Genomic DNA, 142444 nt, shown 5'->3' on the forward strand with positions numbered 1-142444 from the left:
TACTAGTTGATGATCTTCTCAGTGCCGCCACTTTTGTGTAGTAGCAGTTGATGATCAGCAGCATACTACTAGTTTAGACCGGTCAATTTTATTTTTAAAAGGCATTGTGTATGTTTTCAACGCTTTATATGCATTCTGTATACCTATGTACTTCAGGAGTATGATCAAAATATATGTACAACGATTGTGATGGCAATTAAAATTGCCCAGGTAGTTTTGTACTATTTATTATGATATAATTGTGTGAATCCAAAAAAATTATAGATCAATTTTTTATTAAATATTATAAATTATCTATTCATTGTTTTTTAAACCTGAAAATTGCATATTGAAATAGACTAAATATACTTTCAAATGATATTATTTTTATTATTGTTTTCAATTATAAGATACATGTAATTTCAGTCAAAAAATAGTCAATTTGACGGGTCACAAGACAAAATGGACATATATCTACGGACGGAGGGAATATTAATAATCATCATATAAAATTATAATTGGCCTTAAACAAGTGCTGCAAAGTCTTGTCAGAACTAAAAGAAAAAACTTGAGTGTGGTATGCTGAAGATATCAAATTAGACAAGAATCAGCTAGAGGAGATGTTGCTTGTTGATGGTTGTTTCATGCTAGAGCTCTTTATTAGGTGCAAAGAGAACACGTAAATGTTGGAAGAGGCATTTTTATCTGTCAGACTCCCATTTGAAACACTAGCAGGCAACTTTACCATGGTGCAGATTCTTAGAAATGATTTGATGCTACTCGAGAACCAAATTCCATATCACGTTCTGCAACAGCTTTTTGACCTATTACCAAACTGTCTGTTTAATAACCCAAGTTATGGATTTTTATTACTATTGATTTACAGAAATTACTATTGAAGGAAATTTTGCTTTATGCTGATGGTAATTCCGCTTAAAGCATCTGAGAGAATTTTTATCCCGCTTCTAATATCATAGCCTGAGACTGACCCTGTGATGCTCGGACTCTCCGGAAAACCCAGCCGTACCCGTGTCCACAGGACACGACACTGACACTGACACTGGGATCCGGATCCGAACATCATCCAGAAACCAGACTCTCCATCTTAGACAACCTATCTTTAATTTCAGTGACCTATCTCTAAGAGGAAGATAGGAATAAGAAAATATATGAAGAAACAGAGGTGAAATGGATGTAAAAGGAGAAAAGAAGCAACTCTTGCCTTAATTTGTGCAATTGTTTGTTATGCAGTATAATAGAATGATAGGTATTTATTTATAAGAACAATCATATTAATTAAAAATAATAATTGCAGTGTCCAAATCCAAGTGTCGGATCCTTATAAAACGTGTCCCCGAGTCTTTAATTTTGTAGTTTGAAAGGTCTGACACCCTGATATGTGTCTGTGTCGGATCCTTCTAAAAGAGTCTGAGCATCATAGGACTGACCCAATAAGCCATCTCTTAGGACCTAAGGTCCCCGCAATACCAACTCCATCATATTGAGTTTCTTAAAGCGTGGAGTGTGATCTCTAATTTTCAGGGTCCGATTTGATAGGAAATGTATGTTCCCAGGAATGAACATGAAGCAAAAGTCCCAAACGCTTCAAACAGAAAAGATTTTGATAATCTGAAATGAAGTTGAGTGTCTGAATAAGAAAGGATGATGGCATCTAATATTAGCTCTCCAAAGCCTTCCTTGCACAAGTTTATGCATAAAGAATCAACAGTGGTTGAATCATACACCGGAACCAGAGTCTCCATCTGAATAACGACACTCCTGCACAGCCACTCAGAACTGCATTATTTGTTAACTTACTGATTCTCTCAGAACCTCGAGGTATTAGGAGTAGGGCTTACCAAAATCATATTGTATTCTAACATTCCCCTCCCTCGAAAGTCCATTTTTGGGTCGAGAGTGTGTCCAACCCGAGTCTCCGGTGAGTCTATACTCTGATACCATGTTAGGTGACCAATTTTTCTAAAACCTCGAGATGTTAAGAGGAGAGGTTAGCAAGATCATATTGTATTCTACCAAGATCATTTTCTATTCTAACATTATTACTGTGATCCAGTTCTGTATTTTAAACAAGAAAATCTCTCGACAGTACGAAATTCTTGATTCATATTACAGCCCCACTGGTTACTGGTAAGTAATACAAAACCAAAATTCCATATATCTTCTTTTTATAATTTTTTTGTCAAGTGTAATAGTAACAACTTTCACTGTCCTTTTTTAATGTATATAATCCATCATCAACATACAGCAGCCACTAAAGTAGTATCAACATTGCACCTAATATTGTTGGAGTCTAGGCAAGTTCAAATACAAAGTAACGAAAGCATAGTTGGGTTAAGTATGATCCGTGACTGTGATCACCCTGTCCGGCCTAAAGTCTCACTAAAAAAGACATTCGAACCTATACTCTGTTTGACACAGACATATATCAAAAAGTTGCATACTTTTTGTACTATAAGATCTACGAAGCTTGAATGATTCATTTTTTTAAGAATGAAAAAACAGAAGTTGTTGAAGTCGTGTAGAGGTACCCCGGGAGGATTATAAAGATGCATCAGATTTCAGCTTCAACGTATCAATTTAGGCTCTGAAGCAGCTCAACTCAGGCCGTCTCCAAGTCACCTACAGCTTTACAGGTAAGGTCTGTAATACATTATTTTCCAATACTGAAAAAGCATGTAGTTTGTACTCTTTCCCTCGAAGAATATTTCATCAAATGAATTTTGTGCAGGATACAGTTTGAATGGAGCCAATAACCAGTTTTAAAGCGAGGATAAACAAAAATTACTCCCCAGACGACGGACATAAATATTGTGATTGGATTCGGGAGGTAGATGTGACACTAGGCTTACTAAGGACGAGACCACGGAACGCGAGTACTTACAGGGTTCCTAGTAAACTCAGAGCAATAAAACACGAAGCATACACGCCTCAGATGGTCTCAATTGGTCCTTTTCATCGACACAATCCAGAGTTGCGAGCTATGGATGAGCTCAAATGGAGATACATGTTAGATTATGTTGATCGAGTTGTGAAACATGATATAGAAAACAATCCTGTCAACGAGATAAATGATAAGTCCCCTGAAGACTCTCCGCAAAAATTGGCTTTGGATAAGTGTAGCAAAGTCATATCAGAACTTGAAGAAAAGGCTCGAGCGTGGTATGCTGAGGATATCAATTTAGACAAGTTTCGGCTAGTGGAGATGCTGCTTGTTGATGGTTGTTTTATACTCGAACATACCACGAAGTGAGTGTCTTATTTGCCCATCTATGGGGTAGATATTTTCTCTTATTTCTAACCTTAACAATATTTTTAGTTTAATTTAAAAATGTTAAATGATAACAATTTAATATAATAAACTCTACAAGACATATGATATGTGAAGGAAGGGGTAAAAGGGTCCAAGGGAATAAAAAGAGACTCCCTGCAAGGTCTTTCATACCCGCAATGTTTCATTGCGGGGTTGCAATGTTTCATTGCGGGGAGCCTTTTTCTTAGCCGTAGGATCACAAAATGGAGGGACGTGATCTGGTGGCTGGAAACCGGACCCTATCCACCGGTGGCTGTGGACCGGTTTCCTTGTATAAGTAATGCAAGTACATTTTCCTTAAAAAAAAACATTCAAGGCCAATCAATTAACGTTGCATACTTGCATACAATCAATCAAGAGTTCAATCAAACAAAAGTTCAGTAGATAAAAAAATTAAACTAGCAAATATAAAGAGAACCCATCCACATGATATTAAGATAATATTCTCTACCAACCATTTGAAAGGTGATATTTTTATAAATATATAAAAATGTTGACAGGCGTGTCACCTTTTCTTTTTGCTTTTCCTTTGTTAATTTTCAATATACCTTCACTTTCCCTCCTATAAACTTATTCAATTGATGGTTTTTGTATTGTGTGTCCATGAGTAAATATTAAACATTAAATTGCATGTGTTTAATTCATTTTGATTGAATTTATTTCTTAATAATGATAGACATCTGCATATACAAAAATTATATCAATTAAAATAAATTAAATATATAAAATTTAGTTATTAACATGCGATCATAGACAGACACAGATACGATATAAACAATAAGTAGATTAGGGACCTAACACATCTTTGCTTGTATTCATCATCTGTGCAGACGCCTTAATTTGACCCTTTTTGGGCAAGGAAGACTTTAAAACTAGCTTATTACCACTATAACAGAACTGTAACCTGTTCATATCATGCAAAACATCATTGTTCACTCACCCACCATTAGTTTATAAATATTGTATATATTTGTGCTTGCCAAGAAGATGGTGAGGAGAAGGGCATCAGAAATTTAGCTTCAACAAAAAGATATAGGCCACCTATTTGCTCGCTCACTTTGCTGACCAGCACAAGCGGATCATCCTCTCGGAATTGGACCAACTACTGATCATTGCGTTGGTAAGCTATTGCATCACCAACTAGCTAATCAGACGCCAGTTTTATCTAAAATTAAGGTACCGGATTCTTCTCAAACTTTGTTTCTCATCAGGTCTAACGGGTTGTTTGGTTCTTACTTTATGCTTGTTGATGCTTATAATACTTTGCTGCTTCTTGAGATGTCCATCTTTTTGTTTCCGTGCTGTGAAGTCTGTAATTAAGGTGGCATATGTTGAACAATCTGCGTCAAAACAAAACAACAAAACTATGGTGTTTGTGTGGATAATGCAAAACAGTGAGAGAGACAAATCAAAATATAAGAACACAAGAACAAGTATAACAAAACCCGAGTCCAGTACATGATGGTCTCCTAAAAGCGTATTCATCCCCTCACCGTACGTACGAGGACCTATAGGAGTATATATAGGTGCAGAGAGTCTTGTGTGCTACTCTTATCCATAATTAAATAATATTAATCAGAGAATCGGTGTAAAACTTGCAAGCCACACTATTCCATATAAATAATTTGAAACAGAATTAGATTAAAACTTGCAAGCTACTACTATATTTCATAAATAATCTAAAACAAAATCAGATTAATTAATGCCATAATATTTGAGCCTAGTGGAAAATAATAATTTCCATTATTAAGAGAATATCATTATATCTCGCACATCCCTTAGTCATAAGGCTCAAAATACGACTTGCCAATATGGGACTAAAACTCATATTTTCCAAAAGAGTACTATATTAGAGGAAGTCTTCAACAGGATCTCCAACAGATTGTATATATTCACTAAAATTCAGAATTGATATGGGCGGATTTAATCTTAGTTGCACACATCTAATTTTCTACTGAGATACTTTGATCTAAATTATATATATTTTTCTTTTACATACTTGGATCAACTTAGGGGTACTTATCATTGAGAAAGGATCCAGTGAAAATGGAGTCAACAACCAGTTTTAAAGTGAGTATAACCAAAAAGTATTCTCCTAGTGATGAAAAGCAATATCTAGACTGGCTTGGATCGGTTGATGTGACGCTAGGTCTACTAAGCAGCATGCCACGTAACTCGAGTGCTTACAGGGTTCCCAATAGACTCCGAGAAGTAAAGAATGATGCATACACACCTCAAATAGTCGCCATCGGTCCATTTCATCGGAACAAGCCCGACTTTCAAGCTATGGAGAAGCTCAAATGGAGCTTCATGTTAGCTTATGTTGATCGAGTAGCAAAATCAGATTTGGAGAACAATGAAATCAGCATGTCAGATGGTGAATCTAGTGACAGCAGCCCTCAGAGAATGGCCTTAAAAAAGTGCAGCAAAATCGTATCAGAGCTGGAAGAAGAAGCTTGAGCGTTTTATGCTGAAGATATCAATTTAGACAAGTATCAGCTAACTGAGATGTTGCTCATTGATGGTTGTTTTATACTTCAACTCTTATATTGGCACAATTTGGCGAACAGAGGAAGAATTGGTGGCGATAGTATTCCATTTGACGGTCTCCCATTTAAAACGCTCACAGGTAATTTCACCATGATCTGGACCCTGAAACATGATTTATTACTACTAGAGAACCAAATCCCATATGTCATTTTGCGAGAGCTTTTTGAGATAATACCAAAACCAAAGACAGCAGCCCATATTGATAAGTTCCTTCAATCGAGCATATATTCTTTTTTTCAAAGTTATGGGATGTTGTTATATAAAAATATACAATATAACGAAGGCTATGGGAAGCATCAAAATGACGAGGATGGAACCTGCATACATTTGCTGGATATTTTCTACCGTGCTTGCAACTTCCGCCACTGGATTCTACCCTCACCTAAACAGAAACCGCCAAGATGTGCAACCGAACTCAACAATTCTGGAATTAAATTTATGCTCGACTCTCGTAAGACCATAGTGGACATAAGGTTCAGGGAAGGAACGATTTATATCCCGCCAGTCTTCATAGATGTATCAAGTGCTATAATATATAGAAATCTCATTGCTTACGAACAAATCAGTGTTGACAGATATACTATGTCTTCATATGTGGCACTTATGAGCTTTTTAATTCGTTCCCCTGAAGACGCTTACATACTAAAGCGGGCAGGTATCTTACAAGATGGGTTGGACGATGTTTCTGGTTTCTTTGAAAGTTTGTGCAAAGAAGTTGTTTTTTCAGAATTCAGTTATAATGATTTGTGCGCCAAGATTAACAATCAAATTTCTCCGTGGCAGTGGCGCACAGTGAATGGATACTTCATTGTTTCGTGGTATAGATGGAAAAGATCTATAAAGGATTTGAAACAAGATTACTTTCGAAACAGATGGAGCATTATAGTATCCATAGCTGCAACTCTTACTCTGGTTCTAACTGCCTTGCAGACTTTCTATACCATCCGATCTTATTATCCAAAGTAAATGTTGTACCTTGTAACCCCCTGTTTGATGATGCTTTTGTTTTATCTACTTGTGCTTCTTGTTTAAGAAATAAATTTCGAAGATTAACGGTTTTTTATAAGGCTTATGGGTATCTCTACTTAATTTATGTTTAGTACCTGAGTTCATTTGTATTGGATCATCTAAGATTATAACATAACAGGCATATTTGATGTATTCTCGTGTGTATTTACCTCTTCCATCCACTAGACTTGTTTAGTTAGACCTCGAAAACTCTTTAGAAGCGAAATTGTAAATTCTGATGTTGAGTTCTAACTTCAATCCTATTAACCACATATACTCTCCTCTGGCCAAGCTCAAACTCCAGTCATCTCTAGACCAACAGGTGTCAATTTTGAATGAGGCGAAAGTTGGCCATAACGATCCGGGAGTCTGGTGTGGAAGGGTTCTCGCTACCGATGGTGTGCAGGTCGGCACGGATAGATTTACACTACAACAAAAACAACATTAGACAACGGTCGCCGAAAAAAGTCACCAATTAGACAACGATCGCTGACAACGATCGCTGAGAAAAGTTTTATCCAAAATTAAGACACGACAATTTATTTTCATCATCCAAATATCATTGTCTAATATAAGTATCAAACAATGATTAAAAAATTATTGTCTAGTAAATTTAATCAGACAACGGCATTTTGAGAGTGGCCTTGTGTAATGAAGCACGTGAGACAACTGATTTTAGTTTATGTGAAAAACTTGTGATAATAGGCTAAAAGATCGTTTTTGTAACGAGACAAGTGTTTTATGTGTGGTGGTGTTTAAGATGGGTTCAAACAACATTCTCATGTAGTGTTGTCTGATTGCAAGCTAACATGCAAGTGTTTTCGCGGCATTGTATATATCTTGGTTACTAGACAAGCATTCTCATTATAAATGTGTTTGAATTGTTATCAAACAAGTATTTTTGTGGTATTGTATATTGGTCAGCTAGACAAGTGTGATTGTTCTAAAATCGTTGTTTGAGTTGTTATCAAACACCGTTTTGTTTATAAAAAATGTTTGTCTAATTAACTTTTTTAGGAAAAAATAGCAGTGAAATAGAGCAAACCTGCTTGAAAACAAAGGCACCGGCAAAAAATCAACAAACTTGTTCGAAAAGAGAGACACACAACCACGAAATTAACTGAAAGAAAGCAATCAATCATCACAACACCAAAGTTATATCACGAAAATATTCAAATTAAATTACATCATGAAAGTTCAATTAGTTCATCTTTATATAGAACCAAGCATAGATGGTGCTATAATTGCCACATAAGCATGCAAGTGACAAAATGCATTAATAAACTAATAGTGACAAATATAGTTATGTACTTTAAGATTATGTAATTAGAATATAGCTTTATATGGATATGTTTGGTGCTATTTTGCATTTACCATTGGACCATAAGTTCTATTTTAGCACCAAAAATCACTTTTTGGTTTCAAATCTATATATTCTTAATGTGTGCAATGCCCGTTTTGCCTTTATACCCACGGGTTACCCATGTTTTACCCAATTCTTATATACTTCTAATACCTATGTTACATAATCCTGCGCGACCCGTTTACAACCTCTTACCCGGCTTAATAACCAACTGATACAGTACCTTGCCAGCTGCCTTCTTCGCGGCTGTTAATTCCCGATTGATTGCGTTGATTGATTGCTGAATACAGATTCCTTCTCTTCCATTATGGAAACTGCACGTAATCAGGGATGCATTCTAGACTATGCTTTTGATTTTTCAAAATTCAAACGTAATTTCTTTGCTTGCTGTCAAAGAGTTCTTGTGTGGGTTTGTAGAGTGGTTTTTGACGGTATTCTTGCTGGCTATGGATTCGCGTTCGCAGCAGCCGATGGTTAATTTGTCAGGCTCAAGTTCGTACAAGAGAGGCATGATTTTGCAATAGGATTGGTTTAATTGTGCTTTGCACCTCCGTGTGTGCGAGACTCATGTGTTGTCTTTCATGTGTAGGTCGGAAGAGGAACAAAGAAAATCAGTCAGATGCTTCGCTTGCTGGTATTCGCGAAACAATTGCCTCACATTCATCATTATTGCCGTGTTTCTTTAGCTTAGGAACACCGCGTGTTTGTGTTTTCAATTCATAACCGGCACATTTTGGCAGGTATTCGTCGACGAGGTTCTGGAAATGCTCTGGATTTGTTCCTACAAAGACGCGCTGAAAGCATTAAGAGATCCAGGACCATCGGCACTTCGTCAGAGTTCGACAAAAACAGCAGAGGTGAGAATAGTATCCGCGCATTGTCATTGTGTGCAATTGTTGAATTGTGATCGATGTCTTACGCCGTCATGGTCATTCTGCGCTTTTTATTATTGCAGCCACAAGTCAGGTCCCTCTATCAACTACTGATCAGAGTGCACCAGGAGAATGTGAGTTCAAACATGATTTTAGACTATGCTTTTAATTTTAGATTATGCTTTTAATTCAAACATAATATCTTTGCTTCCTGCCAAAGAGTTCTTTGCTTCAAACAGTATTCTTGCTTGCTGTGGATTCACAGATTACGTTTCTTTCTATAGTCACTTCACTGTGTCCAATGTTGATCTTTCATTTGTCTTGCAGCAATCAGGCGTGCCCGGTTGTCCAATTTTGATCAAAATTCAAGCCCTGGCTCTGTGTTGGATTCTACCGTCACAAACGTGATGCCTTCTACCAATGCAGCCACAGGTTGGATTCAAGTAATTTTAGATATCTTTTTAAAATGGAATTACATCACTTTTTCCAAAGCAATACTAAATATTTGGTGTTGGTTAACTAAAGAAGCATGACATGTAAAGAAATTGAAACCTTCTATTCACCAGGCTTGGAAATATTTTATTTATTCATTAAAACCGTGTTTGAGAAGGAATACATGTTTAAAATGCCTTTCTATTGGCGTCCTCCGAGTAAATACATCTTGCAAGGCGACGTTTTTAGAGATTAAATACATCTTTCTGTCTAGAGCTTGCTGCAGTATCATATGTTGCCCTTTAAACATCCCGGATTACCTTATCGAGCAGGATTGTCTCAAATTTATTGTTATGCTGGAATAATGTATTCTTGGACCTTTTAATCAGTATTGTTTGTCTTTGTCACGGATTATGGTGTTCTGTATTCTTCAATTTTTATTTAAAAGGTTTTAATCGTTTATATTTAGTAAAGAGAAATGGTTAAAAGTTCCATTGGTCTGTGAAAAGCTGATAGCAAATGTGTGATTCACGTGTTTTTTTTATAAGTAAGTCTTGATTTTTAAGAAACAAAATGGAAGAGCCAAGTTGATAGGCTGCGGAGGTCATGTCAAATTAACGTTAAACTTTGTAAAGTGCTGTGATATAAAATATGAAGCAGAGACCAACAATCAATATCTTACTCAAAACCAAGTCTAAGATTGGCTAAATTCAATGTTGACAAAACTTGGTATTGCGGCTTAAAAGTTTCGACTTCATTAACTGATCTGAGTGTTCCACGCTTTCAACCACAGACTGTTTTTCAGAGTCTGGATCTGTTTGGATATTTTATTACAATAGTGATCGTACTGATCAACACAGACAATAGTATTAGGTCTCAATCATAAACACCTAGAGATTTAGCGAAGACCGGTGCTGCTGGTAAAAAACAAGAGTGATACTGATATTACATTATTATAGGAATTTTTCCAGTTTTGAATGTTATAAATCATAGGAATTTCTTCTTTTTTACATGGAGCAATGATAGACCTCTTCTAATATCAGAAAGATTGAAATTTGACTATGGAATGGAAAAAAAATAAGATTTCTTTGAGATTTGATACTTAATCATTAAATTCCAATCTTATATAAATATTATTTACCATTTTATAACCGCAGCAGAAAGTAAACGGTATTATTATTATTATTATTATTATACTATCAATGTGAGTAGCTTAGTTTAGAATTTCTCAATTTAGAGTAAAATGTAACAAAGAAAATATCTGTAATGCAATATCTGTGTCAGTTGGTTTAGCCTATCGTGAGTATTTTGTTTTCATTTTTCCAAGATTCATAGTTCATAATATAAATTATAATAAGACTAATATTTTTAGTCTTATTATAATATAAATTATAATCTATATATTCTATATTCTATATATTCTTAACGAGCGAATAACCCGTTTAACCATTTTATCCGCATTTTACCCATGTTTCACCCGTTTTCAGTGTTAATCAGCTCACGGCGATGACCCGTTTAGATGAACATAACCGGATTTGATAGCTCATGTAATCTTTGCATTTATGGCGGTTAATTCGAAATTGCCTTCCTCTGCGCAATCAATGCAAATTCAGAGCATGAGATTATTTTCCGACCGTATTGTAATTATGGTTAGTCGCTATGTCTTTCGAATTTTGATTTCATAATACCTCACTGCTGTAATTTTTGACCACTCTTCGTTGATTGATGTAGGATGTGATTTTTGGCAAGAGTCTCCCTGGCTATGAATTCACATTCGCAGCAGATGATTAATTTGTTCAAGCTCAGGTTTGTACATAAGAGGTCTGATCGTACAATAGTATTTCTTCGCAGCAGCTGATGCTTCATCTCTTCACTCTCTCTCTCTACAAATCAGATGGTAAGCTTCTTCATCATTAACCTGTGTGTATGTGTGGGTGTATCTATGATGATGAATGTGTATTAATATAATGGCTGCTGCAGGCATCTAAGAAAGAAAAGGTATCTTCCCTATCTTCTAAGCCTCTTCCAGCACTAGGTTAACATTTCCACCTCTGGGCAACTTGAATCTCTGAAGCTTGCCTTTTATTTATGAGAATAAATGATCACTTAGAATGGTAATCAAAATTCTGGGGCAACAACTTAGGTATTGATTCTTATCTGTGTATTCAAAGTGTTTGTTTTGTAGGCATACTTATTTTGATTACTATTTGATACTCACTAAATGGTGATTCTTCTCGGAGAAGCAATACTGGATAATGATCTCTTTGTCGTCATTGGTTTGATTTTGAACTAATCCCATATTTTCATTTAAACTCTATTTTTCTTTACTATCTCTTTATTAGTCTATAATTATATACATTTTTGTGTTTGTTTATATTAACAATGTTTTGTACGTTTTTGTTATGATATAGGTTCTATAATGTTTTGTATGTTTTTGTTATGAAACAGCTATCAAGCGGTGCCTTGATTGCAGCTCAGAATGCTCCTGCCACCGCTCGGGTTGTGGTTTTTGAAGTAGAGAATGTGAACCTGGTGGATACCGCCTCAGTTGTTGCCAAGGGGATGTATATGAAATATGAGCCAGTGGATGAGCGCTATTGCCCATTTAGCATAGTTACGGGTAAGACTGTAGTACCTATGTTTGTTTTTTTAATTTATCTTCTATGTTTATGTTGATGCAATCTATTTGCTCTGCACAATGCCATTTTACTCGAGTCAATTTTATATTTTAATTAATTGCTTGAGTGTTCTTATATGAGCTTGCATACTAATTGCTTAGATCTTATGTCTTCTATCAAGGAACTGTATATCAGTATTAAATTTGTTGAATTAACCCTATGCGAAAGCAGATGAAGGTATTTGTCATAACATTTCTGTTTTTAACTGTTCATTTATAACAAGGTTGTGTGCTTTATTGTTGTTTAAAATATTTAGTTAAGGTGTACAATTACATTTTGACGGGGAACACATTCCAAGGTGGTTTTTTCAATGGACATGGTACTGATATACATGATATAGGTAATGATTTACATGAAAATGTAAGCTTCATTAACGATTTTTACAGAGAGATCTCTATCGCCAAAGAGAATCTATCTGACCTATTTTTTGTGTCTACGTTTGTATTGTTTCAGTGCTGGAATCATGAATCAGGTCGCCATTGTACTCAAGGTTGCAAGGCTTCGCATACATCTGGTCCTGGTTTTGTTTACTACGTCTTTGTTATTAGCTTAATGCCTTCTGAACCAGTCATACTTATTTATGTGATCAAAGTCTTCCTTTGTATTGTGCTAAATCTTTTACTGCTGGGGGTATTTCTTGCAGCCATTTAGTTTTGCACTTTTGCTACCAATAATTCTGACAGAAAATATATAAATATGGGACTCATTGTAGTATTAAACTCTGAGGGTAGTGGCAAGGATCATTATAAAAAAAGAGCTCTTTTATGACTACTTATGAGCTTATAGTTATTTGTTCTTAGTCTCTCACAACATGGCGATAACTTTTAAATGTGTTTTTTTTCCTTTTCTTACTCTTTCTTTTCTTTCAGCAGATTGAGAATCTCAGAATTCTCCAGCAGTTGTACATGGCTAGACCATATGGTTTAGTCATCTTTTTCACTGATGATCCCATCAGCAGCTCTCCTGTGTCTTCATGGAGTTTGCTTTGTTTCTTGGACTCAAATTTGAAGACTAATGCTCGGACTGGGTCTGGAGCATCTGGTATTCAGTTTGTTCTAACAATTTATACCAATGGAATAAAGCATTCAGCAGAAACATTGCTGGAAACTGCTCACTCACACGCCTTCAAGTATAGTGCTAGCTAGGTAAGGGTTAAAATTAAAGTACCAAGGTGGAATGTGTTTTACTGGGTCATTCTGGTATAGGGTATAAAAGAAATTTAAGAACATATCCCAGTATACTCATGCGTCTGCTGACATATATCTGAACATAAATTCTATACAATAATTTGATATACTCGAAAAGTAGTATCCTCTGCTCTGCAGCTCTTATGGCTTATTTTCGCAATGGTTTTTGATATTTTATGTTTCTAATGATTTTTATTGATGATATTTAGGTTTTGTTATGGATGATAATACGGGTTCAAACGAGTCAGGTTAGTTCTACTAGGTTCTATTTAATTTGAATGTATAAATTTCTTGGAATACAAGTCAGAAAGCTATTATTGCTTTAATTTACACAGCACTACAGCAGTGTAACACTTTAACTCTTGAAAAAAATCATTAATGGATGTGGCAGTGTTGTTTTATTATGGTTTGCACGAAATCAGTAACATTGTTTTCATATAAGGACGTCGGTATATTTTCATATTCTTTTTTTTGGTATCTGGGAAAATTCGGATATAAAATATTTATCAGTTCCTGTTCCTCAAGATTTTCTGATTTGGGGTTTTTCTTCTGAATTTGAATTCTTTTCTTTAACTTTGACCATGTCCTCTCACTTTCTAAGTTGTAAGAAGGATAAAGATTGTGAGAACTATATATATCTTCCAAGAGTTTGAAAGCATGTTCTATATCTCATTAGGCTAATATGATAGGTGATAACAAGTTCTGTTCGGAACGCATAGCAAAATATGCCTTCGAGTATGCTTACCTCTACAAAAGAAGGATGGTGACAGCAGTGCACAAAGCAAACATCATGAAGCTTGCAGATGGTCTTTTCTTAGAATCCTGCCGAGAGGTTGCAAGCAAGTATCCAGGTATCAAGTACAATGAAATCATTTATTAGCTCACATCCAATTTTATGTTTTTTAATCACATTTGTTGTCTTATCCATACATTGACCTCTTAAAGTTAATGTTATGTGTTTTGTAAATCTTTATTGTAGCCGTAGAGGAAGTATTTTTCTCCTGAAGCTAATTCACTGGTAATAAGAAATTGATACAGGTCAAATTTGTGTCTTTATTGGATGCAGTATCATCCTAATTATAATGTGTTCGTTAAAATCAAGGCTACAATAAAATCAGGGGCTTCGATAAAATCAAGGCTTCAATTTTCGTTTAAAGGTACAGAATTTTTCAGTTTTAGTTTTGTTGTAGATAATTTCTCAGTATCGATTTTGCATGTTGATGCATTTGTAAGTTTTGAATGACCTCTGCCTCAGTCTCTCGCAGCTTGGCCTCTGTCTAAACTCCCTCCCGTGGCCGTCTGTAAGTCTCTTTTGAGAATCTTTGGTAAAACTCTGGTATTCCGCCATCTATTTCATTTCGGTTAGGACTTTTCAATTGATTATAGGTTTCGATTTAAGGCTTCTTCAAATTATGGCTTTCTTAATCAATTTCTTGACTGCAATTTACAGGTTCTTCTGATTATGTTTAATTATTTTGTTTTCATCTCTCAAATTTCATCAATTAAATTAATTATTTTGTTGTATAATATTTATGGCACTGCCTTATATTGTATGTCTCCGTCTATTATATATCATTCGTTTTTATTGGATGTGCACTTTTCCAGAGCGGTCCCCTTGATGCAGGAACAGTTATGATAGTTTTGGCATTGCTGTGCATTATGGCAGAACCTGTTTAGTTAATACCTGCGACAATTCCATATTTGTTCTATACGACAGTCTGCAGGTATACTGTGATTATGACATGCTGTGTAATTGACAACTAAGATTTCATGCCTCCACTTATGGACCTCTCTTTTGTGGACAGAATGGATGCAGAATCTGACAACAAAGGATCTGCAAATCCCGCTGAAACTCCTGATATTGTGTTACCTTCTTCTACAAACCCTGAACAAAGTGTAAGCAAAAGGCCAGCTCAGGAAGAATCAGAAACTGAAAATGCAGCAAAAAAATCTGACCCTAATGAAAGTGCAGACTCTGCATCGGGCACTCCTAAACTAAGTGTTTTTGGTTCTTTCACAAAAGGTTTAGTTGATTCATCTTGGAGTGCAGTGAAGGCAGTTCAGCTTAGGGCGCGTCGTATTGGCTCTCAAAACAAGCGAAGATACCAGGTATATTATCTCTCACTGCTTTGGAGTTGTTAATTGCATGCCATTTTACAATCCCATTATAATCTTTTTGTCATGTTAGACTCAGTTAGAGCTCCTCTTTCATTTTTCCTCCCAAATGTCAAACGGTTTCTTTGTTGCTAATGTTAATTAGCCCTGGCCAAGGTCGATCATTTTAGCTGGAGTATTTATTAGGGTCGGTTTCCACCCAGCATAATCTGTAAGTTATGGCAGGGATGCCTTACAAATTTAGATGCTACTGCTGATTTAATTCTGATTTGGGGTTGAAGGATTCTCCAGTCATTACAGGTAAAAGGAAAATTCAGAGTACGTTTAGTGTTTAACACATTGATTGTAGACAGAGCATTGTCATCGATACATGTGATTTATAATGTTTGTCTATGCAGATTCTGTCAACTCCCTCGCAAAGAATGGTTAACGAGAATAATGGCAGCTATGCAGGCGAAACTCTTGGTGGTGCGTATCTGCTGATTGTAACAATTTTGTTGAACACTATTACAAGATTTTAACACGTATGCTATCTCAGTTTGTACACATATAGATACACACCGTTGCAAGTTCTAAGACGCCGGTGCCATGAATATTACTGTGAGGTCAATCATAAATCTCAAACTATTGGTATAGGACTGTGGATTAGCTTCCACTTAACAATATCTATATGTTCTTTTAACTTATGGCTGTCCTATAATACCAATAGCAGAGTCCGAGTGCAGGTGATGAATGTATTTGGTGGACTTTTAAAGCAGGAGTAGACTATCTACAAACATGATGATTGAGGAAACAATTAGTGATTTTTTCTATACACACATTTCCCAGCTCGGACAAAGGATGTGATCACCTCCATACAGTTGGACCATTTGCCTGTATAGTGCTTAACCGCTTTCGTGGTGTCCTTGAGCTTCTCAATTTATTGTTTCACCCGGTGGAAAACAATGTGAAGTTGAGGTCATAGACAATGCACATATATACTGCGTTGCTGAAACAAGTGGCTCATAAACATCTGTTAGCTACATTTGTAGAAGTATGTGCAGAAAGTCTTGCTGCAGCAACACATGGAATGCTCAAAATGAATGATTCAACAGAATTGTCAATTCTGCAGCAACACATGGTATGCTTAAAATATATTTTATGCTGACATTAAAATGTAGAGAGATGGTTACAACTACAACTTGAAATGATAATTGACAGAGGTCTTCATTTCTTATAGATCGATATTTAATTTTCTAAATCAATTATGATGTGCTTCAGGTGTTGATATCTTTGATTTTACTGCAGATATAGAGAAAGAGTCATGCATCATTCTTTTGCTTCGGGATGCTGGCTGGATCAACCTGGTATTTCAAGATAAATAGGTCAGTGACATGCAACTTCTCAATGAAGGTAAATGGAATGATGTTCCACATATGCGACTTACGTTATTATCAACTTGGGCGACAAACTCACCACTGTATCCACCTGTTGGATATTTTATAGAATGACAATAATTATGTTGAGTCTCAAAATGCTCGCAGATTAAAGATATATTTTATTATAATGCATTAGCCTTTTAAATATGTAAACTCTTATCAAGGTTTGAACTCCAATAGTATTAAGGTTCTGTGATATAATACCTACTCTTTGAAACGCAATCCGAGTGAATCGAAAAGAAGTCCGTTGAGTTTCCGGAAAATATTTATTTATGAGGTCTTGGGTGTATTGTAGTGGCTACCTTCCTATTCTGTATGTTTATTTTAGGTGCTGTGATTTGTTTTTCAGTATGCATATATCTTTAATTGTAATTGTAGGCATTCAAAACTTATAAGAGTAAATTGATTTTGTAACATTTAACATAAATTTTGCTGTAATTAATGTTTTGAATTTGAAATCGTTTTTGAATCACTTCTCTTTTTACAATATGTTAAAGAGATTGTCAACCTAGATGAGCAAGTCTTTGATGAGATCTTTGTTAGAGACATGCTGGAGATGTAGTTTGGGAAACATTAAATGATCTTCTTGCTCAAGTGCAAACAAATATGTCTTATTTGGTAGGCTTAGATTGAGGATTTAAGTTCACAGTTGGAGACTCAGGCATCTGAACAATTTAAAGCACCTAATCTCACAATATCTTCTGTTACCTGGAGCTTACAAATTAAGTTTTGCTCAAACCATGCTTTGCAGGTTTACGAGGAGGTGCTTTTTTTTTTTTTTTTTTGCTAAGCCGATAATATTATAAAAGAAAATGAGGGTCGTACCCTAGAATTACAAACATAGTATTGCTAGAACATGGAAAAATAGTACTCCCTCCGTCCCCTGAGTAGTATACATGGGGGACGGGGACGCGGCACGGATTTTAATGCTCGTGTAAAGTGTAGTTGTGTAATTTATTTTTAAAATTTTCTTTTTCTGAATTAAAGTTTGGATGTCATATTCTTATTCAGAAAAAAGAAAACCTCAAAAATAAGTTACGGAACTATATTTTATAAGAGCATTGAAATGCGTGTCGAACAGTTGAAAAGAAACGTATACAATTAAATGGACATAGAGAGTATAGGCTTTCTACTACCGAGCCATATTGCTGAAACATACTACTAACCCTAACTTAATACTAAAGGAGGCCTAGGACTTTGCTCTGGCAAAGGAATTCTGAGAGCATCCCATGGAAAAGGCACAGAAGCAACAAGGACGGCTGCATAATGAACTATTCTTAACAAAAATCCGAAGAACAAGCTTTGACATTGAATTGATTTATGTTAAAAATTGGTGAATTTAACAGAAGTTAATAAAATTAATAATGTTTTTACGAGGGTCTAAGGCAGCCAAAAATCCCCAAGGTTTAACTTTGTTTTATATACACATGTATAATCTTCCATTTTTTGAATTTAACGAAATTAATAAAAGTAAACAAATTTTTATCAAAATTCCCGCACGCGAAGCGCGGGCATAATTCCCTAGTTATAACATAATAACAATAGCTACATCTATTTTTAACATCACTATTGGACATGCTCTAACTCATCTAAATCAATCTGTTAAAAAAAATATAGAAGTTGTAAAATCATTCATGTGACCATTTTAAAGATGCACAAAACTATTAAATAGTGCACATAATACTTTTTTCTCTAAATCATTTGGAAATGTCTTAATTTAATTTGCATGTTCTTTTGTCATATTTCATCATTTTCATTTGTCAGATATTTAGTTTTTTAAAAATAATATGTGTTCACTGCATATAATTAGAAGAGACTATGCAAATAATAACATAATGCATGGCATATAATCTAACTAATAATTGGGTTGAAAATTTAAAAAAATTCAGTAGACATAACAGAAACTAAGAGATGATTAGGAAATGGTTGACATAATGAAAAATAAGAAATGACTTGGTTAAAATATGGCCCGACACTAGCCTTACTTTGTAATTTGTAAAACACATAAATAGGTCAAGTGCAAATCAATGTTGTTCGGAACTATAATTGATGCGCCATATAATAGCCTACACATGACATCCTTTCTATGTCTATCATTTTCCGGTACCCCAATAGTCGATTATTTATGATTTACCAAACACTCAACAGGTTCTTCTATATTATAGGTCTCATATCGCAACCTTTTGCACGGGCCCGATTTCTTATAAAGAAGGGGGAGTATTTTTCAAGTTGGCACAAAGTTTCTACCAACTATAGAATTGCATTTTATCCAATTTATCAACCTTCGTACTGCAAATTGTCTTGGCAGAAGAAAAAGAAAACCTAATTAATGACAGTGTGTTTGACCTATTTTTATAGTGATGGCCGCAATTTGGAGCAAGTGATGCAAGATTGGCAGCCATGAGATTTCATTTCAGAGTTTTCATTGAAGCTAAACACCGGATATTAGAACAAAAATCATGAAGCAACTTATGCCAAAAAGGACGAGCAAACAATTTTTTCCTGAATGAGTTAAATACCCGGCATATGATACCTCATGGCTTTTCACAATCAATTTTATCATTTTCTTCCACATATTATATGTTCCTTTAATGATATACAATTCGCCTTAAAAATTTAAGACGTTAGGTTACGAGTTCAATATAATCATATCATATTTTCTTTACATCTTGACTTGTTATCTTACAACTCTATCCAATGACTCGTTTAAATTGATTCCCCATTTTCACATTTCAAAACATTTACAATCCAAATGCTTCTGAAGCTGTTCTTAAAAATTTAAATTAAGATGTCATAATTTTCAAATAAGCTCATATAAGAGATATAACAAATGATTAACATGTTTGGACTTGATTCCACTTGAGCTTTAAGCGGGTGTCCTAACTCCCAGTGACTATTTCTCACCTACTCATCTACTTGACTTGAGTTGACTCTGGAAACAACTTGCAAAACAAATATGTTACTCTTGCTTTTAAATGTATGAGTTCTTTATTTCAAAACCATAAAAATGTACACTTGCTCTGTAGACGATAAAGAAGCATGAAATTTTAGCTTCAATGGTCTTCTTGCTTTGCTAAAGCTCATAATACGGTCATCCCTATACCAACAGGTTCCAATTTTATCTCATATTCTGAAATTATAGTTTCTTAAGTTTATGTATATCGCCAAATGCCAAGTATAGTATAGTTTGTAGAATTGCCAAAAATAATTGTAACGAGTCTAAAGACAAGTGAGGTGTGATATGATGAGTAACACCTTAAATAATACTTGTGTTTATTGAACTAGCAAATTGTATGTGATGTTTACATGAATTGCAACTAGGAATATAAAAATGCAGCATTAGTATAATGGTTTGATCCTAGGTGCATAATAGCTAGAGGCTTCGGCTTTGATTGTAGAACATTGTTAATTTGCAAGCACTGAATTTCAGAAAAATTAGAATTGGTAATTATTGAATTCTCAGTGACCGGGGAATTTGCAGTATTAATTTGAGCAGCGAACTTCTTTCTAACTCCATTGATTATGGTTTGGGTTGACCAAAAACTTATCTATGGATCTGTCAGAATACAATGTATTGATGAATTTTGTTAGTGTTCTCGGATTCTTGTTTCTGTTTACAACGAGAAACTAATATGACCTTGCATTTGTACTTCTCTTCTAGAAAAGCCCCAAGTAAGTATGACTCAACTCTGTGATAGATTTCAGAGAACAATCTGACCTCTGGTAAACGTTAATTATGCATTTATATCCAGAAGGAACTAATTTAATTCCTCATTCATTTATATCATGAGTGAGAAGTGAGGTGATGTTCTTGAAAGTTTCTCATGAGTTCCAACCATGAATCCCTAATATCAGCTTCGTGGACCAGGAAACTTACGAGGGTATGTGGCTTATGTCATTAGTTCTCAGTAGTTAATTTGTCACTCCTCAGCCCCTGCATTCACAAAATATGGCTCTAAATGGTCTGACAAACTTCTAAAAGATTTGACAATGCATAGCTCAACTTGGCTTAACTGCAAATTTGTGAATATATGGCTGAACTTGACGTAGCGCCAACTTACTGCGTGCTTTGTTTTTTAATTGCCTCATTATCTGTAACACACAAAAATAAAAAATGCAGGATACACTGGCGATGGAGCAAACATCTAGTTTTAAAGGGAGGATAAACAAAAATTACTCCCCAAATGATGGAGAGAAATATTGGGACTGGATACACTCTGTTGATGCGACACTTGGTCTACTAAGAAGCAGACCACGTGATGCGAGCACTTACAGGGTTCCTACTAAACTCCGAGCAATAAAACACGAAGCATACACACCTCAAACAGTATCCATTGGTCCATTTCATCGACACAAGCCTGAGTTGCGAGCTATGGAGGAGTTCAAATGGAGATACATGTTAGCTTTTGTTGATCGTGTGGTCAAAGCAGATGTTGAAAAAACGCAAAGAAAGGAATTAGATGGCGTTTCTAGTGAACACTCCCCTGAAATATTAGCATTAGATAAGTGTAGCACAATTGTAACAGAACTGGAAGAAGAGGCACGTGCATGGTATGCTGAAGACATCAATCTAGACAAGCATCAATTGGTCGAGATGTTACTTGTTGATGGTTGTTTTATAGTTGAACTCTTTCTCAGGTGCAAAGTGACAGATATGCAAACGACTAACGATGACATTCGTGTAGCTCCCCAGGGCCAAGTCCCATTTGTATCGCTTGCAGGTAATTTCACTATGGTCCAAACTCTGGCACATGATCTGATGCTACTCGAGAACCAAATTCCTTATGTCATTTTGCAACAGCTTTTTAACATTTTACAAGGTTCTAAGCAAACATCAAATGATATGTCACTTTCAGAGTATGCCATTTGGTTTTTTAACTCTGCACCAATGTTACATTATAAATTCTTGGAAATTATTATACCAATCGATGACACCTGCACTCATTTATTGGATTTGTTGCACGATGCTTGCTTCTTCAGCTTCAAGAAGTTACCCTCTAATTACTACCACAAAAACTGGGGTTTCAAAAGATGTGCAACAGAACTCCTACAGTCTGGCTTTAAAATTGTATGTGGCAATAGATTGCTCATAGTGGACATTGCATTTGATGAAGGAGAGATTGCTATCCCACAAGTGATCATAGATAAATCAAGTGATACGTTGTTTAGGAATCTCATTGCTTTGGAACAGACTAGCATTGGCAGACAGGCTATTACCTCGTATGTCAAACTTATGAGCAGTTTAATTCGTTCCCCTGAAGACGCTTATCTACTTGAACGGGCAGGTATCATCATAACATCAGATGAGGTCGAGGACGCCTCTTCTTTCTTTAAGAGTTTATGCAGGGAAGTTTTTTTCGTAGACTTCTATTTTGAAGCTTTGTGTGAAGAGGTTGAGTATTATTATATTCCTCTCTGGAGATGGCGCAGAGTGAAGGGATATTTTAGTATCATGTGGTTTAGATGGAAAGATTCTATTAAGGACTTGGAACGAGAATATTTCAGAAACAAATGGAGTTTTATAGCATTCTTTGCTGCATCTTTTGTCATCATTCTAGCTCTCTTGCAGACTTTCTATGCTGTTCGCTCCTACTATCCTCCATACCACTGAAACCGCAAATTTGACTAATTCCTTTCACTATCTACTTGTAATGAATGTTTAATATAAGTTTTGAATAAAATAAAGCATTGCATTAGGTTTCTGGTTATGCTGTCTGTCAAAGCTGAGCATGCTCTTCATTTTAAAACCTCATTTCATCCTGCAATTACATTTACTGATCCTGCATTCCTGCTAAATGCTTATGGTGTGAATTATGTGTATAACTAACTCCATCTATCCAAAATTGAATGGTACTTTAAAGGTCTAAGGACTTCTAAAGACAAGATTTCAGATTGCCAAGATCTTCTAAAGACAAGGTTTCAGAATTCAGATTCAGATTCAGGTTTATTCATACATGACCAATGTAGAATATTTAGCCCAAACATACTTTGTTAAATTCAATGACAGACAAAACGAAAATACTAATAGAGATGAGAAAATTTTAATAATTATAGTATTTGCCAACGTTTTTTTTGATTTGCAGGTGTAAAACAGACTATTTATTAGGCTGTAGAAAAGAATTAAAAAACTAAAGAACATAGTAATCATAAGCTATACAAGTAAAACTTTTTGTTGCCTATGATGCTGCAATCTTAAGAACTATATACATGATTGCAGAGGATACAATGTTCCGAAATTAACCTCCCCATGATGCTTCCTTCTTCAATCCTTAATCTACTACTTTGCCTGTTCCACAAGTGCACACCATAAGTCTCACCACTTAGCTGCAACAACTTAGCTTCGACCCATTTTGATGTATCCCGACTACGTGGCTTCTTGAAGAACCCTTCAATCCTAGTCCAGTAAATCGGATAAAAGGCCATAGGAGGCAAGATTGTAAAGTTAAAATCGTGACTTGTTGCAAATTTAGAAGCAACTCTAGAAACAAGGTACGGTCCATTATGTCCCCATCTGTTTCCATTAAAAGTCGAAGAAAATTCTTCAATAAACTTGTACAGAAGAGGATGGTTCTTGTCAAAAACTAGTACTGCATTATTCAACCTTGTCCAATTTCCATTAACATCACTACTTTGTGCTCCAATGGAATTCCTCAACCCCGAAAAGTCTTTCAGCACTATAAAATCCGTGTCCAGGTAAACTCCACCATACTTGTACAGAACTGCTAGTCTGATCAAATTCGAAAGATTTTGTGCCAAAGGAATTTCTCCAGGGTCCTTATTTCCCCTCTTGAGATCATCAAACCATGACTCAGCTGGTGTGTTCTTGAACAAAAAAGACAAGTCAGGAGTAACTGCAACAACCTTAAATCCATGTTCTGTAATAGGACTAAGTAACTTCGAACCTTGTAAAGAATCCATGCTTCTTGATAGTATCATCAAACATCCATTTGGATTAGACTTGAAAAGTGACTCCAGAGCCAGAACCTCCCTGTCTCCAAATAAACTTGCTGGAGATATCCATGTCATATAGAACTTAATTCTGCAGTGATCATCATCATCACTTCGAAAGAACTCATTAGCCCTTTTCTCGAATTGCAGTGCTTTCGGAGTTGCCTTCAATATCTCAAAATTAGGCAAATTTTTCTTGAACCAAGCAATTCTTTCTTCCATAGTCACATTCACTGGAGCCACCATGCTGATATGATCCTGGCTCCAATTTTCACTTGCTTCCACCTCTTCTTTCGGGGACTCCCTCTGTGGCACAATTATCGAAACCGATTCCAGTACTTTCCTAGTACTTTTTGCACCCTGCAGCTCCTGCTGATCATTCTTCAGAGCAAAACTATCTGCAAAAATGACAAGAAAACATATTGCTACACATGAAACAGTCGAAACGATTCGCAGTTTCATACGATCGAGTCTTCGGAGAAGCCTGAGATCAATCATCTGATGCTGCTGATGCAAAGTGGACCTTCTGGGACAAGAATTTGAGAAGTGATGAAATGATAAAGAACATGCAACATGAGTACTTAAAACTTAGCAGGCCTAGTGCCCAAAATAAAAAAAAATTCAAAGATTTGGTGGAGATTATTTACAAGTCAATAATTGCATGCTTTTCCAGATTTTTAATCATCTTAAATTATTGTTGTTGCCACAACGTGTTTGTTACAATATTGAAATAAGCTTCTTTTTCAAATTGTTGACCCTTCAACAACCAGTTATCATGGCAATTAAATTCTCATGATACTTGTTGTATTTAGGGAGAAAAATGCTTTTGGCTAAATATGTTTTTCTTTTTTGTGAAGCGGTTGTTATTTTATTCTTGAAAAATAAAATTGAAACAGAGGAAGTATATGGAAAAAATGTGATTTTATCTTGTAAAAGTATGTCGTTGAGAAGGCAACATATAATAATTGGATAAACGTATCTGTCAGATTTGTTTTCGAATTATTGTTATGGAGATTGATTGGGTAGATATATTCAGCAAGATTAGGAGAAAAGTAAACGGATGATTTCTTTTTTCTTGTTATAGCAAGGAAAAATGGTCGTGATCGAGAGATCATGATCACTCGTTTTCTTGGAAAGGAAGGTTCTATTATATGTTTCTTTTTTTTATTACATGTAAATAACTGACTGACTCTGCTAATTTGAAGTTTTTAGTTAATAAATGATTAACTATGCTGATTTGTTAGTTAAAACCAACTTTAACCGTGTTGTAAGAATCATCGACTAAATTAAATATAATAGATTTCATATAAGTTTTGTTCAATTTATAAAATATTTTACTGGAATGATATTAAATATAAATAGAATGTGTTTCGATATGATAATAGTTGATATGCAATTTTATTACATGTCTCTAAGAGTTGCCAGGTTGTCCAGATATAATCGAGATGAATGGATTTTTAAAAAGAGGATACTCAATTGGAATGAACAAAAAATTAATGTATTATTTATAATATTTATATATGATATAGTTTATTAAATTCTAATTAATAATGATTGAATCAATTGTTGGAGGTGGAACATGCATCTCACAAAATGATAAATAGATGGATGATACCTATTAAAAAATTCTCAAATTTTAAATAATAAATTTAATTAATTATATTTTTATTAAGAAGGGCTATATATACATCAATTAATTTGAAATGCGTCATTTATAGTCAACATCATTTACAAAAAAATTGGGATACACAATATTATAGGATCTCTCCAATAATATTGACCAAAATTGGTTGACTAAATCATGTAAAATACCCGATTATCGTTACAATCAAATCTCATAATTACTTATATAGAAAAATAAAATTTTATATGCTTTTTATATAAATATATTATTCTTTATCGAACCTTCTTTTTTTTCCTCGTTACAAATAAATCTCATAATTTCTTATATAGGGAATAAAATTTAATGGGCCTTTTATCTGAAAGCAAGTCCAATAGGTTACCTATATGATATCTTAAACTCACATTTAGATAATGTGTCAAAAAAATGCACTCCAACACTATTCTAGTGTTATCCTAAATCACTAGCACAACCTTAATTCTTCTGGCTATTACCTATTTATAAGTAACTTATAGCCATTACCTATTTAATATTTATGAATAAAATAATCATCTTTCGCTTCTTTCTTTGTCTATTCTCTCCTTTTTCCCTTCTCTCTCAAATTTATTATTAAAATAATCTTAAGAGAACAAATATAAGTATTACTATTAGAATTGACACTAAAAATAGATTACCTATATCACTAAGACACATACTAGCACTCATTATTTTATATTATTTATAAGTAATAGGGTAAGTAACCTATTGGACTTGCTCTTATACTTTATGTGACCGGTTCTTCTTTCTTGTTATAGCCAGGAAAAATAATAGTAAAACACAGTAAGTGCGACATATCATGATGGCTTATTTTCTTGTAAAGGAAGATCTTAAATTAATATTATTTTCATTTCAAATTAGATAAATTAGTTGATTATGGATGTTTATTTAAAATGTATTGTCTCTCAATTTTAGTAATTTATTTATTTTGTTTATATTTTGATGATAAAATTTTCATATTCAATTATATAATATTACAATCATCAATACATATGTTAAATTATATATCCAAAATTAACGAGTACATCAATTTCGTATTGGAGATTTATATTTTGTTCGTTGTTACAAGTTTATAACTGATTAGCTGTGCTAATTTATGGTTCGTTAAGAAGTGTATATTTATATCTTCTATTGTATCTAACTTTGATCATTATAATTAATATTAATAGAAAGCCAAGTGCTTCAATTATTAGAAGTGGAATGCAAACTAGGGCAAAGTATACATCAATTAGCATTTTCAAAGGAGTCTACCAAAAAAAAAAGGAGTCTAGAAAGACAAATTTGACTTCAATATCGTACCCAAGGTATGCGCGTTGAGTGTAGTTTGTTATAATACGAAGAGCACCTGCCATAGATTATTAATCTCTCAGCTGATGACTCATGTAGGGTTTGGCAGGGGAATTGAACACAACGTCCTAGCCTTGTAAATGGATCAGATATCCAATCTGATCTGATTCGATCCGTAGTTAAATAAATATGGACATTTATTGAAAAAATCTCATCTGTCAATAATCAGATGCAATAATAATCCGTTCTGATAAAGAATGGATATGGATATAATCAAATCCGATCTGTTAACGATCCAATCCACGCTTAGTTATATTATATTATATTAAAATATATTTTATTAATATATTGAATAAAAAATAAAAATTTCTAAAAATACAAGATAAAATCCAAAATCATATCTTCTTATAACCGTACAGCCTCTCCTGAGTCTTACATCCTTATAAATAGAGGAGCATACCATAGTCGGCATCATGGGAAAGTCGGGCGATCGATTTTCTTTCTCCAAAAGTATCAAGCAACTTATTATATTTCTATTCACTTCATACATTCTATGTTGAAGGTTTTCGGCTGCATTTTTGTTAATAACATGAAGCTGTAGACTTTACTTTAATGCTTTATTAGTTCTTTTTGTGTTTGTTAAGTTAAAATTCATGAATTAATATAGATAAAAAAAAATCACTTTTTTTCTTTATGGAAGGTTAATACATTGTGCATGGTGCAAAAATAATTTTAAGAAAAAAATTAGTGGATCAGATATCTGATCCGATTATCCACGAACCGAATGGACTGGATATGTATTGACTTGTAAAACATCCGACTCCTCATCCGATCCGATTCGAATCTAAAAAAATTAAATGGATTAGGATATGAATTTAGCTAGATCCGGTCTAAATCCCGTTTACAAGCCTACCCCGTCCTAACATGTTCCGAATGGGACAGACTTGTCCTGTTAATACGGGCAATGGAGTGTATATTTTTTTTTTATTGTTCTGTATTTTCTTGTCTCTATTGAATTCAATATATTCTCCATATATTTTGTAATTTATTTGTTTTACAATTTAATTTTTTGTTGTGTGTTCTTTTTTAACACATTGTCGTGTCTTTTTTTCTTTATAATATTTTTTATATATTTCTTGTCTATATTGAATTTTATTTTTTTTCTCCACATGTTCTATAGTTTATATGTTATATAATTTAATTTTATTTTATATGTTTTTCTTGTCACATTCTAGTACCTTTTTTTGTTTATAACATGTTTTATGTTCTGTATTTACTTGTCTATATTTAATTTTATTTTTTATCCACATGTTCTGTAGTTTATTTATTATATAGTTTAATTATTTTTATATGTCTTTTGTCACATTGTTGTACCTTTTTTTCTTTATAACATTTTTCATGTTCTATATATTCTTGTCTATATTGAATTTTATTTTTTCTTCACATGTTCTATAGTTTATTTGTTATATTATTTAATTTTTTATTATATATTTTTTTTCACATTGTTATGCCTTTTTTTTATAATATTTTTTATGTTCTATATTTTCTTGTCTATATTGAATTTTTTCTCCACATGTTAAGTAGTTTATTTGTTATATAATTTAATTTTTGTTATATATATTTTTTGTCGCATTTTTGTACCTTTTTTTTCTTTATATAAAATTATATATTATGTATTTTCTTGTCTATATTGAATTTTATATTTTCTTTCTATAGTTTATTTATTATATAATTTATTTTTTGTTGTATGTTCTTTTGCTTATAACCTTTTTTATCATCAATATTTTCTTAAATATAAAAAAATAAGAAAATGAGTACTATTTTTATAGAAATATATTTCTGTAAATTTTAAGTATGTTATGTCTCTTTTTCCATGTATTTTAGTAGAAGTAGCATAATTCAAGAATATAACATAAATGAAAAATTAGAGCATAAAGATAATGTGGTAAAATAATTAAAATTAAAGAATGTAAATAATATGAAAAATATGAAAAATAAAAGCAAAATTTACCTTGGGTCACCTGTTTAGGGGTTTCAGCATTAGGTCTGGCGTGCACATAATCATTACTCTACCATTTTTGGATTTAACACAGTAGGCTATAGAGAAGTGTTACTCATGGAGATTTAACACAGTAGGATATAGAGATTATGTAGGTATGATGAATTGAATTTCTGAGTCAAAAAATGGCTATATATGGATAATGAGGGTTCTTCATAACCCATCTCTTCCACCATCAATTTTACCCATTTTTTTGACACAGAAATTCAATTAATTGTACCTACATAATCCCTATAGCGTACTGTGTTAAAGCCCTATGAGTAACACTTCTTAGACTGTCGATTTGTCTTCGAATTTAACGTTTTATTTTTAAGACTGATACAATTTCTGAAAACGGTGTTTCAAATGAGACCTAAAATTCGAGAGTGCCCCGGATGTATCTTGGTGTGAAATGAGTGCCCAGTTAGATAATTAACCCTATAAGAAACACCGTACAATTTTTCGGTGTATTATTACTTGCTGATTTAAGTTATCCAAATGTGATTTTTTTAGATATTCATCATGAATGTCTCTAAATTGAAAGTTGTTATATTGAATATTTATCAAATGCTATTATATGTTAATAGGGTATAAAGTCATGTTTGAAATGTGGTTGTGTCGTATGGAAAATGTACAGTATGATGTGTACTTGTGTTTTTATGAACAAGTATTTATAAATTTTTTTGTGTGTCCTATAAGTTTATGCATTATGTAATAATATATTATGAATATTCTTTTTACTTTTTATATATTAGTTTTGTAATGTCTCATTTCTTAATAATTATTATACAACATATAGTGTATGCCATAACCGATAATGACATATGTACTGTCAATCGTGTCATGTGTTATGGAAACATGTTTGATTATGTGTTCCGTAAGCATGTTATTGTGTGTCCTTTGTTTTGTGTATGTATATGTATGTATTTATTCATGTTTTTTTTTTGTTATGCTCTATGTGTTATGTAAATATATTTGTACATGCTATGTCCTTCACTTTCACAATGAATTCGAAAATTATTTATAGTAATCATGTATTGTGCATCTCCATTTGTTATTATCTGTATCTTATGTCCGTTCGTCATCTATAAAATTTATTTCAGTAGTTGCACAAATATTTGACCAAACAAACCATGAGCATGTACATAAATATCTTGTCTGCAACTGTGTACATGAGCAAAAATGTGCACAAAACACATTCTGTTTATTCAAGGCTATACTGTCAAACTAAATTTCCATTACATAATTCATCAATTTTTACATAGAGAGAGAGAGAGAGAGAGAGAGAGAGAATTTGGTGTCTATATCTCCAAAACCAAACTAAGACCAAATTCCTGAACATAGAAAAATGACAATATCACTCATATTTATCAATTTTCACAAAATTATGTTAGAAGGAGAATAGCGTGAAAAAGTGACATTACCATTTTAAATGATGAATTTGCCAAAGTTGTACTTAATTAAACAAATCAATGATTTTTATAGTCATTATAATAAAAAAAATTCAAATACAACTTCATCTAAGTCATTTTTCATTTATATTTTTTTGAATCATGGATTGATTGTGCATCAGAAATGGGAGCAACACATTTTGTGAATTAGCTTTCGAAACTTACCGATGATCATTTTCTTAAATGTTATGTCCATTACACGGCAAACGGACATTCATTCGTATCAACTGAACACTACAAGAAATTATCTCCAGTTTCAATACATTTGTAGGCATCTGTTATAATGTAAATATTTTTTTCCAATTATTTAGCATGATTATTATCACTACTAGTTATTCATCTATTCATTGCATGTGATATAGGCAACTTGTAAGTTTATCAGTTGAATTGGATTCAATGGGCATTTTACATGTAAATTTTGATAAAACGACTTCAGTTGAAGTTAATCATAAGCCCAAACCTCGCAACTATCTTGAGAGCCAATCTGATAATCACAATTACATCTGGAATACACGACATGTGGATGACTTTGATGTATAGTTTTTGTCTTATATTATTTTATAAAAAATTACCAATGATAATTTTAAAAGCTCATTTGTCTGCATATTTTTTCGATTATAAAATTAACTTGTTTTGTTGCATTTAATTAAATACTATGCAATTTGTGTTTGTGGAGGAGTTACATAAATAACTAGTCCAATCATTTCCACAATATGTGCAAAAATTTTCGAATATAGTCATGAAATTGGTTTTTTTTTAAACCAAAAACATATAATGTATTCAAAGTTAGGAATTACTTGCAAAGTTGCGACATATAATTTAATACTGAACTTCACATACGAAGTCAAATGAGAATAGTAAACAAATCTCAATATGAGCTAAGGCACAACTTAACAATTGGATTCAAAAAAAAATGAGATGGGCTCCAAGTCAAACATGCTTCTCCTGTTGTCCCTCGTCAGCACCTGCTCCATTGTGTCTAAGACGCCCAATCCCAGTAAACATTACTCCGAGACACATGCCAAAAGCAATAGCACACGCCGATAAGAGGCATATAAATATCGGCTTCAGTATAACAATCACCATTACCTTTCTTGATGGACTTGCTGATCGACTCGATCTTAAGAAGGTGCTCAACAATATACGATAATTGCTGCGCCGCCAACACTTTGATGGCCATTGTTGCAACATTATTATTGGCATAAATCGCTAAAAACATAGCTTGAGCAACCACAAAACTTGCAGCCCCCAAATTTTTGGTTTCCTATGGGCCTTTTGTCATAAGGCCCATGAACACACCATTGAGGGGCACAAACACCATAATTAAACCTCCCCAGCGAGTCTCATGAAGCTTAAGATATTAGTTAACCACATGAAAAGTCCTTTCAAGAGATACTCAACTATACCGATGAGGATCACCATGATAACTCCCGTGAGATCGATTATCACAAACCATTTGTTCATCAGAGCAAAAATCCAACCAACACTTGCATGTTTCTTCAGTCCATCAAGAATCCACATGAGTGTCCAAGATAGCGACACTCCCAAAGCAAGGTAAAACACCGAATTGAGAATGCAACCCAATGTATTCATCTCCGCATGAGCACTTAATTTATTTGAGCAAAAATTATAAATGGCGACCATTTACTATTTGACTAATTTTTTTAATTTTTCTGTCCGGAAAGTAATGATTCATCTATCTTTAAACATAGGATGATAATTTCAACATTTCAAATTTCATAGTAATCTGCAACAAGATTATTGATATGTTAGGTACATATATATTAGTTTTTTTTGTTTATACATGATTTTGTTACATTTGGATTATTTGTTTTAGCAAAATTTCAATTTTTGTGTACATATAAGGATGCTTAATAAGGGTGGAAGCTGTAACACAAAAATTTATACATGTAAGATATAAGATTAAGAACTTTATCAGAAATATTTGACATAAATGAGTCGTTACAGGGGATACTTTCTAAAACACTTAATGGTGGTGGAGTTCTGAAATTATTTTCCAAGGGCAATCTCAAGGCTTCTTTTTTTTCATTTGCCTCCCGAAATTATTCTTATATCCACGCAAGAGTTCTGAAATTTCTACTCCAGATAATGGTGGTGGACAAAGGTCTGTCTCCACCAGACCATTAAATCTTCTCTTATCAAATCTAAGCTTGTGGTCAGGTGGAAGAAATTTTCTGTGATTCATATAACAGACTTTTCGACTATGTTTCAAGTAGGTTGACGAGGTGTAGTAATGACAATTTGGACAAGCTAACTTACCCTTTGTGCTATAACCTGATAAAACCGCATACCCCGGAAAATCACTTATGGTCCATAGTACGCTCGCATGTAATGTGAATGTTCTGTCAGAGAAGGAATCATACGTCTCTATGCCTACATCCCACAATTCTTTTAATTCGGCAATAAGTGGTTGCATATAAATATCTATTTCATTACCAGGCTGCACAGGTCCGGGGATTATAGTTGAAAGAATTATATTTTCTGATTTCATAATCAACCAAGGGGGAAGATTATAATTAACCAGAACCACTGGCCAAGTGCTGTGATTTAAACCCATTGTTCGGTAAGGATTGAAGCCATCTGCCGCTAATCCTAACCTAACATTTCGATTTTCAGCGGCAAAATCTGGATATCTAACATCCAGTGACTTCCAAGCCTCGGCATCGGCTGGATGCCTTAACTTCCCGTCTTTGATTCGTCCTACTTCATGCCATGTCATGAGTTCAGCATATTCCTTACACATGAATACGCGTTGCAGCCTTGGTTTCAATAGGAAGTATCGCATAACTTTTTCAGGGACATTATACTTCTTTTCCAGAAGGCCACTATCAATATCCCTGATCTCATTATCCACATTTTTCCATCTTGACACACCACATACTTTACATTTAGTTTCATTTATATTTTCACCCCAATACAACATACAATCGTTCGGACATGCGTGAAATTTTTGGTAATCAAGACCTAACTCTTTGATTATATTCTTCGCAGCGTTAAAGGATGGAGGGAGATTAACATCAGGAAAGGCTTCCTTAATTAACTCTAGTATAGCACTAAATTAATAAACTCTTCATTCTCATTCTTTACCAGGACTAATTACAAAAACAAAAACCCAAATAAACATACCAAGAAGCCCTAATTAACGCAAATATGTAAAATCATAACATACCTCGAAGCCCTAATTAATACATATATGTAAAATCAAAACCCGAATAAACCCTAACAAAAAAAACTCCATAAAACTGGGATGAGTGAAAACAAGCAAGAGAGAAGACAAATTAAGCAAGATTACAAGATAAACAAGAAAGAATCGAACACATTTGAGTAAGAAAAAATCCAACAGATTGGGGGAACAAGATTTGGGGGGAAACACATACATGTTCGCACAGCTTTGTTAACAATCTCTTAAGAGCTTTAATCTTCTCTCCACACAGCTGATTTAGCTCCACAGACCTCCGAGCCTTATTCTTGTCTCAGCTCTGTTCTTCACTCCAGTGTATACTCTTGTCTGAAGCCCGACTTAGAGTTTTGTCTGATTTAGCTTTTGTTTATTTTCTTTATTTTTTTTATTTGATAGGCGGCAAAGCAATAATAGAAAGCCCGCTTTGTTTTCTTTCTTTTTTCGGAAGCGCGCCTAAATTTGGGCCTAAAATCTGTAATATATTGCAACGTGTACATACTGCATTGCAATAGAATGTATTTTAAACTCCCACCAATATTTTTCACCGCTATTGCAACTGTTTCAAACTCTATTGCAATGTCATTAAAAACCCTTGCTATTTAGATGAACTCATCCCTCAATAGCAATGTTTTTTGATAAATTTTTGAAAATGTGGTTGTAGTAGCCAATCTATGGTGTAGTGTTATAAAATTGAATGGTATCATGAACATTATATATATAATTTTGATAACTAAGATTCACAGTTAATATATAAGACATATCTTCCGTCAAATTCATACATTTAGTTTTAATTGTTAAATACTCGAATGACGCAAAAGAAGAATAGACTATTATTGTTAATCTTCATGTTTTGCAAATATATATATATATATATATATATATATATATATATGATTTGTTATAAGTATCAAGGTTCATTCCCCCTTCTGCTGATACTGACCTCCCTATTTTTGTACCGCGACACGGTCCTGAGAAATTCGGGTGAAAATTCTTCCCCAGTTTGTACATAAATGTTGAGTAAACCCAGAGTCGGCTCAACAGTAAAGCCAACTAAGCGGTCGCTTAGGCCCCCCTACCCTAGAAAGGGCCTCAAAATTTGTTAGAATATTAAATATTAAAATAATAATAATAATTAAATTATTTTTTTTGAAAGCATAATAATTAAATTTTTGTTTGTTAATATGAAAAAAACAAAATATCTAAAAAAATATGAATTATTGTACTTTAAAAAAATAATATATATAACATGAAATATTAATAAATATAAATAAGATTAACTTGAAAAATGAGAAATAAATGAATCAAATGATTTTAAATTTTTTAGTGATATGTGTATTAAGTACTTACTAAATGTAATAAAATTTATTGTTTAAATATATAATATTTATTCATTTTCCATAAGTTTTACATTATTATAAATGATGTGATTTCTATTTTTTGTGTTATAGCACCTTTTTAATGTTTAATTAGTTTAAATGTTACGTTAATATACAAATAAATCTAATAATAAATAAAAAGAACAACATATAAAATGGTATATAAATTTTATGTAAAATGGAATATAATTATTTATCATCTTATCAAAAATAATTTTTGTGCATAATTTTATAATAATCTAAAATATACACTATTTTAAATAAAAATAATAATTTTTGAAAAAGCCTCCTGCTAAAATCTTGCTTAGGGCCTCAAATCTAGTTGAGCGGCCAGAGTAGACCTTTGTTGTCCCTATAAAACAAACAGCTTCTTGGAATTTTCACTTCAAGTCCTAGGGAATTTACTTGCCATTTTGATCTGCGGATATAGTCTGCAACCATTAGAAAATTAATTTATATTTTAATATTTAGAAATTTAAATATAAAAATAACACCTGAAATAGAAAAATGTGTAAAAGAATAGATTTTAAGGAGAGAATATATATAAACTATTAAACTTATGAAAAAATTACATAAGTTTAATAGTTTTTTTGGTAATTAAGTCAAAATAAAATAAGCAACAGACATGTAAATCGTTTAGTTTGTACTCCTATCCCGGCAAGTTCTTTACATTAATTTTTGACAATAATTTAAATTTTTAATAAAGTATAATTCCACAATATTTATTTTAAAGAAAATTATAAATAAAGTTTGATATTTAAAAAAGTCAACTAAAAAAATATTATAAAATTATAATTTATAGAATTCTCGAATTACATGTAAATAGTGAACGTAAACAATCATATGGACGGACTGAAGGAGGAGCTATTTTGTGATTTAAATAGACAAGAATTAAATGTCAAATTTTCAATGTCCTTGAAAGTAACATGTGACATTTTTCCCAAAATAAAATGAAAAAAAGTACTAACATGGTTACATGCAATATTGTTTAACGATTTTTTTGTGGCGTGCTTATGTGCACATACTAAATACTAAAATTTATAAATTAGAATGATTTTAATTGGATTACACTTTTTAATAATAATGAATCTCCTGCAATTGTAAGAATCACGTAAATTAAAATATTTTAATGCTTAGCAACAAGTAGTTTCAGAAAAAAAAGAAATGCTTAGCAACAAGTGTGCTCAGCAGTACAAACTATACGAATGTATTTGTAAGTTTTACTCGGAGGCGGCGGCGAGCCTATTACTTGTGCTCTAAGAGCAAGTCCAATGCAAGATGCAAAATAGCTATAGCTATTGCTATAATTTAACACTAAAAAGTGTTTTTTATTGTTAAAATAGAACTTCAACTCCAATGCTAGATGCATTTTGCATCCAAATAATTCCAAATTTAAGTAACTTTAGTCCCTCTCTCCTAAACTTTATTAAAAGTTCACCAAAAATCATACTCTCTACGCTTGCCGGAGTTGTTTTCTGATCGCCTGAAACCCTTTTCTTTAAAATGCAAACACCCCAACACTGAAATAAGCGACTCTGCTATTCTCTCCTCCGATTCGCACCTGCTCTATCGCCGCTGTTTCGGCACGGCGCAGCCGCCGGGGTGGCAGTGTTTATCGACAAGGGTATCATCGGAAAAACGGTACTGTACTTGCGCCTCTCTTTCATAAGTTTCATTTGCCTAGATCTGTCTTCTCTGTGTTTTTTCACCTTTCAATTCTTTTTATCTGTATATAATTGTTTTACTTTTTTCTTTATGTACCATATGTATTGGATCATACGTCAATTTTGCGCTGATGGGTCGAGTTTGTGTTTACGTTTTGTTTCCAAGTTGTAGTCCTTGTCTCGTTTTTAGTTTTGTTTTGGTTTTGCATTTTCTGAGTTACAGCACTGTTTGAAGTATGTGATGCTGAGTTTTGAGTTTTGATGCATAGTTTGGTCTGAGTCGCCATCCCGAGTATTTTGTTTAGCACCGAGTTGAGTGAAATCGTGTTTGCGTCGTTTGATTTGCTAGTTTTGTGCGCTTCTGCTGATTTCACTAGCTTAAATGATTGCCTGGAGTATTGTTTCCTGTTAGTTCTTTTTTCAGCCAAGTAACGCCCGAGTCGCATGATCCTAGTTTTAATGTTGCATTATTTTGTTTATTATTGGCTGAGCTGCTTTTTAATTTTTTGTCGCTACTGAGTCAATTAATCCAAGAGTTGATACGGGTGTCATGTTGAATTAGTAGTGGTCACTTAATTAGTGTTTTTAGATTTTTCTGATTGAATTATTTTATGGCATGATTTTAGTTTTAGAATTGTAAATTTGAATATTATTTGGAATTGTAAATTTGAATATTATTTGATTTTGATAGTAGTAATTGTAGATCTTGATTTGTTACGTTTTAAATTGTGATTGGATAAATATTCTTTATGAATATTTAGTACCATTTATGGGGTCATTATTGATGACATTATATGCCTTTAATGGCTTTTAGTGCCATTTTTATGGCTTCTGTTACCATTTTGATGATCATTACATTTAATATATGAGTTAGATTTTAAACTCAATTTTTATTTTTCAGTTAAAATTTTAATTTTTATGTGTCTAACCAAAGGATTTTCCTTTGGTTAGATATTTATTAATAATTCTACAATATATATATATATTCCTCTTTATTTTTTTGATATATATACTCTTTAGTTTTTGTTTTTATTAGATTTTTTTGTATATTGATTTATGTTTTATTTGATTGTTTTTTTCTCAGGATACTTTGGAAGCGAGCTGTTAGTGTATGGGTACTCTTTTCTAATTCATTTAAGCTTTATTGTCTAAACGTCCGGAGTTATGCTTGCATGACTTTCGGTTAGATGATAAACTTTCTTGAAAGAAAGATATCCCAGTTGCGGTTTATTGTATTTCGATACAATTCATCTACGATTATGTAGACCTTACACAAAAAAAAAAAAAAAAAAAAAAAAAGTTCACCACTATACATACCAATTATAGTTAGTTGATGATGTGGCATGGATGCATAAATGCATCCTTGGTTTCAAATTTAGAACCAAGGATGCATATATGCATATTTGCATCCAAATATAGAACCCCATTGGAGTTGAGATTTTTAGCATTTGATTTCAAATTATAGAAATAGCACCACTTATAACATTGCATTGGACTTGCTCTAAGAAGCTTGAAACATAGGTCGGCTAGCACAACTTCTCCGTGTAGCTGGCGTAAATTATTCGCAAATTAAATATTCTCTCCGTCCAATGAATTGTATACAGTTTTTTTTTTAGAAGTCCTATCAATTGTATACATTCTAAAAGTAATAAACCTTTATAATATAAAACATCGTTATTTTTGGGACGTCTTATCAATCGTATACATTCCAAAAATAATAAACTTTTATAATAGAAAATATCGTTACACCAACTACTTTCTTCCATTATCTCCATTGTATAATAATATAAACACTATTACCCGCGCTGCTTTCCTCCACTATCTCAAATCTATTATTAAATATAAATGGGTCTCACCACTATACCCACTTTTCATCTAACTTTACTCATTTATACCCACTTTTCATCTAACTTTACTCATTTCTTACACTTTTTCTTGATCTCCGTGTCCCAACCATTTGTATACAAATGACTGGGACGGAGGGAGTAGTTGAGAATGTTAAACAAGGACAGTGTCTTTGTCCTTCCAAGAATTCATACCCGTAAGTAAAATTAGAGCTGAAAATGAGTCCAATAACTAATTCGGGTTCAAATTCGGATTCGACTCGTTAAAAATTCGAGCCGAATCTAATTATATTGTTGTTCGTATTTATTTGACTCGTTTTTAGTCCTAATTTTACTGTAAAATTAGATAAAAAAGATTTTAATTATTGAACTGTGCAATATCAATCTACGTTATTTTATTAAATCGGTATGGGAAAAAGTCGGATTACAATCAATATTTGGAATGGATCTTTTATTTTAAAATATATTTTAAAAGACACTTCATTCTTTAGTTAAAACACATTTAAATATTATAATTTAAATATTTTAATAATTGTTATAGACCTCCATCCCAAAAAAATTGTTTCATCAGCATTATCGAAAATTTGTTTTTACTAGAAAATATGTTTGGTGGTTCACCTGGATACGTTGATATCCAGTACCAATACATAGAAGGGTTTTTCGAAAATTTAAGTGCACCAGATATAGAGCCCCGTTCGATTGAGTTTATGATTTTAACTTGAGTTTATGATTTTAATTTAATGTGACTTATAATATAACATGATTTATGTAATAAGTTGGGAGTTTAATATATTAGTTGTGATAATTTTGACCCATTAATAACTTATGCGTTATTAAAAATATAATAATAAATATAAAAGTGATATATAGGTAAATTTATGTCTTACGGTTGATTTTTATCAAATAAAAAATAAAAAAACTAATTCATTTACAAAAGTACCTCAAATTAACGCCCGGTTTTAAGTCAATTTATGACTTATTTCCGACTCCTAATTACATAAACAGATATTTTTCGCCAAAAAATTAGAAAAATTTGCAGTTTCATTACAAGTACAAGAGCAGCACTCATCTATCTGAATCACTCAATGTAGTGATATCTACTATTAAACTACAGTCTATGAATTTGGTGCGTATCCAAATGCATCACAGGACATTTTTCCAGTTAGTCGCTGCTGATCGACTGGAAGAACCTTCAAACTTCGTGCTCCTGAGAATGACAACCATAAAAAAAATCAGATTTGTTTTACTATAACAGCATGCAAATTTTTGAAGTAGTATTCTACAAGATAACTAAAGAGAAAATAGCTAGTGTTGTACTTTCTGTTTGATTAGAAGGAATGTTACGAGGTAGGAATGGAATGAAAAATTGCACGACCACTAATAAGTTGGAATGCAATTTTTGATGAATTAAGATTTCTGATATGGTAATGTAGTGAACTTACTGGCTGATAGAACTGAAATTCATTCCTGATGCGCGAAGGATTTCTTTGATTAGCTGCAATTCTTTGATGACATCTCCGATGTCCATTCTTTCTCTAGGTGATTCTCCTGAACAAGCGACTCCTATATTGAGTATGGAGGCCAAGCATTCCTGCATTTGATCAACATTCAGTTGTTCCATGCCCAAATTATTCATAGCTACTGTCTCCTCATCATCATTCTCATTGTCAACTTCTAGAGCAGACAAAAGTGTTGGATCTACAATATTGGTTATTTGATCAGGCAGGCTGGTTTTGACAAACTTGTGCAGATCCAATCCTTCAACAAACAAGCTGTCAGTTGGCCTTTTCCTGGTGAACATTTCAAGCAAGAGAATTCCATACGCATAGACATCACCGTCTGGGGAGAGTTTGCTTCCCATGCCATACTCTAAACAAAATTTTAAGTGATGTAGTTAGGATAATTTTTACAAAAAACTTAGAAGTAACTCAAAGACTAGAAACCAGACTTCATTGATACTTGAAAGGACAAAAATCAAATGAGGTACCTGGAGGAGCATAACCAATAGTACCCCTCAATCCAACAGAGCTGCTTTGATTTGAGTAAGATTTAGAATTGCTGTCTGGAATGAACTTCGCTAACCCAAAATCACCCACATGAGCCGTCATATCATTGTCAAGAAGAATGTTGCTAGGCTTAAGATCACAATGAACAATTGGTTTATGACATTGGTGATGGAGATAATCTAATGCAGAAGCTACATCAATAGCAATATTTAGCCTTTGGAAAAGGTTTAATGTTCTTGGTTCGTTAAAAGCTTCATCTGGTCTTGTTATATGATGCAGCCAACTTTCCAAACTTCCATTAGGCATATACTCGTACACGAGAGCTTTAAACTCATTAGTTTGAGAATCAATACTTGAGCAAGCTGTTAAGACTTTGACAAGATTCCGATGTCTTGTGTTCCTCAAAACCTCACACTCAGCAATGAAGCTTTTTATAGCCCCTCTTTGATAGAGGTGAAGTACTTTCACTGCAACATCAGTTCCATCAGGATCAAGTACTCCTTTATAAACAGAGCCGAAGCTTCCACTACCAATTAAATTAGTTGAGGAGAAACCCCCTGTAGCTTCATATAGATTCTGATAGGAAACATTCATAAAGAAACCTCTTGTTGATGAAGATGCTATAGAAGGCTCTTTTTTAGTTTTTCTTAGCCGCCTAATAATCAAAATCGACATCAACAAAACAAGTGCTAGAAGCCCAGTAAGTATTGGGATTAGTAGCTTCAGACCGAAAAATGTTTTGCCTTTCTCCTCTTCATTCTGTGGGCATGACACCAAGTGAAACTCAGGAACACCACCACATAGGTAGCGATTCCCATCAATGGAAACTGCAGTCCTATTTCTGAAAATCCCTTCTCTTGGAACTTCTCCCTCAAAGCGGTTAAATGACAAATTTAGTTTCTTCAGTGAGATGATCTGAAGGAAATTTGGGAGTTTGCCAGACAAGTTGTTACGTGAAACATCCATGACCTGAAGACCCTTTAGAAATTTGAATGACGGAGGAATGGAACCTTGAAAAAAATTTCCTTCCATATGGAGGTGTTCTAAGGCAAGACATCTACTGAGGCTAGATGAAATTTCACCAGACAACATATTATCAGAAACATCCAAGTACGCGAGGTTTATTAGAGCACCAATCTTAGAAGGTAGAGAGCCATTCAGATGATTTTGAGCGAGGTTTAATGAAATGGTAAGGGAAGAAAGTCCCATAATACTTTCTGGTATGGTACCATCAAGTGTATTCTGGGACAGGTCTAGATCTTGCAAGTACTGAAAGTTCCCAAAGGTAGGAGGAACTGTTCCATTCAGACGATTTTTTTCAAGATGGAGAGAATACAACTGAGGTATGCTAGAGAGGGAAGGTGGAATGCTTCCTGAAAGTTCATTTTCTGATAAATTCAATCGCCTCAACATTCTTAAATTACCAATAGACTTAGGAATGCTTCCACTGAATTTGTTCGTCTGCAATTGTAATTCAGTTAAGTTGACTAGATTCCCAATCGCAGAAGGTATACTTCCAGATAATTTATTACTACCCAATCTTAGAGTCAAAAGTTCAGTTGATAGATTAGCTATAGCATTAGGCAAGACCCCTTCAAACTGATTATCACTCAGAACAAGCATTTTCAACAATCTACATGTAGTAAGCGACTTCATAAAACTCAAATCTCCCTCGAGATGGTTAGAAGACAAAACCAGCCACCATAGATTAGGTAATCCTCCAAAATCAACAGAAACTTTTCCGGTAAATTGGCTTCCATCAACATCAATTTCCAAAAGATTAGAGGCATTTGACAAAGACTCCGGAAGGGATCCACTTATAAGATTGTGACCAAGATTAAGAACTTGCAGATTAGGAAGACTAAATCCCAAAGTTGATGGTAAACTACCATAAAGCTGATTATAAGGCAAAGTAATTTTCACAAGAGAACTAATATTAAACACCGAGGGAGGGATCACACCTGACAACTTATTCAATCCAATTCCAAGAAACTGCAAGTTCTTTAATTTCGCAAGTGAAGCAGGTATATTTCCCTCCAAATTATTAACTGACAAAGAAAATGTACTTATCGACGAAAGATTACCAAAAGAATCAGGAATCAACCCAGTAAGACCATTATAATGAAGTTTCATCTTTTCTAGCTTCTGCATTGAACCTAACTCATATGGAATTTTCCCTGTCAATCTGTTAAACCCTAAACTAATTTGCACAAGTGACAAACAACCAGAAATATTCCTAGGGATTTCACCAGAAAATGAATTATTACTCATATTAAGGTACTTAAGCCTAAACAAATTGCCAACTTCCTCAGGAATTTTCCCATAAAAATCATTCACCTCAAGATTAATTCCAGTAAGAAAAGTGAGATTACCTATATGAGGAGACAGAGTACCCACCAAACCTAATGAAGTCAAGTTCAAAACAGTGACTCTTTGGTGAAGATGGCCACAAGTAACACCAGCCCATCTGCAAAAATGCAGTGAATCATTCCATGCAGCTGTGATTCCACTTGGGTCATGAATAATTCTTGATTTTATAGCTAGCAAAGCAAGATGATCAGTCTCATTACTTGCACAAAAAATAAATTTTGGTAAAATTAACAAGAAAACAGTGCATATTGAGAGTGCATTATTGAACATAACAGATGGTGCCATAAGGCAAAAGCTTTGAGTTCTGAATGATGCAGAGGAGAAATAGCAGTGCACTAATGCTTGCTTGGCTTTTCTGGAGGGAATAATAAATGCATTGGTTTGTGAATTACTGGATTTTCTGTTGGGATGTAAGTGTTAACATAATGTGGGTCATGTATTGACTGATGGGTCAATTTATTTGTTTAGTTTTGTTTTGAGTTGAATCTTGTAATGATCCAGAACTGATCTAAACAGGGAATGAGTTACAACACTGACAGTGACTTGGGTGTCACTTGTCTCTTGTTGTGTCTGAACAATACAAATCTATTGATTGGATCTTTGGAATTGTTTGGAAATAAGTACTGTGATTGATACGGTAATATCTTTAGCTAAGGTGTAAAATGTTGAATTTTATCGATATACGAAATGATCTGTTATATTCTTTTACTAAATAATATGAAATGGTTTGTTTTTTTTTTTTTTTTTTTTTTGAAACAAAAGGCTTTCATTACTTCTTCAAATCATCCAAAATAATCTCCACCAAATGAGTAGGAGGAGATGTAAACACAATAAAGCAATTTAACATACAGGGAACTCTTGCCAAACAATGAGCTACCCTATTAGCTTGCTTACGAACATGACATAAACGAATACTTGGAGAATCTTGAAGCATGAGTCTGCACTGCTCCTGGATATAACCAACTTCTAGCAAATTCACCGTGCCTTCCATCAGTGCTCGACATACTAGCAGGGAATCAGATTCAAGAGTAACCCTCTGAATTGATTGTTCCATAATCCATGATAAAGCCTCCCTTACACCAATACATTCAGCCTCCATTACAGTTGCTGGCCGGGGTAACGAAATACACTTACCTCCTACAAATGCTCCTTCCTGATCACGAAGTACCATGCCTACAGAAAAAGATTCATGTCCCGGGAAAAATGATGCATCAACATTAAGTTTCAGCTCCCCTGGTTCTGGAGGTTGCCATCTTCTCAATTTGCTGGCTCCCTTAACGTTCACAGCTCTCCTGTCCACACTTGTTTTACGAGCAGACTTCCACTCATTATACACTTTAAACGTGTTCTCCATAGCAATTGTAGGGTTCATCCATTGGTTCTGCCAGACCTTTTTGTTTCTCCAAAACCAAATACCCCAAAGCACCAGGCAGATAGAGACAATCTCTTCATGTTTAGCAGTGGCCAATTTCTGAAGTAACCAATCTGGAGCTGAATACACCTCCCTCATGTTATACTTGAGATCAACAGATTGCCAACAACTCTCCGCAAATCTACAGTCGAAAAATAAGTGAAGAAGGTGTTCAACATCCGCATTACACATGGGACATGTAATTGGAAGTCTAACACCTTTATGTATCAACCTTATTCGAACTGGGACATTATTCCTGCACAATCTCCAAACAAAAATCTTAACCTTATGAGGGATCGATAATCGCCAAATTCGTCGCCAACCCTCTGATTGAGTACAACTAGAGTTACCAGTATAAAGGTCTTGCCAAACACGATATCCAGTCTTCACATTATATATTCCATCAGTCGACTTGGACCACACTATTCGATCTTCAACTTGACGTTGCGGCACAATCGTTGCCAGAATAGCTAAGGCATCACCATTGCTGAATAACTCACGAACTCTCACAGGATCCCAGATTTTTGAACCTGGATAGAATAGAGTCTCCACTTTCTCATTTCGCCCCTCATATATCTGTAAATCATCAACTCTATAGTCATGTTTCTGAGCTAACCAAGGATCTCTCGTTGCTATTACGGACTGGCCATCACCAATCACCCATCGAAAACCTGCAGCCAACTTTTCCTTTGCTTGCCAAATTCCCATCCAGATAAAACTAGGATTTCTACCTTTATTTGCTTCCAGAATGCTGCTACATGGGAAGTAACGAGCTTTTAAAACTCTAGTGACCAAGAGTTCCGGATTTTGAATGCATCTCCATATGTGTTTTCCCAGCAGAGCTATATTAAACCCATACATATTTTTAAAACCCATTCCACCTTTGCATTTTGGACCCGTCATTTCCTCCCATGACAACCACCTCACCCCCTTACCTGCAGCAGGTCCCGAACTCCACCAATAAGCGTTAAATTGCCGTTCAATCTCCTGTATTAGAGTTTTTGGGAGCAAAAAGCACATCATGCAATAAGATGGTAGAGCCTGAGCTACATTCTTTATCAGGATTGTTTTCCCTGCTCGAGATATTGGTCTAGACTTCCAGCTATCAATACGCTTACAGACTCTCTCTTTCACAAACCCAAAAACTCGCTTTTTGGATCGACCTATTAGAGACGGCAGTCCCAGGTAATTACTTGTTGTAATATCCCCATGAACACCAAGAATATTAGAAATTTCCTGCTGCTTATCCCTTCTAACATTCGAGCTATAAAACACCCCGGACTTCAAGTAATTCACTGCCTGGCCTGAGCTATTTGCATAATCACTCAATAATCTTTTGATAGTAAGAGCTTCATCACTCGTTGCTTTAAAGAAGAGAAAGCTGTCATCAGCAAAAAGGAGATGAGAAATCTCTGGAGCACCTGGACAAACCTGACACCCATGAATGTGACCTGCCTCTACTGCATCATTTAATAGGTTTGACAACCCATCCACACAGAACAAAAATAGATACGGCGAGAGTGGATCTCCCTGTCGAAGCCCTCTCTTAGGTATTATTGGACCTACATTCATTCCATTAAAGCACACATCATAAGACACAGTAGTAACACATCTCATCATCCAGCTAATCCACTTTGAGTTAAAACCAAGAGCCTGCATTCTCCATTTTAAGTAATCCCAATTCACTCTATCATATGCTTTGCTAATATCTAGCTTCAGAGCTACCTCTCCCTCACTACCCCGTTTATCGCCTCTCATATGATGAATCAACTCGAAGGCCACCACCACATTATCAGTTATACATCTACCTGGCACAAAAGCAGACTGTTGTTCAGAAATGAGCCCCGGTAATACATGCTTCAGCCTATTTGCTAGCACCTTAGCCATTATTTTGTATAAAACATTACATAAGGCTATAGGTCTATAATCCTTGAGAGAGCAGGCGTTGTCTTTTTTAGGAATTAAGACAACATTGGTATGATTCAAATCAGCCGGAAAAGAATTACCTTGTAACCAGTCACGACAGCACTCGAATACATCCTTACCTAACACCTTCCAAAAGTTTTGATAAAACGCTGGATTTAAACCATCCGGGCCTGACGCCTTGTCAGGATGCATTTGACTCATGGCTACAGAAAATTCTTCATAAGATACATCTGCAGTCAATGCTTGATTCTGCATCTGATTTACAATCCTTGGACTGCTAGTGCTTATGTTCGATCCTACTTCCGTTGGAGCTTCAAAGACTCGTTGATAATAATCTTTAATCAACTCACCCATATCTTCCGCCTTATCGATTCGAACTCCATCATCATTAACAAGAAAATTAATTCTGTTTGCCTTCTTTCTTGCTGTGGCAGATGCATGAAAAAACCGGGTATTTTCGTCTCCTTCTTTGAGCCAGAACAATTTAGCGCGCTGTTTCCAATACATCTCCTCATGTAATAGAGTTTCATTAAGTTTGTCTCTCACTGCTAGATACTCCTTAACGCTATGATCATCAGTTCTCTCTCTTAAGGAGTCGAGGATAGCTTTCTGTCTCCGTACTTTCTCTTTAAATTTGTTGAAAAAATCTCTTCCCCATTTTTCCATAAAACGCGAGACTGACATCAGCTTGAGCATCAGATGAGACACAGGAAGATTCTCCCAACAATTCTTGACATCTGAGATAAATGAAGGATCTTTTAGCCAGGTGTTTTCAAATTTAAACCTGAAAACTTTCTTTGACATTGTGGTTTCTACTAACTTCAGAAACAGAGCTTCATGGTCCGAAACAGGCGTTGAGACCACCGTTAGATTACACAAAGGGAATAAACTCCACCAATTTGAATTTGCAAAGGCTCTGTCTAATCGCTCCCTAACCCATGCACTTGTTCCTCGTCCTCTTTCCCAAGTAAAACGACCCCCACTCAACTCAACTTCAGACAAAGAACTCATATCTAAAGCATGACGAAAACCACGCATAAGGTGCTCAGGATGTGGATGAATACCTTCCTTATCCGTGGAATAGAGAAGATCATTGAAGTCGCCCATAACACACCAGGGGAGTGTTGATAGAGTGGCTAGCTTACAAATTAGCTCCCAAGATTGTTTCCTCCTACTGCTCTCCGGCATTCCATAAAAACATGACAACCTCCACTTCGGAATATTATTTTCATTGAAAATTACATCCACGTGATTTTGAGAATAACTTGAGACAAAACACTCCGCTCGACTATGCCAAAAAACAGCAAGACCTCCACTCCGGCCAATACGATCAACCGAAAAACATTGAGCAAAACCCATTTTTATTCTTAACTCTTCTACTTTACTAGCTACAGAAATCGTTTCCATCAAAAATACCACATCAGGATTGCGATCTCGGACAAGATCACAGAGAGCTCGAACTGTAGGGGCCTTCCCTAATCCCCTACAGTTCCAACTTAGGCAATTCATTGGCGCTGGCTAGCTTGCCTCGCAAGCTTAGCCAATACAGAAGATGAAGATTCAGTGCAATCCAAACTAGAAAGCCCAGAATCTGTTGTTTTGTTGTTATACTCTTTATCCATGTCCATTACTTCATTTGGTCCAGTTCGTTGTCTTTTCCTGTCCTCAAGAAGCAGCCCATCCTGCTCTTCAGCCCCAGGCCCAATATTTTGAACTACTTTTTGGTTTCCCTCCTTATCCCTTCCTATAATACCGCCTTGGAGATTTGATTCCATATTATCCTCTAGTTCCTCCCGTCCTCCTCGCTGAGATCCCCCTGAATGCGCTCCAATATAATTTTGAATATTTTGGATCTTATCCTTCCCTGAAATCTCGCCCCAACCTTCCGAGTTTTCCTCCCTCAGCCATTTGCTGCGGCCCTGCGCCACCCCCCTGCGCGGTGGAGCCCTGAGCCACCCACCCCATCCTTTCCCCTCCTCCTCCATTCCAACGTTCAACCTTTTTTTGCATGATCGTTCTGTATGAGATAGAACCCCACATTGAAAGCAAAAATCACCCAGCTTCTCATATTTGCATGTAACAACAAACTCAGTTCTGTCTCGCTTACAGATTTTCTTCCTCCTCTTCAATGGCATCCTTACATCCAGCCTTATCTTCAATCTCATATACTCCCTCCATATGCTCGAGTTGTTGCTACTGTCATACAACACAAATTTTCCAAAAAAGTTTCCCAATTGTCGTCCTACTGCTTCAGTCATGAAACTAGTTGGAAGATCATATATTTGCACCCAAAACTCTACCTCGTTCAGTGGAACTTTTGTTGGGTCTCCCCCGGCTGGAATTGTGTTTGTAACGAGAATGGCATTGTCAAACGTCCAAGGCCCGTTGTTCATCATCCACTGCATGTCATCCTTATGAAAGAACTGAAACAAATACAGGCCCGCCGTTAAAGTTTTAATACTAATCCCCATAGCCGGTCTCCAAATGTCCGCCAGTTTAGATTTCATTGCTCGAACATTCAGACTCTTCTCTGTTAGAAATCTTCCCACTACACACAACTCAAATCGATTCCCAGTCTCCTCAAACTCCTCGTCAAATACTAGTTCCTCCTCTTCTTCATTTGTGATATCAAGGTCTTCCATTAGCTTGTCTAGATCTGCATCTTTAGCCATTGCGAATACGCCTCTCACACTGCTTTTGCAAGGAATGGAGAGAAAAACAAACCCTCTCACACTTTCATGGAGAGAAAAAGTCTATGTTTTTATGAAATGGTTTGTTATATTTTCTACTCACTCCGTTCCGTCTAGTTGTTTACGTACGCATTTTGAGACTCTCATAAAATATAATTATATAACGTATCTTAATTTATTTATTTTTGAATAAAAATTTGAACGTCAAACTTTTTTAAGGAATTCTTTCAAAAAACATATATATAATATAAGTATATTTTATATGAGCAGCGTGTCGGACGGAGCAGTGAGTTTAATGATCCAGCGAAGCATCTATCTTTCTAGATATTATTTTCTGTTCATTGCTGCATATGTTTTTAGGAAATTGTATGAAAGAAGAAATATCCTGGCCAGACGTACAAATCATAGGAAAGTGAAATAATTTAAAGTCCGAAACATCAGAGCCGCAAACAAAGAAAAATGAAGTCCGCGACGAGGAAGTGGTGGACCGTGGAATGATGTTTATTTTAGCTATATTTTAATACGACACTCGTGGTGGATCATAATCTATCCTCGCTCAAGAGAATAATAGGTTCATAATTCGAGACCCAAATCCAAATAATTACTCCCTCCGTCCCAATGAATTATATATATTGAGATCGGACACACATATTTTTTAATAATAGATTTGAGATAGTGGAGTAAAGTAGTGGGTGTAATAGTGTTTTTATTATTATATAATGGAGATAGTGGGAGAATGTAGTAGGTGGAGTAGTGTTTTATATTATAAAAAATTGCTATTTTGGGAATGTATAGAAATGATGGGACATCCCAAAAAAGAAGCTGTATAGAATTGATTAGGACGGAAGGAGTATATGGCTAATGTACGAATTTTGTTTTTCGGTGTAAAAGCTTATATATGCATTATTTATGTTAACGGAAAATGATTGTCGGGACATTTGTTAATCAGCGGTAGGGCTGTAATTCGAGCCGAGCCGGGCGAGTTTCGAGCCGAGCCTAATTCGAGCCAACTTTAATCGAGCCGAGCCGAGCCGGCTCGATTAACTAATCGAGCCTAAATCTTTGGCCGAACTCGACTCGGTTAATTTCACGAGTCGAGTCGAGCCGGCTCGTTTAGCTAAACGAGCCGGTTTTAACGAGCCGAGCGAGCCAGCTCGTATAATTTTACACTTAATCGAGCCCAAACCTCTACCCGAACTCGGCTCGTTTAATTTCACGAGTCGAGTCGAGCCGGCTCGTTTAATTAAACGAGCCGAAACCTTTACCCGAACTCGGCTCGTTTAACGAGTCGAGCCGAGCCGAGCCCACTTAAACGAGTTCGAGCCGGGCGAGCTCGCGAGCCGCCCGACTCGAATTACAGCCCTAATCAGCGGTCTTTTGTATGATGTATCATCCAATTTTTCTTACTCTGACAAAATCCGGATTCGGTTGAGTCTCCAAAAAATATTCGTAAGCACAAAAATTATTCTTATAAAATTTATACTTCGAAAGACCATTTATCCAGTTTCTAAACAGTATGATCGACCACTTGAAGACGCGTTAATAGAAGAGACGGAAGATTCGCCACTAATATTCGTGTGGTTCTCAAGATAAACAAATTATAATTACGAACCAGTGAATATGATCAGTACTACTATCATAGTCTGATATAGAGGAGACCAGCAACATAATTACATAAAGGAGAGCTCACGTCAACTCGTCAAGAGGCAAAAACTGGACGCAATATAGAAAAGTAGGGATGAAAAGTCAGCTTCACGGGTTGCCTTGAGATTGCATCTAAAATATGTAAATATATGCAAGCATGCAGAGCCCGTAGGCCGTAGCACAATACACGAATAAACTAACAAGCCCGGAATTGCCAGGTCCAGTACACATAACACATGCATATACCAAGCAACAGCACACTGCTTGAGTAAAGTTCTATAGAAACCACTTTTATTGGAGACCGTAGAGATCATTTATGTTCTGCAATCAAAACATTATAAAATATATTATTTTGTGAAGTATGTTCAACAAATATCATATATTCATTAAAATTGTTAAAGATCATCTATGTTTCATAAGTATATAATATATGTTCTGCAAGTTGAACAATGTCTTGCAAACTACTCCCTCTGTCCCTCTCATTTCTTTACAGTTACTATTTTGGGATGTCCCTCTCATTTCTTTACGTTACCATAAATAGTAAATTTTTTCCATCATTACACTCACTATCTTCCCACACTATCTCATATTTAACAATAAAAACTACTATTACACCCACTACTTTCCTCCACTATCTCAAATCTATTATTAAATATTGATGGGTCCCACAACTTTACCCACTTTTCATCTAACTTTACTCATTTTTCATGCATTGTCTTGGTCTCCGTGTCCCCCTCCAATGTAAACAATTGAGGGGGACGGAGGGAGTAAATATATTTCGTAGAATATAACATTTTGTAATGTTCTACATGCGAAACTTATATGATATTCAAGATTTTAAAGTGAAATAATGATTTTGTATAACATAATATGCAAAATTATACGTTTTGCAATGTTTTTATGCAATATTTTACTTGCAGAACATAAGTGGTCTTCACGGTCTCCAATAAAATTGGTCTCCATAGAACTTTACTCTAGATGTATAATCTAGTTCTTTTTAAGGTTTTAGCTAACTTTATAACTTTTGATACATTTTTTAACTTTCACTCTAATATCATATATAAGTTGTTTTGCATATTTTGGACCCAAATTTACAATTTTTTGAAGTATTGGTTTTTGTATTTGTGTCAATTTCTGACAAATATTGATTGGACTTACTCTGATTAGCAGCTACATATTAATAGATTAAAAAAATTCTTATAATTAACTTTTTTGTTAAGATACACGGAGTATCATTATTTTAATTACAATGCACTAGCTATCACACTATTTAAAAATTTATATAATCAAATTTCTAAATCCAAACTTCTGACTTACAAAGACCTTTTAAGTTTTACCTATTCTTCAATCCTGTAATTTACTAATATCATCTCATGTCATTATTTGAAATGAAAATACTACACAACAAGAAACGGTCCTTGTATTTTACAGATCCACAGTCTAAAACAAATCCCCTGCCAATTACTCTCAAAACCACTATCTTCTACCAGCTCCACTTGACAGATGAACACTTCAATCAAATTAATTCCGATAGCGATGATTATTTAAGCCTCGACGTGCCCCGGGGTTCTTGACATTGTTCACTTTAGGCTCTTCAGGAGTCATATATACATTATTGATTTGTTCCAGAGTGCTCAAAACTTCATCAATCGACGGTCGATTCCTGGGTTCGGATTCCAGACACTTGAGTATAAGTGTTGCTGCTTCAAATGCGGCCTTGATCGGATATCTGTGTTCCAATTTCGGATCCATAATCCTCCTCAATGTACCTTTCTTGGAAAGAAGTGGTGTAGCCCATTGCACCAAATTAAGCTCGTCTTTAGGACGATTCACGTCTAAGACGCGCCTCCCGGTTAAAACTTCCAGCAACACAACTCCAAAACCATAAACGTCACTACTCACGTACAAATGACCTGACAGTTTAAAATTCTGTTGAGACCTTGCTCTAACATTTTAATGTTTTAGACGAGTTAGTTACTTAACAGGGTATCAGAACTCTCGTTTACCTGTAGCCATGTATTCAGGAGCAGCATAGCCATATGTTCCCACTACACCTGTGGAAACATGAGAATTGCCATCTATTGGCCCTAATTTCGCCAATCCAAAATCTGATAACTTGGCATTGAACTCCTGCATAACATGTAATACATGGTCACACCATGAAATTAATCTTTGGTTGTCACTTAGTTAAAAAGAAAATCTATATCGCGACAAATGTTTATAATCGGCTAAAATGGTACCCCGTCTAGTAAAATGTTGGCTGTTTTGAGATCTCGATAAATGACTTGTTTCTCCGTTGCATGAAGAAAAGAAAGACCTCTAGCAGCTCCTATCACTATTTTGATCCGTGTTTTCCATGGAAGTGGTTCTGCACCATCTGCAATTTATCGACATTAAAATTAGCAACTGCACCCGTTATTATACATAATGGATATTTGTATATGGGTGCTGGTCCCTGGCATATGATTGCCAGGGACGGGTTAAGTAACATATAGTTTTCTGGCCGCTGGATATTCCAGCGGCCATGATTATAACATTTTTTTAATATGTCTAGCGGTTTTTAACCGTTAGACGGGGAAAATTCGTCTAGCGTTTTTATTAGTGCTAGACAGAATTTTCCCCGTCTAGCGGTTAAAAACCGCTAGACGTGTTAAAAATTTGTTATAATCGTGACCGCTGGATATGCATCCAACGGCCAGGACCAGTATGTTATTTAACAGGCCTCTGGCAATCAGGGACCAAGACCCTTTGTATATATGAGAATTGGTAAAATTGGTTCTCAAAAATATTTCTGGATGACAGCGATAAAATTGAGAGATTTACGGGAGTGTTTTACGTGCATGCGAGAGTTGAATCTCATTTATTAACCAATTAGTTAAAACACGTGTCATTCGGAAAAGTTTTTAGTTGCGTTTAATAGAAGCCGTATCTGTTTTTAACTCTTGTTTTACTCGATCGGTTTGTATAAATGTGTAGAACACTTTAAAAAGGTTGAGACTAATTTCTGTCTCGCAGTTTTCACTTTTTTTCAAATATTTTGTTAACTTATTTATTTTTCACCTTAATGCAATTTTTTTACTAAAAAATCTCTTTTTTTTTTTAACTTAACCAACCACCTCATTTTTCTAATATACATATACGAACTTACTTCTGAAAAGATGACTTTCTAAGCTTCCTTTCTGCATGTACTCATAGACAAGAAGAAGCTCTCTATCTTCCCAGCAATATCCTAAAAGTTTCACGAGATTGGGATGGCTAAACTTTCCTAAGAATCTCACTTCGGCCTGCAGTCACACATACATATTATTGCAATGGGTTAATACTCTAATTGGTCATTGTACTAGACCAAAACTTTCAATTGACCTACCGAGTCAAAAAAATTTTCATTTAAATAATAAAGCATTTAAAAACTTACAATCACATAACTAAGTTTGAAAAACATTTCAGCGCCGTTAACCATGTGTTTGACTTTAACGGAAAACGTTAACTTTAACGGAATTACATATATTTTCAGATTTGCAGGTATAAATTAGGGTTCTTCATGTTAATTTGGGGTAGAACTCATATCTGTATCGAGGGTAAGATTGCCACTGTGTGATAGAAATTTCGTGCATATGATGTAAGTCATTATGACAAAGATATTACAGATAAATGACTGATATGATGGTCCATCTTCCCGAATATGTTCAATCTGTGTGAATTTTTGAGCCATTAACCTCATTCCTTCAGTAATTCATAAACTACTAATTCATTCCTCAAGCTTGTAAAACTAAAAGATAGTCACTGGTTTGTTTTATTATTCAACACTATTTGTATATTCATTCTCATTGAAATAACCATCCTGTAGTTGGTTATTTGAGATTACCATTAATTTTATATTGCAATTACATTCAATATGTTAAAATACACTATTGGGGAAGCACCAGGGCCATCTGGCTAACGTAAAAGAAGGGTTATTTGTTAATTTACGAGTGAAAATTTATTTTTGATTTATGGGTTATGATAAAAAAAAAAATTGATATTACAACTTTTCGGGTATAAAAGTTACAATATAATAATATTATTGCAATTAAATTCAACATGTTAGAATACACTATTCGGGCAACACCACGGCCATGTGGCTAATTTAAGAATGGGGTTGTTAGTTATAAAGTCAGAAATTATTAACAAGCGAAAATTTATTTTTGATTTATATGTTAACGTAACGTAGAATACCACCCTGTATTCTAATAATAATATTTTAGTTATGTATAACACCTATAGATAAACGTGGTAAAACTGTACAGTGACAATATTTTAATGATAAAAACAACATCTAAAATTGTCTCCGAGGGAAAGTAGACCGAATAATGTGCATACGCTGATATCAAGTGTGAACTAATGTGAATGACAGATTATTTGCAAAATTAACATCAATAAGTCAATTCCTAGTATTAATTTAACTCATAAAGTTGTTACAATAATAATATATTTCGGAGTAGTTACAATATTTACTTATTTAGCATATACTAGTGTATATATTAGGAAGAGCACGTGCATGAAGTTGAAATTTGATCCAACTTGTACCAAGTCAGAGATATATATTAATAAAAAAGTGTTGAAGTTGAACCATACCTGCCACTCTTTGAGGCCTTGATCCCCATCTGGGTTTGATTTCTTGACAGCAACCGGGATGCCGAAACCAACCCTGGACGGAGCTAGGGTTTTCTCGTCGACCCAGCCTTTATAAACACTTCCGAATCCACCTTCACCCAGCATAGTTGCCGCTTTAAAATTTTTAGTCGCGTTCTTCAGCTCGGAGAAAGTGTATATCTTCAAATTCGGAGTCACGATTCTCCCCTCTCCTTTACCGGGTGGATAGTTATCCCCGGAGCTACTAGCATTGCTATTCTCCTGATCTCCAGCACTATAAACTGAAAAAAAAAAATGATAAGTCTCAAGTTTTTATTATTTTATTAGAATGAAAAATTTTAACTATTTTTTTTAAGTTGGTTGGGTCGGGACTGATCACAACGAGATCAGCCCCGACCATGTATGAACTTTAAAATTGTTACCTGATGCATTGCGAAGCTTAGGGGTAGCAGGGAAGCTAGTGAAAGGTGTTGGAAAACAGTTGCCCATGTCTCTGTAATTTTTACAAAAGTGTGTGCATGCTAAATGTGGAAATGAGGATCAGAAGATGAGGTGCAGGGAAGAAGATTTCAAGCAATGAGAGAAGAGAAGGAAAAGAGTAAGGTGAAATAATGGGGCTATGGGGGATGTGTATATATATAAGCCAAAATGCAGACTATAAACAGTTTAATTTACTTTTAAGAGATGGTAAATGTTTCTTTGAACTTGTCTTGATTCATCTAACCTTGTTTTCTTTTCTTAATTGCTTTGTCTCCGTCTGGGATACATTTTAAATTGTTGCATATCGTGTCTTTTAAAGGGTGCATATAATGTTTTAATGAGCACTATTCTTTTAACCGGAGAAAATTGTCGTCCTTTATATCGAACACGATGTAGAGTTTGATTAAGTTGCATAAAGTATTGTGAAAATAAGAAGAATGACTAATATTGGGCCCTCTCGTGTCGGAGAGCTTCGTACATCGCACCCAACTAGAGGTACAATTATGGAGTGGTTTCGGTTAGCTTAAAAGAAATAACTTTTTACTTATAATAAAGAAGTGGAATAGAAGTTAATAAGTTAATAAAATATTTGAAAAACAATCAAAAGCTGTGAGAGAGAAGTTAGCATTCTCAGCTTCTTAAAAATACTTATACTTTTTGACAAACATGTCAAAGAAAGCAGAAGTCAGAAGCAATATTTATAGTTTAACTATATTATCTCGAGTTAAAACATAATAAATGAGAGATAAATATATATACAAAGAAGCAGTGGGAGCATTCAGTTGATTAGAGTGGTACAGTAGATTAGAACTATATAATCATTCTAGGTGTGAACTATGAACTGTGCGATGGCTGTATTTTTTTGAGAGGAGACTGGAACAGTGGACACATGGAAGTTTAATACTTAGGATTTTAGATGTGTACACACTTTTCATTTTTGATAAAAACTGTACATTACAAGAGGTCACAGAGAATAGAGACACAAAACTTATTTTTATCGGCTTTAAGTTACTCCTTTCCTCCCACTCATTTTCTTTTTTTTATGTCTCATCATTTCTAAACTAACAATCATCAATATACTTATATAAAAAAAAAACAAGGGGCGTATAAGTGGCGCCTCTCACATTGCTCAGTTCTATTTTTCTAATTTTCTGGAATTTTCAGATGAAAAATATCAAAAATTAGAACTACCTTTTTTAGTTTCGGGTATATTAGAAGCAAGTTTCAGAATCTGATTTTATTTCGAATTATCTATGGAATATAAATATCTTGAAAATTTTAATCTGATTTTGTTTCAAATTATTTAATTATGAGAAAGAGTAGCACACAAGTCTCTATGCATCTATAAATACACCTATAGATTGTAGGCTTTTGGATCATCTAAACACAGTTTCCTCTCTCTCAATATCAGAACCCCACCTCTCTCTCTCTTGATAGTTCTCTTGCTCGATTTCTAACTCAATGATGCCGCTCTTTTGCAACAATAAGTGAAGGTTGTTTATACAATATTAAAAAAATAAAGGTTGTTGCAAGCAAAGGTAGTTATAGACCGCTATGTTGGAGTCGACAAATCCAAACACGGGAAAAGAATATAGTCTTTACATGATATTGATGGATGATATTAATAAATTAACTATTACTGATGTATGTTTGTTGATTATTCTTTTATAATATTTGTTTTGTTCATCGGACATGTTTGTTGTTGTTGACTTTGGAAAAAATTATTCATGCATTGTATGTTTGATCTGTTCAAGCAACTTTTAAGTGAAGGCTGTTTATACAGTATTAAAAAATAAAGGTTGTTACAAGGAAGGGTAGTTATAGACCGCTATCGCACGGATTTAAGTTAGATGTTTTTGTGCACAATCAATTCAAAAATAATTGGAGGAAAGTGACAATGCAAGAACATGATTACTTTCAAAAAAACACAAATAAAATTAAGATTCGTCGTGCTTTAAATTGTAAATTACGTGTTTAAATTTATTTTCATTTTTTCACCATGAATTATAGTCCAATTTTGCAATTTTATATATTAGTATTGGTATTACATCAAGATTTTTATAATATAAAATTTATTTTATCCTACAAATATTAATTTTGAAACATTAATATACTTTTTATAGACAGCCAGAAAACTATTTTATTCTACAAATATTAATATTGAATCATTAATATAATTTTTATCTTAAAAAAAAATAATTTTTATAGTCCGCCGCAACGCGCGGCTTCTCAACTAGTCTTTTATAATATAAAATACTATTACACCCACTATTTTTTTCCACTATCTCCATTCTATAATAATAAAAACACTGTTACACCCCCTCCTTTCATCCACTATCTAAAATCTATTATTAAAATTTTCATCTAACTTTATTAATTTCTTACACTTTTTCTTGGTATCCGTGTCCAATCCCAATGTATATTATTCACTGGGACGAAGAGAGTAATGAATTAACCTATCTTTTATTTTAAGTTGATAAATAATTATATACATATTAAAATATATATAATATGATTAAAGTTAAAAAAATAAGTTAAAAGTTAGAAATAAGACAGAATTCAATTTGAGATACTTTTTACATTGACTTAAAAGATTTTTTGATAAAAACTATCCATAAATCATAAATTATATATAAATCAGTTTTATTTTTATTATTACATTTTTATTAACTCAAACTAAATTCTGATTTTAGTTTAATATTTGATTTATTTGTATATCTGATATATTATACAAAAAAATATTTTTCGATTTGAAATCGAAAATGACTTAAGTGTTTAAAATATTTATTTTGGTGATTTTGATTTACAAATGATTTATGAGTTAGTAAAAATATAATAATAAAAATAAAAGTGATTTATAAGTAAATTATGTCTATTTGTCTGATGAGTAATTTTTATTTTTTAAAAAAATATCAACTTTTCAGAAAGAATAGCTGAAACTAATTTCTAATTTTAGGTCAATATTTGATATATTTGTATATCTGATATATTATAGATAAAATATTTTTCAATTTGAAATGTAAAATGACTTAAAGTTTGAGTTTTGAACTCGACAAATAACCCGTCAAAAAAGATATACTCAAGCATCCCAACTTGAATACTCAAGCATCCACCCGCAAACGATACCTAAGTCTCCATCTTCACCACACCTATCAAACACAATATGACTATATATATAAAATCAGAATCCAATTTCAACTGGGTTAATATCCAACAATCTTCTTCTAACTTTATGACAAAGACATACCTTTTATAATAATTGTCTAAACAAACAATTATTATCCTTGTATATTTTAGATCATGAAAGTCTATACCACCATTGTAATGGGCTGATATCTAATATACGAAGCATTTACTGAATTAAATTTTAATCCACTACAAAAAGTTCATTTGTTAAGAATACAATAATGGTAGACGACTTAACCGACAAATTTATAATAGAATATTGAAGATTGACATATTATGCAGAAAATTGCCATTTATTCTTTTAAAATTTTAAAAGAAAAATAATACGTGACAAAAACAAATAAAATATATGTAGGGGTCGTTTGACTAAGTTAAAAAAGTGCTTCTGATTTAAACTAAAGAAGTGGACTAAAAACGAAAAGTAATTAATTAATAATTATAAGTGATTAAACTATTTTAGAAAAAGAAACATAAATTCTAAAACAAAAATTAACATTCTAGTTTGCTTTTTAAAAATGCTTCCATTTTTAACATAAACGAGTCAACAGAAATAGAAGCCACTTTTTTATCAGAAAAAACAGAAATGCCTATCCCCAAACAGCCACGTATAATGTTCTTGGAGTACCTCCTCTTGCCCGGAAATTTTAGTGCTAGGTTTCATTTGATTTATCAAATAATATGTGACATTAAGCTCTGACTTTATCAACAACTATATTACATTGTGCAAGATCACTCTAACCCAATATCAAATCTCTATATCAATATAATATTGGATATAAAATTAATTTTAATATAATTTTATAACGTCCTAAGAATTATATTAAATTAATAATATGACATCAAGTTTGATGTTAAATGTTCACTGATTATAATTTTTACATATTTATAGAACCTTTTTAAATTCTAACTATATTCTCTTCTTATTATATCTCACGAAAACAAGTACTTTTAAGAAAAGATGTATCTTATTATAGATAAAAGTTTTATTCGTCCAATATATAAGCCTGTTTGGGAATTAGCGGTTAACTGTTAACGGATTGAATTGAATGTTTTGACTAACGGATTGAAATAGATGTTTTGACTAGCGGATTGAATTAGCGGTTTCTTGTAAAACTGTTTAGTAAATAGCTGTTTGATGAGTTTTTTCTAACACATACCCAAACCGCTAACCCAAAAAATTTCTCAAAGTAGTTTATTGAAAATTAGTTTTTTGAGCCCAAACCTCTATTTCAACCCACTAACTAACTATCAAGTACTAACATTAGCGGATTGAAACCATCAAATTTCTAAAACACCTCAAATCTCTAATTTTATCCTAAATCTTAAACTTCCAAACAACACCATAGTATAAATGTATAGTTGCGTCGGAATACATTTTGTGCATCATATAATTTTTGTATCAAAATATCATAAAAATTATATCAAATTGGTATATGGATCGGAGATGACCTAAAATGCATACAACAATGTGTGTGAATTTTAAAGGCCCATCAGAATATGTACTCTTAAGAGACCAACAACTTTCAGGCCCAAAGTTAGCTGTGTTCTCTTAAAAGACCAACAACTTGCGGTCCCAAAGTTTCCAGTACACAGGGTGCTCCGACACTGGGCTGACAAAGTAGCCCAGCAACTGCGAAATGATGCAGACATGCAGTATATACTCCTCTGCACAAGTCAATTGTATACATTTTTTTTTCATTGCTCGACACGTATTTTAAGGCTCTTATAAAATATAATTTTATAATTTATTTTTAAAATTTTTTTTTTCTGTATAAAAATATAAATGTTGTATTTTTATATAAAAAGAGAATTTTAAAAATAAATTTTGGAACTATGTTTTATTAAAACATTAAGCTTCGTGTCGCGCTCTCGTCCCCCAACGTATACTGTTGAATGGGACGGAGGGAGTAACTATTTAACTAGGGTTTAGCCACATGATATGGAATTGTAAAATGATTAGGATGCCGTGACGGTGGGGACATGTCATGTGAGAGAACTCATGTTTTCATGTGAAAACCTTAAAGTTACTACAGATTTTACATCTTTGCTGCATAATACTTTGACGAGAACTTCAAAAGAAATTTTAAAAACTGAACTAAAAATCGTTTGGTTGGCTTACTGAATTGGATCAGACCAAGGTGATATGTGTTTGAGGGTATTATGTTTGGTTAATTGAGTTTTAGAATTAATAAATTTAACAAGTGTTATTGACAGATTCAACAAATATCATCAGAATTCGACAAATAGTGCGATAATTTTTACACAATAATAATGCATAGTTGGAGTGACTCGGTATTCACCAATTATCTAATAATTTATGTTTAAGAATTGTCAGCATAAACTTTTAACTAAGAAAATTTCATGATAAAAAATGCCATAAAACATTAATTGGAATAATAAGAATTCTACTTAAACTAATAAAATACTCTTAATTACTTCTAAATGCTCGTAATAAAAAAAATTCTATTTAAACTAATTAATTTAAGTATTTATATTTGAAAAATTTTTCATTCCAAAAACGTGTAAATCCAAGTGAAACAACCGAGGTCAAATCCTGAGTCTTTTCCGAAAATTGGGTTAAGTCCCGAACTCCGAATTCGAAAATAAGCCGAAATACACTGGCCCAACTGCAACAACTTGGATAATCCACAAGCCCACCACATGTCCCGAAAGATCATGATTTGGTAGCCGAAACGCATAGCTCATAGGCCCAGATCGGACCTCTCTAGCCATTGTGGGATAATAAGAATCCGAAATACATTGGTCCAACTACAACAATTTGGGTAATCCACAAATCCACTACAGACCCCCAAAAGATCATGATTTGTTGGTACCATTGGTATTGGTAGTAATACTTATACTTATAAACTAAAGTATGGCAAAAAAAAAAAAAAAAAGCTTAAATTAAAGTTTCCACACTTCTCGATGTGGGACTGGGGTGTTACACCCTAGTTTCCCGTAAAAAAGTGATTTTTATTTTTTTTATGTATCAATATTCGGGTAAAGAATAAATATTAGAGTACATCCTTATTCACTACTAATGCACTACCTGCTTTTTAGGGTAACATGTGACCCCTTCTCTCACTTGTTTTTCTGTTTGTTATCGATTTACGTGTGTTTTAACACATTCTTATTACTTAGTCAAATTTTCACCTTTAACTTCAATCTCAAGAAAAACTTTCTTATGTAATTTTGATTTTACAAAATATTTACCGACTATAATATAATTATATTTTAGTATATAATATGTAATTTATATAAAATTATATTATGAGTTTATATAATTATAATTTTAGTATATACGCATTTGATCCATCATATATATATTTAAAAAATTATAGAGGAGGTATCATCATATGAGGTTATATATTTAATATATATATAGGGTAGCACTCCATAGCATACCCTCTTATATGGAGTTACGTAGCACACCATTATAAATATATACATAATATATATTTTATTATATTTTTTATGAAATATAATTACAAAATTTGATTATTAAACCGAAAATGAAGTTATACAATTTTTTTATTCCAAAGATCATCTAAAATTACGCAATATCTCAATATGATTCTATAACAGAATAATAATCATCCAGAATTATTCTGTTGTAGAATCAGTTTCGAAAATATACTTTTATAATCAAATTTTAAGTGTTAAATTACTTAAAATAGATTTATTTTATAATATTCTATATTAGAATCACGTTTTATATGTATTCTATAACAGAATTTATAATAAAATTGATGATTTACAGTGGCGCACTATGTAACTCCATATAAGGAGTCCCTCCCTGGAATGTTGGCCTATATATATATATATATATATATATAGGGTTGCACTCCAGAAAGAACACTTTAAAAAAAGAACAACAAAGAACACTATCATAACACTTCATTTTTTATAAAAAAATGATTTGTTAAGATTATAATTACATGGTTAAACACCAACTAAACTTAATATATGAAATCTAACACTCCAAACGCATCCAAATTATTACTATGATATATTATAGAATCCAGAACAGAATTCAGAATAGAATCCAGAATAGAATCATATAAATATATTTTTTGCACGATTATTTTACATAGAATCATGTTATTTTTAATTTATATTTATTGTTAAACATGGTGGATACTGTTTTTATTCATGATAAAACGTTAATCACCTTAAAAATTGAATTTAATTCAAGTTTTTGATGAGATTCTACATTTGATTCTAAAGTGTTCTGTGTTGTTCCTTTTTTAAGAGTGTTCTGTTTTGAGCAATGGCCTATATATATATATAATTATATATTTAATATGGCTTAATATTTACTGACCATAGTTTTTAAATAAAAATTATATAATATTAATAATTATACATATAATATTATAACTTTTATTAATATATATATATATAATTTTATTAATATATGTATATTAAGATTTTATTTAAAAATTATGTGAAAGTTGTCGATGAAAAAAGTCCAGGAGCTATATAAATTTATTGTGTGCTAGTTATTTTTCTTTCTTTTACTATTTAAGTAATGTATTTATCATAATTTTGCTAACAATAAAAACATACATACAAATAATATTAAATTTTAAAAATAATTTTTGACACATGATACAAGATAAATTTGATATTTAATCATGAAAGGCATAATATAATATTATACAAATTACATATTATATACTAAAATATAATTATATTATGGTCGGTATATATTTTGTAAAATTTAAATATATAGGAGGTTTTTTTGGGGATGAAGTTGAAAGTGAAAATTTGGCTAAGTTAAAAATAAGAATCTGCTATGTCAAAAAAAAAATTTGTTGAAATACACGGAAATTGATAACAGTTAATGAAAACAAATGAGAAAGTGGGTCCACGTTTTACCCTAAAAACCAGGTAGTGAATTATTAGTGGATATGTATGTACGCTAAGATTTATTGTAAGGGTAAAACCTTTGAGACGGAAGTAGTTGCAAATAGCAATGATAATCAATCATGCGGGAAGCTCTCCGAAAAAGGTGATTTTTATTTTTCTACTCTCTCCGTCCTATGAGATTGTTAACTTTTACTGTTTGCACGTATTTTAATGTTTTTATAAAATATAGTTGCATGATATTTTTTTAATTTATTTTCTTTCTGAATAAAAATTTAAACATCAAACTTTTATTCAGAATTTTTTTTTCAAAAAATATCATGAAAATATATTTTAATGAGTATCTAAAAAATGTGCCGAAAAATGATGTTAACCATGCAACGAACAGAGAGAGAAGGGGAGTAAATTTATAAAAGCTCATGCATCTCCAATGGGAGGTGCCAAGAGGGGTGCTAATGCCACGTGGCATGACATGGACCGACACTCTCGTTGGCACCCTCATTGGAGATGTTGGAGTGTTATTGGGGTGCCAAAAGTTGGCAACTCATAAAATAGGGTGTCAACTTCATTTGTGGTCCCAATAACACATAAAATATAGATTTGGGGTCCCAATAATACATAAAATATTATTTCTCTATTAATAAAGTTTGCATCTTGGAGTGCCAACTATTGGAGTGTATTTTGAAAGAAGGGTGCTAAAAATAATTTGAAAGAATGTGAATATAAAATACAATATTTTGAATGATGTGTCAAAATTGGCACCCCTTGAAGGGTGCCAACCATCGGAGATGCTCTAAATGATTTTGATCCTCTGTTTCTATTTGCTCCTGGGAAATGCCACAGCACTAAAATAAATGTGTCATATGGCACTTGCTTCTTGATTCGCTACTCTACGGTCCACACACTCATAATAGTCCATTACTCCACCATTCTATATAAATAAAGTGTTACTCACACACCCCAAGCCACTACTTTAAGATATACTAGGAGTAAAATTATTGCCCTCAACAAAATAATACACAAAATCTGTCCTGTTACTCCGGGAATCTCACACTCACTGTGTGACAAGTGTGTGATAATTCAGGAAAAGTGTAAAGTAAAGATGCAAGCTTTGAGATGTTGTGGAGATAAAGGGCTTTTCTGCTTTGGAGATTCTCTTCTCAATACTTCTGCTGCTTCTGATATTTGTTTCTTGAGGCCACTCAGTTTTTCTCATAAATATGCTACTAATTCTGGCCTCTCAGTGGGTATACCTCTCCCTAAGAGAACACCCATCCGTCTCTTTTCTTCCGGGTCATCCACAGACACACAGGTCTCTCTCTCTCTCTCTCTCTCTCTCTCTCTCTCTCTCTCTCTCTCTCTCTCTCCCCCCCTCTCTCCCCCTCTCTCCCCCCCTCTCTTCCTCCCTCTCTCTCTCTCTCTCTCTCTGTGTACATTTGTATTAGAAAACCAACAATCCCATGTTATGTTTGATTAACTCAGTGGACAGTGATACTGATATTATATGGCTTAATGACCTTTTAGCCCTCGAAGTATGGGTGGAAGTTCCGATGCGGCCTCAAAGTTTAAAAACGTACCTTTCGACCCTCAAAGTATATTTGTCGTACTTTTTAACCCTTTTTAAAAATACCGGTATATAACGGGGTGGACAAATTTGACATTTCACACGTGAGGGTTAAAAGAGACATTTAACATTAAGGGTTGAAAGGAACATCTAATGTATTTTAATGTATTCTTTAGGGGTTAAAAAGAACGAAATGTGTACTTTGAGGGTTAAAAAGTACGCCCAAACTTTACCCCGTATATGAATTGTCAAGTTTATCCCTCGATTTATACCGGTATTTTTAAAAAGGGCTAAAAGGTACGACAAAGATACTTTGAGGGTCGAAAGGTACATTTTTAAACTTCGAGGCCGCATCGGAACATCCACCCACACTTCGAGGGCTAAAAGGTCATTGAGCCATATTATATCGGTTTTACCTGCGTTTTGTAGTTCAATGGCTACTACATATGTATGCTATCAGTATGTCAACAATTGTTCACAAATAAATTCCTAAATCAAGCTAATAATAATGTAGCTCAAATTGTGCAGCTATCATATTCACATTCAATATCAATACTTTCTCATCAAGTAATGCTATGCTAGTTGAATGATATAAAGTGAGTCAAGAATATGTTAGGTATAAGCCCATTACAAGGTAACATGGACTTTGGTGATCCAAAATATATAAGGATAATAATTGTATGTTTAGACAATTATTATAAAGAATATGTTTTGGTCACAAAGATAGAAGACCTAGTTGGAATTGGATTCTGATTTTAGTTGGAAATCAAAATTGGATTAGGACTATGTGTAGCTGTTTTAGAATTAGATTCTGATTTGTCTAGTTTGAGATGGTTATATATACATAGTCATATTGCGTTTGATAAGTGTGCTCAAGATGTAGACTTAGGTATCGCTTGCGGGCGGATGCATGAGTGGTAGGCTTGAGTATCCAAGTTTGGTTGATTGTATTATTGATAATGGGTTTGATTAATAATACAAGTTGAGACGTGGGTTTTCCGCGTCAAATATATTGTTGTGTGTGTGCTTTGCATTAGAAGTTGAATCTCGTGTTTTATTCCTAACAAGTGGTATCAGAGCGAGGTAAGGATCATGATAGACGAGGTTGGAGAAAAATTCGGGATTCAATGAATAATGTAAAGTACGATGTAGGTTTTGCTAGCAAGAAGCTGCGAAAGTGGGAAGAGACAAAATTACGTGCGGTATGACGGTTGACTTGCACCGTGGATCAATCATGATGGACTCAATATGGAAGAAGATTGGATGGTTCTTCTAGAGGCCGGAGGATTGTGAAAGCAAGGATCGGGTGACTCATGGATGGAAGAGCACTCGAGGTTGATGCACGTGATTTTGTAGATGGATATACCGTTTTGATAAAGAGCGGTGGTTCGGAGTTCATTAAAGTGAAATTTGGTGATCCTCAAAGTTTGGAAGAACGAGAAGCGGAGATTCTTGTTCGAGGGGAGGCATTGGCGGATGGACGCCGGTGTCTTCATCGTGATTGTTGATTGTATTGGGCTGAAGGGGAGGATTGTTAGGTATAAGCCCATTACAAGGTAACATGGACTTTGGTGATCCAAAATATATAAGGATAATAATTGTATGTTTAGACAATTATTATAAAGAATATGTTTTGGTCACAAAGATAGAAGACCTAGTTGGAATTGGATTCTGATTTTAGTTGGAAATCAAAATTGGATTAGGACTATGTGTAGCTGTTTTAGAATTAGATTCTGATTTGTCTAGTTTGAGATGGTTATATATACATAGTCATATTGCGTTTGATAAGTGTGCTCAAGATGTAGACTTAGGTATCGCTTGCGGGCGGATGCATGAGTGGTAGGCTTGAGTATCCAAGTTTGGTTGATTGTATTATTGATAATGGGTTTGATTAATAATACAAGTTGGGACGTGGGTTTTCCGCGTCAAATATATTGTTGTGTGTGTGCTTTGCATTAGAAGTTGAATCTCGTGTTTTATTCCTAACAGAATAGGATGTTCACTTCACAAGAATTAAACAGAGAAAGTAAGTGGTCTGGCTCAATTAATGTTGAATTTAAGAGTGACTGTTTGAGGAACTAATACGATGACCAATCAAATGCATCGAGGACGGGAACTTCGCATTCTATAAAGTTAAATTAAAAAATTGATTTTTATCTTGGTTAAACGATCATCTATTCTTCCAAATTTATGCTATTTTATGTTCAACACAAGGAGATTGATTTCTAATTTGTTGCTTTTATTGTGTAAGCAGATGCATGAAGAAACCCAAGATGACAAAATAGAGACTGATGACACTGCAAGTAAGCTTCACATAGTGATGTAGTGATGTGTAATCAAGAACTAGATTGGTGCATTAAGATGTATAAGCTGATTGTAGGACACTAATTCATCTTACTAATGTATCATATCCTTACTGTACAGACATGTCAAAAACTGTTCATGTGAGATTTCAGATGCGAAGAGAATGTTCCTTTGGCCAGCATTTTTACATTGTTGGAGACCATCCACTGCTCGGACAATGGGATCCATCAGAGGCTGTTGCTTTCAACTGGTCAGATGGACATGTGTGGACAACCGAGCTGGTAAGAACGACAGAACTTGTAACAATGATTCTCATGGAAGAGTTAATTTACTGTACCTGAATTCAAAATTTATACAATGTTGATACTGGTTTATATAGGATATTCCTATGGGAAAATGTATCAAGTTCAAGATCATACTGAAAGGTGGTTCAGAAAATATACAATGGCAACCTGGTCCAGACCGAATACTTCAAACCTTGGAGACACAGAACACAATAACTGTTTGTGAAGATTGGGATAGTCCAGAACTTCAGAGTATTGTAGAGGAGAACCTGACCTTTAATCAGATTGAAGAATCTATCATTACTGAAGAAGGAATAACCAGCTCTAACAAAGAAATTAATATTAATATAGATGAAAATATACCTGGGCGAGGATTGGTTAGAAATGCCGAGGAAAGCCCTGCTGATAATTCTGACGATGATATGAATGTGCTAATGGTAGAAGGTAATGACAGCATGATGGATCTTAAGGAATCAAAACTCAGTACAGAAGAGACGCTATCAACAAACAAACTGCCTCTTCTGCTACCTGGCTTGAATCCTTTGCCAAAAACTCAGCCTGAAGAGGAACCCCTAAAGAAAGTTGAAAAAAATATCCTTAATGAAGCCTCCTCTGTTGAAGCTGATATATTTGAGCTAAATATGCCAGAGGTAAAATGCCTGATTCTGCATCTGTTCTCATAATTCTGTTCCTCAAAGTTTTTTTAAATGATTTTTGTCTACTTCAATCACAAGATGCAGTTAGAGATTCCTTTCTGCTAAAGCAGATCAAATATTCACTGTAACTTCTTGTATAAATAATAAATAAAATGACCTCGTGGTAAGACTTTCTATAAAAAGACGCTATTTAATTGTTTACTTCAGAATACCATTCGGTGTGTGTGAGCAAAATGTGAAGTTGATAGACATGATTTGTGTGCAAGTTAAACAAATTATCACCTGAAAGCGTGTAGCATAGTTAGCATTTTTTTTAAATGACTTGTAGATTATGTTCAATGTACAAACCTGAAAAGTCACAGTAACATAGCATAAGAAAATATCAGTTTCCCCAACCACAAATTCGACTCTGACTTTAATAGAGGAGCATGTAATCTGTTTCCATCAAAAAAACATAGGATCAACTGTACAGTTAAAAGGTTTTCCATATGATTCACCCAAAACATAAGATATTAGTCTAAAAGTATCGTTTCCTTTTGACCTTTTCTATTTAACTGTACTAAGAGAACATAACTACTTGCAGTTGAAATTTGAAGAAGTCTTAGTTAAGGACTACCAAGAGTGGAATCAACCTGTTCAGGTGGAAAAGCCAGAATTTTTTGAAGATGAAGACGAGGACCATCCCAAGTCATTCGATCTTGTTTTAGTGAATGATGTTCACTGGGGTGTAAGAACTCTGCAGAAACTCATGGCTAAATTTCGCTTCTGGTAAAATCAATAGATGATCACAACTGAGGTAATCACCTCAGTTACTGTTTGTTGTCTTGGATATACTTATTTCAATGTTGCGCAATAAAACAGAGAACAGGATGTAATTTTGGCCAATGTCACATGTAAATACACCCACATGGCTAAAGTGTGTTGCACCTGTTCTCTTCTTTCTAGTTGGAGATTTAGGGGATAGAGTGCAATGCTTGGGTATTTCAAACACGATAGACACTTCAGTCTTTATGCTGAAATTCTAAGCTATTCATCCGATTGAACTCTAGTTAAATTCTGCTGAAAATGGAGGCCTCACAAATTTGAAGTTGCAAAATCTACTAAGCTACAACAGAGATCGAGAGATCAGTTTTTTATGTTTTGCCAAAGATAGAGAGAACAGTTTTTCAGCTATACAAGAGAGTAGAGACCACATGCCACATCTGAATATGCACAGAGCTTGCATCAAACGTAGAGTTTTTGTACTACAGTAAAAGCCTACTGCAGAATCAAGACGAAAACACTTAATTAAAAGCCTCTGATCGAGAAGAATGAGCCAGTAGCATCATTTCAAAATTCCCAACTGTAACTGAGTGCTGATCTCTTTTTACTGAACCACATTCAGCAAGTCAATGATGCACCTCATATACCTATAGGAATAGGAATACCAGTAATACAAAAACACTGAGTGCACTGATAAAACAGGATTGTATTACTCAATCAAATATTAACATATACAGTTCCGTTGTTTCTTACCTCTTACCTAAAAGCTCATTGAGGATATTCTGTTAGAATCGATTCAAATTGATTTCACATAAGTTCTACATCGCCTGTCCTACTGTCGGATTATAGGATAAATATGCACAATGACAAGCATACTAAACAGACCCGATTTGATTTTTAATCTGGGACAGATCGCAATAGCATTTTTCATAGAATCTATCAGACTGTACTTTACATAATTTGTAGATGCTAAAGTTCTAAGAACAATTGTGTGGTATTTACTGATTAGGATTATATCAGCTAAAGTTGGTCATTATTGATGCTCAATTTGGATTGAACCCATTATTCATTAATGCCAACCCATTATTCATTAATGCCGGTTGCATGAGGATTACAACATATTTACACACTTGAAACGAAGAAGGAATGCAATATTCCAAGGAATCACCCTTGAAAGTAGGAAGTCAGATATTGTAAGAGGTTCTATATATTAAAAGGGGGACGAATATGTCGTCGGTTAGTTACCTGTGGTTGAAAAAGAACGAAATCAGTATGTCGCTTCAGTCGGTGTAGACTGTTTGTACTCTGTATGAGTTGCCAATATAGAGATCAAGTCGTGAAAACTCTGCTGTTCGGCACGATTGCAGAGCTGATGCTTCTAGCAACACTGATTCGGGCCTCCCTGCCTGTGCAAGTATGCTCCTTGAACACAAGCCTGATAACATGATTAAGGTAGGAGGTGATGTCCTAATTTGATTGGTCAGGATCCCACGCAAGCCTGATAACATGATTAAGGTACGAGGCGATGTCCTAACTCGCTTGGTCAGGATTTGGATTGCTAACATAGTCACTTAGAGCAAATCTATAAGTGATGCTATACTATAGAAATAACACCACCTATAGCATTGCATTGGACTTGCTCTTACAACATCGTGCCTAAGGCATCAAGGCTCTCTTGGTTCCTAAAAACCTGCTGCTACTGAGTTTTTTCTTCAGCTTGAAACCTTTTCCTTGTAAACATGGTTCTAATCATGTCTCACTCACTCTCCCTCCCTCCCGCAGCATGTTCGCACGCTGCTTAGTAAACACACAGCTCATCAAGTCAAAAGCCATAGAATTAACAAGCTAAAACATCCCTAGATTTCTCTGTGGATCTCATCTAGCCAATATATAATATGCATGCTTAGTAATGCCCATTGAAGCAACTGGTATTTATCAATAATCTTTCATAAAATTCCTGAATCCAGAAAAAGTAGCTCAAACTTATTCAGTGCTATCACATGAAATGATACAATGCTCACGAAGAAATATAATTTAACATGGCATTACAAAAAGATTAGTTCAATGGAGCACAAATCTATTTTTAACTTTTATACATGAGCAAAAAGATTTTAGAGTCAGGCATACCATGTACACCAAGTAATGTCATATTTAACATGGCATTACAAAAATATTGGTTCATTCAAGCACAGATCTATTTCCAACTCTTAAACAGGAGCGAAAAGGTTTCAACAGCAAATGTCAGACAGCAAAAACAATCTGTTTCCAAAAGAATGCAACTGAAAACCAGAAGTGAAACATAGGATCAAGCGAACACTAAAAAAAACAGGACCACCATATGATTCTCGAAAAAATAACAGATCAGTCTAAAACCACAGGTTTATACTTTGAACTATGTTACTATACTGAAAGAACATTACTAAATGGAGTTGAACCTGCGGAAGTCTCCAATAATCACTGCCAGGAACATCATCGACCTATACAGGTTGTAAGGCCACAATATGTTGAAGATGACTAACTGCAAGATCCCAAGTCAGTTGATCTTGTTCTGGAAAACAATATTAAATAGGGTCTAAGAACCAAGCAGAAACTGTTAACCACATGAAGCTTTCAGTACAATCAATAGATGATAATGTGAAAATCTCCCTAGTTACTTTATCATTGCCTAGGATAAAGTTATTTCATTGGCGTGCCTTAAACAAAGAACAAAATAGAATTTTGGCCACTGCTGAACATAAATATAAACACGATTCACCTTGTAGTCTCGCACTTTTGTATGATTTATGAGAAAGCCTGTGCAGAAGTCTTTCGCACCTTTTTTTTCTTTCTAATAGGAATTCCAATAGGTATGTGTAATAATAAGTCCAGAACCGAATAATTGGAACTTGGACTCTGAGAAACTCCAGGTTGGGGTGAATATGTATGAGAAAGAATATTGAAACTCAAACAAATCATAAAATCTTTTTAAAATCTAAATATAATCCAACAACAATCACTACTACTGAAGTCAGAGAGAGGGCAGTTTCTAAACTATACTTGGGGGAGTCAATTTCGGGTAATGAGTCGGGTTCGGGTTGTCTTGCCCGATCTAATTTTTGGGTCAACCCGAACCCGAAACCGGATGACAATTTCAACCCGAACCTGACTTGTTCAATACGCAAATAACCCGAAAATGACCCAATTTGACCCAAAATCTAACTAAATGTAATTATTTAATTATTTTTATTATAATATATTAAAAATATAAATAACAATTTAATTAGATTATATGTGGATAATTTTTTTGAATAATATATAAATATTAGCTTATAACCCATGCGAGATGCGATGCACGGATGATTTTTATAATTAATAATTTTCTTATGTGTGTTTAAAATTAATAATTTATTTGAATATGTTGTTGACGGTATTCAAACCTAAGACCTTTAGTAGCATAGATATAGAAAATTCAATCTAACGATTCTAATTAATTTGATTTAAGTGATCTAACGGTGATAATTTATTGTACAGACTACAAACCAACATGACATTTGCATATTTACCTTTAATAATATAGTATATATATATGACAAATGTATGTGATTGGGTGATGTAAATTTATATATTATACATGAAAATATTTCGGGTCGGGTTCGGATACACTGGGTCAACCCGAACCCGACCCAAGTTTTTCGGGTAAAAAAATTACCCAAACCAAAATCGACCCAAGAACCCCGACCCCAATTCATACTTTTTTGAGCCGGGTTCGTGTCGGGTTTTGGGCCGTGTTGGATTTTGCCACCTGTGCCGGAGACAGCATGCTACATATGAAAATGCAGGGACTAGTCATCAACTGTAAACTTTTGTACAAAAGCAGAAGCTTGCATGCTGAATGAAGATACACAAAGCTAAAGCCTCGTATCAAGAAGAATGAGCTGTAGCATCAGGCTCTAAATTCCTCTGTAGTTTTGTCTGTTTCTTACTTTTACTTCTAATACTTATATGATAAAGCACTCTAAATATGTCGAGGACTCAAATTCTCAAATGACAGATAAATGACACAAATGTTTAAACAAGATATGTATTTCTCACCCATATTTTCATATATCTCTATTTCCTTAGTTTCTCCCTCTTGTTTGAAGCTCGTTAAGATATGCAGCAGTTAGATCCTTCATGAAGCAAAGTGACATCACACAGATCTCCCATCTCTCTTTAACTGTACAGCAGCCCTACTGTAAATTTATGATAAATAGGCAAAATGACAAGGATCCTAAAGCCAAATATTAATACCTGAATTTGAGGTTTGTACTCCTGCCTTGCAAACAGCCATGATTTGCTCTTCCAACAGCATTATTACAAGAGCTGCACTTCCAAAGTATACAGTAATTGTGCTGCTTTTTTAATCAGGTTTCAGATGTCATTATGTCAAATTTCACAAAGCATTGATGTGACTTGAATTTTCATGTATTACAAGTATTTGGATGAATGTTTCCAATTTAGTGCAATTTAAGAACATATTACCAAAAGTTTCCAGTTTTTTTCTTTCTTTCTTTTTTTTGGGGGGAGGGGGGGGCCATATGAGCATATATACCCAAAACTCCATTAGAAATATGAATGTTTTAACTCTTAATATGTTGATCATAATCCATGAAGGCAACTTAACCGTTGCTATTCTAATGATGCTGAGAAACCTTTTCAGTGGTAGATGATACGCCAAGGTATTTTTTGTTTAGAATTTATTTCTAATTTTAGCATCTATAATCTTTTTCATAAATATTACACATTATTATTCAGGAATAAGCTAATTGTAATGGCTTAGATATATTAACTAATACTAAATAAGTATATTTTTATAAATATTCTAAATTTATAGTTATATGTAATCCTCAAGAAAGAGAATGTTTCTTTTATTTATGTCCATATTATACAATATTATTCAGGAACCGGCAAGAATCTTAATGAAACTTAACTGAATATGTATTTAATTTATATTAGGTAGGTAGATTCTTATGCATTATTGATTCTTAGTGAATTTGTTTCATTTAATTATCACGGCCGTAATATTGAGAATAAGAAATATATAAGTATTTTATTATTTACTTTTGTTCCAAAAGTAATTGGCTTTCCGTATACACTCTTGTGATACTCATTATTAATTAAAGGCATATTCTCTACAGTGACATTATACAATTTGATTTTCAACTGGTGCCATTACATTTTTGACTTCTACTCTTGGTACTCTTAAGCTTTGAATTTTCTATTCAAAGCAGCCTTTCATAGATAAAACGCTAAATATACATTAAATGTACAAGTGTGCCACATATACAAGTCAAAAAGGTAGTGACGCTAGCTGCAAAGGCCAATAAGTTAATGGTAATATAACAAGAGTCAAAAAGATAGTGATGGGAGCTGCAAAAGCCAGTGATTAATGATAATACAGGATTAATGATAATACAGAGCATATAAAAAATTATGCCCAAAACAAGATATATATTTCATTTTCAACAAGCTTTTAAAGTACAATAAACACTATTTCAGTTTCCCACCCAACACATAAAATACAGAGAATATTAAAGATATGCATTTAGTTTATTGGATATAACTTTCCTTCTTTTAATTATCTTTCCTTTTTCTATTTAAAATTAATTTTTCAAACTATTATATGTACAATAAAATACAAAACCCTTGGCAAAAAAAACAAAATTCAAAACTTATAATTTATCTCTCTTATCCTCAATGACAAGATTTGTTACTAATTCAGTGCTTAATAAATTAATCAACTACATATGTCGTGAAAGCCCAATTAATCAAACGAAATATCCTAAACCTGCAAAGTCGTTTGTACATTTTAGAATAGTAATTCAAAATTATTTTTTGATATATTAAGAATTGTGGGTCATGTTCCATTCAGAACCCTTAGCCTAAGAACCCTTAGAACTTTTAGCCTTATTTCTACTATTCATTAGGCTTCTGTAGTAGAACTGCACATGCGAAAAATGTCGTGTTAATGTATTATATGTTGAAATTATTTTTGAACACAGGCACCGATGCAAAAAACATGTATTTAAATTTAGATCCTCACAATCTATTTAAAATTTAGGGTTCTGCAAGAGAACCTTAATGGTTCTAAAGTTCCATTTTAAGGATTGGTTCTCTCTTGAGCGCGACCCTATTGTTTCCTTAACTATTAAATTTTTAGCAGCTGTATGATCACAAATTAGGTTTCCATCTATTTTATTTTACTTATCATTGTTAGCTAATATTTAGGCTTATTACTTACATAAATATGCATCAGATGAATACACACAAATTTGAATATAACTAGCTCTATTGTTAAATAATTTTTCCTTATCTTTTTCATTCAAAAAATCAGATGGTATCCAAGAGCTCATATTACCAAAAGGTATGTAAGAATTTGAGAAAAAACATAGCAACGACTTCCAAGAAGATATCAAATAGATTTTATTAAGAATTGACTATTAAAATGAAATCTCATATGCGAGGTTTAGGTTTACAAAAGTGGGTCGAAACTTAAAAGGGAGAAGTGGGTTGAAACTCCGAGGGATATGCAACCTTTCCAAACCTTAAATCAAATCAAGATCCAACATTAGATTAAATCAAGGCTCACAAAGAGGAATTACCAAAGGCTCGAATAGTCAAAATTCATGTTGTTGTGTTGGAATCAATTTTGACAAGAATCATGACTTGTGATAAGGCACAAGAATTGTGTGTAGACGTCTTAAATCTAAAGGATTTGGGACTTTCACGGTGAAGACATCGAATGAGATTGTTATGAAAAATTGATGGTTGTGGTGATACGGTCTTTTGAACTTGATTTGTCGCAACATACAAGAGGTGCCGTCTCCAACATACAAGTGGGTTGAAACTCCGAGGGAGATGCAACCTTTCCAAACATTAATCAAATCAAGATCCAACATTAAATTAAATCAAGGCTCACAAAGAGGAAATAACAAAGGCTCAAAGCGTCAATAACATATGTTGTGTCAGAATCAGTTTTGACAAGTATCATGACTTGTGATAAGGCACAAGAACTGTGTGTAGACAACGTCTTAAATCTAAAAAAGGATTTGGGACTTTCACGGTGAAAGACATCGAATAAGATTGTTATGAAAAACTTATGGCTGTGGTGATATGGTCTTTTGAACTTGATTTGTCACAACATACAAGATGTAGCGTCTCTGCCTTTTCATTTTTCGACTCCATTGTTGCCCACTAGTGGCCTGAGTAATGAGTAAACAAATCAGTGCTAATATAAGGAATATATTGATGAATATAAGTAATTAATATAATCGTGATAATACATATATAATCTGAAAGACATATACAAGGAATGTAATCAATATATATAAGTATTACAATTAATATAAACAAAAATACCAAAAAATGAATTGTGTGTACAAAAATCGTGTATTTATACATAGTAAAAATATACGTGTGTGTGTTATTCAATGTTTATGTGTATATAAACAAGGGATATTCTCTATGGTACACTCGTAGAATTGGCTTTTCTCAATGGTATTATCATATTTTTGACTTCTAACTCTGGACTCTGGTAACCTTGTACTTATGGTTTTGCACACATATATTACCCTCATGTTATGTGACATTTAATAGAATTGATTTTAGATTGTAAAATAAATTGAATATTTGAAATCTTTGTACAAAAATACATGAAATAGACTTTTAAATCATATAAATCGGAATCAAACTAAGTGAGATATTAAATGATCAAAGTCCAGTTAAGAAGTTTGTAGATTTCTCACACAATTTAACTACAATTTATATGATTCAAAGGTCTATTTAATGTTTTTTTAATAAGGATTTCAAATATACAATTTATTTTACAATCTAAAATCAATTTTGTTACGTTTTACATAACATGAGGGTATTATATTTGGAAAATCATAAATACAAGGTTACCAGAAATAGAAGTAAAAAATCTGATGGTACCATCGGGAAAAGCCAAATTTCACGAGTGTACCATAGAGAATGTACCAGGGAATCCCCCGAAACAAGTATCCATCATGAATACAAAACTCTCTCGGAGATGGGGAACTAGAATACCAAAGGCTAGCATAGATCTTCCCAAAATCTCGACAGAAAGGATAATCCTTGATCATATGTGCAAATTCCACTACCTCTACACAGAAGTGTTAAGGATAACATACACCCTACTACGTGCATCAACGACTTCGATCTCGCTACCTTTGCCCCAATGTCTAAGCACAAAGGTATACTCTTGAACAAACTCAAACCACTTGGCATATCGATGGTTAAGGTTCTTTTGGGCGTTAATATATGATAACTCCTGGTAATCAGAGTAAAGCACAAACTCTTTAGGCACAAATAATGTCACCAGTACCTAAATGCTTGAAGTACATCATAAAACTCCTTCTCATATTTGGTATATCTTCTCTTGGCCTTATTAAGCTTTTCACTAAATAAAGCTATAAGATGGCCCTCCTCACTCAATATACCACCTATACCTATACCTATGTCAGAGGCGTCACATTCCACCTCAAAGACCTTAACCAAATTTAGTAGAGGACTGGAGCATGTGTCGGCCTATCTTTCACCTCTGTAAAAGACTCTCACGATTGACTTAGACCACACAAACTCCCCCTTCCTCATGCGTAGCAAATGGGAGCCATAATGGAGCTAATGTCTTTAATAAACCTCCTATAAAAGATAGTTAATCCATGAAAACTTAAGCACTCCATGAATGTTGAAAGGTTCGGGCCACTCTCGAATGGCCTTTACCTACTTGGGATGAGCAAAGACCCCAGCCTTAGAAGCAACAAATCCAACAAAAATCATACAGTCACATGGAAAGAACACTTCTTCAGCTTCACATACAATTCTCATGTTAGAGAGCTACTAGAATAGACATAAATGAAATAAATGCTCCTCAAGGGTAGAGTTATAGATGAGTTCGTCGTCAAAACATACAACAACATATCTATCAACAAATGGACAGAGCACCTCATTCATGACTCTCATGAACATACTCGAGGCATTGAATTGCCCAAATGGTAGGACTAATAACTCGTATAGTCCATCTACTATCTTCAAAGGCAGTCCTCCATTCATCTCCAGATAAAAATCTGATGGTATCCTCTCCATAAATCTACCTTTATGAAGTACTGGGCTCCAACAATTATATTTCACAAATCATCAAACCTAGGTCTAGGAAACATGTACCATCCTCAAAATACCATCAACCTTTGGTGTGAACCTAGGAAGCATGGGTGCGGGGATACGTAAATTCGTGAAAGTTGAATATATAGGGATACGGGTGCGGTGGGATACGGTAAATAAAATAATATTTTAATATATATATATATATATTATATTTAATATTTTGTTAATAAAAACTTCCATTTAAACTACTGTATTTTTAATTTAAACACATATTATTTAAATTCTACTAACATTATTGTAAAAGGTCACCTCTTTTCAAGGCAACCATTCAGTTTGTTAATAATAATACTCCATTCTAACTGGGAAAGCGTGTTGTCCATGTGACTGACTACTCCCCTGCATGTACAGTACTCCTATTACTTTTGCTTCTTCCCACACACGTACATAAAGTCAACAATCAATAATTCACATTCACATCTATACTTACACAACATATAAACACACAAACGTAAACATACATATACACATGGATATTCAAATCGGACCATGTATCCACCACAACATAGATTATGATCTGCAAAGAAAGAATGGAGATGGCAGAAGAAGAAAGCTGGCTGATGGTGGTGAGTTGGTTCTGGAGACCAAAAAAATTACCAAAAATGCCCCTCCCTCACCCCCTATTCCGCACCCCCACGAATCTCGTTAAAGAAATACGGCGACACGCCAGGTGGCGCACTCCGTGCGTATGCTGCCGCACCGCCGCACCCCTCCGCACCGGGGGCGCAGTGCACCACCACCTGAGGGCCGCACCCCTGCTTTCTAGGTGTGAACATGGTTGGTACAGCACACGAGCTAAGACTCTCTCACACAAGTCCCTTACTCAGCTACTCCTCAAGCTTTCACCTCATCTCTATCAGCTCAGTGTGTTTCATTCTATTATATGGCAAGTTGGATGATCCGGGGACTAAGTCAATAGCGTGAAGGATATCTTCGGAAGGTAGCAACCCTTTGGTGGCTCATCAAGCATAACATCTGCAAATTTATCAAGAATCTGTTGAACATTCCTAGAAAGCTCATTATCCCTCTCTACTCTACAACCGCATCCTTCACCTTTCTAGCAACTAGCATTACACGGCCTTAGAGTCTAAGACACATCCCTCGAACTCACTCCTCAAAACATGGAAGGTTTGGTTAGTTGTGTAAGTATGTTATTGGCCTTTACTTCACTTACAGAGTCTCCCCGGGCCTAGTTGGACACAAAATGACCTTTTGGCCATTGTGCATGAACACATAAGTGTTCAGCCGTGAATCACATTATGGTCATATATCCAGTGCATGAACACATAAGTGTTCAGCCGTGAATCACATTATGGTCATATATCCAAGGTCGCCTGGGAAAATATGAGCGACATCCATAGAAAGGACATCACGCCAGACACTCTCAACATTGCCCTTCAGGATGGAAACGGTATAAGACATCTATGACTAACAGCAATCGATGTCGACGTGTTGCTGACCCAAGCAGCACCATATGGATGTGGATGTGGCTCGGTCTTTAGCTTCAACCGTGCAACGGCGATCTCAGCCACCACGTTCCGAAAACTCCCCCATCAATTATGACTTCAGATGACACTCCCTCAACCCTAATAAACATATGGAAGATAGAGGTCCTCCTCGTTCTTAGTTTCAATTTAAGTAATTTTAAACGGTGATTGTGGAACTGGTTTTAGTTTGTATTTAAAAATTGGTTTGTATTTGATCATTAGCCATATATATATATGAAATAAACATGCAGCATTTATATATGTATTTGCTTCATCGTTTTACAATATTCATATATGATTTTATCCAAAAAGTAACGGTACAAAGGAATACATACAACATGCACTAGAACATATTAATTGCTCTTTACTCTGCAATAAACATACAAGTTAGCAATTACATAAGAAACAATACAAGTAACTTTGGAAAAAATGTAAAAGCAATAGTAATATATTGTTAATGAAGAGATATATGAACTGACCACCAAATTCTTACCTCTAAAAATTAATCCACGCCAGAGGACAATTGTAACAACATGAAACCAGCTTCGTCTACTTGTTTTTGCAGATATGGTGCGACATAACACATAACATAGGAAGTGGATTTCCCTTTATGCATCCTTCATTTCATCAAAACAACACATAATTTACAGATAAAACAATATTAAATGTGTCCAACAGCACAATTGTACACCTCAAAATTTGTATCCATTGAATACATACATTTGACCTGGATGGATTTAGTTAGGACTGACTGTATCCCATAAATTTCTCTGGTATTCAGAAGAATGCTAATCAAACTCTTGTTTGATAACTTCAGGATGAGACGAAACATATAAAACATAGTTATTTGCAACAGTAAAATGCCAAAATTATTAGTTACTATCTTTTAGCTAGATAGTAGAAAAAATTTACAAGAAACAGTATAGTAACAGTACTAGTAGTTAAAAAAATTATGTAAACCATAATCTTTGAAAAAGAAATGGTTCACCTTCGTAAAACAGGATCCCCGTTTTCTTAATTGACATACAAGTAATGAAAAGTTGTAAACGTCTACCACAGAGACAAATATGGCTCAATATAAGTCTGCCACAAAAATATGAACTACTGTATGCACATAGAAAGAGTGCAAGATGTTAGAGTGTGGCCATAGGATGCTTTTACAACGTCAAGTCTATGACAGGTACAATGCCATAATGTCTAATTTAGTTGGCCTCAGTAATCTAGTCCGCATAGTACCACCAAATACAAGAGCAATAGTCCTAGGAAGGACACATTATCACAATCAATCATCATTATTTCTAGTAGAACTTGAGGGGCATGACAGCTATTAAGATTGTCAGAAATTCAAAGCTTGTGATATTCACCCCCTCGGTTCACATGACTAGTAAATGAAACTTCCATTTGATACCTATTGATGATCATGCATTATTCAGACCTGACAATGTTGAGCACAACATTAAGTTTGGTGTTTATGTTTTCAAAATCTAAAATGAAGCATGAAAGTATGGAGAGATTAAGTGCCATATTTGGGTTTCACTTCATGTACACGAAACAAGTAAATAAAATAACAATAATGTATTATTACTAAAGATATATTATTTTCAATAATAAATTAGATTCAAATATTACGCTAGAATTATATAATATTATAGGACAAAATATTAATATATTTAATAATATTTTAACAACTTTTCGAACAAAATTAATTTCTTTTGGAGAAGTTCCACGTCGGTACAAGCAAAAGTAAATTTGTATAATGGGTCATGTTCTCGTAGTGCAGTGAGGTATATGGAATGATTTTTGTGTCATCTATGGATTTTTGGGTAGAAGTACAGCCAGAACTCATCACTTAGCCTAAGAGCAAGGAAGCGGATGCATAACACAGGGATATAAGGATTTTACAAATCTATACTTTGGTGAGTAGAGTTCAGGAGATATATCATATATAAAGATTCCAGATATATTTTCGTTTTATGGGTGATAAAAAGTCATCAACATCAACAATTGTAAATTATATAAGAACTGTATATTTGTATCACATGCATATTAATCATATAAAACATAAAATATAAAAACACATAAGAAGTTAAGTCACCACTGACCATTATTAAAATTTTGATTGTCAAGTTACTTGATACTAATTTGAAGTATGATGTGTAATATCAAAATAATAGTTGGGACTGTGCGAGTATGCAAGTATTACATTGTCACATAAAATGTATATAGGACACCTAGTGAGTAGTGAGTAGTCACTCAAAAGCTTGGGAAAAAGAAAAACGAAACCAGGGAAAAACGTTTAAGTGTTGAAACTGCAAATTGCATAATAGCCATACCAGCTAATTTTTGAAGTGCATCCTCAGCAGCCTTTTGCTGAGCATCCTTTTTAGTGTTACCTCTCCCAGTGCCAACTTTCTGACCACCAAAAAAGACCTGCACAAACAAACAAGAGTATATAGGAGTACAGGATGGTAATTGGTAAATTACCATCAGACAGCTGTATAGAAGTACTTTTTAGTTGGTACAGACTTTTCCAATATTTACAACTTGCAGCATAAGCATGCAACTGCAGCATATACCATGCAGATATTCCTTCCACTGAAGTATATCATATGTTATTAGCAGAGTACTGTGCATCTCAGAGATTTCTTAATGTCTGGTGAAGAGTATGTGATTTGAATAATTTTAGCAGTTAAACTCATAAATCCAAAGTAGCAAGGAGAGCACATCAGATATGGAATTTCAATATCTGAAGCTGCCTCTTGTGCTACATGACTGGCAATGTTCATCTTAACAATGAAAATGGCAATAACACTAGAATCAGAAGTTATGGTTGGTGCTAAATTTTACGTTCAGATTCTTTTCAGGGCATTTACTTGTAAAAAAATTATGCTAACCAAATCTCCAGTCTTCAACTAAACAAGAACGAGTAGCTACATGCAACATGTGTTATTTTTATAATAAAGTAACTATTTCACTAACCTCAACAGAAAACTGTAAATATTCATTGATGCCTACAACAGACTTATATTCAACCTGCAATTTAGAGGATTCGACTGAAACTTAAGAAGCAATGATTAATTTTATGCTCAAATCTGAATATATTGGTAATCATACCTCTAAGCAACATCTCTTTCCGATTTCTTGCAGCCTTTCAACATACATAGAAGGCGGAAGCAATTTTCCTTTTCCGCCATAATACATACTGCTCCCTAAGTATGACTGATTTTCATTACCACCTAAAAAGAGAGAGCAAAATATGGTAACTATCCCTTCGAAAATATTTAGATTATTTAAAACAGCAAATCACACCATATATAGTTTCTCGTTCTGGAGCTTCATATATAAGGACTAGGATAGTACAAATAACAGAATCTTTTCTTTAGGACCCTTAATGTCATGTATCTGCAGTAAGAATTTTACAGATCACATGATAAGAAAAGTTTGAACATGATCAAAAAGGATGACAACATCAGAAAACAAAAGAGAATTATTGATTTTTCACTCAAAGTGTACATATGCAAAGTTAATTCAGTGGGCACTGAAATTTGTAAGAAAGAATTACTTCAGGGCAGAAAACAAAAGAATAGAATCAAAAAATAAAATATTTAAGAGTAATTTATAAATGGCATGAAGCCCTTCTAGCTTTCACCACTAAACTTTCACCTGATAAAGAATGTCGACCTGAAAATTGATCACTAATCTTTAGTTTAAGTTTCTATATGATATAAACCATTAAGGCCCAAAGGCTAACTGTTAGACCTCTGGCCCAAGTTCTAAAACCTCTGAGATTGATGGCTCAAACTTCAGTAGAGGCATCATGTGTAGTAAATATATCATGAGATATCTAAGGAAAGAAAAGAACACATTGCAGCGCTGAGTACTCTTAGAAACCTGATGAATGGGATCCTTCTAAAAGATTCCGCAGCTCTGTTTCATACCTTTCACGTGCCTGCAAAAATGGTAAGCGTAAAATTATGGATTAAGACTACGAAGCTAAAACATACATGTGTAAACCAATAATTGGAAAAACAATTTTAAAAATGAAATTAAAATATTGCAAACAGACCTCTGTACTCTTTGATTCCACCAACTGTGAAGACAATCCTACATATAAAGCACCATCTGTAATATGACTGAGTGAATTCTGATGAATGTGCTGTCTATCAGGTTCAGATGAACCACATCCTCGTACTTTTGCCAACCAACCTCCCTGTTATATAGGTCGGATTTTTTGACTTGTTGTATGTAATAGAAACTAGAAATCAATACCTAAATATAGTTAATAACCGATTTGGGGCAATACTTACATATTAGGTTGGACCTGGATTACTAATATACAAGCACCAGCCGCAATAAAAATGTATATATACTAAATCAAACCTATATACCTCTGGAATCATGTAGGTACTGACATCAGGCGGTAATGGCAGGTTTTTGACTTCATCTTCGTAGAATAGTCTACAGACTCTTCTTGATAGATTGTCGTCAAATTCTCTGTTTGACAATGTCAACAGTAAGTCAATATGTATAATTTGAATTGTAATAATATCTCACTGTATACACTCTAAATTCAGACAAGCACAACTTATCCAAACTATTTAATGTGGAAAATAAAAGCACTACTATCAAATCAAGTTATACTTACTTGAAGAAACAACCTCTAACATTGCATGCGACGTTCCTTGCCACACAGAGAACTGGAATGCCATTTGCAGTCTTCCCAGTATAATTATTTTATAAAGAGCAGAGGAAAATGATACAAAAGGTAAACTGATTATATATCAATACAGTACACAGTGTTTGGGAGTATATTGATGCAAAAGCAGAGCCTCATACCTCTGCCAGAGGAGCACGATACGGAAGAAATGCTGGAACAACTTGAACTCGAGGTTGATCTATGTCTTCCCAAACTTTCAAACGATCATCGATGACCATTGCCATCCCTCGATGGAACTTTTGATCTTGGAAGACCCTGTTCAAAGACTTCTTATGACCTATTAAATTGAATGAAGAAAAAGGTAAACAGGACCTTGATTGAATAAGATATATAAAATGAATAGTTCTTGGGAGTAAAGTACAGCTACAAAAAGGAAAATGTGGAAAGTATGTCAACATCAACAATATATACTTGCCCGAGTTAACAGATACAATACGGGCTGATAGTTGCTTAGGATCAATTAGTTGTGCTTCTGGGTCAAGCAATCGCCACATCTCTAATGCATAATTTCTTTCAGCCATTGTACACACATAAACTTCAAATCTTTTCCGCTCTTTTGAATTCAGGTGTCTTCTTAAGTCCTCCCAAGCAGGCCGCAACCTGGCAAGCACGCTAGTGTCGCGTATCTGCAGTAGTAAGAAAACAGTGTTTACTTCAGACAATAAAGGAGAACCGGCGCATTTAGGATTACCAAAATACATACACTTCTTCACCAAAGCATTGATCTTGATCAATTTACACTGTAGAAGATTTGAGTACAACAGTATAAATGCATCTTGAACAACATATAACAGTAAAGAACCAGAGCTATGCCCAAGCTCTTGATGATTTTGGAATTTTTCTACTATCTTATGATTTTATTGTTGGGACTTAGAAAGAGATATGGAAGAAAATAAATAGATTTTGGAAATTTGGATACGAGAAAATGAATTTTGAAGGTTGATGCATGCATTTTTCCTCATTTGAATTTGATAAGAGCACTTGATGGAGTACCAATGAAGTTCAGGTTATCACTTAAGTTTTAAGTGTGCGGTAAGTATTATAAAAGCCTCCTACCAAGGAACTGATTTTGCTTTCAATACAAACTAAATCTACGATTGCGGACCTATAACAGGGTCATCAAACTCACATGGCCTCGCCTCCCCCATAACAATCAAGGTGGGTTGGACACTTACCCATAAATTATCGCCTTTTCGTAGGTTGACTGCTAAGGAAGTAGGTAGCCAGCTAGCTCATAAATGCAATTCATATAAATCAAATATGATTAAAAAAACAGTCAGCTTAAAGCAGACTTCAACTAATGCGAAAGTTAAGATTTTATCCTAGGCATATATGTTGCATGGATACAATTTGCTGAAATAGGTGTCTTTTGTTTCAGCTTGGCAAAGGGTTCCTTTATAACGCAATCGACTCTCATGTAATAGCTTGCTTGCGCCAAAGATGTTAAAGAATTGACATACACTAATTTACTCTGAGTCAAATTTTATTTTCAGCAGATATATTGGCCTGCATATTTACACTATGTTAATCAGATTTTCCAAGCAGCTCCACTAGCATAAACATAATTGCAGACCCTTAAGAAATTTAATAACAATACAAAGTATCAGATCCAGATAAAATCCACTCAGGCATCCAAGAAACACTGCATGGGCGTATAGACAAAAGTAACAGAGAAGTTAATGCTCTATCACCTTACATGTTCTAACAATTACGGAATAACTACACTAATCTTTCAACATGTAGAAAAAAACACTCAGTAGACATTTCATCATTTTATATACAATTGTGTCGATTTAACCAAACTGCACTCTACATTAACCCCAGCAAAACCAATTGCAGAACTTAGATGCAGGATAAAATACAGAAGAATTATGTGGCTAATATCTGACCTCTGGATTAATGCGAGTTAAGACTATGCCCCTATCCAGCAATCTTATAACAGGACGAACAATACGATCCTGACTTTCGCAAATCTTAACCACCTCTGCTTGAACGTTGTAAACATTTCCACTGTCAACAACCGAATCTCGATCGATGTATTGCTTTAGTAACCTTTGATCTTCTTCATACAATGCCATTTCAGCAAACATTCCCGATTTTCGAACTGGATCAGTTTCTTTAGCAATTTTAATCCGTAAACTAGCAATTTTATCTCTAAACGACCTCATCGTATTGCCCACAATAAGCGTTTCATCGAGATCAAACACAATCCAGAGACATCTCAGATCCAACATACGAAGACAAACACTGTACAAACCGGACGGAACTGTATAGCACCAAAAACATGGACAATTTTTGTACTTATTTACCATTGCCACTAAATGCAGCTCTTCTTCTCCCAATAACACCACTCCTGTCTGCAAATTCAGATATAAGTAATTATTCACCAAACTAACTGATCAATATACAACTACAACATCAAACATAATACAAAGGAAATTATCTTTCATCTGTATAACTGCATTCAGAAAAATTAATTTGCTCAGAATTGAATAATAAGGTGCTACCGTGCTAGTATAGACAACTTTGCATCGGCCAAACCAAACAGTAATCTCTCTCTCTCACACACACACACTAATTTCACACACAATCTGCCACAGACACAGACTCTCTCCCTTTCACACACTAACCAACAAACATCTATGACTTACACACAGAATTGGGCATTAGCTGTGTATATCACCGACGCAAATGCTCTCTCCCCCAATTACACACAGGATGAGGTTTTAATTGCGTATCCGACACAAATGCATACCCTCCCTCCCTCTCTCTCTCTCACACACCTTGCACGCTAACAGATACATTAAATTACTAATATCAATATGTAACACAATTAGAATATATCTCCACACCAAAACACACACATATTATACACACCAACGCAACTACTCTATCTCACACACTTACTCACCACAAACACACACTAATTCAAACAAAAAACATTATCAAAATCACTTGCATGTATCAGCATTAACCGTTACCTACGCACACAATCACACTCTCATTCAAACAAAATAAAAACAGTTCAAACACACTAAATCTCAACACAAAAACTACCTGACGATCACGAATACAATCGATATAGAGCGAAAACAAGTCCGAATACTTATCCTCCGCCTCGAGCTTGCACAAAACCGGAGACGAAGCGATCATATGCGCAACAGAGTGAGGCGAGCAGCGATTACTCTTCGGCGAGAGACAATGAATTCGAATCTCATTGTTCGGGAACTCGAAATTCGAGCCTTCCACAGCAACAATATTCAATTCTCCAATACAATTGTTCTCATAATAGACCTTACATTTGAGCCCTAACTGACTCATTTTAGAAGATTGAGCAGAGAGATTGTAGATACAGGGGTTGTATGTATAGGGAATGAATTTGAATTGAGATTGTGAGTATGTGACTAGTACAGTGAGTGCTTGTTTGGTATGAACTGTGAAGTGAGAGAGAGAGAGAGAGAGGAGTGGGGTTTACACGAGGGCGAGATATATGTGTGTACAGGTGGGACAGGTTCGCTACAGTGGGGCTGCTATATGTTAGTAAGTTTCAAATTTTTAATAATTTGAAATATTATTTATTATTAATGAATTATATATTTAAATATTAAATATATAAATATTGTTTTTTAGATTTCTAGTGAATCACATTGCTCGTGTTGATATTTACGGGGGCTTATCATCAAACTTCCCTCTTTTTATTATAGACATAGCATGTTTATATGTTCTTAGCAAAGAATATTTTTAAAATTTATTTATCTATAATATTTGTGATGGGCTCATTATTATTATGTCGGATAAATATACATATTTAACGTATTTAAATGTAATAAAACTCGATAAAGGTATATTAATTCAAATACGTCTATTAATTAATAAATATTATAAGTCACATGTAAGCTGATATATGTCAATAAAAAATTAGTGAAAATTAGATTAAATTTTTGTATTAATTTTTTTTGTGTAATATTTTCCTCTTTTTTACTCTTCTCTTATGGATGTCTCTCTCTTTCTCTTACTTCAAACAAGCGCATGTGTCACAAATTTGTCGAGACTATTCACAATAATTTTCTTTTCATATGTTCTGATTTCGACATAACCCAATTTCTTATAAAAACTTCATTTTAAACTATGATATATATATATGATAAATATTTTCATATGATTAATTTTTCAAAAGCATTTATGAACCTTGAATTTTTTTTCTTTTTTAATTCGTTATTCATCATATATAGTGGGGCCGTTTGGCTAAGCTTAAAAAAAGTGATTCCGTGCTTAAAGTGAAGAAGTGGATTAGAAGTGAGAAGTAAAAAAGTTAATAAAATGTTTGGAAAAGAAGCAGAAGCTGTGAGGGAGAAGCTAGCATTCTCAGCTTCTTAAAAGTGCTTTTGATTATTTACACAAACAGGAAGCAGAAGCCAGAAGCAGCTTCTGCTTCTGAAAACCAAACACCCCCAGTATATGTTGTGTTTTTTTCTAAACATTTTCACCTTATTCATGTGAACGATAATAACCATGATAATCATTGCTATAGCATATTGCAGCATAATATTTCAAACTCTAAAGCTGGCAACTACCGCCATTTGCTGGATATGTTGTTGGACCATGTTTGTGGTGACACCGCCATAAATTTACCCCCAATGATTTCTTCAAATGAAGGCAACTGCGGGTTCAAAAGATGTGCAACAGAACTATACAAGTCTGGGGTCAAAATCATATGTAACCACAATAGAGCAATGGTGGACATAAATTTAATGAAGGAGAACTATCTATCCCGCAAGTCATTTATAGACAAATCGAGTGATACATTGTTAAGAAATTTCATTGCTTCGCACACTGTGTTACCTCGTATGTAAAACTGATAAGCAGTTTGATTCGTTTTCCAGAAGACGCTGATTTATTTGAGCGTTTAGGGAAGTTGTTTTTGGAAACTTCTGCTTTACAGATTTGTGCAAAGAGGTTAATGATTATTATATCACTGTGTAGAGGTGGCGCCGATTAAAAGGTTATTTCAGAATCAAGTATGTTGAATGGAAAAAATCTATAAAGGACATGAAATTCCTAGCAACCCCTTCCGTTATCCTTCTCGCTACGTTGCAAACTTTTTATACTATTCACGGTTATTATTCTCCAAACCATTGAAACCGCCATTGAAGCCCTTTTAACAGACACTTGTAAGGCTGCTGCATTATCTTCATTTGTAGCACTCCTTCCGTTCTCAGTTTCTTCTTACATGGGTTCCCCAGTCCTTCATTGCCCAACAATTCAATTTGAATGGGAGGCAATTAACTAATCTTTTATCACTTCAGTTTGTAGTCTTTTGTGGTCTGTATTTGTATTAAGCTATTTTTACACATTTACCACTGAGGTTTACATGGATAGACTCATGAGCCATCAAAGTACCAGAACATCCCGTTCAACCACTACAGTATTTAAATTGTATACACAAACCATAACTATGGTAACCATAACCCTGATATTTAAGTAAACATTCATATACTAATCTGTAGACTTTCTTCATTAATATTTATATCCATTTATCTAAAAGAAATAACAATTTCAAGAACATCCCAAGGCTGCATTTACAGGATGAAATTTGTACTTGGATTTTTTATTTGGAAAAATGTCTATAATTTTTCATTCCTTCAATTATTATATTCCGAATTATTTGATTTAAAAATCTAATCCAGATGTTTTGGAAGGAATGCTCCATTGCTCTTATTCATCATTTTCCCTGCAAACTTCATCATTAACAAGTAAGATCACTCATATTTAGTCGGCTTTGTCTCATACATTCTTCTTCTACAATTCTACAAAAAATCTCATTCCATTATCTCCTCATTTGATTCCATCCAAGTGAACGCAACCTAATTTTATCTTTAGGAAATTAAAATTAAAAAAAAATCCTCTAAAGGGAACATGAAGCACTTTTTTTACCTTATAAAACTTTCATCACTCAGGTCTCTTATCAAAGGGGCCATAAGATCTTCTGCTAGTGCTTCTGCTGCTATCTACAAATCAGATAAGTGATTGACCATTACATTTTGTGTGAAAGTTTACATTAGATAACATTTAATTTACCTCTCGGAATTATAAGAACTGCAATAACTCAGAAGCTATTATTTTCCCTCGACATTCTTCAGAAACAGGTAACAACTCTATCTTTTCTCTGACTCTTTCTAGTCACATTCAGAATCATTAATGCAAATCTTATACTGGTTTACTCGATGGTAATCAGCAATAACATCAACAACAGAACTAAACTTTCGACAAAAAAAAAAAAAAAAAAAAAAAAACAGAACTAAACTGGATAGATACTTGACAAGAAAGTTTTTACTCATGATAATTAAATTTCTAAAGAAGCAGCAAACCCATCCATAGCTAGGATGTACATTTAGACATTGAAAGCATAACAGACACATTAAAATTATAGTAGAAGGAAAATATCCCATCGAGATCTTTTCACGTAATCTCTTAAAAAAATTATAGTATTCTTTAACTGTTTTTAGCCAAGAGTTTTGTATGATTGAATGCTCTAACGATATTAAACAAAGATTATAAGAAACAGAACTTCAAAATTCTAATAGCACTTTTGAAGATTTATGAAATGCATAGGTAGAGTACTGATAGGCAGTACATTTTGAAATGCAAACTGTATGAGGTAGTGGCCTATGTTCCTAATACGGTGTTCTGGACAACTACAATAAAATATGGCACTAATGGCCTTTTTTTCTTTCTAAAAATGAGAGTATGAGACACATCGATGTCAATGTAACGATCAGGATACTCTCTCAACAAAATACTACGCCAGAACGAGCAGATCGGACTATTAAAATTGTACTTCAGGGTTTATTTAGAAGGCCGAAAGGGAAGTAAAGCTGCAAAGACAAGGTAACATCACAGAACTATCTTGCCATTATTTCACGAACTATAAACAAGCCTTACTCTCACTTGGATGGCAAACAATCATCAATCTGAAAGATACTAAAAATAATGAAAGGTAACCCATGTCTTAAACATCAACAGTTCAACACAAAATATACTTTGCTGCCCAAACTAAAAATCTGTTTACCAAAATGTAAATTGTAAGTTATAAAAGCTACCATTATTCATTCTCATGGATAGGGGGTGATTCATTTCCTGTGTCTACGACGAGATGTCGGAAAATGTAAGATGACCGGACCACTCTAAGTTTTTCTGCAAAACAAACTGGTCTTTAACCACTATAAAGCATGACTATAACTACTATGTTCCGGAAAAGACAAGTTCTAGAGATTGTACAGTTATATTCATTTAACAGCAATTTATACGATGACATAAAGCTATTCCAGCATCATTCTTCATCAACGTCACTTCCCACAATCTGAGCTTCCTGAATTCTTGGGTATGTGCTTCCATTAGGACCCAATATCTGAAACCTGCTCAACCAAAGGATTTACAGATTATAGGGCTAAAAAACATTTCACAGTATTACAGATTCTGGAATACCTCTCGAGAATGAATTTGCCTTCCTTGTATTTTTGGCTCTTTTCATAAGCAGACTCCTGGTAAAACATGATGCACCGTTTTACCAATAGATCAAAACTAAGTTTAATTTGGAATCAAGCAATTAAGTTGTTTGAAATTTGGCTTACATATTTCCACCCAACATTAGATCCACAGCACACACAAAATATGTCAGCCACGATGTGCATTCCAGTTATCATCATTCTCTCCTCCTTCTCTCCAAGGGTTACATTCGCACTATGCAACATAACATTCAGACAGAGTAAAAAAAACTTAGAAGCATAGCTGCCAAAGTGAACGATATGTGTACGCATGCAATTGTGTAATATTTACCCAAAAAGTGCACTAGTGCATTTTAAGTTTATTTTGAATTACACAGTCTCCGTACATCCAATCTAAAACACAATGCTAACAATTGACACACACTATATAGGAAGGCTTACACATTACGGAAGAGATAAGCTTTCCCATGCCTAGAACTAAAAGCCTGAAAGCACATGCAATTAACAAGTCAGGAATATGGCTGTCAATTCAAATTAAGTACTCACGTAGAACAAGCACAAGGTATATGGAGTCTTCTAAAGGGTCCATACAACTGGATATTGTTGGAAACAAGTACTGCTAGACCTCTAGCTGTCTTATAGAAAACGATTAATTATCCAAGAGAGAGTTTTGAGGGATGATGAATAGATATCTAGCAAGCTCTTATATTAGGATTTTGTGCAGTTTACAGGAATGATCCAGTAGTATAAATAACAAATGAATTTCGAAAAATTATCATGGCATGATCACCAAACTACAAGTGCATACCATGAACTGCCTATGTTTTCTACTGAGATTTCCTAAAGCTAATAATTCGAGGGTAACTATTTACTTCAGTAATGATCAATTACATAGATTTAAAAATTCACACACCCTACCTCCATTTAGATTTGAACTCTCAGAGAGGAGAATCGACTAGGTTGCAATGGTAGGGATATAAGGGTAACTTGGAAACATGAAAACATACAATACTTTTTAGAAATTATTGAACAGGGATACCAAATTGTCAATTACATCGGATTTCAAATTTATCTAAAAAAAATATAACACAAAAGCTGTTCATATAAAGAAGAGGCCTCCACTCTCCACATTGATCTAGACTTACAAAACTACCATTTTAGACCACAGAATCATGTTTTGATGACTTCTTACATCACTTCTATAAAAGTAGACAGAAGAAAATTTACTATCTCGGTCATGTAGAAGGGAAAATGAAAACTGTAAATCACATGAACTCTAAGCTTCAGTACTTTTCACTGTCCTTCTTTGTCGCACAATTATAAGATTATTTTACTCTGTTTTGGAAATCAGAATGGCCCTTGAAGTGTCAAATACTCAAATATTTAAACTACAAAACAAAAGGATGATGGAATTTGCTACAATACCTCAGAAATTTAGATCTACACAGTCCGACTTAGAAAAGAAACTAGAATTATAGAGAATATTTGAAGTCACACATGGATGTACATGATCAATGCCTCATAGGTATTACAAATAAACACATTAACTGGTTGAAATTAAAGCCATTTATACAGCTATGCCAAAGATCTAATTCTTAGGCACATTTCAAGTATGTCTCTTAACCCTTCTTAAGAATATCAAAAGCCTTCATAATCATACTTCGAAACTTGCATCAACCTACTAAATAAAGAATCTAATGGCCTGACTGACATAAGAGACCATATAATGGCCTGACAGACATAAGAGACCATAATAACATATCATTCCAATTTCACTGAACAATCTTACTATGTCAAATAATTCACTTGCAACTTAAGTACATACTCTCTCCTCTCCGGCATAGAACTATCAGTAAAATTTGATTGCAACGTGCTTGCATATTTAAATTCAATTCGGATATAAAGTTAGCTTGCATTATAAATCTCTTCTGCAATCTCCCCTCTTCAACTCATTAATTATCAATATATAGAAGCATGAAAACAACTAAAGGAAAAGTTCTAATCACAGCTAATATAAAATTAGGACAAGGGAGATTATGACTTGCTCCTTATGGAAGCAGGGGCATGTGGGGCAAAAAAACTTTAAAAAGCTTGTTGACAGAATGCAGTGAGCAAGCAACCAAAACACAAATCTCAAAAAAATCTTCACAATCCTCAGCAATCCAATCAAGCCAAACTTCTGCTTCTAAATTTCTAATTATATAAATGATATGCAAGGAGCAGGTATAAATTATAACACACTTCTACTAACTTACACCTAATGAGTACCCATGTTAATGCAGCTTCAAGTGGTGCAGATGATTTTTAGTTAAACAGAAAATAACATGGAATTTTCAGGGCCTCATCAGTTACTTAGGTTCAGGGGTCTTGGATCTTTTGATGGGAGTTTAAAAGGCATTGTGCTAAACTTGGGTCACATGGGAGATGCAACTCGAGTTCATAGGCCTTTTGCATTCAGCAAGATTAAAAATCTTTAAACAATTAAACCCAACTAGGCCTCTTCCGGTCAATCTATCTGTAGTAAAAACTAAACAGCACACACTCAATCACCGAAAAAGATCAAGAACCACATATCACTTCCACAGTTGCACACACACTGATCAATCACACCTAAACACACAACATAACCAACCAATCACCCACATTAACCGAGACTGATCATCAACAAAAATTCATAAAAATCAGAACACCAACATACACAAACAGACAGATAAAACCTTGGACATGATATCTTCCAAAACAGCAAGATGGGTCTTGCAATGCTTGCAAGAATAGATGCTCCCTTCAAGAGTCTGCACAAAAAGCCTGCCCATTTCTCCAATCACCCCAAAGAACAATTCTTTTCTTCAAGAACAACAAACAAAATAAAAACCCCAATTTCTTGTTAGTAAAGCTGAGCAGACTCAATCAACAGTAATGATAAAAAAGTACATAAGTTAAGTACATGAAGGAAAGTCACAGATTGGGATTATAGGTGTGTGCATATAAAAGAAGATTGATATGAGAAATTGAGAAGAGCCCAGATGAGAAAAATGACCTGATGAGCTGCTCGAAAGTTACACGAGAAAGAGAAAGAAGAATGAGGCTTGGCCTGATATATAAGAATTGAAACATGGTGTTTAGAAACTGCCATCAGGCGTGTCATGACTCATGAAAGTGTGCATCAGGACCCACACATCTATACTATCTATACTATACTATACTATAATAAGCTAACATAGGTTTAATTTGTAGTCGTACAAAATTTTGATTTGGTCATCTCCGTTGTAACTACAAGTCTATCACATGTAAACTTCTCTTGCTCTTACAACATTAAAGAATTTTATACCATTTAAATTACAAACACTTGAGATGTAGTAGAGGATAAAAACACCACTATTATTCTTTTATATATAATTTATATACTATATTATAATAAACCGACATTGGTATAATTTGTAGTCATCCAAAAAATATAATCAGTTGGTAAATATAATCGGGTTAAAATCTAATTCATCAGTTCTAAAATACTATTAAAATGATGTTAAAATTTAAATTATAATTAATAAATTACGAATTTTATATCCGCCCGTGCTTCGCACGGGTTAAAGGCTAGTATTTAATAAAAAATATACTATTACTATTATATTATTTTCTTTTTTTTTTCAGAAATACCCCCGCTCGTATCGATATAAGCCAATACTCGGATAAGTTTCTTTCATTCATAAAACTTATCATCCAACCGAAAGACATGAAAATGTCTCCGGAAGTTTAGACAATAAGACCTTGTATTATTTTAGACAATAAGACCTTAATGTCCGAAAAAAAAACGTCCCAACTTGTAAGCCCACGCTATCTGAAACAAATACGATCCATTAATAACAAGAAAATAAAAATAAATTTAATAATTTAAAAATTTCATTAATATTTTAAATTGTTTAAAAATGTCATTAATATTTTAAATTGTTTAAAAATGTCATTAATATTTTAAATACTTATAAATTATATCAAAATTGTTTTTAACATATAAAAACTAAATTAAAACTTATTTTTGATTTTCAAAAATGTTTTTAATATTCTAAAATAAATTATAAGTGAAAATTCAAAAATAATCCCTAAAAGGAAAAGAAATACCTAGTCGGTTGGGGAATGAATTATGAGGAATGTTGGGTAAACTTAAAATTAAAAAGAGGGAAAGAGAACAAACACCAACAAAAGGAATGAGACTTAATGCGTCCCTTCCCCTTTGTTAATTACCCCCAACTAAACTGCCCTTAATATTATAAACACGGTTATGAAATACACTTCTGATTTATTAATCTTAGGGGCTGTTTGCGCAAATTTAAAAAAAATGATTTCTTGTTTAAAGTAAAGAAGTGGATTAGAATTGAAAAGTAAATAAGTTAATAAAGTGTTAAAAAAGAAGTAGAAACTCTGAGAGAAAAACTAGCATTCCTAACTTTTTAAGAATACTTCTACTTATTTACACAAACGGGTCATGAAAAGAGCAAAAGCCAGAAGCAGCTTCTGCTTCTAGCTTAACAAACAGGCGCTTAGTCTGAGCCTCCACGGAACACACGTTTTTTGATTTCCTTTCTAGTTTGATTTAAATGTCTTTTTTCCGTAAATTGATTTCTAAATAAAAAATAATCAAGTCACTTAAAATGTTAGCTTTCATATGATAATTTAACGAACCATTTTTAAGCAACACCGCCGTACTGGAACAATTTATCAACATTAGTCTCTCATAGTTTGACTTTACCCCCTTGTCATTAAGCATGCAGTTTTTGGCTCATCAGTATGAGGGATCACACTGCTCTTCTCATCGGGGTCTACTTGAGAGGTCCTTTTTGATCTCTTAGATTTGTTCTTCCTACTACTTATCCTTCTCCCTTAGATGTATTGATATCCCACTATGGTCGTCAAATTGTTAATGGGAGAAAGTGGTTAACAACAAATGTGAGAACTTGCTTGAATGTAGGAAGAACATTGCGAAGAACACGGGACGAAGAATGATGGATATGATAGTTGATCTTGTGTTTGATTATTGAGCAAACGGGAGAAAGAGTTCTCAAGCGTTCTCATCAAGAATCAAGTTATGAGCCACAAGAGGCATACGTACCGTATTTATAGGGGTTCAAGAAATCACGTAGTTCTTTCGGGCCAAACTACCTAAATGGGTTAGGTTTCGGTCCAGTCCATCAGGGCCCAGGTCCCTTAGACCATAAAAGCCTCCATCAAGGAGGATCCGTACTTACATGGCCAATCCCAAATGACAAGGGGCTGTCATGAAGAGGGTCGGGAAATTAATAACGGTCCGTAAAGTGGAGGCTGAGACCTAGAGATGTATACTCCTGGGTCCCAATCGGGACTGGTCGCGAGCCTTCATGTCTTGATCATCTTCCTTTGAGGTGACCCCTGAGATGAGACCAACTTGTAGTAGAGGTGATGAGGCTTGAGAACCTTCCTAAAAAATGAATCCTAGGGTGATGATCCCTAAGCTAGCGATCCTAATCATAACGAGACCAACATAGCGAAGCCAAGGCCAAGGGCTAGCGACCTCGAGGCTCACTATTGATACTTGCAGTGAACCCTAGGATGATGACTCCTAGGGTCATTATGTCTTAAGTCTTCATAAATCTTCTAAGTGGTGGACGTTCACTAGTGAGATGACCTGGCAGAATAATGAGTCTAAAGGTTTTTGTCCATTTCTGATATTGGGATGGAGAGCAAATATCCTTCATTAAAAGAGGTGGATGAGCCCATCTTGGTAATCCATATATGAATGTGGGTCTGCTGAGGCCCATACCAATTTTGGACATAACAAATATTAATAATTTGGACGAAATTTGAAATTAAATTTTTATATGTTAGGCTTTGTTGGTGTTAAAATTTGTGTTTCTCATCTTAACGAATTATATTTAATGAAATATGAAGTCATGATAGATTTTTTTTTTTGTGTGTTTTTAAATGCAGTCTTATATATTTATTATGTTGAAAAAGTTATGGAATATAATATTTAAGATATTATATACTCCATCTGTTTTGAAATATAAGTCGTTTGACTTTTTTGCACACACTTTTTAGTTTTTTGACCGTATAGTTAAAATCATTACTAAAAAAATTTTATTTTTTGAAATAAAAATATATGATCAATATTATAATTTTAAAAAGAAAGATTTGAAAAGTAATAATTTTAGTTATGCGGTCAAAAGACTTAGTAGTGTGTGCCAAAGTCAAATGATCTATATTTCAACATGGAAAGATACAGAAACTCTAAAATTATAGTACTCCCTCCGTCTCCCTCAATTCTTTACATTGGAGGGGGACACAGAGACCAAGACAATGTATAAAAAATGAGTATATAAATAAATAAATAAATAATGTTTATTATATATAAATTGTTAAATTAATAAATACACATATATTTTTAACAAAGGTTGAAACAGCAAATTAAAGTCTTGGACTGAGCATCATTCTTCGGACCTTTTAACAGTTAGCACAGAATGCATGTCCTGCTGTTCAGAACATCTTAGTTCAATTTTATTTCTCATGGATTTTATGTTAATTACAATATTGCTGGAGAGTAAGTATTATAGATTTTGGTCATCAATTGCTCACTGCGGTGTTATTTGTATGCTTAAAATTATAACCAGTCATATTTATTTTTTCACATTTATTGGAGGCGGTTATAAAATTGAAACCGATTCACTGAAAAAGCGAACTAAGAATTTTAAAACTAAAATCGAAACCGAACCGATGTCTTCGGTTGCGATTGCCGTTTTAAATTTCAAAAACCAAGAATATGTGGTTGCGACTATATCTAAAAAACCGTCCTGATCCGACCGCTCTCCCCCAGTGTCATAGTCGGAATAAGCGTTTGCAAACTATCTAAACTGGGATAGTATACTCATGTCGCCATCCATTCAGCTCGACAAGACTACATGAATGCTTAACTCTATTGTTCCGGCATGAATTGTCGATATTTAATTGCACAAATGAATTTATCTCGATTTGTTAGAAGAGCCAAATTGTGCATTTTTTTTCTTAAAATCAACTTCTTTTTGGGTTAACCGTTAACTGTTAACCCAAATGATTGAAAGATCGCAATCTTTAGCTTTAATTTATAGAATCCATTATAAGACTATGAAAATAGATTTAAATATTCATTTTTTAAACAAAAATCCTAAAAATAAAACTGTTTTAATACAAGAAAGTACGAGCGAAGCTAATATTCAAGTTCCAAAAACAATCCTTTGAAAAGATATTAATCTCCCCAATCAATGGATCTTAGAAAATGAAACACCCCAACGACCGATAAATAATAATATAATGAATTTAGAAAATGTTAGACAATATTTCGATGGTACGGTTAAAATAAGTTTTGATAATCTTAATAGAATCCTAATCTTAAAAGAGTTAGTTGATCCATCAACAGCTTCTAGGAAAGATTCAGAATTATTAAGTAAACACAAACTTAAAGAAATAAGAACAAAAGGTATAATAAATGAAGGTTAGACCAGTTGTCCCTTTTATTCTGCCAACAGTCAAATAATAGAAGAAGATGAACAAAATTTATCTCCTGCACATTCAGAATTTGAACCAAAATCAACAAATCACCAACTCCTTGTTATTAATAAAGAATTTACAGTTAATTGGAAAATTTTAAATGAAGATTATAATTTAAATTATAATAAAGAAAAAAGACGTCAATTTAGGAATAATCACAGTCATAGAGTCAGAAAAAAAATAGTTAATAAATGGAAAAAATATCTAATGAAAAGAAAAATAAATATTACATTTTATTCATGGTATGAAAAATATTATGGTAAGTGTAATGTCATCACAAAAACTCAATGGAATAAAGAAGATAAATCAAAAGTAACTTCAAGTCATCCGCCTGTAGAAAACATTATTATTCCAGTAAAAAACAATTTTGTTACTGCTTCCTCTTTTAAAATATCCAATGGTAGTAATAGTGAAGAAAAGAAAATTATTGAACAAAATAATTACACTAATCAATGCTGGGTAACCATAGGAAAACAATTAGATAAAATTGAAGAAAAATTTGAAGATAAAACTCTTATTCAAAATCAGGAAATAAAAATAAAAAAAATCACTATTAAATTTACCTAAAAATAGATATGGTAAGGGATTACCCAACAAAAAGACCAAGAATTAGTAAAAACTATTGATAGGTTAATTAAAAAATTAGATCAACCAGGAACTAGTAAAACCGTAGCAGTTTTAGAAAGAAAAGAAGATAGTAATGATAGTGATAAGTCTATTATCATTAATATTGAAAATCAATTTAAAAATTTAAGTTTTAGAAACTTTAATCCAACCAGTTTAACAAAAAATTGGTACCCTAGACCAACTCCCCCGGATCTGCAGTTTGAAGAAAGAAATTTAGATAATCAATTTTCTGTTTCTTCTAGTCAAACTTATGAATGGAATATAGATGGTCTTAGTGAACACGAATTATTAATAAAACTAAATCATATGTCCATGGTGGCTAATAGCTATTTAACATCCTTTAATAACCTAGGACAACCAGAGATAGTAGCAATCTTAGCCGGAGGATTTACTAGAACTATTAGAGCATGGTGGGATAAACATCTTACTAGAGAAACGAGAGATAGTATTATATATGCTATTCAGAAAGATGATGAAGGAAATCAATTTAAAAATTTAAGTTTTAGAAACTTTAATCCAACCAGTTTAACAAAAAATTGGTACCCTAGACCAACTCCCCCGGATCTGCAGTTTGAAGAAAGAAATTTAGATAATCAATTTTCTGTTTCTTCTAGTCAAACTTATGAATGGAATATAGATGGTCTTAGTGAACACGAATTATTAATAAAACTAAATCATATGTCCATGGTGGCTAATAGCTATTTAACATCCTTTAATAACCTAGGACAACCAGAGATAGTAGCAATCTTAGCCGGAGGATTTACTAGAACTATTAGAGCATGGTGGGATAAACATCTTACTAGAGAAACGAGAGATAGTATTATATATGCTATTCAGAAAGATGATGAAGGAAATCCTATATTTAATACAGATATAGGAATGGGCCTCATGATGGAATAAATACATTAATATATACTATAATAAAACATTTTATAGGAACACCTGCAGGTAATATCACTGAAAGAATTTATGATCAGTTAAGCAATTTAACTTGTCCCACTTTAAGTGATTTTAGATGGTATAAAGATGCTTTTACCTATAGAGTAATGATGGGAGACGACAATAACAATTCTTTTTGGAAAGAAAAGTTTGTTAATGGATTACCAAATCTTTTTGCTCATAAAATTAGAGAAGAATTAAGTAAAAATTTAGGATTCATTTATTATGATAATTTAACATACGGAGATATAATAAGTCAAATTCAGAAAACAGGATTAAAAAAATGCATTGATTCTAAAATTAATAAACAAATTAACAAGGATAACGATAAGGCTAAATATGAGGTAGGAACTTTTTGCGAACAATATGGTTACCTCCTATAGCACCTTCTAGAAAAACGAAGCACCATGTTAAGACAAGAAATCATAAAAATCATAAAAATAATAATATAGAATATTATAAAAGACCAAAAACTTTTAAGAAAAGAAATTTTAAGAGTCATCCTAAATTTAATAAAAAATTTGATAAAAGTAAAGTTGTATGTCATGGTTGTGGCAAGCTTGATCATTATAAAAATGAATGTAGGGTTAAAGAAAACTTACCCAATTAAATATATATATCAGACGAGAATACTGAAATAATTTTAAATTTAATGCGAATTGAAAATAATTACAGTTCTGATCACTATTCTGAAATACCTCCACACAACACTAGTGACACTGATGATAATAGTAGTAGTGAACCTAATATAATCATAGGATGTAAGGATAATTGCAATAAAGATTGTTGTAATAAAACTTTAAATGTTTTAACAAAGAATAAAACAATAAATGTTTTAACAAATTAAGAAGAAGAAGAACAAAGTTTATTAGTTGAGTTAATTAGCAAAATAACATATCCTTAACTAAAAACTCAATACATAAGTAAACTCAAGATATTATTAACAGATAATAAAGAAGCTAAAAATAAAAAATTAGAAAAACCAATGATTAGTCTTAATAAGACTCTTGAAAACCCAATTCTTTTTTTAATAATAGAAAAAAAGAAATACTTAATTTAAAACAAGAAATTCCTAAACTAAGGCAAGAAATTGAAGATTTTAAACCAAATTTAAAGATTCATGACTCTTCTTCTGAAGAAGATCAAGAAGATACTTCTAAAAATAATACAGAAAATAATCTAGTAAGTCTAGGACATTCCCTAAAAAGATTAAAAGATATTACTATCCAAAAATGGTATATCAATGTTAAATTAGTAATCAATAAATCATTCATCATAGAACTTCCAGCTTTAATTGATTCTAATGCAGACTTAAATTGTATCCAAGAAGGATTAATCCCAACTATTTATTATGAAAAGACTAATGAAAGGTTAAGCTCTACTAACGGTAGTCAAATGGATATATAACATATAAATTATCTAAAGTACACATTTGTTAAGACAATGTATGTTTCAAAACATCATTTGTTTTGATAAAAAATATGACAGATAAGTTAATTTTAGGATTACCATTTATATATTTATTATACCCATTTACAACCACTACTAAAGGACTAATAAGTAGTCATTTATGACAGAAAGTAACATTTAAATTTACTACTGAACCTAAAGAAAGAGATTTAAAAATTATTCAAGAACAATCAATTTCTAAAACTCTTAATATATTAAATAATAAAAAGAACCATTTAAAACATTTAAAAACTGAAATTAAATATAAAAGAATTGAAGAACAATTAAAATATAATCATTTACGAAAGAAAATAACAGTCTTCAATGATATATTCCTCACGCTTTTTAGCAAAGAAAAAAGCATGTTATTAAAATTCCTTATGCTAATTTAAATAAAATGGATTGGTCCATTATGAAGGCTAGATTCCATTATTCCTAATATACTAGGAACATAGTTTAAAAACCTTGCATCTCTCAGGCATAAAAGTATACTAGAATTAATACCTTTAATTGTTAATGGCTTTACTGCAACTTGAATTAATCCTATGTGAATATAATTGTAACCTTTTTTCCTATATTTTTTAATTATTTCTTTATCTAAAAGAGAACAGTTTTCATGTTCTTTGTTAATAGCATAAATTCTTTCAACAGTTTTAACATTATAATTTGTTTTAAAGTTATCTGTAAATGTTGACTCATAAATTTGTTTTGGATTTACACTAGGAATATTCCAATTTCCTAATTCTTGACTAATGTTTTCATAACTGTGTGCTTCTTGATTAATAAAATCTGGGATAGGAGGGATCGAAGACATAGATGACCTTGAGCTTACTGAAGAGCTAGATCTAAAAAGTTTATTCATTAAAATCTAGACAAAACTTAATATCTGTTAGGTCCAAAGTATCGTAGAAGGGGGGGTTGAATACGATACTCACTACAATTTAAAATTCTTTCGAATCTTGCGGATAAACAAATTGCAGTTCTGTAATGGGTTTCGTGTTCCGGATATTTATTGGGTCGGTTTCTGAGGATATGAAAATATTAAACCAACACACAATATTTTCCAAGGTATATCTGTATATTGATAAATACCTCGAAGGGTGCTACAAATCCAAACCCGAAGGTTGGCTACAATGACCACTCCTCTAAATATTACAAGCCCTATCCACTACAAATATTTATGGTACAAAACTAGGCTAGGGTATGTGTATATTTGAGAGAGTTTGTGCATAGCACTTGGCCATCCATCCCGAAGGATGATGTAAATTGTGAGAACCACAATCACATATTTATAGGCTTTCATAAACTAACCATGGTTAACGAGTTCGTCCTGGACGACTTGAGTTCGTCCTGGACGGATTCGTTTTATAAAAATAAAACTAACTCCAGAATACCAAAGTTGCGCTAGGGTCACTGCAGTTGAAGTCAAAGCTTGCGCCAGGGTGTGGTCAAAGTTGGCGCCAGGGTTGAGAGCTTTACAGTGTTGCCTTAGACAAAATTCTGAGTGAAATCCCTAGTCAAACCTTGCGCCAATTTCAGTCAAGACTTGCGCTTAAGAGCTTTCCATGTATGTGGCGCCACCTTTGACTTTGGGTCAAAGGTTGCGCTAACAAGCTTATCTCTAGTGACTGTGAATACTTAGAGTATTTCTAAGTAGCAGACTTGTATTGTGAAGATGTGAAGCGCAGGTTTTGACTTTAGTCAAAACTTGCGCCTCATCTCTTTCACAGTGAAGAAGTAATGACTTAGAGTTTTTCTAAGTTAAAACCAAAGTTGCGCTCCTACAGTGGAGAGCTCCACTGTTATCACTCCTTGGACCTCTTCTAGGTCAAACCTTGCGCTTCCAAAGCTTCTTACTGGAGTTGTTGTACATCTGACTTAGCCGATTTTGATCACAGTCGATACACATATATATACAAAGCCATGCAAACCCTAGAGTGCCCTAGACACCTGACATCATCACATGCATGCATAAAATATATAATATAATATATTATGTTGTTATTATATTAATAAATAAAAGTATATATAAATATATACACACATATATATTTTATTTATATAAACATATAATAATATATGTATATATATTTAAATATATTCTCATATATTTAAATATATACAATATATAATTATATGTAAATACAAATGTAAATATATATATAAATATATATAGAGATATATAGTTATTTATAAATATAAATATAAACATAAATATATATAAAGAAAAGTATATATAAATATATACATATATATAATATTTATATAAACAAATAGTAACATATATATACACATATATTTAAATATATTCTCATATATTTAAATATATATAATATACATATAACTATGTGTAAATATAAATATAAATATATATATAAAGATATATATAACTCTCTCTAAATATACATATATTTATGCACATAATATAATATATATATACACTTAATTATATAATTGCTTATGTAAAATATAAATACATATACTATATACATATATATTTATTTAAATATACATACATATAAATATACATATACATATGTTTAAAAACATATATACATATATATTATATATATTATATTTAATTAAATATACATATATACATATATATAAATATATTTGTACATATACAAATATATAAGTGCACACATATAAAAGATAGGTCACTTCCTGATATGGCTTTCTGTGGAAGCTTGACATATGACATTTGAGCAGTAGACTTGATACAGCTTGCAGAGGCTAGGCATTTGGCTTGGCTTGAGTTTGGAACAAATGACTTGTTATGACTTGATCAATTCTTCGATTGATAAATACTTTGCAAACTCCGTACGTGCTGACGCTTAGTGCACTGGTCTGGTTCACAAGCGACTAACACTGAAGTTAAACATTGTACCGTCTTTGTCAGCAAACATTGATCAGTCGGTTCCGGGTTAGTTTATGCTTCAGTTTGTTGATTATAAATAACCAACCAAGATATATAGAAATATCTTGCTTCAGGGGTTGCACTGAAATCTTTCGAGTACTTGGACAACATCTTCATTGCTTCCACAATCTTGATCACTTCAATCTTTATTCTTCACTGAGGCATGAACATATTAATGAACTTCTTCCAGTGAACTTATCCCTTCAAGACTGTAGATGGCTTCTTCAACCTTTGTCTTCGTATCTTCCGATTCCGGTGCAGGCGTAGTGTTATTTACTTGTCTTGTTCTATTGTTGAGTTATCATCCCTATGTAACAGATAGGGTTGTCTTTACATTTAGACTTACAATCTCCCCCTATTTGTTTGTTAATCATAACAAGCAAATCCTCTGGAGGATAACTCAACTAACACTAGAAAAAGTAAAGTCCTGGACTAGTAAATAATGCTACAAAGTTTCTGGATCATATAATACATTTCCAGATTTCATGAATAGAAATAACAAATGTGCATATCACCTTTATTTCTCTGGTTCTTGCTTTCCTGCCAGATAATCCTCATAGTCTGTCTTGAAGAGAATTCAAAACATTCCATTATGCAAAGAACAATCAGCAGCTTCATTGAATTCTTCAGTGGTAATGAATGAGTTCATGTCTACCACTTACTGAAGAATAAATGTATCACCTTATACTTCTCCTCCCGTTACCTTGATCAGGTTCCCCTTAGTGATAAGTAGTTGTCTCCCCTTGGATGAAAGATCAATCCTTCTCCTTAGTTGAAAGAAGAATCTCCCCCTCAGTAGTACACAGCTAAAGAGTAGTTTAATCCCCCTTAGTTGTAGACAACAGAAGAAAGCTAACTTACTTTTTCTTCCCCCTTTCATAAATTCTCCCCCTAAATATATTCTCCCCCTTAGTTGTGGAATCCTCCAAGGATATGTGGTATCAAATAGGTCAAGGAACGTGTCCAATACATCCTGTACCAAAAGATAATATCCCCGTAGAGAACTAAACAACGCTAAAGCTGGGGTCGAAGAAAGAGTTCAGAAGAAGGGTTTACTTTGATTGGGTTGGTCCCTATGCTGAAAGAATAGGTTCCAAACGGAAAAGTAAGGAATAAAATTGACATTCCAGTAACAACATCCACTTTGTCTTTAGGTATAAATTTGGTAATTAGTAGGTGTCTCACTAAAATGTTCTGCAGGTGTATCACTCAACACTCAATTTTCTCTCGGTTTTTGGGTAAGGGTGTCACTCACGAGTTCTGTAAGTGTATCCCTCCACACAAATACTGAGCTTCCAAAATGCTAAGTACCTGCAAGAAAATCACCTTAGCCACCCTTAAAGGGGGTCACCGGTGGTGCAATGGGAGTTCGTAATTCCCAGTCCCTGCAGACTCATCAGATAAATCCGAATCATGGTCCACAAGTTGCCAACCACTAAGTGGCTTATCCAATTAAGGATCCAGAGTTGTTTGCTCTGGGAGGTTAGACAAAGGCTTAATTATGGCAAAGGCCTAAGTCCTCCTCAATGTCTGTGAAGACACTTGATTCAAGAGAATCATCAACCACAAGTTCACACCGTGAAATGGAATGAACCGTAGTTGCTTCCGTCAATTCTTTCAACAACATGTGAGTTTTTGATACTAAATATTATAATATGTACCTCACAAGTGTTTCACTCTTCTCAATTTCCTATGTGTTTGCACTCACTCATGCTCACATATTTCTCATTCAGATATCTCACTGGTTCTTCTCAGAATCTCACCAAGTGTTTAACTCTCAGTGTTTAGCTCACAGTGTTTCTCTCAGCACTCAAAGTATGATCTTCTGTACCTGCATGAGAAAATCACCATAGCCCCTTCAAGAGAGGTCACTGGCGGTGCAATGGGGTTTCGTAAATCCCCGATCCTCAACTGACTCATCAATAAATTGACTCATAGTCAGAGAGTTGCCGATCTCCTATAAATAGGAAATCCATTCCGATTGGATCCAGATCTGTTCTTATCTGGGGAGGGAGACGAGAATCCTGAAGATTTGGCAATTGAGATCCTCGTTTCCTCCTTACACCTGTAAAGGCATCAACCATCTTATCTACCGTAAAATGGTAAATGAAGAAGTTGCTTCTGGAACAAAACCTTTAACCTTACTGTGCACTCTCTTGTATTGTGTCCATAAGATTTTTGTTTAGGCTCTTCATCAGAGTGATTACTGATGATGTGCTTGACTCAATACAAGATGCTCTGGCTGACGAGCGAATTTCAATGGACTCATCCTGTTGAGAGAATGATTCCAGAGACTGTTTTATTGCCTTTTCAGCTCTATATTCTTTTGAGAGAATACAGATGAGCAACAGTTACCTCAAGTTTGAAAACACCTTTTCTTCTTGAGAGGTAGAGCTGTGGGTACACTATCCCTCACATCCTTATTTGCTGCAACAAGTACAGTTTCTCCCTCATTGACCTCTAGTCTAATAAGTTCCTTATTACTCCAGGGGGAAAGTTGGGATGTGTTCTGAATTTGGTTTTATAGTCTGGGATAAAGATTGTTGGTTTTCAACCTTATGACTATCTAGGAAAGCCAAGAGGCTGATTAAGTTCCGAAGAACAGAAAGAGATATAAATGCACTTTTAGAAAATCTATGATTTTGAATGAGAGCAATTGCATTTAATTTTTTTGAGGAAAAATGAATCAGTTGTGATTGTAAAAATGATTTTCATAAAGAATGACAATCACAACCGATGAAAGAATCAAAGTTTTCCATTAAAAACTGGTTTGAGTACAAGAGTCTGAAATTATGCATAAAAGGTTTAAATGAACTTGTCTTTGAAAAAGACACAGACTCTTGTTTCTCACTACAATTTTAAAAAGGAAACAAGAAAATTTATGTGCTACAGTGTATAAAGCACTCGCCACACTAATTAGTGAAAAGGCCTCATACTAGCACATCGTCAAAACAGACGCTACAAGTGACAAAGATCACCAAGTACACAAATACAAGATAATTAATGTCTCGTCCTATGACGCTACATGTATAGATGCAAAATATTCTAAGAAATATATATGAAATAGAGTAGTGGATACCAATTGTTGAAATCAATTGATAAGAAAATTTCTTTGAAGAAACTCACCACTCCAGAACATAAATATGAGACAGAATAAAGATTTTGTTGTCTCCCTTGTACTCAGAATATTAAACACCTAAAAGATATTAGCACTAGTGGTTTTTAAGAAATATGCAATAATATTTCACCAGTGCCAATACATCACAATTAATTCACAAGTAAAAAATCAATAAAGCATCAAAAATAGATACCAATTAAATATTTCAAAAATGAATTAATCATGCTTCGATTATTCTATCAAAGTTAATCATGAAACAAATAAGCATATAATTGTCATGGATCACAATTTAACTAAGATAAAATAATAATTACTTACGGAATATCATATAATTATCATATCAGCATATAACAACAAAAATCATGATAATCATACAAAGATATTCGTAAGCCCGAGGGAAAGTTGAAGAAAAGTTTACAAGTCTTATATAGATAATCATTAAACACAAGTGAACTCACACAACTCCTCGCAGAAAAATATTAACAATTAATATTAGTGATCTATATATAAGCATGCAAAATATCACTAACACTAAAAGTATCACAACTATATGCAGTTAGACATGAAATAAAATATCAATTAATAAATCATCAAATATCCAACACAAATAGTTATGCTTCAAGTATATACACTAATATAAATGGATTCAGCCTAGAGAGAATCTAAGTAACTCCACAAATACTAGTATATCATGACTAAATTCTAACTAGATTCAAACTAGATACCAATTACTGATACAAGTCATAAGTCTAGAAACAAATAAGTCATGCAACCGATTATATATCAATATAAGTGAATTCAACCTAGAGAATCATCCTAAGTATGTTCACATATACAGATATATCACAACTAGATTATGATAAATTTCTCTACTAGATACCAATTGTTGAAGAGGTATAGATCAAGAAAAAAATAACATAATTAAGTCATGCTTCATGTCATCCCTAATTTTTAAATCATGAACAAATAAGTCACTTAATTGTCATGCAACACAATTTAAATAATTTGAAATAACAAACATTCATGCTAAAACATATAATTACCATATAAGCATATAACATATTATCATGGCAATCATATATAATGCACAAAGCACGAGGTAATAGATTTTAAATAAATTCACAAGTCCTATGTATAGACAATTTAATACTCATGAATTCATTCAAGAAATACGATAGACATGCTCATGAAAGAAGTAATACCTTATAGAAAATATAACATGTGATCAACTTGCAGTTGAGTAAAGTGATGAGTTGAATGCCTCTGAGACTTGACATTTCAGTTGATGTACCTTTCTTGTACTGATCAAGTCCAGTGGTTGTTGGCATAAGTCTTGGCAGGTCTAGAATCTTCCAAATTGCGCATATTCAAAAGATCCTTGACTTCCTTTTATTGCCATCATTCTTTAGGCTAACTAGTAGACCATAAAGAGTTGCAACTTTCCAACAAACTCATCATATCACTAATCTGCTTTCACTTAGCAATTATCTTGCACAAGTGACATTAGTCCACATATAATATAATCATGGTATCACAGCACAGATAGTTGTATTGTGTGTGCCTTGTATCATGAGAGGTAATGATTTGAATACCAAATATGACTCTAGCAAATAGATATTTTAAAATAATATGCTAGTCAGAAGTCATACCATGTCCGTGACGATCATCAGGTGTTGGATAGCAACTCATAGAGAGCTGGTGAAGAAAGAGAATACAAATTCTATTGGATCTGCAACTGCAAAGTCCTTCAAATGTTGTATGAATCTTCATCCTCTAGATCACTGTAATATCCTGAACCCGAGTCTTGTCAATGGTGCTTTAGTTCAATCATGAAGGTTGTTGAGTCCCCTAAGATGTAGAGTCCCGAACTTGAAGATTCTATTTCCATCATCTTCATAACCTTCTCTTTTGTAGTAACTCTTAGCAACCAAATTGGCTTGTCCCTCGTAACAGAGCCAAAAACATCCAGTTGGAATCTAAATACCCGATAAGTACAATGTAATGAATTGTCATTAGGTCCGGGTATCAGAATCCGCATAATCTGCTTTCAAACTGACTGAGATCATCTTGCTGTGCAATCACTCAATCTGGATCTCTTTAAGAGCTTCTGAATCTTCCTCTAGTTTCACTTCAGATTGAAACCCAAAGAAATAACATCCTTTTACAATAGCTCTCCTAGTCTTCACTTCACCATTCGGAACATTTAAGAACTAGAACCCGGGAATGATATTGACTCCAAACCCTTTGTCTAAGCAGATACGTTCTTGATATGTCATGTTCATCTTCAATGTGGTGTTGAGTTTGACTAGTGAATCCACCAAATGCTCCCCCTAAGCTGTTGCTGGGATTTTCTTAACAATCCTTATCCTTGCAAAGAGATTCTGCTTGGATTTGAATCATCATAATACCAATGATATCACCTTAACAGCTTGGAGCAAAGTGTCGTTCAATGTCCTGTCCAGACTTACAATCACCTTCTGTTGATTAATCACAATCACCCTGTAGACTGTAGACTCCATTGAGTAGCCGAGGAAAATATTCTTTGAGCTTCAAATGCAAGACTTGCAAAGTGGCATTTTCCTCCAAACACGTACCAAGAGTTAGTGTTTGCTTCTGATTGGCCACTGGCAAGAATGGTGTCTTTCTGGATTTATCAATGATCAGGGTTCATCTTGATCAACCTTCATTTGTGATGTCTCATCCTTCGAACACATACGAACAACACGAAAGAATCTAGAGTAGTCAATGATCATCGCAAAAGATATCTGGCTTTGTTGCAGATATAACATTAACTGATCCGTAGAAATCCATACGTATTATCTGAAGCGGATCAGTAATGTTGATCATATCTTTGTTTCTGTGCGATGCTCCTTCGACTTCCCTATTGACATACCTCATAAGTTTCATCCATATTGAATTCCAGATGAGGTAGTCCTCTCACCAATTCTCTTCTTACGAATAGAAAGAGCTCCTTGTTTTGACATACAAGTGCGAGAGCTTCAGATGCCATAGCTAACACTTATCTCATGAAGCTTTACTATCGAAACAGCTCACTCCATCTTCAATTGAAGTTACATATTAGCTACGAGCAAATTCAAATCCTTCCTGATTTGAGATAAAACATTATTCCATGAACTGACATAATGTCCTTTGTCAGAGAACAGTCTGATACTAGGAATTTGTGTGCTTTGACTCTTTCAAGAAAGATATGTTTCCATGATGACATTCCAGGAAAACAGGCATGTCCCGCAAGAGAATCTTTGTTGTCATCTTTCAAAGATTATTGACGGAACTGCTCATACGATCACATTTGCTAACAGGGTACTTTTAGTGAATCATATGATTTCAGCTACTCAGCAAACAGAGTGCACCAAAAATCATATGGATCATATGTAACCTGCAATCACAAATGGAAAGAGTTCTATGGTCCCCAATCATAACTGGGTCCGGATGGATTAGAGATTTTTCTTTAACAGTGGTAACAACAGAAGCAACCTTAACATGCTAATTCTTATCTAGACATTGCCCTAATGTGATTCTCAAACATGCTTTTCTAAATTCAATGCAAGTACAAAGAAATGCATTCATGACATGAAAATAAGCAGACATGATGTTGATACACATGGCAAACAATTAAAGATAAGACAAAAGCAAGATAGGCAGTTATGCAATTCAGAAGATTCAGTACTCTTTACTTAAACCAATTAACACAAGTGTAACAGGTAGAAAGCAGAATTACAGATATTCAATAATCTCCTAAAAGCATAATGATCATAGACAAATTAATAGTCACATTATCAATTCATACTAATCTCACTCTATTGTTATATGGCATTATACTATCTCTATTACCTAAGTCAGTTTTAGATCTAACATGAAGTTCTAAAAGTTCTACTGACACAAGGTAGACATTCCATCATAGAACAAAATAAAATCCTTAAAAAACAATTCAGATAAATAAGCAAATCTAGTTGTACTAGGGAATCTGAAAGTAAATGTTTTAACAAAGTTATATATGCTAGGATCATAACCCCTAAAACTAAGAGTCGTGTTCCAAAGGAAAGCTTCTAATCTCACCAATGCAAATAATCAAATCCTAAATATTCATACACATGTTAAGAATCTGCTAAAGACACATGCATAAGATTATCATCAATCCTAGTTACCAGAACAGTGATCTAGCATACTAGTTCAACATTATCTATTGTGATGCTATCATGCTTGTGTTTGTGTGTTAAACAATTTTACTCAGAGATTTATAACATGCTTTGAATATAAAGAAATATGTATTGCATAGTTAGAAAGAATTCGTACCTGAGAAGTGCGAAGTGAATCATCTTCAGAGAATGCTTGGATAGCCAGATAACCATAATCATCCTTCTCATCAGCAATTGATCCATCTCACACCTTTCCTAAAATAGCATAAGAACTTGTTGTGATGCTTCTTTCAAAACATCCACTTGAGTTTTAGACAATCCCTATCATCCTTGTTTGTCGAGGCTTCAATATATATAGCAACCCTTCTTTGCTAAAGATACCAAACAATATTGTGTGTACTGACCAACTCAGTTTTCAAACAACCTGTCGAACTGAACCCCGAAGAGTCTCCACTTGAAACCAATGGATTCCATCTGAATCTGACATGACTAAACCTCTCAGACAGTGTTATGCTAATCCTTGAAGTTCTGTCCTCACATTCTTCAAAAGTGTTAACTTTCGTCGACTTGAGCTTCCTCAAATTCAGCAGTTACAAACTCTTCTGTTCAATCCTAAGGTTCTGACATAAATGCACGAAACTGATTTGGTGCGGTAGTAACTCGATAATTATATCCTTAAACCTCCACAGTTCTCTGTCTTTGATCTCAGTTGATTCTGGATGGATTTAGCATTGCTACAATTCACTGTGTAATTGTATATCCCCGAATCACTGAGTTAGCTTGAAATCCCTTGAAGATTCGTCCGTAAAAACTTCTCTTTTCCTGCTACCAGTGGTGCCATTCAAAGTTGACATTCCGAGCCCTGGAAAGATGCTTCACTGCAGATGTAGCAAATTCCCATCCTGATCTGGTGATCTGATAATCAAGTAGGAGTAATTACTCAGATCAAGGCCTGAAGTACCTTCTTCAAATTCACTGTCAGTAGTGTCCAATCAGTCTTCAATAGAATCTTCTTCGAATCACAATCAGCTTTGTCGAACATAGAAAACTGCTTCTAATAATCCTTTGAGTAATCAATTGGATTGGGTCATCAATGTACTTCCATTACCGGTTCTGAGAATCTGGTATTTGAAAGTCCGATGTTTGTCTTGTAATCTGTCAGCCTGATCTGTCTCAACTAAATGTCAATCTGATTTGTCTTGGAGTAGAATAATTAAAAAGGTTACGGGACACTTGATTATTTAAACTAAGTTTAAATTATAGAGAAAATAAATTTAAAAATAAGTTTTAAAAGATGAAAGAAAATAAAGTATAAAATAAGCTTAGTCAAATCTATAAAATAAATTTAATTATATTTAAAAAATAAATTCAAATAAATTCATAATAAACTGAAAAGTTTAGAATAAATTTATTTCAAATTCATTTAGTAAATATATTAAAATTTATTGTATAAATTTAATTTTTGAAAATATTCAAGTGTCTCGTCTCTAATTAAATCATAGCTTCCAGAACAAACTAAATTGAACCCTTGAACTTGAACTTATATCCATAATCAGTTAAATCCTCTTAAATTTATATTTTATATTTTAACTTAAATTTAAATCATAAACTATACAAATTTAAATAATAAATTTATAAAAATTTATGATAAACTTGATAAAGTCTAAGAGTAAACTTTACAAGTCTAAAATAAATTTAAGCAAATTTATTAAATGAATTTAGCAAAGTTTATAAAGTAAATTTAATTAAGTTTATAAGATAAATTTAATTAATTCATAATAAACTCAATTAATAAGTTTAAAATAAATTAAGTTAAATTTATAAAATAAACTTATTAAAATTTAAAGTATAAATTTATAAGTCCCGGTCCAAAGTTCAGTATCCGACAGATAATCCTTGCTTAGGCCTACGGACAAATTCAGCAACACAAACCGGAAGAACATTTCCCCTAATCAAATATCAAAAGCTAGGTTCTTGATTTTCCGTACGATAAGGATCCTGATTTGTATATCAATCAACCTCGCTCTGATACCAATTGTTAGGTCCAAAGTATCGTAGAAGGGGGGGTTGAATACGATACTCACTACAATTTAAAATTCTTTCGAATCTTGCGGATAAACAAATTGCAGTTCTGTAATGGGTTTCGTGTTCCGGATATTTATTGGGTCGGTTTCTGAGGATATGAAAATATTAAACCAACACACAATATTTTCCAAGGTATATCTGTATATTGATAAATACCTCGAAGGGTGCTACAAATCCAAACCCGAAGGTTGGCTACAATGACCACTCCTCTAAATATTACAAGCCCTATCCACTACAAATATTTATGGTACAAAACTAGGCTAGGGTATGTGTATATTTGAGAGAGTTTGTGCATAGCACTTGGCCATCCATCCCGAAGGATGATGTAAATTGTGAGAACCACAATCACATATTTATAGGCTTTCATAAACTAACCATGGTTAACGAGTTCGTCCTGGACGACTTGAGTTCGTCCTGGACGGATTCGTTTTATAAAAATAAAACTAACTCCAGAATACCAAAGTTGCGCTAGGGTCACTGCAGTTGAAGTCAAAGCTTGCGCCAGGGTGTGGTCAAAGTTGGCGCCAGGGTTGAGAGCTTTACAGTGTTGCCTTAGACAAAATTCTGAGTGAAATCCCTAGTCAAACCTTGCGCCAATTTCAGTCAAGACTTGCGCTTAAGAGCTTTCCATGTATGTGGCGCCACCTTTGACTTTGGGTCAAAGGTTGCGCTAACAAGCTTATCTCTAGTGACTGTGAATACTTAGAGTATTTCTAAGTAGCAGACTTGTATTGTGAAGATGTGAAGCGCAGGTTTTGACTTTAGTCAAAACTTGCGCCTCATCTCTTTCACAGTGAAGAAGTAATGACTTAGAGTTTTTCTAAGTTAAAACCAAAGTTGCGCTCCTACAGTGGAGAGCTCCACTGTTATCACTCCTTGGACCTCTTCTAGGTCAAACCTTGCGCTTCCAAAGCTTCTTACTGGAGTTGTTGTACATCTGACTTAGCCGATTTTGATCACAGTCGATACACATATATATACAAAGCCATGCAAACCCTAGAGTGCCCTAGACACCTGACATCATCACATGCATGCATAAAATATATAATATAATATATTATGTTGTTATTATATTAATAAATAAAAGTATATATAAATATATACACACATATATATTTTATTTATATAAACATATAATAATATATGTATATATATTTAAATATATTCTCATATATTTAAATATATACAATATATAATTATATGTAAATACAAATGTAAATATATATATAAATATATATAGAGATATATATAGTTATTTATAAATATAAATATAAACATAAATATATATAAAGAAAAGTATATATAAATATATACATATATATAATATTTATATAAACAAATAGTAACATATATATACACATATATTTAAATATATTCTCATATATTTAAATATATATAATATACATATAACTATGTGTAAATATAAATATAAATATATATATAAAGATATATATAACTCTCTCTAAATATACATATATTTATGCACATAATATAATATATATATACACTTAATTATATAATTGCTTATGTAAAATATAAATACATATACTATATACATATATATTTATTTAAATATACATACATATAAATATACATATACATATGTTTAAAAACATATATACATATATATTATATATATTATATTTAATTAAATATACATATATACATATATATAAATATATTTGTACATATACAAATATATAAGTGCACACATATAAAAGATAGGTCACTTCCTGATATGGCTTTCTGTGGAAGCTTGACATATGACATTTGAGCAGTAGACTTGATACAGCTTGCAGAGGCTAGGCATTTGGCTTGGCTTGAGTTTGGAACAAATGACTTGTTATGACTTGATCAATTCTTCGATTGATAAATACTTTGCAAACTCCGTACGTGCTGACGCTTAGTGCACTGGTCTGGTTCACAAGCGACTAACACTGAAGTTAAACATTGTACCGTCTTTGTCAGCAAACATTGATCAGTCGGTTCCGGGTTAGTTTATGCTTCAGTTTGTTGATTATAAATAACCAACCAAGATATATAGAAATATCTTGCTTCAGGGGTTGCACTGAAATCTTTCGAGTACTTGGACAACATCTTCATTGCTTCCACAATCTTGATCACTTCAATCTTTATTCTTCACTGAGGCATGAACATATTAATGAACTTCTTCCAGTGAACTTATCCCTTCAAGACTGTAGATGGCTTCTTCAACCTTTGTCTTCGTATCTTCCGATTCCGGTGCAGGCGTAGTGTTATTTACTTGTCTTGTTCTATTGTTGAGTTATCATCCCTATGTAACAGATAGGGTTGTCTTTACATTTAGACTTACAATATCTTTTAGATCAATTTTTAAGTACATACCCTCTCACCTTAAGTAGGCTCATACCTATGTTTTAAACGCTCTTACCTCAACTGCTCACTCACTTGAGTCTTAAAAAGGTTCCTGGCTATGGCAAACACGGTGGACTACAACAAGATAGGTGACTAAAAACTGGATTACATAGATAATGAGGTATATTGTATATCTGAGATATTCAACAAACAAGTGAATAGATGACTAGATCAACAAAAGCACAATAATCACTAAGAGCCCTAATACCATAAAGGAGGCAGAAGCAGATATAGGGTGAATAAGAGAATTAAAATATCCTTATAATAGGATAATGATTTGTAACGGGCAAATGGAATAAAATGCCAACCCGTAGGAAAGAACTGGGCAGCAAGTTTTACTGGATCATTTTTTGGGTTCATGAAATGTTCCACAAAAAATAAATTTACTTCGAAATTAATAATGTATTCAGAAGTAGAAATGGTTTGAATAAACATGGGTTTTTGGGATATTTTACTAGCAGCATTTGAAGGCCCAAAAGGGTCAAAAGCTGGGGTTTACTTGCTAAAACTAACTTAAAAGGCCTAGGGACTTGTTTTTTTTTTACTAAAATTTCTTTCATATATATGGAAGTTACTTACAAGATTAGCAGAGCATATCTTGCTGGGTTCTTACTATTACAAATGTATTGTTCAAACTAAATACAAGTGTAAGATCTGTACCGGCTTCTCTCTTTCGACGCTTCAGACGCTTCAGCAAAGATGTGTTTACAAAACGAAATATGAAAATCTCTTACCAAAATACAACATGTCTTCTTCAGAAGCTCAGGCTTCTTTAAATAGCCAAAACTAGATCACTGTGGACACAGGCGTCCAAAATTGAATTATTACAAAAGTGAAAAGAAAAATTACTTTTAACTGTTACAAAAGTAAAAGTTCGGGTGAAATGAATAGTAAAAGTTCGGGTGAAATGAATAGTGAAAAGTAAAATTGAATTGACTTTTCACTGTTGTAGACTTGGCTTCTTCTGCATTATCACATGGCAAAAGGATCCTGCGAATCTTGAAATAACTAAGTGTTATATGGATCATTATTGTTTATTGAATTTTGACTGGAGCCTCAACATTCTTTATCTGAGGCCTCTTCTTCAATATTGCTGACTCTTACATTAATAACTTGAATCAAGTATTTCAATTCATCATTAAATAATTTACTGACTGAATCAAAATCTAAAGATGTAGAAGGGCCTGAAGGACTACTACAATGCTCCTTTTCTTTGGAAATAGCTTTACTGGTTTGAACTTGAGGGAATTCTTTCTGAACTTGACCAATAATTCTACTTACGTCAAATTTTTCCCACCATTTAATGAAAAACATTCTGGATACATGACTAACGTGACTATTCCTTTCACTATTCATTCTGGATCCTTTCACTATTCATTTCACCCGAACTTTTACTTTTGTGACAGTTAAAAGTAATTTTTCTTTTCACTTTTGTAATAATTCAATTTTGGACGCCTGTTTCCACAGTGATCTAGTTTTGGCTATTTAAAGAAGCCCGACAGGTTGTATTTTGGTAAGAGATTTTCATATTTCGTTTTGTAAACACATCTTTGCTGAAGCGTCTGAAGCGTCGGAAGAGAGAAGCCAGTACAGATCTTACACTTGTATTTAGTTTGAACAATACATTTGTAATAGTAAGAACCCATTCCAACAAGATATGCCCTGCTAATCTTGTAAGTAACTTTCATATATATTGAAAGAAATTTTAGTAAACATAAATCTTGTTAGTTATATCCGCCTTCATGGTTGATTTTTGTTAGTTATATCCACCTATTTGGCTGGTGTCACCAACCTACGGATGGTTTATGTTTAAGATATGTTATTTATATTTTGCTTATTCTGTTTATATATCTATTTATTTTATCTTATGCTCCCAGATCTAGTATTATTTACAATTTTTATTATATATAATTATATTTTAGTAAATGAATATGGGTTCCTTGGAGTACAAAAATTTTAGAGTCTTTGAAGACCTATATCAACATCATTGGATTAAAATAAAAATGCACGGTGGATGTGGGAGACAAGTAGATAATATTTAAAATTTAAAAAACTGCAACTAACAACCTTAATTTAGGGTTAAAAATGGGGTGGGGAAAATGGGGAACCCACCCCAACCTGCCCCGAATGGGGCAAATCCGCCCCGCTAATATGGGGAATGGGGTAGTGACGGGCCCCGTCAAAATCTGGGGCAAGTATGGTATCTTTTGAATCCCCGCCGCTTCGCCCCGCCCCGCATATATCTAATATAAGTAGATAATAATATTTAATAATATATATATATATCTGTGTGTGTGTATGCCAAAAATTCTAGAGAGGTCCATCTTATATGGAGTTACATTGTAAACTCTTGATTAAATCTCCGCCGTTCATTTAGATCTTATCCAACGACCGACAATATTTGAATAAAAAGGAAAATTCCTATTCATTACAATTGGGTCAAAGACCGTCATTTCTTCGGTACTTTTTGTCTCTACACTCTCTATGTTCTCTCTCTACGCTCTCTATATTGATTGATTTTTCCTTCACTTTTTCTTGCTATTGATGTTTTTTCGTTGTCAGTATTCCTCAATCTTGATTTGTTTATCTACGATCTGTGATCTGGTGCAAACAAACAAATTATAGATTCTTTTTCCAACGAATAATTGATTATCAAATTGACCGGTGATGTTCGAAATTTATCAGGTGTTTATGTTTAATCTCTTTGCTTTGTTTTAAACTACACACTATTGTAATTTGCGAAAGGTTATGATTTTACAATCACAACTTGTTCTAATTCTTTTGAATGTGATTTGTGATTTTGTTGTTGAAGTTAAATACTAGATTTAGTTTAATTTGGATATTTTATTTATGTTCTACTGTAGAACCTTATTATATATGAGATTCACATGTTTTTATATATTTTTTCATTGATTTGTATTCTATTGTAGAATTGATTTGGTCCTGATATTCTGTTTTTTTGTTATCCTGTTTCATTTCTGCTTCTACTAAAAAACAAATTAGGCATGTTATCTGCAATATTGTTATAAATTTTTATTCTACTGTGGAATATAAACACTTTGTTTCTTTATGCATTCAATAATTTGGTAAATTCTTTCTCAAGATTTAGGTTACACCGTAGAATAAAAGTACCCAAAACTCTTTAGCAAATCCTTTCTCAAGATTTAAATTCTACTGTGGAACATATGTGTTTTTTTATGTAGTTTTTTTTTACTATTTTTAATTATGTGTAATTTCGATTCTATTATTGACAGGTTTGTTGCTTGTTTTATTCATTGATTTAGTCGCTCCTTTCGCAAGCTTTAGGTTTATAATGTGAAATTACATATGAGCTTTCCTGATTTTCTTCTTTTTCCCATAATTTGATTTTTCTATAGAATAAATTTTATCGTATTGTAAAATACAAGTATAGATTTTCGATTTACTTATTTTGATTGTGATTTTGATTCTATTCTTGAACATAAATTCCTGGTTTTTATATTTTAGTACTTGATTTGTTTTTGTTCTACTGTGGAACCATATTATATATGAACTTTGTTGGTGCTTATTGACCAACTACTTTGTAGTTCTCGATGGCGTAGTTTAACATTATGTACTCTGTAGTTTGGTAGAAGGATTTGACTTGTAAGGGGTAAATCTGCTTCTAATAGACATATACCATTCACCGTGTAGTCAAGTAGATGCATTCACTTTCTCCGGGTTTAAGTAGAATATTATGCATCAAGAAAAAAGCTAGTAAATATGACTTGATATATGCTTATCCAAATGTTGTAATATTGATAACATTTTGATCTACCTTGAGTAGAAGTCATAGCATGATGAATTGGAATACATAGGTTAAAAATGCATCAGTTTAACTAATCCGTTGGTCCACTTTGCTGGGACTTGGAATTTTTTCTCACTTCACCTACTTGATACTAAGATGATGTCTAATAATACTTCAGTTCTCTAAAAATCATACCAGTAATTTTATCATATAATTTGTAGTTGGCCATAATATATCTGTTGTAGGCAGTATCTTGTTAGGATCAAGTACCAAATGATTTGATATATATTAAAGAAATGTACCTATTTCTTCCGTCTAAGATATGTAGCAAGTTGTGTGCAAATTTAGAAAAATAAACTTAATTGATAATGTTTCCGCCGTTGCATATCCTTGTATTAAAGAATTAGTTAAACATTTCTAACGATGCTTGGTTCACAAAATTTAGGTAGTCCTGGCGATGTCTTGGATGATGATTCTGTGGGAAGACTAAAAGTATTTGTTTAGGAGCTTCCAAGATTATATGACAAAAAATTTTTACGAAAGCAAAGATCTTGTGGTAAATGTATTGGTAGCATAAACACAACCATTGAAGAAGGAGATCGTTTACCAAAGAGAGAGAGAAAGAGAAAATGTATAGTGACATAAAATTGTGTTATCAAATCTCTAGTAATCCTTTTTTATGTAATTTCATCTTTCTCAATGGTTATGGTGAATCCCGGATCAAGCATTCTTGGATTTGGATCACACAACAATAATGAAATAAATTTGAAGCTTGAAATTTACTTTGGTTATTTCTAATGTTGTGTCTACTTTCCATTATATTCATAATCAATTATAAGTACAGTAAACTACAAATCTACTTATTGATTTTGTAAGTTTATAAGAAGTGTGGTTTATCGGCATGTAAGAATTATTCAATCTTTCTCTTATATAAGACACCTCGTCTGTTATGATGCAAATTTGATACGTTTTTTTACTATAAATATCCATTTGATATACTTCTTACAGAAAAACTGGCCCTCTTAGTTGAACAGTTTAATTTACAACCAATTCAAGATAATTAACATCTCATATACAGATATTGATATATGTTTATAAAAATTAAAACTATTTACTTGTTATAACGATCTCAAATACATTTTCCTACCACAAATAACTTTAAATTCAGTTGTTCAATACCAAACTAACAATACAGTAAAACAAAGAAAAATATTAGCATGACACTGATATAGTAATGAGGAGACTTCTTTGTTGATAGTTGTTTCTTCGTCAACACTTCAGAATGTTCTGAGGATCAGATCAATAGATTTAGTTAGAAGACTAGTTACTCTAATATAGGTGCCTGCTCAGTTGGGTTGGATTTGAAGACATCATATTTGAACTCATCCGGTTCTTCTAATAGCTCCTTTGATTGGATTAATTCCTGATATACATGAGTCATTTTGAAATCTGTTGTGCCTTCATTCTATGTAGCCACTTTTATTCCTATAAACAAAAAGTAGTGTAGATTAGGACACAAGGGATTTATATTTATGTAAGAGAAAACTATGTTTAGTCTTTGTCAGGACATTAGCAATGATGCTTCAAAGGTATACAATCTTTTCGAAGGAAATCGACAAGATTGTCCAAGTTGATTTTTGAAAATGTATAATGTATCAGTTGGCATGCACAATTTTATTAGGAGATTGGTCACACTTTTTACGGTCATGGCTCATGAGTAAAAGAAACACACAAAAATTAAATTAATCTGAAGAGCTGCTGCTTATTTGCATCAGACAACCCCTGATGAGCCTGCAATAAGCATATTTTAGTAATAGTTAGAAAAGAGTTAGTAGCTGTTTTCAATAACATACTATTCATACTGTTCAGGTCTCCTAAAAAAATCTTAAAAGTAAAGCATATTTGAAGTAATAACTCGCACTTACTTTGTGTGAGAGGTGCATGTGTGCATCTGATGACAATATTTTTGCGATGGCTAACAACTTGGTAACCTCAAGGTTTGCATCAGGTGCAATTTCTGCAAGGTAATTATACACTAACTTCAAAACTTTGACAAGTGTACTTTGAGAACGTGAACCAGGACTATCAGATCCAAAGAGTGAACCATCTTCCATCTCATCGTCACTTTCATCTTGGTGAGAAGGCTTAACCGAAATTCTATGAATAGTATCAACATCAAATAAAGTGTCAGATGCATGGCAAAAGGCAGGGATTAAAAGATCATCAAGGGTGGTTATATATAATTGGGAGCCAATATGCCTCTCAAGATGGAGTATTCAAGCAACTGTGCAATCGAAAACACCATCCTCTAACTCAACCCCTTCTTTTAATTCCTCAATATAAATCTCATAAAATGTTAATCCATCAAATTTTGAAAAGAAAAACAACACTTTTTTACAAACCACATCTTTAAACTTATTTCTATGGCATAAAATAATTACAAACAAAATCTTGTTTCTACAACATATAATGAATTAAAATAGGAGATAAAAATGATTCTAATATGGAATTGCCATTTGTAAAACATCACTCCACGGGAAAATCAATTCAAAATTTCAATCAGCAAATTGAAGAACGGATATCAACTATAGAATTTTAAAAAAATAACATGTATTCTATTATAGAAATTCTATGATTAGATTGGTTTTATCCCCTGTTGCTCTTGTTCTACATCAACATAGATAGCATATTAGGGGTTGAGGGGGATGGGTAGGGTATTGTCCATAAAACCGATTCCACTATAGGAACTTATTTCTATAGTTTGTTTCTAATCACAAAATAATATACAATTTCACATTTTTATAAACTTATTTCTATAGCATAAAATGAGTTTAAAATGGAACATAAACTTATTATCGTATGGAATTGTAATCTGTAAATTATTACTCTATAGAAAAATCATTTAAAATATCATTCAGTAAAATAAGGAGCAAATATCTACTACAAAATTGTAAAAACGTATATTTATAGTAGAATATATTAAATAACAATCATAATACACAAGTAATCTGCTATCTAGCTTAAATAAAAAGTATTCTCTAATAGAACATATACCTAAAACAATCACATTACACATGTAATATGCTCTATAGTATGAACAATGAATTATTCTACTATAGAACAAATTGATAAGCTAGTAATTTATCTGCTGTAGAATCAAAAGTAATCTATTTGATGATAAATGAATTTTTCTACTGTTGAACAAAATAAACTTGTAATCAACTTTATAATATAAACAAAATTTATTCTACTATAGAACATTCATGCTTGGAGTATAATATTCTACTATTAAGTGTGCGGGTTTGAAAATAATTATATATCCATTGCAATCAGAAAAGTGATTCTATAGTAGAATAATCATTTTAATGAATATTTTTAAAGCACAAGACTAACTAAATACAATTAGATTTATTTATGATTCTACAATTAAACATTGAGAACTGTAAACTCATAAAAGTCTTACTGTAGAATCATATAAAATCATTCATAAAAATCATATAGAATCATCGAATCACAAGAACTATTCTAATGTAGAATTACAAAATGCATATGAAAAAATAACAATTACGACCAATCATACAAATGCATTTCAGAACCCTAGTTTATCACAATGAAAATAGGTACCTTTTAATAGCTCCGCCTTATTCTTGCAACAATCTCAATTTGTTCTTCAGGCATAGATTTCTGGATCTGCAAGCTCAATCTGTGTGTGTCTATATCGCGTATGTGATCTGAGTGTGTATAAAACTAGAGTGTATGTATAGAGAGTTTGCTCTGGGCATGTGTATCAAGTGATTTTTTTTTTTAATCCTGGCCTCTAAATTTTTTTGTAACAAAATCAACGGTTCATATCGTGGTATACTATGGAACTCCATATAAGGAGCCCTCCTCCCTTGGGTGCCACCCGTATGTATATATATATATATATAGTCTTACTCCAATAGAAACCTCCTTATCCTAGAAACTAAAAACCAAGCTGGAATATCACTAAATCCTAAAGCAAATACCACTAAAGTCTTAAACAACCCCATCTCCACCTCCATCTTCACCAAATCCATCTCCATCTTCACCAACCCCACCTCAACATCCGCCATTGCCACCACCTCCGTCGTCGCCTCCTCCATAACCACCACCACCTCTATGACGCCCGCCCCCTCCATAACCACCACCTCCATCTCCACCTCCATTATTTCTCTAACAACACAATCTCCACCAACCCCATCTTGGTCGCGGCTTCAACCTCCTTCATACTTCTTTCTTCACCTCGGCTCAACTTCAAAACAAGGCGGAGCCGCCACTATTCTGGCAACGCTCCAACCCCCTACTTCAAGCCGCCCAGACCTCCGCTAAAATCATCCATCCTCCATCTCCACCTTCACTTCCACCATCTCCACCACCGTTACCACCATCTGAATCAAAAACGTGAACAAATTTGAAGATTTTGAGCAATTTCTAGAACATATATGGAGATTCTGGACAGTTTCCGCAAGTTTTCACCAATTCCTGCAACACAGATCACTAAATCCTAAAAATAATATCTCTAAATTGTACTGAGAATATCACTAACTTGTATTGGTTTCTAGTTTTTATTTTAAGTGTGGTTTTTATTTGATCATGAGCCTATATATATATATATATATATATATATATATATATATATATATAGGCAAGTGATCAAATAGAAACTAACGTTATTATAGAAACTAGAAACCACTCCCATGATCACTGTTTATAACTACTAATATCACTCGTTTATACGCTATTTATCACTATTTTATGTAGTTAAATTAGCAATTTTTATTGTTGATAATTGAGAACATTTACTTATGTTTGCTATTGGTTATCGATTATTAATGATCAATTATAGTTGTAGGAGGTCTGTGATGGTAAAAAAATGATGAGATGTGGTGTGTGGTGGTGGTAAATAATCACTAGTAATGACAAGTTATGGTAACAAGCGGTGGTAGGTCAATCGTGGGTATAGATAACCCCGGTAGCGGTAAAATGGGTTGATAATGATGCCCGGAGGTTCATCAATGTGGTATGAGTGAAGATGATGATGATATATGTTGTATATATGTATATTTATATATCTATATTTCTGAGATTTCTTTTTTATAGGAAATAGTGATTTGTGATGTAAAAACGAGTGATATTTGCAGTTAAAAATAGTGATAAAAAATTGGTCAGATACTAGTTTCTAGTTTCTAGGCTAATTTAGTTTCTAGTGGAATAAGCCCATATATATATATATATATATATATATATATATATATAGAGAGAGAGAGAGAGAGAGAGAGAGAGAGAGAGCAGAGAGAGAAAAGTTCTATGGAGACTGAATTTTGTGGAGGATGGAGAGACTTAATCACAACCATCCATTTCTTACACATCCAAGGGCTCATGTTATTTGTCCTGCACATTCGTTTTCTCTCTCTATCCTGTCCTGCACTTCTAAATCGGTGAACAACAAGTAGTACTTCTAAATCCCGCATAACATAAAATATAATTCCATAATATTGATGTTCAATCACCAAAATCCTTACATATAAAAATCATAATTGCATACAAAACAAAGATGTAGTTGAACATTGTTATGATTGACACTGAACTCCTTGTCATTGTCCTGCAACGAATTCGTTGCAAGACAAACTAATACTTAGATATATCAGAAATATGCATGACAAATTATTAATATTAAATTATTAGAAATGCAAGACAAGAATAGTATAAATTATAAAGATAGTTTTGAATTAAAACTAAAACAAGAAATGCATGACAAAAATATTAATAACACATTACTAGAAATGCAGGACAAAAATAGTGTAAATTATTAATATTACATTACTAGAATCTAGAAATGCAGGACAAAGAATATTTAATCATGTCCATTGATTGCCAGATTATTTTAACGGTAGATATTGTAGTCTCTAAGGATTTCAAAGTTTTTGGTCTCCATTGAGCCCAACTCTATATATAATATATATAATATAATATACTTAATATATTTATATAATATATTTATTTTAGTTGATGTCATTAATACATGTGCATGAGTCATTCGAATTAAAACTTAACAAAAGTTAATATATATAAAAGTTTTGTATCCAATTTTAAGCATGAATTTTTATTACTAAGAGATCATTTGTCAAATCTGAATGTGTGTTTCTAAATAGCTCATTTGTTTAATCATTGTTAAATTTGAATGCTTAAGAGATCAAGTCATTTAACAATTAATAATTCTGAATGATTCTGAATATTTCAAAATAATTATAAATTATGTGTGTAACAATTTAACTTATGATACTAATAATTTATACTAATATTGGATACTTCGATTTGTTTTTCATTTATTTAAGCCTGTGTTAAATTTATATTTACGTTACATGAACATGACTAGAAACGAAATATGAATATATAATCAATATTGGTTTATAAATAAATTTTTAAGTCAAAATACAAATAACTACTTGATATAGTTCACATATTTATGCGTTAATAATTAAATATATCTATGAATAATATAAAATTAAAAAGACAAAGACTCATCTTGCACAAGTAACATGGAATAGAATCATAAAATGAATGAAATAGAAACATTCATATAGGATACAGTGTCACAGTCGTCGAGAAAAATTTGGACGAAATTTGATTCGTTAAGATATAAAAAATTAAAAACCAAACAAGCTGAGTCTAGCATACATCCAGCCATTCTGTCCCGTACGTTAAGGGGTTATCAAATGAAATTTTGTATGGAAGCAGAGTTTCAAATAATGGAAAAAAACATTTTCCACCTCCATTGTCTCGGAAGCGCGGGGATTTACCCCCACTCATAAAATAACAGTTAAATGATCTTCAACAGTTTTTTAAATTATTTTTAAATATAAGGGAAAATAGATTTTTTCGCCACCCAACTTATAGTTTGTTTAGAAATTTGTCATTGAACTATGAATTTTTTCTTTTTGTCATTAATGTTAGGTTCAGATTTTTTTAGTCACTAATCTTAGGTTCGGATTTGATTATTAACATTGTGTTTTTTTTTAGTATTATTAAAATATAGTGATAGTCTGCAATATATTATGAAGATCTGATATATGTCCATATCTTTGTATATAGTACTTCATATGTCCCCTAGATAGTTCACCCTGGAGGACGAGAGTTTGACATGTATTTTAATACTCCTAAAAGGTTTAGTTTCATAAATTATTTTAATTTTTTTTCTAAATAAAAGTTGTGATTGTCTATTGTATATATTATATATAGTTTCATAAAAATCAAGGTTAGATGTCTTCTACAATTATTTATACTATTGTAAAAAAATAAGGACCAATACTATAAAAAAAAAGTAGACGATATACAATTATTCCTGATTTTATCACTCATTTATGTTATTATTACTCCCTCCGTCCTCCTCATTTTTTTACAGTCCTTTTCCACTGCTTGGCATGTATTTTAAGGTTCCTACTTCTTATGAAACATAGTTCCATAATTTAATTTTGAGATTTTATTTTTTGTGTATAAAAATTCAAGTGTTAAATTTTTATAACTAAATCTTTTAGGAGCTTTAAAATACGTGTCATATTCTCGTCTTCCAAGGTAAACTACCTAGAGCACATATGGAGTACTACATATAAAGATACACATCTCAGATCATCATAATATTTCCGGACTATCATTTGTTTCAATGATACTAAAAAAAATAATATAATGTTTATAATCAAATCCGAACCTAACGTTAGTGACAAAAAAATAATCCAAACTTAACATTGGTGACAAAAAATTAAAAATTTATAGTTCGGTGGCAAATTTCTAAACAAATAATAAGTTGGGTGGCGAAAAAATCTATTTTCCCTAAATATAATATCGACTCTTAGTAAGTAATTGAATATGGGTGCAACTCCAACAATACTTTTATATCCACTCTTTATTTTATTTTATTAAAAGTAAGCTATGTCCATACAAGTGAAAATAAGTGAATTGAGAGAGAATATTTGCCTGTAAATTTATTATAAAATATTAGTTAGGAAAGACCTGTAACTCTTAAAATTAAGGAGAGACATGAGAAAATTGAAATTTAGTTATGTAAGAGTGACTATTGAGCAAACAAAATTATCATCTTTTTAAAATTTTAATTTTAGAGTCACGGTAAAGAAGCGATCGGAGATGCTCTCATTTGTCTAACTGCTAAAGCAAGTCACCTGCGTTATGTGTGATATATAATTAACGAAGACAAAAATTATTTATTTATTAATTTAATAATAATTTTTAATTAAATTTATACTTAATTATATTGTGAAATTGAAAAGTTGGGATGCTTGATTGTTTAGGTTATAGTCATCCGTAGATATTATGATAAATAGTTAAATAATAATTTTTTAATTAAAATTTAGTTAAGTTTTTAGAAAACGAAGTTTAATTATAAATTAATATAAAATTAAAATAAATAATATTGACTAATCATGTAAAATATATTTAAAATTATAATTACATAAATATATAATTTCTTGAAAAACATATAGATAATTCATGATTTATTATTGTTGAATAATATTTTGATATAAAAAATATAATTAATGATACAAATATGAACTAATTAGTTAGTTTTTTAGATTGGTTTTAGCATAATGGAAGGGGGTGGTTTGAACTGGGGATGGTAGCATGAGTATCTCGTAATATGTTAAAAATTATATCTTTAACTCATGATCAACTTATCATGGTTACTTTCGAACACAAAATAATAAAAAAAACTTATCATGGTTAACCTGTGGTTAAATTGATGGGTAGATTGATGCACATTTTAGGAAGCGGACAGTTTCACAATCCAACTTATATAAAGCAAAGACTCACAATCTAGAGAAGGCACTTATAAAGCGGACAATTTCACAATCTAAAGAAGACAATTTCAAATCAAGCAACGATTCACTTACATTAGTTTCTTCCATCCTCCCCGGTGCAAAACGCAAAGGCAGGTATCACTTCATAGCAACTCTTGAATTTGTGTCTGAAAATTGTGTAAAACATTAGTTCAACTTCACAAGTCTGTAAGAGTTGGAAACGGTCCGAAATTCCACCACTCCAAAATGCTTTGTGTCTGCACCTTCTTCCTCGTCCACTTCTCACCATTTTTTCCTGTGATCACTTCTTCTCCTTCGTTTCTCTCTATCTTGTTTCTTTTTCATTTTCGTAACAGGGGATCCACAACGGTTCCTAGCTTCAACGTATATATGCACGACATCCGTAGAGATGAGGATGATGGAAACGGTTTGCTTCTTCAGCTCGTGCAACATCGCCATCACCCTCAACCTCATCATTTTCCGTTTTCATCGTCTCTTCGTAGTCTTCTTCCTACTTCCTCCGATCATCATCACAATGCATTCCCCTACTTTTGTTGATATTATTAACCTTTTTTACATGCACTATGTCCTTAACATCTTCGCCTTCTCATCCTTATATATTCAAGAACATGTTTTAGGATGAACTAGTGAACAATTTGTCAAGTTGGTTAAAATTTTGGAGAAGTTGAAGAATTGATGTAATTAGATGTCCCTAACCTCTCCGTGTATTCCTCTTAGTGTTAGACCGATAACTTAAATAATAATATATTATTTCAACTCTTCTCAAACTTCTATCCAATTCCCTCTTTTTATTTCAGGAATAATTAACTCGCTCTACTTTAATTGCCTTTATCTGTTTTCCGAATTGATATAATCTTAATCGCTTTTATGATCTTAACCGCTTGTATCTGTTTTCGAACCAGACATAGGCCCTGTTTGAGACTTGAGAGTTAAAGAACCAGACATAGGCCCTGTTTGGAATTTAGAGAGGTTTGGGGGTGATTTAGAGGTTTGACCATTTAGATCCGCTAATGCTAGTATTTGATAGTTAGCGGATTGAAATAAAGGTTTTGGCTCAAAAAACTAATTTTCAAAAAGCTATTTTGAGGAACTTTTTCGGTTAGAGGTTTTGATGTGTCTGATCAAACAACTATTTACCATACAGTTTTACAATAACCGCTAATCCAATCCGCTAGTCAAAACATCAATCTCAATCAGCTAGTCAAAATATCTAATTCAATTCCCTAACAACTAACCTCTGATCGTTAATTCCCAAACATGACCATAAACCGTAACAGTGGTATCATAAACAGTATCATGTATATATCCTTTCTAAGATGACAATTTAACAAACTTCAAGACCAGACCCATGACAACAATATATAAACTTTCTGCAGGATACACTAGAAATGGAGGCAACATACAGCTTCAAAATTCAGATCACAAAAAATTACCGAGTTTCCAGTGAACTCCGAGCAATAAGATACAAGGCATACACGCCTCTAAAGGTACCTCTTGGCCCTCTTCATCGAGACAATCCAGACTTGCAAAACATGGAGAAGGAGAAACGGAGATACATGTCATACTTTTTTGATCGACTAGTAAATTCAAGTAAGGAAAAAGGTCAAATCATTTGTGAATCAAGTGATAACTCTGGTCATATATGGGCAAGAAATACGTGTACCAAAGTAGTATCAGAATTAGAAGAAGAGGCGCGAGCATTTTATGCTGAAGATATCAATTTAGACAAGGATCACTTAGTGGCGATGTTGCTCCTTGATGCATGTTTTATGCTCGAACTCTTTCACAGGTGCTTGTTGATAAGTGTTCCGAACAATAATGATCAGTCTCTTCCACTCGATCCGCTTGCAGGTAGTTTCCCAATGGTGCAAGCTCTGAGAAATGATTTAATGCTACTTGAAAACCAAATCCCATATGTTGTTCTGCAAAAACTTTTTGACCTTGTACCAGATTTGAAGAAAGTCTCTATTGGAACTCCAGACATGTCGCTTGAAGGGCACATCTTTTGCTTTTTCAACTCTGTTCCGATGTTGCAGCATAAAATTTTAAATTTCAAGGATGGATCCTACCGTCATTTGCTGGATATGTTGTACCATGATTGCTGTTTCAGTAACACTTCAAAGAGTCCACCCTCGATGATATCTCCACATAGTAAGAACAACAAAAATTGGGGGCTCACAAAATGTGCCACCGAACTCTACAAGTCTGGTGTCCGACTTGTATGTGACCAAAACAGGGCTGTAGTGGACATAAGATACAATGAAGGAGAAATTTCTATCCCTCAAGTGATCATAGGTAAATCAAGTGATACAGTGTTCAGAAATCTCATTGCTTTAGAGCAGACCAGCACTGGCGGGCATTCTGTGACCTCGTATGTGAAGATCATGAGCACTTTGATTCGTTCCCCTAAAGATGCTGATCTACTTGAGCAGTTAGGCATCATCAAAAAATCAGATGGAGAAACGGATGCTTCAGCTTTCTTTGAAAGGTTATGCAGAGGAGTTGTCTTCGTAGACTTCTGCTATACAGATTTGTGCAAAGAGGTTAATGATTACCATCTCCCTGTGTGGAAGTGGCGCAGATTGAAAGGATACTACAGAATCAAGTATGTTGAATGGAAAGAATCTACCAAGGACATGATGAATCGGGATCATTTCCAAAATAGATGGCATCCTCTGAAATTTCTTGCTACATCTATTCTCATCCTCCTCGCTTTTTTACAGACTTTCTATACCATCCGTGCTTATTATCATCCCGCGTAAAACTGCTACTGCAATTTTGGCCAATATCTTCTGATACCTCCTTGTAAGCTTGCTGCAAAATCTGTTTGTGTCACTCATTTTATACCTGCAATCCCCGCTTCATACCTTGCCAATGTGTTTCCCCTGTTATGGCCCGTGAATCGAGAGGACATCCATCAGCTCCTGTGGTAGATCGGTTCCAGGAAGCCATGGCTTGAAATGGCATCTACCTTCTCATGATCAAGTCGTCGTGTTGTTTGGTAAAATATACAAATAGAGCCCATTTGGCTCCCGTGTCTTGTTTTATTTATGGCAAGTTAAGGTTAATTGTTGTAAAGTTCTTGCATAAGCAGTTTTGTAAATATATAATAAATAATTTATTTTAAAAATAAATAATTTATATTGAATAACGCCATCAATATGCTTTATTTGTGTTCTTTATTATTATTATTATTATTATTATTATTATTATTATTATTATTATTATTATATTAAACTCAAAATCTATAAACAAAAAAATAATGTAACAAAATATGAGAAAGAATGTGAAAAAAGTTGAAAGTAAATATTTAATTATTAGAAATTTAAATAGTCAATGCTAGGTTCGTTTTAATTATAATTTCAAACCATAAAAGTATTATGATTATTTTTCAAATAAGAAAGTATTCACTCTATTTTATTTTATAAGTAGTTTGAATTTTTGCCACACAATTCTAGTGCTTTGACTAGGTAGAAATATTTTTTAAAATTTTTTTGATGAATAATAATAATTATCACATCCTTTTATTCATAAAAGAATTTTAAAGATAATTTTTTTACTATACAATTAAAAAACATTTTAATGTGTGTGTTAAAAAATCAAACCATTTAAAGATGTGTGTCAAAAATTCAAACCGTGTAAACAAAATAGATGGAGTATTGTGCTACTGCAAGCTGCTCAAATGAAAAAAGTCAGTGAGTACAAGCTATAAACAGTATACGAAAATCAATTGAAAGATGCCAAGGATATCAAACAAAATGCACTGAAGTTAATTGGCGAGAGCATACTGAGAAGTGAGAATGTTGGGTTAAAAACTAGCCAAACAACAGAGCCAACCCCAGCAAGTGAAGTAAGACTTTCACCTGAGCTTAGAACATACAACTTTCAGCTGAACTAGTCATGACTCATAAATCTGCAAACACATTCTACAAAAGCTAATTTAAGTAACTTCACTACTTAATAACTCCGAGTGAATCAAGGCTCTTAATTCATTGAGACGGAAACAACACTGTATGCATTGTTTCTTCACTAAGTACCACTTTCTCTACTTGTTCAAACCCAGCAAGTGAAACAAGACTCTCTGTGTATTTGACAACTGATGAGACATTATGTTCAACAAGCGAAAGCAGTAACCTCTCGGTCTCTTTCTTCTCAAGGTCATACACAAAGTATTGAAAGTCACAAAAATCTACAGCAACAAAACATCCACTACCCAAATAAAGTTCAACCCGATCAATCTCCAATTCAGGCTCAAAAACAGACTTTTTAGTCCAACACACCTTGCCTCCAGCATCATCCAACGTCCATAAACTATGAACCAATCCATCACCAACTGCAGTCTTGAATATCATAGCAACCGCACCTTCATAAATCAAAGAAGTAAAATTCCGTATATCCTTCATAGGGAAAGGATAACGATACACTTCAAACAGCTCATTATGCAAATCAAACGACACTAACACTTGACTAGCAACAAAATACAAAACCTCATTAATAGCATGAACAGGTATATAAGACCATAAAGGCCAAGCATTGTTCAGCCCTACAGGCACCTCGATATCTCTCCACCGATCCTCATTAGCCGAATACAACTCGGCTTCAACCACATTACTAACACTGGAAACCAAAATCCTAACAACCTTATAATCATCACAAACCGAATCATAACCAAACCCCAACTTAACCCCAGTGGTCTTGGTTATTAAATTGGGGGTAGGGAGCATCTTAAACCGCTTAATCGAAGGATTCCAAACATAAAGCATAGGACTATAGTAATCAGCGATACAAACAAGACCGTTACAATACCCAATAAACCGAAACCTAGTAAACCGAGACTGAGTCCCAGTATGGAACTGCAGTGGGAGTTGGATACAAGAAGAGTTTTCACGAGACCCGAGGAATGCAAGAGGGACTGATTCCGGCTGATCTCTCACCATTGCATTGAAACAGAGTAAATAAGCGAGGTTGTCAAGTGAGGGGTGTTGAGTGTTGGAAATAGTGAGGTGTGTTCGGATGAATTGGGGGTTTGTGATGATGGATAGCCATGATTTGCAGATTTTGAAGATCATCTCGGTGGGTAAGAATTGATCAATGCTTTTCGCCATTGCATAAACCCTACAATTTGGGAGAAATGATACGGGACTCGTGGGGAGAGTTGTCTAGGGTCTTTTTTTCCTTCGGAATTTAGGTATCATTAAACTACCATATCCACATGTAAACGGTGAAAATAACTGATTCTAATTAAATATGACAATCACATTCTTTTGACATAAAATATGGGGTGGTTTAGGCAAATTTAAAAGAATGACTTCTTACTTTAAGTAATAATCGGATTGGAAGTGATATATTAATAAATTAATAAAATATTGGGAAATAAGTAAAAACCCGAGAAAAAAATTAGCATTCTCAACTCATGACTCAACTACCATATCAACTCATGACAATTTGTGTGACGCCCTCCCAATCCGGGGTCTAGATTGAGGAGTCACAAATCAACTTTAACATGCACAACCTGGATTTAGCAATATAAATACTCAACCCCTTTACACCACAAGGATCTTTAACAGGTGATGGTATGAAACAAGTTACAACTACTAACCAAAATAATAAGTTATAAACTTATTACAAACCCTTAATAAATAGCATCAACCATAATTCCGACTTGGAATTATATAAAACATCTCAAAGGTACTGTTTACAACGGTCCATACTAACATACTTACTCCCCACTGACTATCCAAAGCGTCCTCTACCTGAGCTGGTAAAGTAATCTAATGAAACAGAGAGGGGGATGTAGACAGTCTAACGAACTGAGCACCTAGGACTGGCCATCTTCCTCTTGCTTAGCTGTCAGGGTTAGATAAACAACAGAATGAGCTACAAAAGCTCAGCAAGTAACTATAATGAACAAATAAATTAAACTATTCAACAAAATAAGATGGAGAGTTTTCGATTATAGACTAAAGTTACAAAGGTCATAATAGAGATTCAAAGTTCAGGATCATTACATAAAAACTATTTTTGTAAATGAATAATTCATAAAACATTCCTCTTTTCAAAACTTTCGTAAAATTACCCCTTTCATAACATTTTCCTTCAAATCAATCCTTTCATCAAAACTTTATTTTCCATCACAAAAATATATCATTTTCAAAACAGTCCAACACCTGGACAATTCTTTTCATAAAACATTTTACTCGATTGGAGTGTATAACGCTCTGGATTGCACGGGTGATCAGCCACGTACAATCCCCATACCGGACTTTACAGTCCCTCTGGACGTGAATAGGGTACCCGAAAGGCAACTTATTTGGCCTTTCAAATGCCAGCCCTCACTGGTCTTCATAATGTGCCAGCCCTCACTGGTCTTCATAATCAAATAGCTGGACCGGCGTTACTCGGCCACTTACGCCTCCAATCAATAGAATTCCGTGGAAAACCATTAAATTGGAAAACTTTCTTCTTTAAAAATATCTTTCGTTTTAAAAAAAAAACTTACCAACTTTCCAAATCATTTGGACACTTGCAATCACTTGCAAGTTTAAAATCATTCTTAATTTCAAATATAGAAACAAGATCCATATTCTTGTGGAGGTCAAGCATATGGAAAGGAAATATTATTCAATCAAAAGATAGATATTCAGGATAAGAATATACTGGATACGGAAACATGATCTTCATGAAAGAGCTCGCGTTCAAAAGTGAGACAATATATTCAATGAGAAAGGAAATCAGGCTTTCATAATTCAAAGGGTAGTTCAGAGGTGACAGTACTTATCATCATTTATCAATAAGTTGCTTAAGAGAGAGAGGAAAGTTACTTGCCTCAACTCGTTTTCCACTTGATAAAGTAATCCTCTAACTGTCACCTAATGGAGTCTTTCCTTTCTTAAGCTTCGCGACCTCGTCTTTCGAATCTACACGCGTAATAATGCTAACTTTAGTATCCCTTTCAATACTCAACATTCACTTAGGACGTCTAAACTAACCTACCCCATCGATTCACGTATCATTTACTCGTATATAAACTTCATACAAATACACATGACATAATCACATATAACTGTAACACGTAACACATAATAACATTTGTCACATAATATATTATAAGCAGGTAAGTTAATAAAATACATAGGCGCGCCTCTAAAAATTATTATTATTATTATATATAAAAATTCTGGCAGCACCTCCTTTGTTTTATCAACTTCCAGTCGGACTCAAGCCGACACCAACAACCCAAAACAACAGCATAATCAAGTAAAACTTCTATTACAAAAAAATATACATATATATATATATATATATATATATATATATATATATATATATACCTCATTTAAAACCAACCAACAACTTTATTGTCTCATCTTTCACCATTTAACTAATACCAAAGTTAAAATTTTATAACTCAAACCAAAAATCTAATTATTCCAATAAATCCGGAAGTTCATTTACTTAAATTTTCATATTAAACACTTTTCCAGACTCATTCATATAGCCCTTCAAATAAATTAAATACTGATTTCAATATTCTAGCCAATGACAGCTCGCCACGTCATCATCTTCTTCACCACATCAACCAGAATTTCTCTCTCCTCGAAGTCAACTGTCATAGCCAAACTTTGACCGCCTATAACTCATTCATTTTTAATCCGATTAACATGATTCAAGAGCCTATTCCAGCTAATTTTTCACAAGGAATTCAAATATGTCATTTATTTTAAAATCAGAGTTCATATAAGCCCTGAACGAACTGATTTACAGTAGCAGCCATTCCACTTTATTCCGGAAAAATATAAACACATAATAACATAATATACTCATCATATGAACACAAAACATTTAGTCAAACATCAACAACACATAACCAAACTAATTAAACCCTTTTCAAAAATCCAACATGCAACTCAGATTTCACATTTAAACAAGATAATATGAATATTTTTTTGGACTCAAAGTAGCATCATCGTCCCCGCCGGCTCACCGGAGCTCATCACCGGCGGCGGCAAAACCCGGAGGTGCCCGAATCGGGTCTCCAATCACGGGTTTCACCAATGAACCATCGTTTAAGCCAAAGCCCCATGCTAATTTCATCAAAAACGAAGCATATTTTCAGAAATCAAACCCGCCACAAAGTGGGTTCTTCAAAAAATCAGACCATACATACAACTATACATACATACGAGCAAGTATCAAGAAGATGGTGACGAAAAGAAACTCAATTCAAGTCTCACCTCCAAGAGAGAGCAAGAGTTTATATCTAGTGAGAAGAGAAACAAAAGAGATAGGGTTTGGAGAGTTTTGCTCGCGACCCAGAAGAAGAGAATGGGGGGTGGGGGTCTGAATTAAGGGAGAAAAACGCAGGGGGTATAATGGTCATTCTGCATTAAAAACTGATTTTAACTTTACATTAATATATGCTGAAAATCCTGAAAGTGAGCTTGTAAATTATAAAACTGCTATGAAATTGCTCTGAAGAACTCGAACTATATTTTTAAAATATAGAATATGAAATTACCTCTCTCCCCATATTTTAAAAATAATTTTTGAGCGCATAGATTATTTTATATGAATTTTACAAGATAATGCACAATAATTGAAATAATGACTAAATAAATCATTTTAAAATAGTAAATCACTAAAATAGATTCAACGATCATTTTTAAAAAGTCTCTAGGGATATTCTAGAGATAATAAAGCAAATTACATGATTTTATCACATCTCAAATATTTTACAAAAATATGTAAGCTCATATACTCATAGTTTCACATGATAAAATATTTAAAATTATCTAAAGCCACATCAATCACATATTCCAACACGTACAAGTCATATAGCACGTAATCATACATCCCACAATCAAATCTCATACTTTCATTTAATTAATGTATCAAATTATATTTATTTACACTTTTCAATTTCCGTCATTTGCGTAAAATCCGATATCCTTTATCGGTCATAAATTCACTTATCCACATAACCGTATCAACACATACGGGTCACAAGATCATGTACCCATATATTTCCCATAAAGTTAATAACCCACTCATTTCTCGTTTAAATCCTCGTAAATTATCACTTTTCGGTTCCTTGACCGTTGACTCAAATTCATAAATCATATACCACCTCATCCAACTGGAATATAATATAATATTTATTTATTTTCTAATTTCACATAAAATGGCACATTTGCATATAATATTCGAAATACAAGTCGCGAAATTCCCGGATATTACATTCTTCCCCCCTTAAAGGGATTCTGTCCCCAGAATCATACCTAAGTAAATAAATGAGGATACTTGTTAAGCATTTCGCTTTCAAGCTCCCAAGTTGCTTCCTCAACTCTAGGATTCCTCCACAAAACCTTTACTAACGGCACTATCTTATTTCTAAGCGCCTTCTCTTTTCGATCTAGAATTTCTACCGGCTGCTCTACATAAGATAGGTCTGGTTGAATCTCTAGGGGCTCATATTCTATCACATGACTTGCATCTGCATTGTACTTTCTAAGCATAGATATGTGAAAGACATTATGAATATGTTGCATCTGCGGCGGTAGAGCCAACTCGTAAGCAACCCTTCCAACTTTCTTTAATATCTCAAAAGGTCCGATATATCTTGGACTTAGCTTCCCTTTCTTTCCAAATCTGGATAGTCCTTTCCATGGTGATACTTTTAGCAATACTTTCTCTCCAGGCTCGAATTCCATATCTCTTCGATTCTGATCAGCATACTTTTTCTGTCTATCTTGTGCAGCAACCAATCTTTTCCGAATCAATTCCACTTTTTCTTTAGTCTGTTGAATCAACTCTGGACTTGAAAGCTTACGCTCACCAACTTCATCCCAATATAAAGGAGATCTACACTTTCTTCCATACAAAGCCTCATATGGCGGCATACCGATACTCGCGTGGTAACTGTTGTTGTAAGAGAATTCCACCAAAGGCAAATGATCATCCCAGTTTCCTTTAAAATCCAATGCACAAACTCTTAACATATCTTCAATTGTTTGAATAGTTCTTTCGCTTTGCCCGTCCGTCTGTGGATGATAAGCGGTACTCATATTCAGCTTGGTTCCCAAATGCTCCTGAAATTGTCGCCAAAATCTCGAATTGAATCGGGGATCTCTGTCCGACACAATAGACACCGGTACTCCGTGTCGCATAACAATCTCATCCAAATATAACTTAATCAACTTATCTAATGAAAATCTTTCATTGATAGGTAGAAAATGTGCTGATTTGGTCAAACGATCGATAATCACCCAGATAGCGTCATGGTTAGCTCGGGTTCTTGGTAGTCCTACTACAAAATCCATAGCGAGGTGTTCCCACTTCCATTCAGGGATATCCAGTGGTTGAAGCAGTCCACTGGGTCTTTGATGTTCTGCTTTTACTCTCTGACACGTGTAACATTTGCTTACCCATTCTGCGATCTCTTTCTTCATGTTTGGCCACCAAAAGTTTTCTTTTAAATCCCTATACATTTTGGTACTTCCGGGATGGATTGAATATCCTGAATTGTGAGCTTCATGTAAAATTTCATGCTTCAATTCTGTGACATCAGGAATCCAAATACGAGAAGAAAATCTCAATATGCCTTCATCATCCTTTTGACTATTTATCTCTTCACCAGACAACTTATCCTTCTCTTGAAGCATCACTTGCTCTTGACATCGTCGAATCTTCTCTAGCAACTCGGGTTGAAAGGTCATTGTATACATCACATTGTCTTGTGACTTCGGCATTCGAACCTCAAGTTCCAACTTTTCAAATTCTTTTACTAACTCTTTCGATGACATTAACATATTCAGTCTCTCCTTTCGGCTCAAAGCATCTGCCACCACATTTGCTTTTCCAGGATGGTAGTTTATTGTACAATCATAATCTTTTATCAGCTCCAACCATCGTCTTTGTCTCATATTCAATTCCTTTTGAGTAAAGATGTACTTTAAGCTCTTGTGGTCCGTATAGATTTCACACTTTTCTCCGTATAAATAATGTCTCCAAATCTTAAGTGCAAAAACAATTGCTGCTAACTCCAAGTCATGAGTTGGATATTTCTGCTCGTGAGGCTTCAATTGCCGAGAAGCATAAGCAATCACTTTTCCATGTTGCATTAAAACGCATCCTAGCCCTCTACGAGAAGCATCACTATAGATCACAAAATCCCCCTTTTCATCTGGTAAAACCAACACTGGTGCTGATACCAACCTCTTCTTTAGTTCTTGAAAACTCTCTTCACACTTGTCTGTCCATACAAACTTCTTGTTCTTTCTGGTCAACTTTGTCAATGGAACCGCAATCTTTGAAAAGTCCTGTACAAATCTCCGATAATATCCAGCTAATCCTAGAAAACTCCTAACTTCTGTGGGTGTCTTTGGCCTTTCCCAATTCATTATTGCTTCGATCTTTTCAGGGTCCACTTTGATGCCTTCACTGCTCACTACGTGACCAAGAAACTGAACTTTCTTTAGCCAAAACTCACATTTAGAGAATTTGGCATACAACTTCTCTTTCCTTAATATTCCAAGGACCATCCTCAAATGTTCGGCATGTTCTGCTTCCGTTTTAGAATAAATCAAAATATCGTCAATAAACACGATTACGAACTTGTCCAAATATTTCTTAAAATCTCTGTTCATCAAGTCCATGAATGCGGCAGGTGCATTTGTCAGCCCAAAAGACATCACTAAGAACTCGTAATGTCCATACCTCGTACGAAATGCTGTTTTAGGTATATCTTCCGCTTTGATCTTCAACTGGTGATAACCGGATCTCAAATCAATCTTAGAGAAACATGTCGCTCCCTTTAATTGATCAAACAGATCATCGATACGTGGTAATGGATATTTATTCTTAATGGTTAACTTATTAAGTTCACGATAGTCGATACACAACCTCATGCTTCCATCCTTTTTCTTGACAAACAAAACCGGCGCTCCCCATGGTGATACGCTTGGTCGAATAAATCCTTTATCTAATAATTCCTGTAATTGCATAGCTAACTCTTTCATTTCCACAGGTGCCATTCGATAAGGAGCTTTCGATACAGGTTCAGTTCCGGGTGCCAAATCAATCGTGAATTCTATCTCTCGGTCTGGTGGCAATCCAGGTAACTCGTCCGGGAAAACATCGGAAAATTCATTAACAATTGGAATTTCCTTTATCTTGGGTGGTTCCCTACTAACATCGACTACATGAGCTAGATAGGCCTCACATCCTTGCCTTAATAATCTTTTTGCTTGAATCATCGTCAAAAACTTTTTCTCTAGCTTTCGCCCTCGAAAGACGACTTCCTTATTATCCTTGGACTTTAATCTCACTTTCTTATTCTTGCACTCAATTTGAGCATCATGGTCTGCTAGCCAATCCATTCCTAGAATAATATCAAATTCTCCTAACTTGAATGGTATCAAGTTCGCGAAGAAATGACAACCTTCTATCTCTATGTCACAACTAGGACAAATACTATCAACCGATACTTTATCCTGATTA

The 142444-nt window shown here is 33.6% G+C and overlaps 12 protein-coding genes and 1 long non-coding RNA gene across 35 annotated transcripts; 6 read left to right on the forward strand and 7 right to left on the reverse strand.

Annotated features, from left to right (window-relative positions):
* Positions 1-4182: 4182 nt before the first annotated feature.
* Positions 4183-6926, forward strand: LOC108218088 (uncharacterized). The gene is made up of 2 exons (XR_010291397.1): positions 4183-4486; positions 5324-6926. It is a non-coding gene; the product is annotated as an uncharacterized LOC108218088 (long non-coding RNA).
* Positions 6927-8446: 1520 nt separating this feature from the next.
* LOC108217124 (uncharacterized) lies at positions 8447-9651 on the forward strand. The gene is made up of 5 exons (XM_064092333.1): positions 8447-8723; positions 8821-8865; positions 8972-9088; positions 9187-9237; positions 9431-9651. The coding sequence occupies exons 1-5, from the start codon at positions 8576-8578 to the stop codon at positions 9634-9636; spliced, it is 567 nt and encodes a 188-aa protein (XP_063948403.1). The 5' UTR covers positions 8447-8575; the 3' UTR covers positions 9637-9651.
* Positions 9652-11028: 1377 nt separating this feature from the next.
* On the forward strand, positions 11029-17222 carry LOC108218142 (REF/SRPP-like protein At3g05500). 4 transcript variants are annotated; one of them, XR_010291091.1, is made up of 16 exons: positions 11029-11184; positions 11267-11432; positions 11516-12155; positions 12475-12553; positions 12667-12727; positions 13086-13358; positions 13610-13648; positions 14090-14251; positions 14467-14557; positions 14656-15124; positions 15206-15509; positions 15661-15815; positions 15914-15983; positions 16054-16120; positions 16228-16635; positions 16803-17222. XR_010291091.1 is itself a non-coding variant. In XM_064091365.1 (5 exons), exons 3-5 carry the CDS (start codon positions 11975-11977, stop codon positions 12678-12680), a joined length of 279 nt encoding a protein of 92 aa, XP_063947435.1. In that variant the 5' UTR covers positions 11035-11184; positions 11267-11432; positions 11516-11974; the 3' UTR covers positions 12681-13077. The 4 variants fall into 4 exon arrangements, 1 of the variants encoding a protein (XP_063947435.1); XR_010291090.1 differs by having other exon boundaries at positions 11033-11184; positions 12470-12553; positions 16803-17220; XR_001806295.2 differs by lacking the exons at positions 11029-11184; positions 11267-11432; positions 11516-12155 and having other exon boundaries at positions 12167-12553; positions 15741-15815.
* A 2643-nt stretch (positions 17223-19865) lies between these two features.
* Positions 19866-22634, forward strand: LOC108216878 (UPF0481 protein At3g47200). Of its 2 annotated transcripts, XM_017389737.2 has the most exons (3): positions 19866-20042; positions 21054-21654; positions 21914-22162. In XM_017389737.2, exons 2-3 carry the CDS (start codon positions 21066-21068, stop codon positions 22024-22026), a joined length of 702 nt encoding a protein of 233 aa, XP_017245226.1. In that variant the 5' UTR covers positions 19866-20042; positions 21054-21065; the 3' UTR covers positions 22027-22162. The 2 variants fall into 2 exon arrangements, with proteins under 2 accessions (XP_017245226.1, XP_017245225.1); XM_017389736.2 differs by having other exon boundaries at positions 21054-22634.
* Positions 22635-22964: 330 nt separating this feature from the next.
* Positions 22965-24527, reverse strand: LOC108217871 (uncharacterized). The gene has a single exon (XM_017390763.2). The coding sequence runs from the start codon at positions 24377-24379 to the stop codon at positions 23126-23128; it is 1254 nt and encodes a 417-aa protein (XP_017246252.1). The 5' UTR covers positions 24380-24527; the 3' UTR covers positions 22965-23125.
* A 14777-nt stretch (positions 24528-39304) lies between these two features.
* LOC108216729 (putative receptor-like protein kinase At3g47110) lies at positions 39305-43216 on the reverse strand. Its single transcript, XM_017389564.2, has 3 exons — positions 40388-43216; positions 39843-40269; positions 39305-39607 (listed from the first exon to the last, which is right to left on the reverse strand). Exons 1-3 carry the CDS (start codon positions 43059-43061, stop codon positions 39544-39546), a joined length of 3165 nt encoding a protein of 1054 aa, XP_017245053.1. The 5' UTR covers positions 43062-43216; the 3' UTR covers positions 39305-39543.
* Positions 43217-47618: 4402 nt separating this feature from the next.
* LOC108217127 (uncharacterized) lies at positions 47619-48785 on the reverse strand. The gene has a single exon (XM_064092148.1). The coding sequence runs from the start codon at positions 48783-48785 to the stop codon at positions 47619-47621; it is 1167 nt and encodes a 388-aa protein (XP_063948218.1).
* A 2931-nt stretch (positions 48786-51716) lies between these two features.
* Positions 51717-55692, reverse strand: LOC108216859 (probable serine/threonine-protein kinase PIX13). The gene is made up of 6 exons (XM_017389714.2): positions 55502-55692; positions 55062-55360; positions 53596-53731; positions 52688-52824; positions 52454-52577; positions 51717-52360 (listed from the first exon to the last, which is right to left on the reverse strand). The coding sequence occupies exons 1-6, from the start codon at positions 55566-55568 to the stop codon at positions 51969-51971; spliced, it is 1155 nt and encodes a 384-aa protein (XP_017245203.1). The 5' UTR covers positions 55569-55692; the 3' UTR covers positions 51717-51968.
* An 8811-nt stretch (positions 55693-64503) lies between these two features.
* On the forward strand, positions 64504-69518 carry LOC108218578 (uncharacterized). The gene is made up of 5 exons (XM_017391578.2): positions 64504-64926; positions 67433-67481; positions 67603-67763; positions 67862-68416; positions 69006-69518. The coding sequence occupies exons 1-5, from the start codon at positions 64717-64719 to the stop codon at positions 69192-69194; spliced, it is 1164 nt and encodes a 387-aa protein (XP_017247067.1). The 5' UTR covers positions 64504-64716; the 3' UTR covers positions 69195-69518.
* Positions 69519-69666: 148 nt separating this feature from the next.
* Positions 69667-88057, reverse strand: LOC108218576 (RNA polymerase II C-terminal domain phosphatase-like 2). 18 transcript variants are annotated; one of them, XR_001806456.2, is made up of 15 exons: positions 87644-88056; positions 86476-86943; positions 85002-85212; positions 84706-84863; positions 84515-84585; positions 84258-84363; positions 83936-84079; positions 83761-83818; positions 82984-83105; positions 82849-82902; positions 82203-82299; positions 73454-73525; positions 73256-73379; positions 71620-71732; positions 69667-70978 (listed from the first exon to the last, which is right to left on the reverse strand). XR_001806456.2 is itself a non-coding variant. In XM_017391573.2 (14 exons), exons 1-13 carry the CDS (start codon positions 87905-87907, stop codon positions 73282-73284), a joined length of 1923 nt encoding a protein of 640 aa, XP_017247062.1. In that variant the 5' UTR covers positions 87908-88056; the 3' UTR covers positions 71328-71732; positions 73256-73281. The 18 variants fall into 18 exon arrangements, 2 of the variants coding, with proteins under 2 accessions (XP_017247062.1, XP_017247063.1); XR_010290906.1 differs by lacking the exon at positions 69667-70978 and adding an exon at positions 71940-72076 and having other exon boundaries at positions 71328-71732; positions 87644-88057; XR_001806455.2 differs by lacking the exon at positions 69667-70978 and adding an exon at positions 71328-71463.
* Positions 88058-91552: 3495 nt separating this feature from the next.
* Positions 91553-95225, reverse strand: LOC108215870 (protein yippee-like). 2 transcript variants are annotated; one of them, XM_064092328.1, is made up of 6 exons: positions 95129-95225; positions 94809-94935; positions 92533-92576; positions 92218-92326; positions 92072-92127; positions 91553-92033 (listed from the first exon to the last, which is right to left on the reverse strand). In XM_064092328.1, the coding sequence occupies exons 1-6, from the start codon at positions 95203-95205 to the stop codon at positions 92006-92008; spliced, it is 441 nt and encodes a 146-aa protein (XP_063948398.1). In that variant the 5' UTR covers positions 95206-95225; the 3' UTR covers positions 91553-92005. The 2 variants fall into 2 exon arrangements, with proteins under 2 accessions (XP_063948398.1, XP_017243956.1); XM_017388467.2 differs by having other exon boundaries at positions 91553-92001; positions 95129-95222.
* Positions 95226-131319: 36094 nt separating this feature from the next.
* On the forward strand, positions 131320-132975 carry LOC108218003 (UPF0481 protein At3g47200). Its single transcript, XM_017390925.2, has one exon. The coding sequence runs from the start codon at positions 131335-131337 to the stop codon at positions 132706-132708; it is 1374 nt and encodes a 457-aa protein (XP_017246414.2). The 5' UTR covers positions 131320-131334; the 3' UTR covers positions 132709-132975.
* Positions 132976-133935: 960 nt separating this feature from the next.
* On the reverse strand, positions 133936-134883 carry LOC108217128 (F-box/kelch-repeat protein At3g23880). The gene has a single exon (XM_017389976.1). It carries the CDS (start codon positions 134881-134883, stop codon positions 133936-133938), a length of 948 nt encoding a protein of 315 aa, XP_017245465.1.
* Between the last annotated feature and the right edge of the window lie 7561 nt (positions 134884-142444).

The sequence above is a fragment of the Daucus carota genome, chromosome 4 (assembly GCF_001625215.2).
Source record: "Daucus carota subsp. sativus chromosome 4, DH1 v3.0, whole genome shotgun sequence".
NCBI classification, from domain to species: domain Eukaryota; kingdom Viridiplantae; phylum Streptophyta; class Magnoliopsida; order Apiales; family Apiaceae; genus Daucus; species Daucus carota.

What these genes read in the sequence shown, in the direction of transcription:
- LOC108216729 (XM_017389564.2), bottom strand. Translation starts at nt 43,061, where the DNA reads ATGGCACCATCTGTTATGTTCAATAATGCACTCTCAATATGCACTGTT. An exon ending in TATTGGTTATGCTCCTCCAG is followed by an intron (nt 40,270 to 40,387) that starts GTACCTCATTTG and finishes AATTTTGTTTAG; the next exon opens with AGTATGGCATGGGAAGCAAA. An exon ending in AATTTCAGTTCTATCAGCCA is followed by an intron (nt 39,608 to 39,842) that starts GTAAGTTCACTA and finishes TGTCATTCTCAG; the next exon opens with GAGCACGAAGTTTGAAGGTT.
- LOC108217128 (XM_017389976.1), bottom strand. Translation starts at nt 134,883, where the DNA reads ATGGTGAGAGATCAGCCGGAATCAGTCCCTCTTGCATTCCTCGGGTCT.
- LOC108216878 (XM_017389736.2), top strand. Translation starts at nt 21,066, where the DNA reads ATGGAGCAAACATCTAGTTTTAAAGGGAGGATAAACAAAAATTACTCC.
- LOC108217127 (XM_064092148.1), bottom strand. Translation starts at nt 48,785, where the DNA reads ATGGCTAAAGATGCAGATCTAGACAAGCTAATGGAAGACCTTGATATC.
- LOC108216859 (XM_017389714.2), bottom strand. Translation starts at nt 55,568, where the DNA reads ATGGGCAACTGTTTTCCAACACCTTTCACTAGCTTCCCTGCTACCCCT. An exon ending in CCAACATTTTACTAGACGGG is followed by an intron (nt 52,578 to 52,687) that starts GTACCATTTTAG and finishes CATGTTATGCAG; the next exon opens with GAGTTCAATGCCAAGTTATC. An exon ending in TCCTGAATACATGGCTACAG is followed by an intron (nt 52,361 to 52,453) that starts GTAAACGAGAGT and finishes TTAAACTGTCAG; the next exon opens with GTCATTTGTACGTGAGTAGT.
- LOC108218142 (XM_064091365.1), top strand. Translation starts at nt 11,975, where the DNA reads ATGAAACAGCTATCAAGCGGTGCCTTGATTGCAGCTCAGAATGCTCCT. An exon ending in CCCATTTAGCATAGTTACGG is followed by an intron (nt 12,156 to 12,469) that starts GTAAGACTGTAG and finishes TAAAATATTTAG; the next exon opens with TTAAGGTGTACAATTACATT.
- LOC108218003 (XM_017390925.2), top strand. Translation starts at nt 131,335, where the DNA reads ATGGAGGCAACATACAGCTTCAAAATTCAGATCACAAAAAATTACCGA.
- LOC108217124 (XM_064092333.1), top strand. Translation starts at nt 8,576, where the DNA reads ATGCTTTTGATTTTTCAAAATTCAAACGTAATTTCTTTGCTTGCTGTC. An exon ending in GGTTAATTTGTCAGGCTCAA is followed by an intron (nt 8,724 to 8,820) that starts GTTCGTACAAGA and finishes TTTCATGTGTAG; the next exon opens with GTCGGAAGAGGAACAAAGAA. An exon ending in TCAGAGTGCACCAGGAGAAT is followed by an intron (nt 9,238 to 9,430) that starts GTGAGTTCAAAC and finishes TTTGTCTTGCAG; the next exon opens with CAATCAGGCGTGCCCGGTTG.
- LOC108218576 (XM_017391573.2), bottom strand. Translation starts at nt 87,907, where the DNA reads ATGAGTCAGTTAGGGCTCAAATGTAAGGTCTATTATGAGAACAATTGT. An exon ending in GTACCTACATGATTCCAGAG is followed by an intron (nt 84,080 to 84,257) that starts GTATATAGGTTT and finishes CCTATATAACAG; the next exon opens with GGAGGTTGGTTGGCAAAAGT. An exon ending in TGCACTTCAAAAATTAGCTG is followed by an intron (nt 73,526 to 82,202) that starts GTATGGCTATTA and finishes TTGGAAGTGCAG; the next exon opens with CTCTTGTAATAATGCTGTTG.
- LOC108217871 (XM_017390763.2), bottom strand. Translation starts at nt 24,379, where the DNA reads ATGATTGATCTCAGGCTTCTCCGAAGACTCGATCGTATGAAACTGCGA.
- LOC108218578 (XM_017391578.2), top strand. Translation starts at nt 64,717, where the DNA reads ATGCAAGCTTTGAGATGTTGTGGAGATAAAGGGCTTTTCTGCTTTGGA. An exon ending in GGTCATCCACAGACACACAG is followed by an intron (nt 64,927 to 67,432) that starts GTCTCTCTCTCT and finishes TTGTGTAAGCAG; the next exon opens with ATGCATGAAGAAACCCAAGA. An exon ending in ATGTGTGGACAACCGAGCTG is followed by an intron (nt 67,764 to 67,861) that starts GTAAGAACGACA and finishes TGGTTTATATAG; the next exon opens with GATATTCCTATGGGAAAATG.
- LOC108215870 (XM_017388467.2), bottom strand. Translation starts at nt 95,205, where the DNA reads ATGTTTCAATTCTTATATATCAGGCCAAGCCTCATTCTTCTTTCTCTT. An exon ending in ACTTTCGAGCAGCTCATCAG is followed by an intron (nt 94,936 to 95,128) that starts GTCATTTTTCTC and finishes TTGTTCTTGAAG; the next exon opens with AAAAGAATTGTTCTTTGGGG. An exon ending in TGGAAGATATCATGTCCAAG is followed by an intron (nt 92,577 to 94,808) that starts GTTTTATCTGTC and finishes ATGTGCTTTCAG; the next exon opens with GCTTTTAGTTCTAGGCATGG.